Raw genomic sequence first — 144,179 nt, forward strand, 5'->3', positions numbered from 1 at the left:
AATAATCCTGGGTATTATATATACGGATTACTACCGTGGACCTATTTGCTACCACAGCTTTGTTTTGGACCATATTTGAAAGATACTTGGCTAATTATAGTATGTTCGTCAGAGTACCCCATGATGGAGACGAAGGGGTCCAGGAGGTATATGACCACACGTCATAGTGACATAAAACGCTGGATCTTCCAGAATGTAAGGACAGGTCCTATGCAAACAATGAAAATAATAAGAATTCGCTAGTGATTGTTTACAAGTAGTGTTGTGAAAGACTCCTTGAAGCTCCTTGATTGTTCTCTGAATATTTGATAAGAAAAAAAAGTTAGGATGTATATGCCGTGCTAAATTTTATTTGGAAAATATTTCTGATTTGACCTAATACTGCTTGCCCTGTTTCCAGTGTGAACCTGGACGTCCCTGACGGGAAGCTGGTGGCGGTGGTGGGGCAGGTGGGCGCGGGCAAGTCCTCCCTCATCTCGGCCTTCCTGGGGGAGATGGAGAAACTGCAGGGGTCCGTCACCCTCAAGGTACACCACTGTGTGCCTGCTGTGGTGCATGGGTAGATGTGTGGGTGTGAGAGTGGGTACCGTAGATGTATGGGTGTGAGAGTGGGTAGATGTATGGGTGTGAGAGCAGGTAGGTGTGTGGGTTGGGGAGTGGGTAGATGTGTTAGTGGGTAGATGTGTGGGTGGGCGAGTGGGTAGATGTGTGGGTGGGGGAGCAGGTAGATGTGTGGGTGGGAGAGTGGGTAGATGTGTGGGTGGGTGAGCAGGTAGATGTGTGGGTGTGAGAGCAGGTAGATGTGTGGGTGGGAGAGCAGGTAGATGTGTGGGTTGGGGAGAGCAGGTAGATGTGTGGGTGGGAGAGCAGGTAGATGTGTGGGTGGGAGAGCAGGTAGATGTGTGGGTTGGGGAGAGCAGGTAGATGTGTGGGTTGGGGAGCAGGTAGATGTGTGGGTTGGGGAGTGGGTAGATGTGTGGGTGGGAGAGCAGGTAGATGTGTGGCTGTGTGAGTGGGTAGATGTTTGGGTAGATGTGTCAGTGGGAGAGTAAGAAGGGTAGTGAACCTACATCTGGTTCTGCCACATCATACTTATTGCATCTGCCTATTTAATAGAGCAGCTATTCAGTTTGTTCACCATCAAGTATGTGTGTTTGCAGAGCACCATAGCATACGTCCCGCAGCAAGCATGGATCCAAAATGCAACACTTCAAGACAACATCTTGTTCGGGAAATACTGTGAAAGACAGAGATATCAGAATATCATTGATGCCTGTGCCCTACAACCAGATCTTGACATTCTCACTGGGGGCGATCAGACAGAGATTGGAGAGAAGGTACTCAGCAAAACGCTCTGTAGGTCAATGTACTGTAAATTCCCGGAACGCTGTGTAGGTGTGTCCTGTAGATGCCGAAACACTGTGTAGGTCTGTCCTGTACATGCCCAAACACTCTGTAGGTCTGTCCTGTAGATGCCCAAACACTGTGTAGGTCTGTCCTGTAGATCTGCCCAAACACTGTGTAGGTCTGTCCTGTAGGTCTGCCCAAACACTGTGTAGGTCTGTCCTGTAGGTCTGCCCAAACACTGTGTAGGTCTGTCCTGTAGGTCTGCCCAAACATTGTGTAGGTCTGTCCTGTAGGTCTGCCCAAACACTGTGTAGGTCTGTCCTGTAGGTCTGCCCAAACACTGTGTAGGTGTGTCCTGTAGATGCCCAAACACTGTGTAGGTCTGTCCTGTAGGTCTGCCCAAACACTGTGTAGGTCTGTCCTGTAGATGCCCAAACACTGTGTAGGTCTGTCCTGTAGGTCTGCCCAAACAATGTGTAGGTCTGTCCTGTAGGTCTGCCCAAACACTGTGTAGGTATGTCCTGTAGATGCCCAAACACTGTGTAGGTCTGTCCTGTAGGTCTGCCCAAACACTGTGTAGGTCTGTCCTGTAGGTCTGCCCAAACACTGTGTAGGTATGTCCTGTAGATGCCCAAACACTGTGTAGGTCTGTCCTGTAGGTCTGCTCAAACACTGTGTAGGTCTTTCCTGTAGGTCTGCCCAAACAATGTGTAGGTCTGTCCTGTAGGTCTGCCCAAACATTGTGTAGGTCTGTCCTGTAAATGCCCAAACTCTCTGTAGGTCTGTCCTGTAGGTCTGCCCAAACACTGTGTAGGTCTGTCCTGTAGGTCTGCCCAAACACTGTGTAGGTCTGTCCTTTAGATGCCCAAACACTGTGTAGGTCTGTCTTGTAGATGCCCAAACACTGTGTAGGTCTTTCCTGTAGGTCTGCTTAAACACTGTGTAGGTCTGTCCCTTTAGGTCTGCTTAAACACTGTGTAGGTCTGTCCTGTACGTCTGCCCAAACACTGTGTAGGTCTGTCCTGTAGATGCCCAAACACTGTGTAGATCTGTCCTGTAGGTCTGCCCAAACACTGTGTAGGTGTGTCCTGTAGATGCCCAAACACTGTGTTGGTCTGTCCCTTTAGGTCTGCCCAAACACTGTGTAGGTCTGTCCTGTAGATGCCCAAACACTGTGTAGGTCTGTCCTGTAGGTCTGCCCAAACACTGTGTAGGTCTTTCCTGTAGGTCTGCCCAAACAATGTGTAGGTCTGTCCTGTAGGTCTGCCCAAACACTGTGTAGGTCTGTCCTGTAAATGCCCAAACTCTCTGTAGGTCTGTCCTGTAGATGCCCAAACTCTGTGTAGGTCTGTCCTGTAAATGCCCAAACACTGTGTAGGTCTGCCCAAACACTGTGTAGGTCTTTCCTTTAGATGCCCAAACACTGTGTAGGTCTGTTCTGTAGATGCCTAAACGCTGTGTAGGTCTGTCCTGTAGGTCTGCCCAAACACTGTGTAGGTCTGTCCTGTAGGTCTGCCCAAACACTGTGTAGGTCTGTCCTTTAGATGCCCAAACACTGTGTAGGTCTGTCTTGTAGATGCCCAAACACTGTGTAGGTCTTTCCTGTAGGTCTGCTTAAACACTGTGTAGGTCTGTCCCTTTAGGTCTGCTTAAACACTGTGTAGGTCTGTCCTGTACGTCTGCCCAAACACTGTGTAGGTCTGTCCTGTAGATGCCCAAACACTGTGTAGATCTGTCCTGTAGGTCTGCCCAAACACTGTGTAGGTGTGTCCTGTAGATGCCCAAACACTGTGTTGGTCTGTCCCTTTAGGTCTGCCCAAACACTGTGTAGGTCTGTCCTGTAGATGCCCAAACACTGTGTAGGTCTGTCCTGTAGGTCTGCCCAAACACTGTGTAGGTCTTTCCTGTAGGTCTGCCCAAACAATGTGTAGGTCTGTCCTGTAGGTCTGCCCAAACACTGTGTAGGTCTGTCCTGTAAATGCCCAAACTCTCTGTAGGTCTGTCCTGTAGATGCCCAAACTCTGTGTAGGTCTGTCCTGTAAATGCCCAAACACTGTGTAGGTCTGCCCAAACACTGTGTAGGTCTTTCCTTTAGATGCCCAAACACTGTGTAGGTCTGTTCTGTAGATGCCTAAACGCTGTGTAGGTCTGTCCTGTAGGTCTGCCCAAACACTGTGTAGGTCTGTCCTGTACATGCCCAAACTCTGTGTAGGTCTGTCCTGTAGGTCTGCCCAAACACTGTGTAGGTCTGTCCTGTAGGTCTGCCCAAACACTGTGTAGGTCTGTCCTGTAGGTCTGCCAAAACACTGTGTAGGTCTGTCCTGTAGATGCCCAAACACTGTGTAGGTCTGTCCTGTAGGTCTGCCCAAACACTGTGTAGGTCTGTCCTTTAGGTCTGCCCAAACACTGTGTAGGTCTGTCCTGTAGGTCTGCCCAAACACTGTGTAGGTCTGTCCTGTAGATGCCCAAACTCTCTGTAGGTCTGTCCTGTAGATGCCCAAACACTGTGTAGGTCTGTCCTGTAGGTCTGCCCAAACACTGTGTAGGTCTGTCCTGTAGATGCCCAAACACTATGTAGGTCTTTCCTGTAGATGCCCAAACACTGTGTAGGTCTGTCCTGTAGGTCTGCCCAAACACTGTGTAGGTCTGTCCTGTAGGTCTCCCCAAACACTGTGTAGGTCTGTCCTGTAGTTGCCCAAACACCGTGTAGGTGTGTCCTGTAGGTCTGCCAAAACACTGTAGGTCTGTCCTGTAGATGCCCAAACACTGTGTAGGTCTGTCCTGTAGGTCTGCCCAAACACTGTGTAGGTCTGTCCTGTAGATGCCCAAACTCTCTGTAGGTCTGTCCTTTAGATGCCCAAACACTCTGTAGGTCTGTCCTGTAGATGCCCAAACACTCTGTAAGTCTATCCTGTAGATGCCCAAACTCTGTATAGGTCTGTCCTGTAGATGCCCAAACACACTGTAGGTCTGTCCTGTAGATGCCCAAACACTGTGTAGGTCTGTCCTGTAGATGCCCAAACACTGTATAGGTCTGTCCTGTAGATGCCCAAACACACTGTAGGTCTGTCCTGTAGATGCCCAAACACTGTGTAGGTCTGTCCTGTAGATGCCCAAACTCTGTATAGGTCTGTCCTGTAGATGCCCAAACACACTGTAGGTCTGTAAAGTAGATGCCCAAACACTATGTAGGTCTGCCCTGTAGATGCCCAAACACTGTGTAGGTCTGCCCTGTAGATGCCCAAACACTGTGTAGGTGTGTTCTGGGGGGATGCTTATGAAAGCAATACACAACCAGTCACATTTGCATTCAATGATGGAGCAGTAGGGGACAAACTTACTTTAACTGTTCAACTAGATCTTACCCTTCCATGCTGCTGTTTTCTGAAGCAAATCTGTAACATACACGTGAGTCTTTGTAGAGGGCACTTACAGAAATTACTGACAGGCTGGTCTTTGAGATGGTCAGACAGACCAGACCTTCTCACCACAGACCACATAGCAAGGCTCACTGCCTCTCTTTGCAGGGCATTAACTTGAGCGGTGGGCAGAAGCAGCGTGTCTCCCTCGCCCGGGCCGTGTACAGCGACGCCGACATCTACCTCCTGGACGACCCCCTCAGCGCCGTGGACTCCCACGTGGGGAAACACATCTTCCAGGAAGTTGTCGGCAGCAAGGGCATCCTCAAGTCCAAGGTAGCTGACTATCTCCTACGGTTGACTACTGGTGGCATTTTAAGGCAGACATTGAGTCCTTTTGGTTATAGATTTTTGGCCCCAAAATTCAGGTCGGTATAGGTTGAAAACATCTACCATTGGCTATTACAAGTTATGTCCCTGCTAATGACCAATCAGATTCCACTTTCCACATCTCTTACATTTGCTTCAACGCCTGGACCTACTTTGCAAATTCTGTAACCCACCGAAACGTGAAGTTGTCGGCAGCAATGGCATCCTCAAGTCCAAGGTAGCAGGTCCTAGGGTTGACTATTGGCAGCATGTTTTTAGGCCAGACAATTTAAGTCATTGTTGTTTAATTTTTCTCTAAGGTGACTCATTGCATGTCACTTAAATTGTTTCCTTGAGACAGACGGGTATTAATAGTGATATTAATATAAAGTTTAAAATAAGAAAAAAAAGAAGTAAAATTATCGTCGAATATCTCTGATTTGAGGGAAGGACCTCAGGCTCTTGTCTCATATATATGAATTTAGGAACATATACGGTTTACATGTATTGATACCATACGTAGTGTTGTGTTTCATAACCTGTAGATGTCAAGTGGCCTTGACCCCGTGGGGACGCAGGTTAGATGTGGTCCCCAGCATCCTATGTTGTCTTAAGAGGTGACGAAATTGATCAGATGGTCAGACTCGGTGACACAGTGTCACCCTACACCTAGGGAGTAGATCGATGCTCACAATATCAATCTCTGGATTGTCTGGACTGGATTCAGTTAATTAAAGGCCATTGTCCCATAGCTTGAATATTGTTGAGTGCAGCATTAAGCAACAATCAAACAAACACAAAGTCTACCACAAATGTCACTCAAATCTCCCAAATTGATGAACAAATTTATGTTCATGATATATTAATATGACTCTGTAGAGATGACTTGTATTTCTCTGTCTCTGAGCAAAATAGAGATTTTTTCCCAAAGTGAATCCTGAAAAGTTCCCTACCTAGTGTTGTAAGCAGCATTAAACCATCCTCACTACAGCTTTGTAGAAAGGACTTGTTTTAATTTTCTTCGAATTATTTGAGCCTGCTAGTGTTTCTGTGAGTCCTGTCTCTCCTGGTCATGTTTGCCTGTTTGTATCCTAGACCCGAGTCCTGGTGACGCACGGCGTGCACTGGCTGCCGATGGTGGACCAGATCGTGGTGATGGTGGACGGTGAAATCTCCGAGCTGGGATCCTATGAAGAGCTGCTCAGTCATGATGGACCCTTCGCTCAGTTCCTGAAGATGTACCTCACCCAGGACAACCAGGATGATGACAACGACCCAGAGAGTAAGTTAAAGAAAGCCAAGCCCTGAGACTATGTTAGCCACAGGCTGATCCAGGGAGTAGCTTACTGATCGGTCCCAGGGCTCAATACGTTCTGTGTGATCCCTTGTTTGGAATTGGATGGTTACAATGGTTGGTATGTAGAGAGAATGATGATGATGATGATGATGATGATGATGATGATTTCCTGTTTTGATTCTTGAAGAATGGATATTCTTGAGGAAGTTTCCCTTTTAGTTTTAAAAGAAATTGGTGTTCTATGTCCGTTACTTGATTGTTTCTGGTTGCTCAATGCCCTGATGAATGTGCTTGTTTTACAGTCCAAGCCATCAAGTCAAAGATCCTGGAGAGGGTGGACTCGGTCACATCTGATGCCGCCACGTCTGGCGATGAACAGAGGGCAGCAACATCACCAAGGTGGGTGTAGAAAACAAGTCTTGTTAAGGCAACAACTCTTAACTGAACCCTGTTGGGATTTCCAGGGTAGAATTGATCCCCGGCAACTTATGCTGGTCATACGAGCTGACTTGATGGATTGGCTGGTCAGGCTCAATGACTTGGTTGATTCCGCTGAACCTCTGCCGATCCTCTTGAAGACTCGTCAAATGATGGGGTATTTGATGTTGATCCAAGCCTGATTGGTGAACCCCTGATGATCATAGCCTGATTGGTGAACCTCTGATGATCATAACCTGATTGGTGAACCTCTGATGATCCAAGCCTGATTACCAAAAGACGTTAATAGATGGTACTTGTTGTTACAAGTGTGTCTGAGTGGGGTATTCATGTTTAACTGCGGCATGGTATCTCAGTGTGCTAGCACTATAAATCGGCATCAGTCCGGACTAGTACAAGCAGCCACACACACATACATACACGTGCATGCACGTCGCTATATAAGTGCAATAATCTTGGACGCAACATTAAACCCCATTTCACCTCACCTCCAAGCCTGATTGGTAAACCACTTATAATCCAAGCATGATTGGTGAACCTCTGATGATCCAAGCCTAATTGTAAACCTCTGCTGATCCAAGCCTGATTGTGAACCTCTGATGATCCAAACCTGATTGGTGAACCTCTGATGATCCAAGCCTGATTGGTGAACCTCTGATGATCCAAGCCTGATTGTTGAACCTCTGATGATCCAAGCCTGATTGGTGAACCTTTGATGATCCGAGCCTGATTGGGGAACCTCTGATGATCCAAGTCTGATTGGTGAACCTCTGCCGATCCAAGCCTGATTGGTGAACCTCTAATGATCCAAGCCTGATTGGTTAACCTCTGATGATCCAAACTGATTGGTGAACCTTGTGAATCTCCATCTACGTCCCTAGGACTCACAACCTGTTCCTCAGAACGGTACTTCGTCGAACGAGTTGGTGATGAAGGGTTTTGACAAACGCCTATGGAGATCTTGCCGTAGGTTATCTTGATATGAAGTCGAAGCAGTGATCATAGATGGCTTCCCTACACAGAAGACCTCCAATCTAGACGCTACAGATACGTCTTTTGGTAAGTTTGATATCAAGAACAAGTCCAAACCTTCTTCTAAGGAGAGTGATGAACTTGAAGCTACTTTCGTAGAGCCCTCCGATGAACTTGATCATACAGCTTTCAACATTGTTCTTTTCAGGTTCTTGGCAGTAGAAGGCCAATGTTCCTCACACATGGATTTATATCGTCTATGACTTTACCTTCTTGCACATTTCTGTCTGTAGATGGCAAAGGCCTTTTATCCAATACACTACAGATATCACATTTGTCTGACCAAGAGCAAAGTCCTCCACAGTTATTACAGTAAATATAAGGATCCTGTGCCGAAAACGTCAGCTTGCAATCGTCACAAACGTTCCCTTCCTTGTAACCTCCATAGTAAATTCAAATATTTAATAAATAGGTATGAATCTCCTTCTCCTTCAGAAAAAAATAATGGTTGCTATATAAGGGCAATAATCTTGGACACGACGTTAAACCCCATTTCACCTCACCTCACCTCAGAAAAAAATATGTCTCCACTCTAGAGCGATAAGTTAATAATAAAAGTATATAACAAAAGCCTTCATTTTTCTTTGCAGAAGGATGAGTCGTCAGTTGAGCAGGACGATATCAGAGTCGAGGGACACAGAGAAGCAAGGGGCACTGGAGAAGAAGGAGGAAAAGAATAAAGACAAACTGATTGAGGAAGAAAAATCTGAAACTGGCAAGGTCAGACTTATTTGCAATTTTCATTCTGCTTTATTTAAGAGTTTGTCTTTACTGCTTTGTCTGGTCCAGTGATGTACAGGCTGTAGTGATATGGCGTGAGTCGTGAGTATGTGAGTGAGTGAGTGAGTTGGGTTTAACGCCGCTTTTATCCGTATTCCAGTCATATCACTACGTGTCAGCTCAATGTGGGAGGATAGACCGAAGTGATGTAGGTCTCAGATGTTTACCACTTCGGTGAAACCCACGAACACGGGTATGTTGCGTACAAACCTCGAAACATAATCGGGGCGAACCGGGATTTGAACCCACAATCATAGGTTTCTGGCGTGCCCAAGGGACGCAACTCTGCACAGCGCTTTACAGGAACTCAAGCTACAATGGGCACTGCTGGGCCAGTTGTCTAAGGTGACACGATTTGCTGTGCAGAGTTGTGTCCCTTACATGTCAGATACCTGTGATTGTGGGGACGAACCCAAGATTCACTCTTGTTTTTCAGGTTTGATCTCTTACAGGTGAAGGCCTCGGTCTACATAGACTATGCTCGAGCTGTCGTCGTCTTCACAACAATCATGGTCTTCGTCCTCTAAGTGTCCTGATCTTTTACAGGTGAAGGCCTCGGTCTACGTAGACTATGCTCGAGCTGTCGTCGTCTTCACAACAATCATGGTCTTCGTCCTCTAAGTGTCCTGATCTTTTACAGGTGAAGGCCTCGGTCTACATAGACTATGCTCGAGCTGTCGTCGTCTTCACAACAATCATGGTCTTCGCCCTCTAAGTACCCTGATCTGTTACAGGTGAAGGCCTCTGTCTACGTAGACTGTGATCGAGCTATTGGCTACTTCACAACAATCGTGGTCTTCGTCCTCTAAGTATCCTGATCTCTTACAGGTGAAGGCCTCGGTCTACGTAGACTATGCTCGAGCTATCGGTGTCTTCACAACAATCATGATCTTCGTCATCTACGGTGGCTACCAATTTGCCAACGTGTACTCCAGTGTGTGGCTGAGTCAGTGGACTGACGACCCGCTCCTGATGAACGAGACATTGGCAAACACTTCCGACTACCAGGACCGCAACAGCATGTACCTTGGCGTGTACGGAGGACTGGGAGTGGCACAGGGTGAGTGTCTTCAGGATGTGTATGTAATTTGGTGATTAATTTATATTGAACCCGCGTGGTACCCAATTGATAATTTTGACATGATAATTGAACTGGATGTGCATTGTTTCAATGCCATGCTCAATATGAACACAGATGAATTGGTGATGTTCCAGCGGTTGTTGTCCTCTGCTACTCGCTGCTGGCGTCAACGAGGATGGTGCGAGCCGCCGGCCTCCTCCATGCCAAGATGCTCTCCAACATCCTCCGCTCTCCTATGTCCTTCTTTGACACAACGCCCATTGGCCGAATCGTAAACCGTTTCTCCCGAGATGTTGAGACTGTAGACAACAACCTCCCTTCGCTGCTTCGCATGTGGATCAACACAGTCTTCTCAGTCATCAGCACCATCATCGTCATCAGCTACAGCACCCCCATCTTCCTTGTTGTCATCATCCCACTCGGCTTCCTCTACTGGCTGGTGCAGGTAGGCAAATTTACACAGGTGTAGTGTCTCAGTTGAGAACGGCCTTTGTCAGGAGGGTGAAAGGGGGGTGGTTCGATCCCGGCCGAGTCATACCACTACAGGTGTAGTAGGTGCCTCAGTTGAGGACGGCCTTTGTCAGGAGGGTGAAAGGTGGGGGGTTCGATCCCGGCCGAGTCATACCACTACAGGTGTAGTAGGTGCCTCAGTCGAGGACAGCCTTTGTCAGGAGGGTGAAAGGTGGGTGGTTCGATCCCAGCCGAGTCATACCACTACAGGTGTAGCAGGTGCCTCGGTCGAGGACGGCCATTGTCAGGAGGGTGAAAGGTGGGTGGTTCAATCCCGACCGAGTCATACGAAAACACATTAAAATATTGTATTTGTTGTTACCCTGCCTCGTGCTTGGCATAAAGGGGCTAAAACAAGGACAGGTCGGCTCAGAGTCAGTATACTGTGTCTGAGCTTCTATATTATTATTCCTGGGCTGGTTGAATGGGTGTCTTTGCAACCAGGACTGCCTCCGTGATCTAACGGTAGAGCGTCCGCCCAGAGAGCGGAAGGTCCGGGGTTCGATCCCCAGCCGCGTCACACCAAAAGACGTTAAAAGATGGTACTTGTTGTTACCCTGTCTGGCGCTCGGCATAAAGGGGCTAAAACAAGGACTAGTTGGCTCGGAGTCAGTATACTGTGTCTGAGCTTCCATATTAAACTGTGGCATGGTATCTCAGTGAGTGCATGTATGCATATTGTTTGTGACATTAAGGTCCTCAATAGGGATTACATACTGCCGCACGAACATTGGCAGTGTAATTAAGATACTTGTAACTGACATTAAGCAGAGCTCCAGATAAGCTGCGTATCTGCGTAAAATACGCATCAGAAATGCAGAAATATGCAGTAAAATAAAATCCAAGCGTAACGAATACGCAACGAACATTACAGGTACGCTACAAAAATAAAACTTGTGCGTATCATCAAAATATTGTGAAGTAACCCTGCGTATTCGATTAGCAAATCAGCAACTTATTTTGAAATTATAAACGGACATTTCGTCAACCTTGACAAACTCCACCATGACAGTAACATCATGATCATTTGCCATCACACTTTCTTGTGGAAGTATCGTGGTAGTTTTGAGTCCTATAAAGCTCTCGAACCCACACGACACCAGTTTGCATGGACTAGATGAATGGTGTTTTAAAATATTTAACTTAAATACCCACATGTGTAAAAACTAGTGGGTAACATATATTTGAATACCCAGATACAATTACTGATACCCAATGATTTTAAAATGCATGCGTAAAATACCCACAACACCAAAAGCTTATCTGGAGCTCTGCATTAAGGGTATAATTCAAAATCATAGGCAGTCTCTCATGTATTTTCCCCAAACCAGAAGAGATCGCAATAAACAGTGAGAGGTGTCACACTTTCTTTTTTAATAAGAAGAATAAAATGGTACACTCAAAGGTAATTGTTATAAGGTGAGTGAGTGAGTGAGTTAATATTTAACGTCACATCAGCAATATTTCAGCCATATCGTGACGAAATTGTTATAAGGAATTGTGGTCCCAAATGAATGTTTGTTGTTTGTTGTTTGTCTTCTTGGACTGCAACTCAGCTGTATGATGTGGCATGTAAAAAATCAGACCAAACAATCCAGTGGCTGATATTGTGAGCAACGATCCACGCTGTCGGGGTACGAAAACTTGCAGTCACCAAGGCTCACCATCTGATCCTTTTGGTCACTGGGATCGGTTGGTCAGGCTCGCTGACTTGGTTTATGCATGTCATCGATCCCAATTGCGTGGATCGATGCTCATGATATTAATCACTGGATTGTCTGGTCCAGACTCTATTATTTACAGACCGCTGTCATATAGCTGGAATATTGCTGAGTGCGACGTTAAACAACAAACCACTCAACCAACCTTTTGGTCACCTATTACTGGGAATCAGTTCTAATCCGCAATCCCCACCAGGTTCTAATGAATGACTGTTGACAAAACAGCCCATATAAGTTGAACTTGTCCCTTGCTATTTTTACAATAGGTCTTCAGCAACCTATGCTTGCTTTAAGAGGCGACTCTGCTTGTCGTAAGAGGCGACTAAAGGGATCGGGTGGTCAGGTTCGCTGACTTTGTTGATGCATGTCATTGATCCGAATTGTGTGAATCGATGTGCATAATGTCAATCACTGGATTGTCTGGTCCAGACTCGATTATTTACAGACTGACGTCATTTAGCTTGCATATTGCTGAGTGTGGCGTAAAACAACAGACAAACACGTGTGGATCGATGCTCATGATATCAATCACTGGATTGTCTGGTCTAGACTCGATTATTTACAGACCGCTGCCATATAGCTGGAATATTGCTAAGTGCAATGTTAAACAACAAATATACAAACAAAACAAAACAAAATTGAAGTTCTTATCCATAAGTATTTGACACCGCAGACAGAACGCTGATTAGCTAATACTTATTTTGCCTATTCATATTTTCCGGGGATTCAGGTTATAGGCGCTGTGGGGTAGTCCAGTGGTTAAAGCGTTCGCTTGCTACGCCGAAGCCCCGGGTTCGATTCCTCACATGGGTACAATGTGTCTCCCCAGCCGTGATATTGCTGGACTATTGCTAAAAGCGGCGTACAGCCAAACTCATTCACTCACTCACTACACTTATCAACCCTGCTGGATTGGGTGGTCAGACTTGGTGACTTGGTGGAATGCATGTCATCGTACGACGATGATGTGGATTGTTGCTCATTACATAAGTCACTGGATTGTGTGGTCCAGACTTTGTTATTTACATAGTCATACAGCTGGAATGTTGAAAGTGTGGCAATAAACAGCTAACAATATTGTAATGTCCCATCTTCACACGTGTATTTACACATGTCTTTTCACCATCAGAGATTTTATATCCCGACCTCACGTCAGCTGAAGCGTATTGAGTCCACCACCCGATCACCAATCTACACCCACTTCAGCGAGACTATCACAGGCGCATCCTCGATCCGGGCGTACGGAGCCACGGACAGATTCTACACCGAGTCCCAAGAAAGAGTTGATAAGAATCTGGTCTTCTACTTTGCTGGCATTGCATCCAACAGGTAGGATATGGTGCAGCTTCAATGACTGATTGATACTGTAAATCTGGATCAAATCATCCAACAGGTAGGATATGGTGCAGCTTCAATGACTGATTGATACTGTAAATGATACAATGATACTGTAAGTCGTGATACTGTAAATACGGGTCTGTATACACTATTTTCCTCCATCACCCCTGAATACATCGTCAATACTACACGCGTCTGTATACACTATTTTCCTCCATCACTCATGAATACATCGTCAATACTACACAGGTTCGTATACACTACGTTCCTCCAACACCCGTGAATACATCGTCAATACTACACGGGCTTGTATACACTACGTTCCTCCATCACCCTGAATACATTGTCAATACTACACAGGCTTGTATACACTACGTTCCTCCAACACCCGTGAATACATCGTCAAGGCTACACGGGCTTGTATACACTACGTTCCTCTATCACCCGTGAATACATCGTCAATACTACACGTGTTTGTATACACTACGTTCCTCCATCACCCTGAATACATCATCAATACTACACGGGCTTGTATACACTACGTTCCTCCATCACCCGTGAATACATCGTCAATACTACACGGGTTTGTATACACTACGTTCCTCCGTCACTTGTGAATACATCATCAATACTACACAGGCTTGTATACACTATGTTCCTCCATCACCCGTGAATACATCATCAATACTACACGGGCTTGTATACATTATGTTCCTCCATCACCCGTGAATACATCGTCAATACTACACGGGCCTGTATACACTACATTCCTCCATCACCCGTGAATACATCGTCAATAGTACACGGGCTTGTATACACTACGTTCCTCCATCACCCGTGAATACATCGTCAAGGCTACAAGGGCCTGTATACACTATGTTCCTCCATCACCCGTGAATACATCGTCAAGTTACATGGGCTTGTATACACTACGTTCCTCCATCACCCCTGAATACATTGCAAATACTACACGGGCTTGTATACACTACGTTCCTCCATCACCCGTGAATACATCGTCAATACTACACGGGCTTGTATACACTACGTTCCTCCATCACCCGTGAATACATCGTCAAGGCTACACGGGCTTGTTTACACTACGTTCCTCAATCACACACAAATAGAAACAGCCACTTTGCTTTGTAGTATTATGTTTCCCTTAAAACTGATATACTTTCATCTGTGGGATATATTGAAAACTACATAATTTGAGTGTATGTTTGATTGAGGTAGTAACACATGTATCCGTGTCTCCAGGTGGCTGGGATTTAGACTGGAGTTCCTCGGCAACTGTATTGTACTGGCAGCGGCCATGTTCGCGGTGGTCACGGAGGATCTAGCGGGCGGCCTTGTCGGGCTGTCTGTCTCCTATGCCCTCCAGGTACAGCTTCTTTACTGACCTCAGAATTTGAATTTCATCCAAATTTTAAAAAAAATGAGTGGTGGTACACATGATATTTTTTTATATTTTCTTTATTTAGACAAAATGTTTTAGGTAATTGTGTACATAAACAGGTGAATCACTGGCATCAAAATTTAGTGTTCACAGTGCCTTCGTCTGTGTCGAGGGGGCACGGGTGGCATAGTCGTCTAAAGCGCCGCGATTCGCTGTGCAGAGTTGCGTCCCTTGGGCACGCCAGAAACCTATGATTGTGGGTTCGAATCCGGGTTCGCCCCGATTATGTTTCTAGGTTTGTCAGCGCCATACCCATGCTCATGGGTTTCACTGAAGTGGTAAATGTCTGAGACCTGCATCACTTCGGGCTTTCCTCCCACATTAAGCTGACACGCCGCGATATAACTGGAATACTGTTCAAGGCGTTAAACCCAACTCAATCACTCACACTCGTCTGTGTCGAAAGAATAGCAGTTGGTACAGGTCGAAGTTAAGATTGCAAGTCCTTCTTTTATGTCTAAGGGGCGGTCGTGTAGCCTTGTGTTTAAAGCGTTTGCTCGTCATGCCGAAGGTTGGATTCACATGGGTACAAATTGTGAAGCCCATTTCTGGTGTCCCCGCCGTGACATTGCAAGAATATTGCTAAAAGCGGCGTAAAACCATACCCACTCACATATTCTTTTATGTCTAAGTATTTATAACAGGAACGGTACTCGTGAAAACACATAAATGTTGTCTATTGTCCCAAGCATGTAGTTGACATCGTTCTGGATTTCGTTTCGAATCGCATTCTCAGGTTTTCACACCATAAGAGGGAAAACAGAAACATCGAAAACCTTGTCACCTCACATTGAGAGCTTCAAAGGGGAGGCAACTCTTCACATTTTGAACCTCTATAAAATAAACATCCTTTGCTACTGTTACAAAGTATGTCCACCATTGACCTTTTGTGTTGACCAGGTGACAGGTGCTCTCAACTGGATGGTGCGCATGACCTCTGACCTGGAGACCAACATCGTGTCCGTGGAGCGTCTGAAGGAGTACTCGGAGACCCCGACAGAGGTGGGTTGAAGGGCATGCTGTGACCCCTGGGGAAAAAGGGCAAATTAAATAACCATTATGAATCAAACTTTGTATTCTTATTGAGAAACCACCATTAGATAAGGAACTGAGCATTATAAACATTTCTAGGTCACTCGACTGTGAAATTCACGGTAGCCATTTTGTCATCTGGCATGTGGGGTCACGGGTGGCCCAGTCATCTAAGGGTGCCGCAATTCGCTGTGCATGGTTGCGTCCCTTGGGCACGCCAGAAACCTATGGTCGTTGGTTCGAATCCTGGATCACCCCGATTATGTTTCTAGGTTTGTCAGCACCATACCCGTGCTCGTGGGTTTCATCGAAAGTGGTAAACGTCTGAGACCTGCATCACTTGGGGCTTTCCTCCCACAGAGGTGGGTTGAAGGGCATGCTGTGACCCCTGGGGAAAAAGGGGAGATTAAGTAACCATTATGAATCAAACTTTGTATTCTTATTGAGAAGCCACCATAAGATACGGAACTGTGCATTATAAACATATCTAGGTCACTCGACTGTGAAATTTATGGTAGCCATTTTGTCATCTGGCGTGTCCCTTGTTACGTGATCACCTAATGGAGTGGAAAATTCAACATAGTCAGCTCTTTTGACAGAGATTCATGGGGCATTTATTGGGGCATTTACACTGAAAAAATTCATTTGTGAAGAAATTGCAAGAATGTATTATGTATTCATTTGTTTTTAATGTTATTTTTTATAAAGCCACACAATCGTCCCAAGCAACCTACTCAGTCAGTATGTAAATTAAGACATTGATGGCAGTTGACGTAGGGATGTATATAGTTATCTTTCCTGCTGTTTCTCAGGCGGAGTGGATTCTGGACCACCATCGCCCCCCTCCATCCTGGCCACAGAATGGCAAGGTCAACTTTGTGAACTATGCCACACGATATCGACCCGGCCTTGACCTTGTGCTGAAGGGCATCTCTTGCGAGATTGATGGATCCGAGAAGGTAAGACTGAAGTTAAAGAGATGTATAACTGCCATATTTTTGTGGCTTGTTTACAGCAGGTGATTGTGTGACAGACTGTGGTCTATGCTTGTCGTGGGGCGGTCGGGTAGCCTAGTGGTTAAAGCGTTGGCTCGTCACGCCGAAGACCCGGGTTCGATTCCCGACATGGGTACAATGTGTGAAGCCCATTTCTGGTGTCCCCCGCCGTGATATTGCTGGAATATTGCTAAAAGCGGCGTAAAACAATACTCACTCACTCACTCACTATGCTTGTCGTAACAGGCGACTTACAGGATCGTGTGGTCTGGAGTAGATGATGTACCTCATTATTTGTTTGTTTGTTTGTTTAACGCCGCACTGAGCAATGTTCCAGCCATAGTTGCCTTTTACGGCAAGCAATCTGTCTTCAGCAATCTAACGAGGTTGAGTGATTGGCTCTCGGACTTGGTTGATGCATTTAATCATGTCAAAACTGGGTAGTTCAATGCTCATGATATCAACCACTGGATTGTCTCCCATTTACAGACCCCCATTATATAGCTTGTAGCATTAAACAACAAACAAAGAAAACAAACTTAACATATTTTTATATATAGTAATGTCAAAGAATTCCGTCCGTCCGTCTGTTCGTCCATCCGTCCTTCCTTTTATGTGCGACCTTTAACTTGAAAACTACTAAATAGATTCTTTTCAAATTGGGTGAACACTTTTTATACCTATAGGAGAGGTTCATGCAAAGTTTGATTTCAATATTTGGATTTTCTGAAAAAGAATACAGCTATACTTTCTATCACAGGTTGGGATTGTAGGAAGAACAGGAGCTGGCAAGTCATCCATGACAGTGGCGTTGTTCCGTCTGCTTGAGGCGTCAAGTGGCAGCATCGTCATTGACGGAACTACAGCAGGAAATATCGGTCTCCATGATCTCCGGTCCAAGCTGACCATCCTGCCTCAGGTACTCAATAATAAATGTAGTTATGTTGTATCCGTTTGTTACACCCCTTGGTCATGCCAGGATTTGATGCTTATTGTCCTCCGCCCAACGAAGTTGGCGGGGGATATAGAAACGGGCTCCCTCCGTCACGTTTTGTTTCCGGAGCATAGCTCATAAACCGCTCAATATATTTTCATCAAACTTTGCAGGTCTGTCAGGTACATGCTGAACTGGTGCCTTTTGCTATTGAGAAATTTTAGAAATTTTTATTTTTTTACGTTTCCATGGCAACAAGATGGACTTAGGTTCTGTGAGGGTAGGGTTCGTTTCCTGAGTATAACTCATAAACCGTTCAATATTTTTCATTAAACTTTGCAGGTCTGTCAGGTATATGCTGAACTGGTGCCTTTTGCTATTGAGAATTTTTTGAAATTTTAAATTTTTACGTTTCCATGGCAACAAGATGGACTTAGGTTCTGTGAGGGTAGGGTTCGTTTCCTGAGTATAACTCATAAACCGATTAATATTTTTTCATCAAACTTTGCAGGTCTGTCAGGTATATGCTGAACTGGTGCCTTTTGCTATCGAGAAATTTTAGAGATATTTATTTTTTACGTTTCCATGGCAACAAGATGGACTTAGGTTCCAAACTCATCTTTTTTTTACAATTTCCATGACAAGTTCCACCTCGGTTAAAAAAGGTTATGGTTTGTTTAGATTTAATTATGTCATAAATTCTGCAACAGGGGTGAGGGATATAGCCGCGTTAGTGGCAAACTCTTGTTGGTTTAATCATCTATTAGCAAATCTGCTTAGTGGCAGATCTAGAGTTATGTCCGATCAAATATTATTGGATATACTGTCACCGATCATATAAAGTGTTTGTTTGAATGAAGGGGTGGTCGGGTAGCCTAGTGTTTAAAGCGTTGGCTTGTCACGCTGAAGACCCAGGTTTGATTCACGACATGGGTACAATGTGTGAAGCCCATTTCTGGGTCCCCCGCCGTGATATTGTTGGAATATTGCTAAAAGCGGCGTAAAACTGTACTCAATCACTCACTGTTTGAATGGAGAAGGGTTTGAAGCAACAATTCAATGCAAATGCAGGTGGCTAAATGTGGAAGATCCATTGTGGACACCATATGATCTAATTAAAGCAACAATAAACCAAACGTGCCATTCTGCAGAACAATTTTGGCACATGAGCAGGTGTTCGTGTGACCAAAACAAAGCATTGATTGTCTGTGGAATAATGTGAAAATGTGAAGCAGGCTTTAGCTTAGATGTGCCAGAAACCGATGATTTGTCATTTGTCACGCTGAAGACCGGGGTCATGATATTACTGGAAAATTGCTAAAAGCCACATCAAGCCATACTCTAATCTCTAACAATATCATTCCAGGACCCAGTTCTGTTTTCTGGATCAATGAGGATGAACCTTGATCCGTTCGACAAGTACAGTGACTCTCAGATCTGGAAGGCACTGGAGCACGCTCATCTCAAGAAGTTTGTGCAGGAACTCCCCGTACAGCTGGAGTATGAGTGTGGGGAGGGTGGACAGAATCTCAGGTAAATATGTCTCCCACACAGACTCTGTCTGATGACGCCCCATGGAGACCGAGGTTAGAATAGTTCCCCAACACTCAACTGCTTGTCGTAAGATGCAGTAGTGATATCTCCCACATAGACAGGAGACTCAGGTTTGAATACTTCTCCAGAACCCGGCTTCTTGTGGTAAGATGTCTCCCACATAGACAGGCTCAGTCGGATGCAGTCCCATGGAACCCAGGTTAGAATAGTTCCCCAACACTCAACTGCTTGTCGTAAGATGCGATAGTGATGTCTCCCACATAGACAGGAGACCCAGGTTAGAATAGTTCCCCAACACTCAACTGCTTGTCGTAAGATGCGATAGTGATGTCTCCCACATAGACAGGAGACCCAGGTCAGAATAGTTCCCCAACACTCGACTGCTTGTCGTAAGATGCAATAGTGATATCTCCCACATAGACAGGAGACCCAGGTCAGAATAGTTCCCCAACACTCGACTGCTTGTCGTAAGATGCAATAGTGATATCTCCCACATAGACAGGAGACCCAGGTTAGAATAGTTCCCCAACACTCAACTGCTTGTCGTAAGATGCAATAGTGATATCTCCCATATAGACAGGAGACCCAGGTCAAAATAGTTCCCCAACACTCAACTGCTTGTCGTAAGATGCAGTAGTGATATCTCCCACATAGACAGGAGACCCAGGTCAGAATAGTTCCCCAACACTCGACTGCTTGTCGTAAGATGCAATAGTGATATCTCCCACATAGACAGGAGACCCAGGTTAGAATAGTTCTCCAGAACCCGGCTTCTTGTGGTAAGATGTCTCCCACATAGACAGGCTCAGTCGGATGCAGTCCCATGGAGACCCAGGTTAGAATGGTTCCCCAACACTCAACTGCTTGTCACAAGAGGTGGTAACGATGTCTCCCGCATAGACGTGAACTTCTTGCAAAATACTAATTTAAGGGAAAAGGTTTGAATTTGAGTCTCTTCATGACATTGTTGTTTTCTGTTGTTCTTGGCTTTGGCTAACATTTTTTTCACCTGACTAAAAGTCAAGTGAGATTTATGTCATGGCTGTTTGTCCGTCCTCCTTCAGACGTCCATTGTAACTTTCTTTTCCCCATCCACCACTGGACGGATGTCCCACCAATGATGACATCTGAGTCCAATATGTCCATTTATTCATAATCTGAAATCAATTGCTGCCAACTAGGGCTGGGATGGGTAACTCAGCGATTCTGACTGAGTAGGACCCAGTTGCCCACAGGACTACCCGGATCCCTTGTTAGTCACGTGATATATTGTTTAATGACAAAAATTATCCAGAACTCTATGGTTACACTTCAAGTCACTAATGTTCCCATTTCGTTCTGACAATGAACCCATTCCTTCTGACTTTTATATGTTTGAATAAAGATAAAACTTCATGCAGTAAACTTCAGTGTATGCGTGACCAGATCTTTCTATGCGTGTATCTAAATACATTTTGCCAGGACTAACTCTTCCCAATAGGACAGTCTGTACCTATCTCTTGAGACCTATGACCCGTGAAGATTCCGGGGTAGAATAGGCCTTCAGCAACCCATGCGTGCCATAAAAGGTGACTATGCTTGTCGTAAAAGGCGACTAACGGGATCAATTGGTCAGGCTCGCTGACTTGGTTGATGCATGTCATTGATCCCAATTGCGTGGATTAATGCTCATGATCTTTCTATACGTGTATCTAAATACATTTTGCCAGGGCCAACTTTTCCCAATCGGACATTTTGTACCTATCTCTTGAGACTTACAGCGGGTACCCGGGTAGGTTTGGGGAATAGGGGAATGGGTAGCCAGGTAGTAAATTTTGAGACGTCCCAACCTTACAACTGCCCCTAACTTTTCGTATTTGTAGGGAATTTGCAGCTAAAATACAAAGTTATTATTTCTTCCTTAATTCAAATGAATAATATGCCAAGGACTAAACTTTCATAGACACCGGTATAGAGCGTGTCATTATTTATCCTTGCACTGTCGGCTATGAATGTGAGCATGTCTTGTTTATCGTCTAGTATGAGGTCTATATATAGCGTCTCATCTGTCCAATCGAGACACTTCACTCGTATTATTTGAAGTTGCTGTATGTAATGAAACTGAATGATATTATTATCAACTGAGTTTTCGAATCACATGACTGTGTTGTACAATATATGTCCTGACCAGAATATCGTAACAAAATAATGTATGTAATTAGGAATAAGTTGGCAGCTATTTGAATCTACCCACTGCTGAGTGTCCTCAAGTCTCTCTACAAACAGGCAGCCATCTTTGTTCGCCCTACACAGCAATGGTGAAGGTGGCATTCAATACATCTAAGGGAAATAACTCTAGTTGGTCACCACTTTGTGTAAATCTCAATGCTTCAGTTTGAATCACAAGTTCAAACCCCTCTGTCCTTTATGCTGCTTTTTGTCTACATTAATTGTTTTGATGCTAAGTAACATTGCTGTCTACTTTATTTGTTTTGATGCTAAGTAACATTGCTGTCTACTTTATTTGTTTTGATGCTAAGTAACATTGCTGTCTACTTTATTTGTTTTGATGCTAAGTAACATTGCTGTCTACTTTATTTGTTTTGATGCTGAGTAACATTGCTGTTGTTTGCAGTGTTGGACAGAGACAGTTGGTCTGCCTGGCGCGGACGCTGTTGCGGAAGACGAAGATCCTGATTCTGGACGAGGCCACAGCAGCTGTGGATATGGAGACAGATGATTTGATTCAGCAGACGATCCGCACCGAGTTCAAGGACTGCACCGTGCTGACCATTGCCCACAGACTCAACACAATCCTTGACTATGACAAGTAAGGTCCTTCTATTCAATAAGAGAACGAACGTTTGATTTGCAGGATGGGGAGGGGGCTGGGAGTATTGTTTAAGACGAAATATCTTCTCAAGACATGTATACAATTTGTTTCTCTGAAGGAAGGTTCCTTTTTTAAGGACACAACATCAAACCCAATCTTCACATTGATCCGTGGTCCAGTGGTAGAGCGTCCTCGGTTCGTTCCCCCAGGAGCGTCATACCAAAAGACATTAAAAGATGGTACTTGTTGTTACCCTGTCTGGCGCTCGTCATTAAGGGGCTAAAACATGGATGCGATCATTTGGCCATCGTGTTTTTCTGTGTTGCCCAGCTACATCTTGCAAGACTAGACACTCCCAACTCAAACATAGTGTCATCCAATTTTAGACGTTATGAAGCGCATGTTCAAATTTCCAGAAATGACGTCATGACAGAACAATGTTTTATCGTGAAATAAACCACACGTCGTTCTTCATTGTTCTTTACAATTTATCACATAAAATATAGATATTAATAAGCAAGGATGTCTGAAAATACCTTACATGCAATGTCATATTTGAATGACTAAATTCAAATCGCGAGTCAAGTTGTCCCTCCACCGTGCTTGGCAGACAGGACCCACAGCGGAAACAGCGGGCAGAAGAATTTGGGCTCCCGCTGTAGTTAGCAGGCAGCCAGAGTATCATAAACACACCAGCATCAAACCAACCTTTCCCCCCCTCCCCCCCCCCCCCGACTACACCATGCCCACTGTACCAAATTTATTGAAATAAGATAACAGCAATAAGAACGATACATTTATAGATTTGATAAGATTATGTACAATGCTCTTCACTGCTGTGGAAAAGGCGCAACCTGACAATTGGGTTTTTTTTTTGTGGGTTTTTTTGGGGAGGAGGGGGGGTGGGGGCGTTAAGAGATGAAATCACTAACCGTCGAACGCATTGTTTTATTAGGATGACTTGACGGTTGGGGAGTAAAATTAGTGACGTCATGAGACCAAGGGTTAGGGTGTTGTTGTAGACATGACATATGGTTGCCATAGGGAGTATTTTAGCGGGGTATTGTGAGAGGAGAATGTTTGTATAGGAATGGAGGAAAATGGGAATAATTACTAGTATTTATTATGCGGAGCTGACCATAAACCGATTTAGCTAAATAATGCTAAATCATATTAAAAAATTGTTGACAGGGTGACATGATAATCTTGCCAAAATTAGATAACATGCAAAATGATAGTGGCATTAATCGGATGGAATATATATTAATATGAGTGTCGTAGGTTATGTATTTCACTAATTATGGAGGAATACAGGTGACTGTGACATTAAACAACTCTCACGTTACTCACAATGACTTGTGTCTGTGTTACAGGATCATTGTGTTGGACCAAGGATTGATCAAGGAGTTCGACAGCCCGGACAACCTGCTCAAGGACAAGACCTCCATATTCTACGGCATGGCCAAGGATGCAGGTCTCACGTCTTGATAGACACCACACTTACCTTGTCAGATCTCATGTTTTGATAGATTCCACAAACATATATGTATACAGGCAGGGCTCGAAATATTTCTTAATATCAACTTGTCCTGTAGGCAAGTAGATAATATTTTGTACTTGTCCTGCAATTTTTTCACTTGACCTGTTAAATTTTATGAGAGTCCCCGACATCAACGTTCATCTCCGCTCATTCAAACTCACTCAACCATGCCTCTTCCACAGTTCGTTTTCCTTTTGTACAGTCATACTGTTTTTGAGAAAATTTCTTTTATCGGTCTGTTTATAAATTAAATCATCTTTTTTCTTGTCAATCCCACCATCCCCGATCAAAACCTTCTGTATGTCAGCCATTTCCCTCACAAAATCATTCATCAGCTGTTCACTATCACTTTGACATTAGAGAGTCGCTTACAAAAAAAATATAAAAAATAATTATCTCCCTGTAAAAACTAGTTTCAATACCTGATGTGAAATCGCACTTCCTGCCTATTTCTTTGACAACTGCTAAATATGTTGTCTATTCATGACATGTATTTCGTTATTATGTAGAACGTGCGAGAGATGAAGACATGTTAGGTTTGCATTAATTTTTTTAAAGGAGTAGAGATGAATTGAAAACAATTAAAATATGTACTCACCCAGCAGGACGACCGTTTGTTCAGTTCATTCTTGCTCTGCACATGCTGCCACTCGTCAATATGTGCGGACGAGTTGATTTTTCGAGCCCTGATAGGTCTGACATTTTGACAGACAACACCCACCCAGACCCAGACCCACACAGACAGACAGACATACAGACACACACAGACAGACAACAAACACACAGACAGACAGACAGACAGACACACACACACAGACACACACACACACACACACACACACAGACAGACACACACACACACACAGACACACACAGAGACAGACACACTCAGAGACAGACACACACAGACAGACACACAGAGAGACAGACACACTCAGACACACACAGACAGACACACACAGACAGACACACAGAGAGACAGACACACTCAGAGACAGACACACACACAGACACGCACACACAGACAGACACACACACACAGACAGACACACACAGAGACAGACACACACAGACACTCAGACAGATACACACAGACAGACACACAGAGAGACAGACACACACATAGACAGACACTCAGACAGATACACAGACAGATAGACATGCATGCACACACCCAGACCCAGACCCAGACCCACACAAACCCATTCAGACAGACAGACACATACATACTCACAGACACAAAGACATACACACAGACACACACAGAGAGACAGACACACAGACATACAAACACGCATATAGACAGACACACAGACACATGCATGCACACACACAGACACACACAGACAGATAGACACAGACTGATTGGATAGAGTCAGATCTGGAACTAAAGTTGTTCCAATATCCTGACAGACAGACCTGGTGTTAACTGATGACATATCGTCTATCGGCTACTGTTGCAGCTAAAACTGATTTCTACGGGTGATTGATATCCATTTCTATTTTTCTACTTGTTATTTATCGTTTTCTACAATATGAACGTCTGACACGCTCTTGTTAAACTGATTACGAAGGTAATCGACTCGAAGTCGTGATAAGGCAATTGAAATAGTCCCATCTGGAACACTCCGACTGCAGAGTACTTCCAGATGCAGCTAAGATGTGCAGCGTGCAAAGTGTCCGCAGTCCGGAATTGTTCATATCACGGCCCGTTTCCCTGTGTGTACCAGAAATGACCGCTGTCTCTCTATGTTTAACATGTTTCAAGGACAGTATGCCTCCGACCACGATTATCCAGTGCATTATTTGTCATTTCTATTATACTACTCAAAAGAAGTTAAGGACCACCTGATTCTTTCATATGACGCTAAAAAAAAATAGTCTTGGTTCCCAGGCTCTGCCCGCATCTGTGTGTTTCATTTTTATTTCCATTTTGTTTTGAACACACCACCCCGGCAGTGAAATGTTACAATACTTACGAACATGATTTGGTTACATACTAACTTGAACACCCCCCCCCAAAAAAAACCCCCGAAACCCCCCCAAAAAACCAGCAAAAAAACACACTGCCCGCCTGCACTATATTTTCAAAAGCCAAGGCCTGAGAACCAATTCTTTCACGCATTAACTATAGTGATATCAAAGAATTGGGTAGCAATGTCAGAAATTGGCCCTACTCCTGTAGTCCTTGCCAAATTGCCCAATAGTTAAGGTATCATAAGGACGAGTAGATATTTGCCATTGTTATGTGTTTTGCTATATGTTATCAGGAGATGAAAACAGTTAGTTATCCTTAACTTCTTTTGAGTAGTATATGATAGATACTTTGGCCCATTTGCTTCATTTCGAGTCGTATTGCGAAACAGACGATGTTAAAAATAGTCATTGCTAAAAATAGCCGTCCAATCAAATTGCACTCTGAGTGAGAGAAAATGCGTGCGACATAACTGCTAGTAACAGATGAAGATGGTGATCTAGAAGCTGACAGTGCATGGTGCCGGGTCTTAATCACGGGAAAATGTAGAGTTATTACGCTGGATATTCGAGGAGGGCATGCAACATGTGAGGCCGTTTTGCCTCCAGCATTTATTATGTAAGATTGCTTGTTGAATGATGTTGAATGTCTGTATGTGAAATAATATTACTGGACTATCATGTGTATGTTGGATTATGGGTGTCATTGTACGAGACTTGTATGAGGATGTAATATATGAATATGTATAAAGCTTTTACATTAGCATCAAATTGATACAGTTGTGCTTATGTTGAGAGGAGATTGTCCAGAGAAGAACATATGTATGATTTCTTTGCATACCGTATTTGACGTAATAAGCGCCGCGCTCTAATAAGCGCCCACGGTGATATTTGCTAATATATTGGCTAGTGAACGATCCCAATTAACACCCCTTCCGATTGATCAATGTACACAAGACTTATATATTCGCGTATAATACGTACTCGTGTGTTATATGCACCTTTAATTATGGGCAATTAAATTCTGGAAAAATATATCTGTCATATATAAACATTTCAGGCTGTCAGCATAAACCACAAAATTTATCTTTCAACTCTTTTTTTTTTCCACCAAAATGATATTCTAATAACAGCTCCCTATTTCTAATTTTTGAGAGCGCCCTGGGCGCTTATTACCTCGAATACGGTATATATATACACACATAATGTTTGACATATTTATTACTCAATATAAGTTTTAGATTCCCCGATAGTTACTCGTCACTACTCGCCCCTTTCCGTAACCTGCTTGAAGACTTGTCCCCCATTGATGAATGTCATGTGCGAAAATTCGACAAACCAATCAGAATGCGTGTATAATTTCTTTGTCACAGAATCCCTCAGAAATAATTTTTGATTTTACATATGTCCTGCATCTGAAAATATACCCAAGACACAGTTAAATGTGTTCAATCATACTGTTTAATTCCGCAAGTCCTGATGTGCATTAAATGCATCTGAAATATATATAATATATGGGGAAATATATGTGAACCATTACGCAACGAGTTGACAATTGTTTTAGGTACATGTATGCCTGTTTGCGCTATGACGGAACCGGTCGCAAAAATGGCCATGAGATGGGCACGAGTCGCTATTCGGCTTGTCTCGGAATAACACGAGTTGGTCACGAATGGGGCAAGAGTCGCTATTCGGCTTGTCCCGGAATAACACGAGTTGGTCACGAATGGGGCAAGAGTCGCTATTCGGCTTGTCCCGGAATAACACGAGTTGGTCACGAATGGGGCAAGAGTCGCTATTCGGCTTGTCCCGGAATAACACGAGTTGGTCACGAATGGGGCAAGAGTCGCTATTCGGCTTGTCCCGGAATAACACGAGTTGGTCACGAATGGGGTATTGTAACACAGCCTTACAATTGTGGGTGTTCTTTAACTTGTTTTGGGTTGTATATGTATATATTTCATGATTTTTTAATAGAACAGTGTGGGTGATGCAGTGAATGACATTTTTGACTAAAGCTGTTATAACTACTCTTTTGACCAGGCCAAAAGTCATTGATAATTTTTCATAAAAATAATATTGGGTGTATTTGAAGTTAATTTCCTAAAACTAACTCTTGAAAAAAAAGTTTGACAAACAAAAGACTACACCTTAATTCCAAATAGCAATTTGGTTCAGTATTCATTCTAATTTTGCAAATTTTGGTCCTTAATTCACTAATTTCTCAATGATTTCACTGAGTTAAGAGGTCTTCAGGGTTGAGGCGACATGGGATCGGGTGGTCAGGCTCGCTGACTTGTTGATGCGTCATTTATTCCCAGTACAAGTCGAGTCGAAACTAAAGACCCCTGAAGATCGGGGTAGAATAGGTCTTCGGCAACCCATGCTTGCCTTAACCGGCGACTATGCTTGTTGTAAGAGGCAATTAACGGGATCGGGTGGACAGGCTTGCTGACTTGGTTGATGCATGTCATTGTATGCCAATGGCGTGGATTGATGCTCATGATGTCAATCACTGGATTGTCTGGACCAGACTTGATTATTTCGTTACACAACAAACAATCAAACTGAGCTACAAACAGTGAAAGTTTGACCCGATAAAGGGCTTCATGTTTTACTATCACATTATTTGCTCAATTTTACCAATACTTGTCCGTATTGTTGAGGAATTGTTGTTTGCTGTAATTGTTTGCTGTAATTAATGCTGAACATATATTGTATGAGTTGTCTCCCTTAGGTTTACCAGGAATCTAAGATCGTGGGTTCGAATCCCAGTTTGGCCTGATAATGTTTCTAGCTTTGTCATACCATACCCATGCTTTTGAATTTCGCCACCGTGATACATTTAGAAGAACTGCATCACTTGGGGCTTTCCTCCCACATTAAGCTGACACGCCGCGATGTAACTGGAATACTGTAAAAAAGCGGCGTTAAACCCAACTCACTCACTCACTCACTCTTCGGACATCTTGACTCTTCGGACCTCTTCACAGTCACCTATCTATACCTCATCAGCCAAAGCTTGCCTCCAAAAAACTGACAGTCAATACTTTTTGTCTTTGCGGAGAACTAAATATTGCAGTAAATTAATTAACTAACCTGGACAAAGAAAGCATACACCCATGTTTGATGGGGGTATCATAGTTGTGTTTTGGACCTTAAGTTGGCAGTTTTGCGGAGACCCTTTTCATCCTAGTAATGTTTTGATAACTTTTACAATCTTTTTGTCAAATCCAATTTTCAAGTGTATATTTTTGTGTGTTCAGCAGTATATTTAAGGTTATAGCATATTGCAGCATTTTGGAGACATTGCCAAACTTTGTCATCAATTTGATGATATTGCGACAAAACGCTACCCGCTATATATGTTCCGTAATTTATTTCTATCAGTATACAGTAAACTACGGTTATATCGAACTAAAAGGGACCACTAATTTTAGTTCATGATATAGTTCGTAGTTCGTTTTAAGCATGAATATAGCATACATACAGCAAATGAATGGGACTAAAAAATAAATTGGTAATATCGGTCAGTTTGTTATAAGCAGGTTCGTTATACCGGTACACGTTTACTGTATTCATATAAATGACGATTCAATGTCTCGCTAACTTATAAGATCATCATTTACATATGAGAGTGAGTCGGTATTGATTTCAGCCACTTTCGGCAATATTTCAGCCATACCATATCACAAATGACTTAGCACAAAGTCATTTGGGCAATCGAACGTTGTATCCAAGTCTACAGTGTTTTGCGACTGTTTTCAACCTTGTAAGGTTTTCATAACATTTGTAGTTTTTTTCATCAAATCTAATTTTCAAGTGTATACTTTTTTTTTGCCTGGCAGTTTCTTTAAGCTTAATGAGGGCTGTGATGATTCACCAAATGGTCAGTGTATTCTGCGACAGGGTACGTATTGGTGGGTCCTGAATCGATACAATACGATACAAGTAAATGCAAGGGTCACATGTACGAAGGTACAATTCTGTTTTCCTCTTGTATGTACAAGGTCTCAAGCCACTGTTTTAAAAAATTATTCAAATCTACTAAATGTTTGTGTTAAGCTACTATAAATTTCCTTTGATGACAAAATGTATCCTTCGTCAAATGTCACCATATCAACCATGTTGAATTTGTTAATTTTGCCAATAACACTTGGTATAGTTGCGGTATAATATATGTTATTACCCACGTGGTGAAGATACAGGTGGTAAGATACTAAATTCGTAAGTCACACACACATGCCCATATTTGGGCATATATCAATAATCATGCACAACCAGATTTGCAACCGGTTTCAGTGTGGTCATTTAATGAACGAAAGTTGTTATGTATTTACATTTCAATACATATTTAATGTGGGTAATAAATAAGACACCACACCCATTCTCGTAAGATACCATTATCACGAAACTTGTGAACTTTTTATCGGATCTGACTTCGCTTTAGCTTGGTGAGATACCATAGAAAGAACTTGTTTCATAAAAAATAGTATCTGACAAGAATGAGAGTGGTATTCTACATAAAGCCATTTTGGCACATTTATACCATTGGCCCTGCGGAATCTTTAGTTATATATGTATAAGATAGTTTAATCTATCGTACTGTGTTTCAAATGTCCCAGAAAACCCCACGAAGAAGGGGGATGTGTACTGTTATGTTTTATATATACATATATATATGTCCAACTGTTTGTGATCATGTCTTTTTGTGAGTCAATTTTACAATATCATTGACAATAAATTAACTCAGGATTGTGCATGATTTTATTTATTTTCATATTTAGATAGAAACTGATGAAGAGCTTGTTTTGTGTTAAATGTAATGTATATATTCAAAGTAAACATTAGAGATATGTCATAATTTGTATTGTTTTTTCGATTACATCTTGATATGCAATTCAAAATTTGATGTTCATCGTTTATGAGATATTATGATTTATTACCTACGAGGGTAAACATATTGGGGTTCATAAAAATCATATGTGCCCTACGGTCACATCAGATCATGAGACAACAGTGTATTGTTTCTGTGATACTTAAACACTAAAATTTGTCTCTGTATGTAGACATCTTCTTCGGTAATAAATGGAACATTACATACATGTTCATGTCATACTATGTTTACAACACTCGTGCGTAAATTCTAACTCTAACTCGTGCGTAAGTTGAATTTAGACACTTATGTCGCAAAACATAGTATGACATGAACCCTCATATATAATATATTCAATGTGTTGTTTGACATATAAGACACTGAAATCCTATTTTCAGGTAAATGTTCACTTGTTTGTGGTTGTTTGTTTAATATGAGGACAACCTGTCAATGACCAGACAATCCAGTGATTGATGTACAGGTCCCCATCCCTCAAAGCAATTTTAGCGTTGACGATCGAAGCTCCTCCCATAACATTGTTTTGTGACAATTGTTGAGCTGTGATCACTTTGTATAATTGGGCATTGCGATTTCATCGACCCTAGACCTGGCAAACCAGTGATTGATGTAATGAGCAACTCTGTTGTTTTACACTGATGCAGTATGATTGTGGGTTCGAATCCGGGTTTGCCCCGATTATGTTTCTAGGTTTGTCAGCACCATACCCGTGCTCGTGGGTTTCACCAAAGTGGTAAACGTGTAAGACCTGCTTCACTTTCGGGCTTTCCTCCCACATTAAGCTGACATGCCGTGATATAACTGGAATACTGTTAAAAGCAGCTTTAAACCCAACTCACTCACTCACTGAAGCAGTCAACCAAGTCGGACCATCTGATATCAGTCACTGGTTTGTCTCCTGAAGACTCAGTTGTTTCAAACTGTCATATTTGCAGCTGTGCAGCTGTAAACAACAAAGCGTTGAGGCGAGTGAGCATAGTTTTAAGCCGTATTAACAATATTCCAGCAATATCACGGTGGGCGACACCAGAAATGAGCTTCATACATTGTACCCATGTGGGAATCAAACCGGCTTCTTCGGTGAGACAAGGTAACGCTTTAACCACTAGGCCATCTGACTCTCCCACAAGGAGTTGGAATGAGACTTATCTTTAGATGCGTTGTGTTGATATTATCAATTTATATTTATATTCCTACCTTGAAGATTATGCAGTGTTCAGTATAGCCTATATACACAGGCATAATCCATTTATTTTAGATCTGTTGTATTAGAATTGAGTAGCAGAATGACACCTGTGATGTACAGTGGAGTGTTGTTATAAACTGTTATTATCACCTGCTTTTGTTATTTCTGTTTTATACAGTGAAGATCAATTGGTGAGGTGAAATGGGGTTTAACTTCTCGTCCAAGATTATTGCACTTATATAGCCACGTGCATGTACGTGTGTGTGTTTGTGTGGCTGCTTGTACTAGTCCGGATTGATGCTGATGTATAGTGCTAACCCACTGAGATACCATGCCGCAGTTTAACATGAATACCCCACTCAGACACAGTATACTGACTCCGAGCCGACCAGTCCTTGTTTTAGAAGATACAGGGTAACAAGACAGACAGGGTAACAACAAGTACCATTTTGATATGACGCGCCGGGGATCGAACCCCGGACATTCCGTTCTCCGGGCGGACGCTCTACCACTAGACTATGGAGGCGGTTATGATCAATCGAGTTGTGTGTTCTGTGGCAACACACACACACACATAAAAAAAAAATATTTTACACCCCTAACGCTCGGATCAGAGACCCCTGAAAATCCAGGTTAGAATTCAGGTTTTCTGCAGCACATGTAAGAGGCGACTAACGGGATCGGGTGGTCAGGCTCGCTGATTGACCTTTCGCGAACTCTGACCGACCAATGGAATAACTGACATTAGCCAATCAGAAGACAGTTTTCTCGTGCTTTACAGCACTAATTTCAAATTGGCGACGCTTCGAAACACATTTTGACAAATTCTCGCTTAAAATTTGAAACCTGAACAAAAGAACATTCTCAAATCGGTAGTATATGGTCTAGGTTATATAGATTCAGTCGTTAAGCCCGTAACTATCGTTCAGAATACCCCGTTTTAAAGTCTTGGAGGCTGCATGATTAGAAATCACTTTCCGACTCACTTTCATGATCTGGTAAGCGACGCTTTGATTGGTCGGATGAAAGGTCGTTCTGACGTGACCCCTATCGGATGTCCTCAGATCTTTGTTTAGTGGTAGCGAGAACTAAGGTCTGAATTTAATAGATTGTTATCAGTTATGCTTCTATACCAGTATTGGATCAAGTGGTCAAGCTTGGCGACTTGTTTGAATGCGTGTCATTGTACCCAAACGTCTTGGGACGTTGCTTAGTATATAAATCAGTGGTTTGTCATGTTCAGAGTCAGTAATATAGCTAGAATATTGCATAGTGTAGCATTATAAGACGGACGAAATTCTATAAGCATACGTTGCTGGAGGCAGTGCTTTGAGATAATTTATTGCTTACAATTAATGAATTTAAGTGAGTTAGTTTGGTTTTACGCCGCTTTTAGCAATATTCCAGCAATATCACGGAGGGGGACATCAGAAATGGGCTTCACATATTGTACCCATTTCGGGAATCGAACCCGGGTATTCGGCGTGACGAGCGAACGCTTTAACCACTAGGCTACCCGACCGCCCATATCAATTTAAACAGTATTCCAGTTATATCAGGGTAAGACCTACCCCGTGAAGATCCAGGGTATAATAGGTCTTGAAAAACCCATGCTTGCCATAAAAGGCGACTGTGTTTGTCGTAAGGGGCGACTAACGGAAATGAGACTGTCAAACACATTGTCACATTCGTCACCTCTCGCCCCTTTCCGTAACCTGCAAGAAGACTCGTCCCCCTATCGATGAATGTTATGTGCGAAAATACGACAAACCAATCAGAATGCGCGTATGATTTCAAGTTCTTCGTCAAAGAATCCCTCAGCAATAATTTTTGATTTTACATATGTCTTGCATCTAAAAATATACCCAAGACACGGTTAATTGTGTTCAATCATACTGTATAAATCCGCATGTCCCGATGTGATTTAAATTGCATCTGAAATATATATAATATATGGGGAAATAAATGTGAACCATTACGCAACGAGTTGACAATTGTTTTAGGTATGCCCGTTTGCGCAAAGACGGAACCCGGTCGCAAAAATGGCCATGATAGGGGCACGAGTCGCTATTCGGCTTGTCCCGGAATAACACGAGTTGGTCACGAATGACATTGTCAGTGGCATTCGTCACCACTCGCCCCTTTCCGTAACCTGCAAGAAGACTCGTACCCCTATCGACGAATGTTATGTGCGAAAATACGACAAACCAATCAGAATGCGAGTATGATTTCAAGTTCTTCGTCAAAGAGTCCCTCAGAAATAATATCTGTTTTAACATATGTCTTGCATCTAAAAATATATCCAAGACACAGTTAAATGTGTTCAATCATACTTTATAATTCCGCATGTCCTGATGTACTTTTAATTGCATCTGAAATATACATGATATATGGGGAAATATTTTTGAACCATTGCGCAACGAGTAGACAATTGTTTTAGGTATGCCCGTTTGCGCTAAGACGGAACTCGGTTGCAAAAATGGCCACGAGAGGGGCCATTCGTGACCAACTCGTGTTATTCCGGGACAAGCCGAATAGCGACTCGTGCCCCTATCATGGCCATTTTTGCGACCGGGTTCCGTCTTTGCGCAAACGGGCATACCTAAAACAATTGTCAACTCGTTGCGTAATGGTTCACATTTATTTCCCCATATATTATATATATTTCAGATGCAATTTAAATCACATCGGGACATGCGGATTTATACAGTATGATTGAACACAATTAACCGTGTCTTGGGTATATTTTTAGATGCAAGACATATGTAAAATCAAAAATTATTGCTGAGGGATTCTTTGACGAAGAACTTGAAATCATACGCGCATTCTGATTGGTTTGTCGTATTTTCGCACATAACATTCATCGATAGGGGGACGAGTCTTCTTGCAGGTTACGGAAAGGGGCGAGAGGTGACGAATGGAGAGGGGCACGAGTCGCTATTCGGCTTGTCCCGGAATAACACGAGTTGGTCACGAATTTGTTAGTGGATGTCCAGCGTTGGCACAAACACAGTATCTGAAGCGACATGATGGAGTGGCTTAATCATGTCATTACCCTCTTCGCAATGCTTCTGGTTTTGACACAGAGGTCCATCCATGGTACGACCCGGAATATGTAGAGGGCGTCATGGAAAATGATAAATACAAAATTCGTTTGGAATAGGCCCGTATCCAGGCCAACGAACCTGATCTTGACCTTTCTGATAAATCCAATTACATCATTTATATTATTGAATTTTCTGTCCCTTTTGACACTAATGTGATTGACAAGATACGGTAAAAACATGGCAAATATAAAAGCAGACCTGGCTTTCGAAATGTCACGCTTGCACTCCAGGTACCAAGTTGTCTGACTCCCATCGTTCTCGGTGCCTTAGGTTTGGTACCTCCCATTCTGTTGACTGACACTGGGAGAGTGCTCGGGTTGGCAATCTGCAGTGTTGGGGAGTCTTCACATTCTCCGAAAAGTTCTGGGTGGGTTTGACTAGGCAGCGCTTCCTGGGAGAAGTCCCATTCGCTGTCTGGGCTGCATGTAGAGGGGGCAAGGGCCCTGAGCTGATGATGAGCCTAACCAGCCTGACTGTGCCAGGATCATCCAAACCCTCTTTGCTGCATTTGGTATTTTAATCTGTAAATAATAATAATAAAAAAATAAATAATAATAAAAATGATAATGATAATAACAATAACAACAACAACAACAACACATGGACATTGGTAACGGTAATTATAATGATGATTTTGAACCACAGCAGCAATTAAAACCGTACCAATGACACCAAAAGATAATACTGAAAGCGTCCTATAAATTGCACTGCAACCTAGTATTTGCGTTTCTATTTCGACGCCTTAATTTTTTTATGCGTGTTATCGAAGCCGGCCTGTCAAGAAATGCTATGTCATTGTAACCGGGAAGGGCGGCAATGTACCACTAGACCCTCTCCTCACATCAGAATTCTCTGGGTATGGCTCAGAACGACAGCTTTGAAGCCTTTTGTGGCGGGGCAATATTTGTGAGTATTCATTTGTCATACGAAATATAACTCACATTAGATTCATACGTTCACATCTTCAGCAATCTATGCTTGCTGTAAAAGGCGACTGTGCTTGTCGTAAGAGGCGACTATCGGGATCCGATGGTCAGACTCGCTGACTTGGTTGATGCATGTCATTGATCCCAATTGCGTGGATCGATGCTCATGATATCAATCACTGGATTGTCTGGACAAGACTCGATTATTTACAGACCGCCGTCATATAGCTGGAATATTGCTGAGTGCGGCGTTAAACAACAAACAAAATTTAAAAAAATACGTTCACACGTCCCCCTTGGTTGTTGTCGATGTTTAATTAGTCACCCCTTGAAGGTTCTCACCGACCCAGTTGATTGACGATAAAATTTAGATGTAAATACGACTTTACCTGACTCGTATGTAAAGGTCTGAACATGTATGTTTTAATATGATATTTCCCTAGTTGTGCTATTGTTGGATCAATGGCTGGAGTAAATAATGACAATGTGTTATACAATGTGTTATGCAACCCTCGGCTTGAAACTGTCTGTCTTGACCTTACAAAACTGTCAAACAGACAAGGTTATCGTTATCATAAAACACTGTGTCCAGAGTTGGGGCAGAAATTACTTTGTTTTCGAAAGAATATTTTTAGCTATGCTGGTCTTGAATACATGACAATGTTTATGGATAACAACTTCTTCTATTCCTTGTCATGACGTTTCAGAGTTGCCTATTGCGCCTCTGTCAGTAAGTCTGAGTAAGTCTAACTGATTGAATAAAGATAAACCACACACAGAAAACTGTAAATGATTGGGGTTAAAGTAACCTACTCACAAACACACACACACATACACACACGCACGCACGCACGCGCACGCACGCACACATATATATGGATTGAGTGGATAGAAATGTGTTGTGTTGTGTTGGAGTGAGTGAGTGAGTTTGGTTTAACGCCGCTTTTAACAGTGTTCCAGTCATATCACGGCGTGTCAGCTTAATGTGGGAGGAAAGCCCGAAGTGATGCAGGTCTCAGACGTTTACCACTTCGGTGAAAGCCACGAGCACGGGTATGGTGCTGACAAACCTAGAAACATAATCGGGGCGAACCGGGATTCGAACCCACAATCATAGGTTTCTGGCGTGCCTAAGGGACGCAACACCGCACAGCGAATCGCGGCGCCTTAGACGACTGGGCCACCCGTGCCCCCTTGTGTTGTGTTGGAAATTTTGTAACTAAAATAAATGGCGCCTGCTATGATGCCCGAGTATATGGCATAGTGGGCTAAGTTAATAGGAAACAGTTAAACTGTTCAGTAAAGAAAACGAATTGGTATTAAAGCCTTGTCTGAGTGTAGAGTGAGCGAATATGAACTTACTCAGTTCTGGACTTAGACGGGCGGTGGGGTAGCCTAGTGGTTAAAGCGTTCGCTCGTCACGCCGAAGTCCCGGGTTTGATTCCCGACATGGGTACAATGTGTGAATCCCATTTCTGGTGTCCCCCGCCATGATATTGCTGGAATATTGCTGAAAGGGGCGTAAAACCATACTCACTCACTCACTCACTCTTGTATTACGGTACACCAGTGTGACAGGGTGGTGATCTATAAAACATGCCGTGTGTCACGTGGTCACCGCTGATATGGGACACTCGCTCCACACACTACAGCGCAGTGATGACTTAGCATTTGCCTGGCATTTGTAGTCGGGTAGGAGTGTGTTCACTCTGCTTTGGGGGACCATATATCACAATATTCAGTTTAAAATACGTCGAGCTTGAGGAAATCTGTCTTTGTTTTTAGCGCAGCCCCAAACTGCTACGAGAACGACTCGAGAGACATTTGTGTTTAACGCCTCTTTTAACAGTATTCCAGTTATATCACGGCGTGTCAGCTTAATGTGGGAGGAAAGCCCGAAGTGATGCAGGTCTCAGACGTTTACCACTTCGGTGAAACCCACGAGCATGGGTATGGTGCTGACAAACCTAGAAACATAATCGGGGCGAACCGGGATTCGAACCCACAATCATAGGTTTCTGGCGTGTCCAAGGGACGCAACTCTGCACAGCGAAATGCGGCGCCTTAGACGACAGGGCCACCCGTGCCCTTCTCCCCACCCCTACCCCCACCCCCCACCCCCACCCCCCAACCCCGCTTTCAACCAATGCAATAATTTAGGAAGACACCTCAATATATAAAATACTATACATGAACAATGTATTACATTCTTATCATTGACGTATCCTAAAAACATGCGACGACTGACCAGCCGGTCAGTCAAAACTCAAAATTGCTAGAAAATTAATGAAACTTAACAAATCTGACAAATTTAATTACTGCATAAGTTTCACGTTGCTAAATTTTTAACGAAATGTTATCTTGACTAATGACACACAAATTTCCCTGCTTCACCGAATTTAAGGAAATGTAATATTTATTCGAGTTAAAACCTTTGAACTGCTCCCTAAGTGTTGATTACCTGCGCCCAGTTCTTTTGAGGGTATGTTGACATTAAGCAGTGCTGAAGGAAGGGGGCATGTCATAAGTTTCATAAAACTGATTGATCAGCAGTGGTGCCCTAGTTCCGGGGATTGATCAATGACTCTACCAGGACATTGACGAATGCTTGGTTCTGATTGGTTAGAAAGAGGCATACTTTCCCCTTCTGAAACCTCCTTTAAATTAAGCCTTTTGGCACAAAACCCATGTGTATGAATATGGAAAACGTACAACGTAATGGATAACCACTCCTGGGTCATTGCATATATAGTGACGTTTCGATGAAGAGTCTTTCACCGTTATCCAGCTGGACTGATAACAACCAAGTGTTGAGAGGTATAAATGCATAAGTTGTGATAAGCAGATTAACATAGGCAACAGTGAGTGAGTGTGGTTTTACGCCGCTTTTAGCAATATTCCAGCAATATCACAGTGGGGGACACCAGAAATGGGCTTCACACAATGTACCCATGTCAGGAATCGAACCCGGGTCTTCGGTGTGACGAGCGAACGCTTTAACCACTAGGCTACCCGACCGCCCAACATAGAATGGATCACAAGCAGATAATTGGCTGAAGCCATGTGTGCTGTACGAATAACGAATAGCACACAAGTAATTAAGCTAACGGATATGGTGAAGCCAGATACACAGTGAGGATAAGGATTAAAGGGATTATTCAGTTGTGACAAATTGATAGGATCCCGATTAAAATAGACTATTGCTTAATTCTATCTTCGTAGGCAGAAGAGATATATGCCAGAAGCCCGAAGTGATGCAGGTCTCAGACGTTTATCACTTCGGTGAAACCCACGAGCACGGGTATGGTGCTGACCAACCTAGAAACATAATCGGGGCGAACCGGGATGCGAACCCACAATCATAGGTTTCTGGCGTGCCCAAGGGACGCAACTCTGCACAGCGAATCGCGGCGCCTTAGACGACTGGGCCACCCGTGCCCCCTTTTATGTCACTATGGAACCGGCATCCTCCCCCCCCCCCCCTCCCCCTTAAGTTCTGAGAGTGGGTGGGGTTGGGGCTTACGAGTTGGGGTTAGGAAATAATAAGTTTTCCATTCATCAAAATAAACTTTTCAGGAGATTTAGTGTTGGAGTTGTTTGCATACACATACGCATTACAAATTAAAAAGCAAAAACATTTTGTTTAACAGCACAGTGCATGACTAACAGATGTAGCCTTTCAGCCTGCGTGCCCACATATCTTTTCTGATCACATGCACATCTTGGGTACATTAACTGTTCTGCAGTGTCCAGGAAAGGCTACATCTCACTTATTGCAACTGAGACACATATAAAGCTCTCGTGGATATGTGACAGAAACAATAGGGAAAAAGCAATAACAGAAAAAAATGTACTTGATAAAACAGCGTTTTAAGCAGAGCTATTTTGAGAATGCCTTCTCATTGTTCTATAAATACCCAATCGATGGTTGTAAAAGTATATTGAATACCAAAGGAAAAGCCAATATCTAATTCGAATGATAGATAACTTGTGAGTAAATATGAATACTTAAAAATATATCTGGAACCCCTAAATATGTGCATGTCATGATGGCTTAAGTTTGATAGGCTGGACAGAAGCCGGCTGATATCTTATTTCACAAGGTATTGCTAGTGGCAGTGTTAACAAAAGAAAGAAGAAACTGGTTCATGTAAATATTTGACTGTCTGTGTAACAAGCATGAATCAGCAAAATGTGTTTACGTTGTGTGTATACCTTGTAGTGTTTTGTCAGTTGGTCAACGTTGAAATAAATTTGCACGAATTTCGTGTCTAATGTCCTACCAGTGTAATTGAGGTTTACCTATTATGGGAGCTTTTTCATCACTATTTGATAGTGCTTATGATATTGTCCACTACTATGATTCTTGCTGCTGCTACCTGTACAACTACTATTGCTTCAGCTACTATTACAACTACAACTTTTTTTAATATTTTGGTTGACCTATATTAAAGGAACAAGACACATTTTGTGTCACATCGACTCAACCATCACCATATCAACGCCTTTTATTTTTATTATTTTAATATCTTGGTTGACGAAGTTGTAGAAAAAGACACTGTTTGTGTCATATCGACTTAATGCTCTTACAACCATGTTCATCAATATCTTGTATGACGTAGTTTTAGAACAAGACACTCTTCGACTGCACATCGATTCAACTATGTTATGACATGGTCTTTTATATCCCGATTGACATGTATTTACAGAACAAGACACTGTTTGTGTCACATTAACTCAACCTTCTTATGTCATGGTCTTTTATATCCCGATTGACACGTATTTACAGAACAAGACACTGTTTGTGTCACATCAAATCAACCTTCTTATGACATGGTCTTTTATATCCCGATTGACATGTATTTTCAGAACAAAACACTGTTTGTGTCACATTAACTCAACCTTCTTATGACATGGTCTTTTATATCCCGATTGACATGTATTTTCAGAACAAGACACTGTTTGTGTCACGTTAACTCAACCTTCTTATGACATGGTCTGTTATATCCCGATTGACATGTATTTACAGAACCAGACACTGTTTGTGTCACATTAACTCAACCTTCTTATGACATGGTCTTTTATATCCCGATTGACATGTATTTACAGAACAGGACACTGTTTGTGTCACATTAACTCAACCTTCTTATGACATGGTCTTTTATATCCCGATTGACATGTATTTACAGAACAAGACACTGTTTGTGTCACATTAACTCAACCTTCTTATGACATGGTCTTTTATATCCCGATTGACACGTATTTACAGAACAAGACTCTGTTTGTGTCACATTAACTCAAACTTCTTATGACATGGTCTTTTATATCCCGATTGACATGTATTTACAGAACAAGACACTGTTTGTGTCACATCAACTCAACCTTCTTATGACATGGTCTTTTATATCCCGATTGACATGTATTTACAGAACAAGACACTGTTTGTGTCACATTAACTCAACCTTCTTATGACATGGTCTTTTATATCCCGATTGACATGTATTTACAGAACAAGACACTGTTTGTGTCACATTAACTCAACCTTCTTATGACATGGTCTTTTATATCCCGATTGACACGTATTTACAGAACAAGACACTGTTTGTGTCACATTAACTCAACCTTCTTATGACATGGTCTTTTATATCCCGATTGACACGTATTTACAGAACAAGACACTGTTTGTGTCACATTAACTCAACCTTCTTATGACATGGTCTTTTATATCCCGATTGACACGTAGTTACAGAACAAGACACTGTTTGTGTCACATTAACTCAACCTTCTTATGACATGGTCTTTTATATCCCGATTGACACGTAGTTACAGAACAAGACACTGTTTGTGTCACCTTAATATTAACTCAACCTTCTTATGACATGGTCTTTTATATCCCGATTGACACGTAGTTACAGAACAAGACACTGTTTGTGTCACATTAACTCAACCTTCTTATGACATGGTCTTTTATATCCCGATTGACACGTATTTACAGAACAAGACACTGTTTGTGTCACATTAACTCAACCTTCTTATGACATGGTCTTTTATATCCCGATTGACACGTATTTACAGAACGAGACACATTTTGTGTAACGTCGACCCAACGCTCTTATGACAACGTTCTTTAACATCTTGTATGCCAGGTAGTTGTACAACAAGACACAAGATGCTCAACACTCGCATAGCTATGTTGTTTCATTCAGTCATTTGTTGTATATATGCTGTATATATACTTATAACGAACTACGGTTATTATGAACTAAAATTAGTGGTCCCTTTGAGTTCGTTATAACCGTAGTTTGCTGTAGTTCACAAGATGCTCAACACCCACATAGCTACGTTGTTTCCTTTCTATTTTCAGAACAAGACACCTTTTGTGTAAAGTCGACCCAACGCTCTTGTGACATTAACATCTTGTATGCCAGGTAGCTGTACAACAAGACACAAGATGCCCAACACCCACATAGCTACGTTGTTTCCTTTCTATTTTCAGAACAAGACACCTTTTGTGTAAAGTCGACCCAACGCTCTTGTGACATTAACATCTTGTATGCCAGGTAGCTGTACATCATCACACAAGATGCTCAACACCCACATAGCTACGTTGTTTCCTTTCTATTTTCAGAACAAGACACCTTTTGTGTAAAGTCGACCCAACGCTCTCGTGACATTAACATCTTGTATGCCAGGTAGCTGTACATCATCACACAAGATGCTCAACACCCACATAGCTACGTTGTTTCCTTTCTATTTTCAGAACAAGCCACCTTTTGTGTAAAGTCGACCCAACGCTCTTGTGACGTTAACATCTTGTATGCCAGGTAGCTGTACATCATCACACAAGATGCTCAACACCCACATGTTGTTTCATTTCTACTTCCAGAATGAGTCGCTGTTTGTGTAACGTCGACCAACGCTCTTATCAGTGGTCCCTTTGAGTTCGTCATAGCCGTAGTTTACTGTATGTTCTTTAACATCTTGTATGCCAGGTAGCTGTACAAGACACAAGATGCTCACCACCCACATAGTTATGTTGTTTCTTGTATGACAGGTAGCTGTACAACAAGACACAAGATGCCCAACACCCACATAGCTATGTTGTTTGATTTCTATTTACAGAACAAGACACCTTTTGTGTAAAGTCGACCCAACGCTCTTATGACAACGTTCATTAACATCTTGTATGCCAGGTATCTGTACAACAAGACACAAGATGCCCAACACCCATATAGCTATGTTGTTTCTTGTATGCCAGGTAGCTGTACAACAAGACACAAGATGCCCACCACCCACATAGCTATGTTGTTTCTTGTATGCCATTTGTTGTATATATGCTGTATATACCTATGACAAGCTGTGCTGTTTCATTCCTACTTCCAGAATGAGTCTCTGTTACTGGACAGCAGTTGGCCGCGCTTCACGGAGTGTTTCCAGGAGAGTCTGGTCGTGTGGGTGCCATGTGGCTGGCTGTGGGTCTCCCTGCCCTTCTACCTCACCTACCTCTGTCACCAGGACGGCGTCTCCATCCTCATCAACCCCCTTAACACCCTCAAAACAGTAAGACAGACACAGTTAGTTTATTAAAGTGATATTCCATAGGCAGCACTAAAATACCATTTCCATACAAAATGTCCTAACATCCAGACTTAAAAGGCTTATCAGACACTGACGATAAAATAAGTTAATGTCACCTTAATATGGGAGGAAACCCGAAGTGATACATGTCTCAGGCGTTTCCCACTACGGTGAAACCCACGGGCACGGGTATGGTTCTGACAAACCTAGAAACGTAATTCACTGTGCAGAGTTGCGTCCCTTGGGCACGCCAGTAACCTATGATTGTTGGTTGTAATCTCGGTTCACCCCGATTATGTTTCTAGGTTTGTCAGCACCATACCCGTGCTCGTGGGTTTCACCGAAGTGGTAAACGTCTGAGACCTGCATCACTTCAGGCTTTCCTACCACATTAAGCTGACACGCCGTGATATGACTGGAATACTGTTAAAAGCCGCGTTAAACCGAACTCACTCATTCACTCCTATGACAAGCATAGGTGGCTCGGGACCTATAAACTGACCTGGAATTCCTAGGGGTTTCTGTTGAGCAACATGTCCATGGGTGGGTAAATATGAAACTGTGAGGTCTGTGAGGTCTGTGTCGTGTTCTCAGTTTTTCAGCTTGTTCCTGTCCTTCCTGGCGGTGATCGACCTCATCAAGGCAGCCAGCGATGGCGAGGTCCAGAAGATCCACGATGTTGTGTATGTCTCGGGTGGAATCAAGGCAGGGACATTTGTAAGTAGCGCTTTCTACCCAGGGGATTTCAACTGTTCCAATAATACTGCAAGGTTTCAAAATAATATTGCAATTGTGTGTATCCTTGTTGTGTCCAATATGGTGATGAAGCTGAAGCCATCCAGTCCTAGATTAAGTAGTTTTGAGTTAAGGGACGTACTTGTCAGTATTGTCTGATAGATATTTGTAAACCTTTCTGTATGGATATCCACATTCTTCATCAGACACGTAATTTGGTTCAAATGAAGTAGGAAAAGGATAAAAAGTACTTATGAAGATTTTATAAAATCCAGCGATAATATCATGACTAGGAAAGCACAGATGATATATTATATTGTCAATGATATAAAGACCATAGACCATGGATAGGGACACTGTGCATTACACCATTAACTGTGACATTCGCAAATCTGACAAAATGTTTCCTAATGTGGACAGTCATTACAACCCTACATGAAAGATGCTGTGCTTTTTAAAAAACTTTATAGAGTGACAAAAACGTCAGAATACTTTGTAGAATTTATGAAGAATTGTAGAAAGAGGTTTAGAAAAGGAAACTGGCTATTTGGAGTAAAGATGTAGTGTGCAGGAGTTTAAGAGCGGACTACAAGGCCATGGGCCGTGAGGTGTACATGAACATTTGACGTGACATGCTGATGACTTCATATGAAACACCATGACATCACCATGTTTGTGCAAGCCACATAACCAATGTGCATAGTTTTTTACAAAACAGGAACTAAGCAATCAGACAGCTTGATTATTTTTTGCACAATAACAATGTTTTGCACAAGCCATTTCTTTTCTCTGGTTGAACTGTTTTCATACACTTGAACTAGCATAGGAATTCTTGACATGAAAAACACTAACTAAACGTATTCTTAGAATGTACATTTTGTGCAACAATTTCAAATTTTGAGTTGTTTGATCTGTGTGCCTAACGACGGTGGATCGTAGCTAGAATTGTGGCGTGTGATGTTTGTAATTTGAGTTGTCTGATCTGTGAGACTAGAAACAAAGCATCGTAGCTAGAATTGTGGCGTTTGATGTTTGTAATTTGGAGTTGTCTGATCTGTTAGTCTGGAAACAAAGCATCGTAGCTAGAATTGTGGCGTGTGGTGTTTGTAATTGTGAATTGTGTGATCTGTGAGTCTGGAAACAAAGCATCGTAGCTAGAATTGTGGCGTGTGGTGTTTGTAATTGTGAATTGTGTGATCTGTGAGTCTGGAAACAAAGCATCGTAGCTAGAATTGTGGCGTGTGGTGTTTGTAATTGTGAATTGTCTGATCTTTGAGTCTGGAAACAAAGCATCGTAGCTAGAATTGTGGCGTGTGGTGTTTGTAGTTCTAAGTTGTCTGATCTGTGAGTATTGAAACAAAGCATCGTAGCTGACACAGTGGCGTGTGATGTTTGTTATTTGGAGTTGTCTGATCTGTGAGTCTGGAAACAAAGCATCGTAGCTGACACTGTGGCGTGTGATGTTTGTAATTTGGAGTTGTCTGATCTGTGAGTTTGGAAACAAAGCATCGTAGCTGACACTGTGGCGTGTGATGTTTGTAATTTGGAGTTGTCTGATCTGTGAGTCTGGAAACAAAGTATCGTAGCTGACACTGTGGCATGTGATGGTTGCAGTTGCTGGCGACGATCTTGATTCAGCTGGAAAGGAAGAAGGGCATCATCACGTCCGGTGTTCTCTGGTTCTTCTGGTTCTTGACCACCCTCGCAAACATCATCCCCTTCTACACCAAGATCATCCAAGAGGTCAGTTACCATGGTTACATCCAGGAGATCAGTTACCATGGTTGCATGAGTGAGATGAAATACCATGCTTACATCAGTGAGGTCAGTGGGGTCAGTTTCCATGGTTACACCCATGTACACCTCTGGCTGAGACACTGCATCGTTAAACCATTTACTCACTCACTGTAGCAGTGAGCTACACATTCGCGTTTGCAGCCCTACCTCTGATAAATCTTAATGATAATGTGTGTGTTTCATGGGATGACCATGTTGTATCCATGGACTGTGTTTCAGGATTACAATGGCCACATATTCCGGTTCAGCATCTTCTACATCTACTTCGCCTTGATGCTACTGGAGCTGGTACTGCACTGCTTCGCCGAGAAGATGACGCGAGCCGGATACTACGACCTGGGCAAGGTAGGTGCACTGCTTCACAGAGAAGATGATGCAATCCGGATACTACGACATGGGCAAGGTAGGTGCACTGCCTCACCGAGAAGATGACGCGAGCCTGATACTACGACCTGGGCAAGATAGGTGCACTGCTTCACAGAGAAGATGACGCGAGCCGGATACTACGACCTGGGCAAGGTAGGTGCACTGCTTCGCCGAGAAGATGACGCAATCCGGATACTACGACATAGGCAAGGTAGGTGCACTGCCTCACCGAGAAGATGACGCGAGCCTGATACTACGACCTGGGCAAGGTAGGTGCACTGCTTCACAGAGAAGATGACGCGATCCGGATACTACGACATGGGCAAGGTAGGTGCACTGCTTCACCGAGAAGATGACACGAGCCAGATACTACGACCTGGGCAAGGTAGATGCACTGCTTTACAAGATGACATGGGAGGGATGTAGTCTGTTTGTTTGCTTTTGTTGCCGTTTTTCGTTCCGTTTTACACAGATCGACAGATTCGATAGCCAAACAGTTACAAAACATATTATGAAAATATCATTTTCCTCCTCCATCCAGCCAATTTGGTTCAAAGAATCAGTAGTTTATGAAAGAAAATTGTTTGGGCTTATAAAGAAAACTTTCAGTACAATGAAAAGTGTTGACGATTTCTGAACATTTTGTAGTCTTTCCACTTAGACAGCAGCTGGATTCATATTTGTTTTACAATACCATGAAACTGTGTTGCACATATTACGTTGGCAGAGAGCAACACAGCAACAGCAATACTATGATGTATGTAACTGGAGATGCCTGTGCAGGTGTGTGTTTTTCCTTTTTTTCCAGAAGCCATCTCCAGAACAAGAATCATCTTTCTTAAACAGAATCACATTTTGGTGGATAAATAGGTATGTACCATGACCGATTCTATTGTTGAATGTAGATAGTGTCCAAATGCGTTAGAGTCTTGATATTTAGGGGAGTCGTTTTTTGGGGTAGATTCTTCTTTATTGTTCATTTTTTAGGGGTGGAGAAAGTATTTCCTTCTTAAACGAGAGCTGTCATTTTCTTTTTGTACGCCACATTTCAAATTCAACCTATGGAAAGAATGTTAAACTTTTATCACTTTTCACTAAAACATATTAATTGTACAGGCGCAGGTGATTTTAATACTATGAAATGTTAATTAACACCTCTTTACGTTGACGGAGCTTATGTACGTACGTGTACGTGGGTCACTGACATCATCTTTGTAATTGAAAAGCACATTCCTCCAGTAGTTGTGAGTACAAACATATTAACCAGAAAACTTCAACTTGGTTTTGCTACAGATGGTGTTGAAAAAATGGTCTTAAATAATATAAAAATGCTTTATTATATTTTCATAGTTTTAAAATCACCTTCACCTGTACAATTAATATGTTTTAGTGAACAGTGAGAAAAAATTAACATTCTTTCAATAGGTTGAATTTGAAATGTGGCGTACAAAAAGAAAATGACAGCTCAGTGGCGTACATAACCTCCATCAAAGTAAGGAGATGTTAATTAGCATTTACAGAGAGCGCTGAGGTTAAAGGGTCCTGTCCAGTGGGAGCTTATTATGAGAGGGATACGCCAAATGTTTGTGTATACATTACACAGACAAAGGAGACAGAACTTTGCTGCACTTTGGAAACATATTGAACCAATTAGGGTTATTGAAATGGTTTGAAATAGTTAGCAAAATCGTTTTTGACTCATACTGTCAGAATTACTCCCTTATATATCATAACAAAATAGAAACAGGTGATACCAGAATTGCTGAGTGCGGTGTTAAACAACAAACCAACAAACACCAAACCCATGAGACTCCTTCATAGCTAAAGCGCAGCCATTAGGAAACGAGACGGGTGCATGAAATGTTAGAAGCCAAGGTTTTCTGAATGGCACTCAACCGTTGTCATGGTTAAAAAACTCGTTAGCTCCTATCGCTTTGTTGTAGATTATAGACGCCTCAATGCATTTACCAAACCTATTTGTTTCCCTTTTGAAAATGTTGTTGATACCGTAGGCGACAGCGACTCCATTTTTTTAGTGTCCATGAATGTGCTAGTAGCTTTTGGCAAATACCATTCCATCCAGATACAAAACACAAGTCGGCCTTCATCATTTCCGAGGGTGTTTTTGAATGGAATCGCCTTCTTTTCAGCCAAAAAAATCCTCCTATGGCATTTCAGCAAACCATTTCAGAGCCACTAAAACATATGAATTTCGTTACATACTAATATATGTAGATGACATAATATTTTCTTGAACGTTTTGGGAACGTTTGAATCATCTCAAGGCAGTATTCCAAAAGTTCAAAGAAGCAGGACTCAGTCTAAAACCAAGCAAATGTAAATTTGTGACAAAACATGTCACCTACTTGGGGCATATCTTCAGCAAAGATGTTATCCATGTTGATTCTCAAAAAGAGGCACCTTTAGAATGGTCCAACAACTGCCATCGGAAAGACTAAACTAAGCACAATAGCCACATATACTGACCCAAACGAACCCTTCATCCTCCCAACTGATGCATATCAAACTGCAATAGGGTAGATTTTGGGCCAACTTGATTCTCATGTAATGTTGTTAAATCTTGTCTTGTGTGTTACAGACGATGTGATGAAGTATGTGTTACAGCTGATGTGATGGCTTGTGTGTTACAGCCGATGTAAAGTCTTGTTTGTTACAGCCGATGTAAAGTCTTGTTTGTTACAGCCGATGTAAAGTCTTGTTTGTTACAGCCGATGTAAAGTCTTGTTTGTTACAGCCGATGTAAAGTCTTGTTTGTTACAGCCGATGTAAAGTCTTGTTTGTTACAGCCGATGTAAAGTCTTGTGTGTTACAGCCGATGTAAAGTCTTGTTTGTTACAGCCGATGTAAAGTCTTTTGTGTTACAGCCGATGTAAAGTCTTGTGTGTTACAGCCGATGTAAAGTCTTGTGTGTTACAGCCGATGTAAAGTCTTGTGTGTTACAGCCGATGTAAAGTCTTGTTTGTTACAGCCGATGTAAAGTCTTGTGTGTTACAGCCGATGTAAAGTCTTGTGTGTTACAGCCGATGTAAAGTCTTGTGTGTTACAGCTGATGTAAAGTCTTGTGTGTTACAGCCGATGTAAAGTCTTGTTTGTTACAGCCGATGTAAAGTCTTGTGTGTTACAGCCGATGTAAAGTCTTGTGTGTTACAGCTGATGTGATGACCGAGTGAGTTAGTGAGTTAGGTTTAACGCCACTTTTAACAGTATTCCAGTTATATCACAGTGTGTCAGCTTAATGTGGGAGGAAAGCCCGGAGTGATGCTAGTCACAGACGTTTACCACTTCGGTCAAACCCACTAGCAAAGGTTTCTGGCGTGCTCAAGGGACGCAACTCTGCACAACGAATCATGGCGCCTAAGACGACTGGGCCACCTGTGCCCCATCATGTGATGAAGTGTGTTACAGCCGGTGTGATGGTTTGTGTGTTCCAGCATGGTGTTCAGAGGCTACAGGAAAGGCTTGGATGAGGCTGACATGTTTGAGCTTCATCCGAGAGACAAGAGTGAAAGAGTCGTTCCCCAGTTCAACAACGCATGGGACAAGGAAATCCACAAGACTAAGCTCATCAACGAGTAAGTACAACCAGGGTACACAAAGTACGGTGTCCTGTACCCACACAAATTGAGTGAGTGAGTGAGCAATATCACAGCGGGGGACACCAGAAATGAGCTTCACACCCTGTTCCCACGTTGGGAATCAAACCCGAGTCTTCTGTGTGACAAGCTAACCCTGTCTTACTATTTTTTTGTCAAGGGTCGTCATTCATAACAATTCGATAATGAAACACGGTGAAACTGCACAATGAACGTTAATTTACTTCAAAATCAGAAAAAACATGTGTTTTTGAGCTCAAGTCAAAACACACGAAATGAGATTCGAATCCGCACAATGACATTGTTATGTTTGATTATCTTATGCTTAAATATACAGAACAACTAAATTTGAATTTCGTGGCCATTTTGACCAATAAAATAGGATATATGATTAAATATCTTCATTTTGACCAACCGATGAGAATTATTGTTTATCAGTAGGAAAAAGCGGCACTTGCAAGTCCACTACCGCCACAGCTTGGGCTCCAAACAACATTTAGCCATCCAATCCACAAACGAGAAGACCCCCCTGCTGCATGATCCCATCAAGAATGAGGAGGTCAAGTTCAAGGGCACCAATGGCGACGATGGCATCAAGTTAAAGGAAGCGTCGCTCTTCAAAGTTCTTGCCAAGACATATTGGTTAGAGATTGCTGTGTCTTGGTTCTGCAAGTTCATCTATGATCTGCTTCAGTTCGTCAGCCCTATGCTGCTCAAGTGAGTGTTACTTGTCTTACCCAAATAATCTCTGAGGTCACTCTGGAATTGAAAAAGAATGTGCCCAATGGACACTTCACCATGTGACTGCAAACATCTGACGGAGTGCTCTTACCATGTTTAACGTAATTCAGTATTTGTGAGTTGATGATTTTAACTTTCAACGAGTTTATAATCAAAACATATTGTTTTTGAATAGGGATACTTTATTTGTTTTATAGTTTGGAATTAATCAAAAAAGAATGCGCCACCATTGCCCCTCGGTCATTGCAATGTACGACATTTGAAAATTGAGTTCATCAGTGGTACAATTGTGTGGCCTAGAATAGAATATAACAGTGAATTTTAAATATTGAGAAAAAAATCCACTGAAAGCTTTCCATTTGATGCCGAGCCTGATAATCTCCCTTAAGAATAGTAAATCCCAAAGTCTGATGCTATTCATAGCTTTACATGAACTCCAACCAGTGTGGCAGCGATATTGAACAAGAGTCATCAGATGATGAGAAATCAAAAGATGACGGCCCCCACAATGTGAAACAACACATCATCTGACTGTTAGTTTAAATCCAACTTGATCAGATAATTTCCATCTAATCCGTCTGTCCTGGTACAAGAGAAGTTATTGAGTTATCAAAACAATATCATGAAATTTGGATTTGGAACTTTGTATTTCTATGTCAGGTACACAGCACTATGAGTCAAAGTCAGGCCTGTTGCCATGGAAACGGAGAAATAAATTTAAATGTCAAAAGTCCCTAAGTAGCAAAATGCACCAGCTGACAATCTTGTCTTTGTGTCTGCACAGTTTCAAGTAAGAGTAAACAAAATACCCAGGAAAGAGATCTGTCAGTGTATGGTAGTAAGCATCATTTGGGCTGGGACGAGTACAAAGTTACTACCCGGGTACCCACCACCCTATTACCCGACCCTACCCAGGTACCCGCTGTAGGTCTCAAGGGGTAGGTACAAACTGTCCGATTGGGAATAGTTTAACCGTAGCTCTGGTAAAATGTGTTTAGATACATGCATAATTTTAAACGATCTGGTGTATAGACTGACGTTGGCTGAAGCTTTCTTTTTATTCAAACATATAAAAGTCAGAATGGGCGTAGAAGTTAGGAAGAACTGCGAACATTAGTGACTTGTAGTTTAAACATAGAGTTTTAGATACTTTCTGACATTAAACTATATATCACATGACTAACCACGGGTCCGGGTAGTCCTGTGGGTACCCAGGTCCTACTCAGTACCCACCGGACCCGAGTACCCATGTTACCCATCCCGGCCCTGGTAAGCAGAAATAAAGGTTCTCTGTCTGTTCCAGCGCTCTGATTAGCTACACACAGAACCGGGAGAGCGAACAGGAATGGAAGGGCTATGTGTTTGCCTGCTCATTCTTCGTTGTGGCCACAGTCCAGTCTGTCTTCTCCCACCAGAACTACCATCTCGGCATGACGCTCGGCATGAGGATCAAATCTGCCTGTATCTCCGCCGTCTACAAGAAGGTGGGCACATTTTGACAGATATGATGTTTTTGTATTTATTACTTAGTGTATTTTTTATGGATAAGGTTGGTGGTTGAATTAAAATTAAATATATCTTTTGGAAACATCACTTAAAAGGAGACGTGACTCGGGGAAATCAACAGCCCCAGCAATTACATTGTTTGGTGAAGTGCAGTAAGGGATGACTCTAATAACTCAGTAACATTTAGACGAAGGCGGCAGGTGCTCTGAGGTAAAAGTCCAATTTCCACCCTTGAAATCCTGGGCTCAATCGAAGCTATTACGAGTTATGTCCCTTCTTCGTCCTTCCTATTGACCAATGAGATGACACCTTCCATATCACTTGCATTTACTTGAAGAAAATGGCGCCTTGCAGTGAAGACGAACTGATCGATAATCAAGATCTATATTGTAAATAAATGGGTCTTAATTCGTGAAGTGCCTCAAATCATGTGAGCACCTTCATTAAAAATATGAAGAGATTTGGAATATATATGTTCACGCTAAGTTGATGGTGTGTAAAACCGAACTCTACACGTCAGTTTACGAACCCCATGTTAATTTTGTTACACGATTTTGATTGGACTCGTTAGTCCAGGCAAAATAGAACTCCATAATTGCAGCCTAATTTGGCAAGGGTGGAAACTGGACTTTTATAGTCGGTTAACCTCCTTGTCTAGTGCTAGGCTGTGCCAAGTGTTCAAAATTAAGCCTGAAAAGAATGGGGTCCTTGTAATGACCACAATGCTGAAATTTAAACATTTACAGCAAACATTAAGGACCCCAGGGCCCCTTCCTAATTTCTAACACTGATGTTCCTTTATAGGTTTTGTCATTTTTTCCTATTCTGTTGATCCTAATGGTTATTGTCACCTTGCACCCAAGCCTAAACTCTCATATTATCACTCTTACATTTTAAGTCTATTACTCATTCTGTAACTCTCACTCACTTTTAACTGACTCGCTCACAAATATTCTCAAAGTCTATCTCAAACCCATCACTCTCCATTCACTCTCATTCCCTTACCCTCAAACACACTCTCCATCACTGTCACTTAACACTCTTACCTTCTTATTCTCTATCACTCTCCCATTCTGACTGATTCTCTCACTCATTTTACTCCCTGACACTCTTAACCTCAAACTCAATCTCTAACTCTCTAACATCTCTTAACGCTCTATTTGACTCCATTTGACTCTCTCCCTCTCCCTCGCTCCAGGCCCTGACCATCAGTAACGAGGCCAAGAAGGAGTCTACAGTGGGTGAGATCGTGAACCTGATGTCCGTGGACTGTCAGCGCCTCCAGGACGTGACGGCGTATCTTTGGATGCTGTGGTCCGCCCCTCTGCAGATCGCCCTGGCCCTATACATGTTGTACAACACCATGGGCGCCTCCGTGTTCGCTGGCCTTGGAGTCATGGTGCTCCTCATGCCCATTAATGCCTTCATCGCAACGAAGCAGAGGAACTATCAGGTGGAACAGATGAAGTGCAAGGACAACAGGCTAAAGCTGATGAACGAAGTCCTCAACGGGATGAAGGTGAGGGGACATGCTTCTGAGGTTTCTTAAAAATGCATGGAGGTTATCCTGCATTAGGAATAAACATTGTATTTAGCGAGCCTTGGCGTGATAACCTCTTTATCATATAATGTCATTCTTTAATTCTGTGCTTTAAAATCGCTTTCCCCAATCATTGCCGAAACATTGCGAGTTTTCCTGGAATGCGCGCATTAATATTTATAACATCACAGGGTAAGTGATGTGTCAGTCGGACACTGACAGTCGCCAATATAGTTTCAACTGAAATCTGTTTCTTACACAGTGGCGAAGCAGCACATACGCAAAACAACAGTTGTTTTGAATTGGCTTTTGAGGCAATCCATTGGTCTGTCCGCTGGAGTAACTGCCCTTGGTCAAAGGGAAGCTACTCTAACCATAGTCTATGAGACGTCACGGCCACGGTCAGACGTTGTTGACAGTTGGTCTGTCCTGTCATAAGGTTAAGAAGTGTAGTCAGATGTACACACAGCGGCAAAACGAAACCAGGTAACAATTCAAACATATTTCGGCCAAATCCAACTATTTTAATTTGTGGAGAAGGTTTCAAGCCGCAGTGGTCTACAAGCACAGATATGGTTACTGATACCGCTTGGCTAGGCCTCGTGCCCTCGCCAAACTGTTTCGAAATTTATATCTCCAAAGTTGCCAAAACTTATAAAAATGCCTTAGCTACGTCACAGTTAAACACTGATTTTCAGTATATTAGACTGTTCTTTTGATAATGATAGCAATTATCCCTGTAGTTTGTGCAGAATCCCGATGGTTAATACTGACTCGATCGCCGAATGACGAGGGCGACGCCATGTTTGTTTACAAACAGTGAAAGTAGTCCTACTTGACCTTTGATATTTGCATCTCTATCCCCATATGACCCCAACGGATATAGTTTTTATCCGTTGGCTTTATCCTGCCGAGAAACATACCCATTATATGATCAAGGTAGATATGTAGCTATATCTCCACATCAAAACATTTAATATCTCCAACGGAGGTAACTTGTATACAATTCATCAAACTGGGCCAAGTATGAACAAAGTCCTCAACAGGAGTAACAAGTGGGTCTGAGGTCTAAGGTCACCATTTTATAGAAACAACCAACAGTCATCAAATATTTGTAGCCATCGAGAACTATCATCACTGGATTTTTACATGTCCTCAGCATAATTTAGTAGTTTTCAGCTAACTGAGTGGCATGAATTTCAAAGGCCAGAAACGCAAATAGACGTTTGATATTCGCGAAGGTCTCCCCAACTCACCACAAACCAAATGCAACTTGTACAGTTATTGGCATACCACTATAGAAATACAGGGCTCAGTTTCATCCGCGACTATTCATGATCAGATATACCAAATATATGTGGTCTCTGGTTTCACAAAGTGATCTTAAACGGTAATCATTGGTTTTTACGTTTATAACTCCATCAACGCAAATACATATTGAAGTCAATTCTTATAAATAAATAGTAAACACTAATAACAGAATGCTAATTTAATGATTTCCTGTATATTTCAGTTTTCCACTCAATCCAAAGGAAGTTCTGTTTTTTTATCCTGAACGAAATTTCTGCTGTATTGATGTATGTTCGTAAACCATGTTGCCGCAGATGCACTACTTTTCTCAGTGCTCTTCGTATTTTTCATTGAGTCCTATCACCTTTTGAAGAACGCTCATTCCATCTACCATGCATGATGATGGATCTGGAATGATCTCTGCTTGTGTGACCATTTTTTTCAGGTGGTTGTCAAGGGTTGCTTTGTCTGTTTTCCGAAGTGATCCATCAGGTGTTGCCAGTACATCACTCATTAATAGCTTATGATCCTGACCAAGGAGATTCCTGTCTTCTGTGAGCATCAAAGTTTTGTCTTTAGCATGTACCATTATGGTTTTCATGAGATTTAAGAACATCTTTAATTTCAACTTTAGAAGGCTGTCATGGACATTTGTACTGGATTTGGAATAGTCTATTTCCAACAAACTTCTTGTATGCCTTCTCACCTTCTTCGTGTGCATTCAAGAAGTCGGACACAATTGGGTAGGAGCAGCCATACTTGTAGATAAGTAACACAAGTCCTGAAGTGAATGGATTCTTGATGTGTAAATGTGCCTTTGTTGGCATCTATTATTTCTCGCAGCTGTACATTGGAAGCATTCGGCCTGTACGTGTAACCTTTGGGGCCTGCAGTTGTCTGGGCGACTTTGTTGACCATTTCATCAATTGTCTGATCCATTGGTATCGTCCCAAAATAGTTTCGTTGCCCGATCTACAGAAAAACACCACTTTTGAGATAATCATTGGCTTTGGAAGATTCAGCATGTGTTGTAAGTACTGAAGCTGTTATCACCAAACATTATGTGGTCATAGGCAAAACTCAATGCAATCATTGATTGAATGGCTGCAAGGTGTAATGACCAATTTCTTTCTCTTCATTAATGTAACAAATCGTAGAATATCCACTCTATCAACATATGAGATTCCAAAAGCATACATGCTGCCATTGATGTAACGGATATTGTGGATGAGACTGAAGCAAGTACAGTGCTGGTCAAAACAGTGTTGTGTAATTCGGGGATGTTTTTGCCTTCAAGTGGACAAGGATACTTGTGGGAGTCATCGCCACAGCTTGTATCAGATGCACAGATGAATCCTAGACCTGCATCGCCAAAGTGCTTTCAGTAGATTGTGTGGAAGACACCAAGTCATCAGGATTGGCATACATAGCTTGATCGAATACAACTATTACTGGTTGTATCTTCAATGCATCTTTGATTTCCTGGCAGAAGACATCATGTACAGTTGACAGAGATGTTGCTGGAGCATCAATTGTTAGGAGGCATTCAACGCTGTCTTGAACTTGCAGCAGTCTGGTTTGATAGATCAGCTTAAAATGCAATGATCCAGAAGGTTCTTCAACATTGGAAATAACAGGACTTTCCAGACTCTGTTGACAACTGAGTTCATATTGTTCTCCAGCATTGTTGAAGGAAGCTTCTGTGCTTTGGATCTTCCATGGTGTAACTTGGCCTTCCTTTCTGAGTGGTGATCATTTACTCTGTGTGTTATACTTTCTCCACTGATGTTTTTTTTTCTGCCATCAAAGACGAGAGTTGTACTGATATGCCAGCTCATATAACTTTCTGCTGAGTAAATGCTCTGTCAAGTTCATTTGGAATATGAAATGCCATGGCCAAGAAGGTGAATTATCTTTATCAGTTCAACATTACCTGTAAGGGACTAGACTGTCATTGAGAAAAGCACATGTTTTTAGGAGTAGCATTTTCACCACAACTCAGAGAAGATCTAGAATGAATGAATGAACTGAGTTGCCTTTGGATATTCAGTGCTGTCATTGAGAAAAGCACATGTTTTTAGGAGTAGCATTTTCACCACAACTCAGAGAAGATCTAGAATGAATGAATGAACTGAGTTGCCTTTGGATATTCAGTGTTGTTCGGGTGGGTTTTCCATCTCAATTGACCGTTCACCCTGTTGGCAAGATTCTATCTCCAAGAACACCAGCTGTCGGCAGCAACTGAAGCCGTGAATCAGATATTACAGAATGGAGCCATTGTGAAATTGTATCAAGTGGACAACTCTCTATGTTTTTACTGATCTGGTTCATAGTTCCTCCGGTAAAGTCGGAGCTTATCCGTTCTCAAGTCGTGAAATACAATGCTCAACTATATTACAGGCATTGTATCTCCAATGCAGAACAGGTTCTTGGAAATGAGTGAGTGATTGAGTGACTTGGGTTTAACGCCGCTTTTAACATTATTCCAGTTATATCACGGCGTGTCGGCTTAATGTGGGAGGAAAGCCCGAAGTGATGCAGGTCTCAGATGTTTACCAATTGGTGAAACCCACGAGCACATGTATGGTGCTGACAAACCTAGAAACATAATCGGGACGAACCAGGAATCGAACCAACAATCATAGGTTTCTGGCATGCCCAAGGGACAAAACTCTGGATAGTGAATTGCGGCACCTTAGACGACTGGGCTACCTGTGTCCCCTCTTGGAAATGAAGGACAAAATAGAAATCCTTCTGAGTCAGGGATCAGGTTCCATCAGCTTAAGGAAACTAAGGGTCTCTAACGTTGATCCGGGATTTTACAGTGAACAGAATTCGAAGACTGGACGTTAAGTACAGCCAGATCTGATTAAATCAATTCAAGAACCTTGACGTGGATCAAGTAGTTCAAGTAAGAACAGAAATACTTCAGTGGTTTGACCCCGAGTATGTCCTTACAGTGGTCCCTTCTTCTCCGGATTCCTCATGGAAGCATGGCGTCCACACATGGATGGCCTTCAAGCTCAAGGCTCACACCAATCACTTCGAAATAAGACCAGTGACATTAGCTCTTTATCACTGGAGACCTCGGATCGTCAACACGTTTGTTCTCATTGCCACAGAGAATTCAACATTCGTGGCTGTTATCAACAAAGAGGCTGGAACCAAGTCCTATTCTCTAATGGAGGAGAAGAAACGTTTATTCGGCATGACGGACAACTTACCAGGCAGGATTAAGGTCCATCACATCCTGGGAACATTTACATTCCGATGGGCAGTTTTTCCCGGGCCAACAAAGGCATTGACTCTACAATTACTAGCTCTCCAATTTATCTGTCAGGCTTGGGAATTTGGTCGCTTGAGGATCTTTTCGTGACATGTCTCAACAAGAGACTGCCCATCTTTGTCAGTCTGGAGGCATGGGCAGTGGATGAATTGTCAATATCAAGGATGGGATACTTTGGATACTTGGATATGCTTATCCCAGGTACAGACATTAGCAGTTGCCCTCTAACCATGACCAGATTTGTTAATGTTACTGCCCTAAGATCTTGTAGGGCTTGTAGACTTTCTTGGTTAATTTCTTCCCGCCTACAAATCTGATTCCAGAAATTCCGAGGAAGATTCAAATGCATCACTGCACCATGTTCCTTGTTGCTCTGGCGTGGCCAGCCATATAATTGATTAATGGTGTATCAACTGATTGGAAACATATATCAGCCAAATGTACAAAATCTACATCTACATGTCTGGAAATTATCATACAATCTCTGTCTCAGAATGAAATTTCAGATGAAGTCTCATCTTGCATTTCTAAATCCATCAAGTAGTCACCTTCTGCACTTTACAATTCTAAATGGAACAGATTCCAGTTCTGGTGATCTAACCTCGGAGTCAAGTGTAAACGTAAAGCTATTCCTAACATTGCCAGTCTTCCCCTTTACCTCCGCCAAAATCTAGTTCTTAAATAGGGCACTTGGGAAGATTACAGATCGGCTTTTGCATTAGCTTGAGACCTTGTATCTATCAAACATGTATCTATTAAGCCCTCAATAAACTCTTACGCTCATATACTCAGATTTACTCAGGCAGATTTACCGTAAGCAGGAGAAATAGGGTCATTATATACCAGCGGTATGTTTACTAATGCAATTGCTAACAATATATGTAATTGTTTCTAATCAGGAAAACGTAGTTTGTGGGCCAACCTACTTTATTTTTCAATTTAAGGAAACATAAACGCAATTTTATTTGCTTGTCTATCCAATCAAACGCCATGAAATTTCAATTTATTTGAACTCAACTATGGAAGCAATGATAGTCATTGTGAAATGTGACTTGAGAAATGTGTCCTGTCGATATAATTAACTTTGTACTATTAATTGAAATGAGTAAAAACGAGCGTTTTCTAGTGGATTTTCCCTTTGTGTTTCACCTGTAGGTGCTCAAGCTGTATGCGTGGGAGCCGTCCTTCCAGGAGAAGGTTTTGGAGATCCGGAATAAGGAGCTTCTCGTCCTCAAAAAGGGGGCGTACCTGGAAGCAGGGAGCACTTTCTGCTTTATTTGTGCCCCATTCATGGTACGTAAGATAGGGGCCATGTTCTGCTGATGTGTTGACTGAATGCCAACAAGTGTGCAGGTGCAGAGTGAATGTCAACAAGTGTGCAAGTGTAGAGTGAATGTTTTAAGGTGTGTAGGTGTAGAATGGATGTCTGCAGGTGTAGAGTGAACGTGCGCATGTGAAGAGGGAATACGGTCGTGTGTGCAAAGGTAGAGAGAATGCGTGCATGTGTGCAGGCGTAGAGTGATTGTCCGCAGGTGTAAACTAAATGTTGTGCATATTCTCTCCACAGGTAACCCTGGCCACGTTTGCCACATATGTCTTGGCCTCCGAGTCTCACTACCTGGATGCACAGAAGGCCTTCGTTGCTCTCTCCCTCTTCAACATCCTCCGCTTCCCCATCACCCTGCTGCCCTTGATGGTGTCATTCCTGGTGCAGGTCAGTACTGATTGTCCACTTGTAGAGCCAGCCTCACTACCCAACATCCTGCCTAAAATCCACTTACATTGCCTGTAAATAATATCCTCCAAAAATGAAAAAAAACAGCATCCCCGACTCCCCGTTCTACGCAACGTATCAAAGAATACAAACATAATAATATCTGTATATGTAATGGTTGACAGTGATCTGTCTTTAACTCCCTTAAAGATATTTATATAAATGGTTTGACATGCCATGTTTCAATATAAGCCTATGTAGTCATTACTCTTAGATGCTGTGCATATATCACGTGATGTTATTGTGCAAAACCAAGTGGTTTCGTTTTCGCTCATTGTGTTTATTGATAGACTCATATTGTTTATTGGGAGGCTCATTGTTTATTGTGTTTACTGAAAGGCTTATTGTGTTTATTGGAGGCTCATTGTGTTTATTGGGAGGCTCATTGTTTATTGTGTTTATTGGAGGCTCATTGTGTTTATTAAGAGGCTCATTGTTTATTGGAGGCTCATTGTGTTTATTAAGAGGCTCATTGTTTATTGTGTCTATTGGAGGCTCATTGTGTTTATTGAGAGGCTCTTTGTTTATTGTGTTTTTGGAGGCTCATTGTGTTTATTAAGAGGCTCATTGTTTATTGTGTTTACTGAAAGGCTTATTGTGTTTATTGTAGGCTCATTGTGTTTATTGAGAGGCTCATTGTTTATTGAGATGTTTATTGTGTTTATTGAGAGGATCATTGTTTATTGTGTTTACTGAAAGGCTTATTGTGTTTATTGTAGGCTCATTGTGTTTATTGAGAGGCTCATTGTTTATTGTGTTTATTGACAGGCTCAGTGTTTATTGAGATGTTTATAGTGTTTACTGGGAGGCTCATTGTGTTTATTGAGAAGCACATTGTGTTTATTGAGATGTTTATTGTGTTTATTGGGAGGCTCATTGTGTTAAATGTGTTTATTGAGAGGCTAATTGTGTTTATTGAGAGGCTCATTGTGTTTATTGAGATGCTTATTGTGTTTATTGGGAAGCTCATTGTGTTTATTGGGAGGCTCATTGTGTTAAATGTGTTTATTGAGAGGCTAATTGTGTTTATTGAGAGGCTCATTGAGTTTATTGAGATGTTTATTTTGTTTATTGGGTGGCTCATTGTGTTCATTGGGAGTCTCATTGTGTTAAATGTGTTTATTGAGAGGCTAATTGTGTTTATTGAGAGGCTACTTGTGTTTATTGAGAGGCTCATTGTGTTTATTGAGATGTTTATTGTGTTAATTGAGAGGCTCATTGTGTTTATTGGGAGGCTCATTGTGTTAAATGTGTTTATTGAGAGGCTAATTGTGTTTATTGAGAGGCTAATTGTGTTTATTGGGAGGCTCATTGTGTTTATTGAGATGTTTATTGTGTTAATTGAGAGGCTCATTGTGTTCATTGGGAGTCTCATTGTGTTAAATGTGTTTATTGAGAGGCTAATTGTGTTTATTGAGAGGCTAATTGTGTTATTCGAGGCTCATTTTGTTTATTGAGATGTTTATTGTGTTTATTGGAGGCTCATTGTGTTTATTGGGAGGCTCATTGTGTTAAATGTGTTTATTGAGAGGCCAATTGTGTTTATTGAGAGGCTAATTGTGTTGAATGTGTTTATTGAGAGGCTAATTGTGTTTATTGAGAGGCTCATTGAGTTTATTATTTTTATTGAGAGGTTCATTGTGTTTATTGTCAGGATCATTGTGCTTATTGACATGATTCTTATGTTTATTTATAGGCTCATTGTGTTTATTGGCAGGATCATTATGATATTGACAGGCTCATTGCGTTTGTTGATATTTGTGTTTAATCATATTTAATGATAGACTAATTGTGGTTTTTGACGGCTTATTATGTTTCTTTACAGGCTCAAGTCTCTGTCGGCCGAGTTGGGAAGTTCTTGAGGCAGGGTGACTTGGACCCCAGCAATGTCACACGGGACCCTCACACCCGTAAGCTTGCCCTCACATTTAGTCAAACCGACGTCTTGTTCTAGTGGGGGTAGATCGTCTGTCCCGAGAACAGACTGTCTGTGCTTCGATCACTGGCCGCGTGATATCAAAAGACATAAAAAAGATTGTACTTGTTGTTACCCTGCCTCCAGGCATTAATGGGCTAAAACAAGGACTGTTGGGTTCGGAGTCAGTGTACTGTGTCTGAGTGGGGTATTCATGTTAAACTGCGGCATGGTATCTCAGCACTATAAAAGCAGCATGAACCCGGGCGGGTACACAAATGTGCAAAATTCTTGAACACAACGTTAAAGCCATTTTCACCAAAACCCCTAGTTCAACAAAGTGTGGCCGCGCAGTATGTGTTATTGACAGGCGGCCTGTAGATAAGCAAGTCTGGACCAGACAATCCAGTGACTGGCACCAAGAGCATCAATCCACGCAATTGGGATACGATGACATGAATCAACCAAGTCAGCGAGCCTGACCACCCGATCCCGTTAGTCGCCTCTTACGACAAGCATAGTCGCCTTTTACAGCAAGCATGGGTTGCTGGGGACCTATTCTACCCCGGACTGATGAGCAAAGATGGTTTGGGTGATCACAGTCAGGCTGGTGAGGCTCATCATCAGCTCAGGGCCCTTGCCCTCTCTACACGCAGCCCAGACAGGAAACGCTGCCAAGTCAAACCCACCGAGAACTTTTTGGAGAATATGAAGACTCCCCAACACTGTCTGCATTACCCAGATTGTCAGAAGGGCTGTATTCCTGTGCATAGCACACTCAGGTACTCTCCCAATGTCAGTCAACAGATTGAGAGGTACCAAACCTAAGCCACCGAGAACAATGGGGAGTCGGACAACTTGGTACTTGGGATGCAAGCGTGACATTTCGAAAGCAAGGTCTGCATTTTGCCATGTTTTTCCTGAATCTTGTCAATCACATTAGTGTCAAAAGGGACAGAAAATTCAATGATATAAATGATTTTATTGGATTTTTCAAAAAGGACAAATACAGGTTTGTTGGCCCGGATACGTCTGGGGCCTATTCCAAAGGATTTTGTATTTATCATTTTCCATGACGCCCTCTACATATTCCGGGTCGTACCATGGACGGACCTCTGTGTCAAAACCACAAGCATTTCGAAGACGGTAATAAAATGATCGAGCCACTCTGTGTTGGGCAGTCTTATTAAATTCATTACATATTCTGCATTTCATATTTACATTTTGATGCAAAGTCACACATTGACGGTTTGGAGTGGAAAGTGACTGGTCCTGAGCAGCAAACAAAAAGCATTCTGTTTCACTTTTCAGACCAGCCCACTTCATCTTAGCGAAGGACTCTGCAGGGTTGCTGATCCTCGCAACACACTGCACATAAACTCGATGCAGTGGTTGTTCAGATAGCCTCTCCTTGAAAAACTGAGTCTGGGCCGATTTGATATGGCACTTCGCTTGGTTGACACTCATTTCTGTGCCCTCTGAACCGCAACAAAATCAACACCGACGTGTCCCACACCCTTGGTTCGTTTAAGAAAACTGTGGAATGCCTTGTTTTAAATATTAATATTATCATTGTTAGTCTACCATGTGTGTGGTTTCCCCTGACATTAAGCCGGCACGCCGTGATAATACTCAACATTCACTAACTCACTGTTGTCTGTATTACAGAACATGCCATCAGTGTAAAGAATGGCACTTTCACCTGGGACAAGACCTCCCCCACCCCGACACTCAAGAAGTAAGTGACAGCATCCTCGGTAATCCCGGGTATTATATATACAGATAAATATCCTGGCCCTATTCACTTCCACATATTTGTTTCGGGCCATATTTGAAAGATACTTAGCTGACAATAGTCATCCAGTCAGATTACCCCCATTGGCGAAGGTGGTGGCGATTGGTTCCTCAATATTTATAAGAACACTGGATGCTCATCGATTAAAGGACAGGTCCTATGCAGATATGAAAATAATTAGAATTCCCTCGTTGTATCATGAGTAGCAAATTGTGACTAAGGTGCACATATCTTTTGTCAGAGAGTTCCATATTTCAAAAAGCTGTATGCTAGCCGCCATTTTGAATAGAGGGAGTGTTCATTGTTTTTAAAATGATATTTCTTATTGTAAAATTATATATTTTGTACCTGTAAATTGTTATTTATGAATTTATTTGTGTTTAATGATTGAGCTTTCTGATTCTGATTCTCTGGGGCACGGGTGGCAGAGTTGCGCCCCTTGGGTCCCTTATGTCCCGTGCGTCCCTTGGGCACGCCAGAAACCTATGATTGTGGGTTCGAATCCTGGTTCGCCCCGATTATGTTTCTAGGTTTGTCAGGACTATACCCGTGCTCGTGGGTTTCACCGAAGTGGTAAACATCTCAGACCTGCATCACGTCCTCCCACATTAAGCTGGCACGCCGTGATATAACTGGAATACTGTTAAAAGCCGCGTTAAACCCAACTCACTGTTTCACAATTTTCGGAGTATGAACTCTTACCTACTGTTTGTTGACTGTATATGTCGAAAATGAAAACAAACAGAGCCCTTCAATCATTCATACCAGTCAGTATTCGCTTACTTAACAAACATACCATCTGATATTTTTGTCAAGTTCTACCACTTTTACCTAACTTGAGCACCTATTAATTGATGCCCCACGTGCGTCAAACACTTTTTCTCATCTATTAATGATTAGTGCTTTTCTGTGTGTATGTGTCTGTGTCTGTGTTTGTAATATAAATTAACCTATTTCTTTTGGCTTTTACAATGTAACCAAACATTCCTTCGGGATAATAATGTATTATCTTATCATATATTAACTTTCATCACGTCTTCACTCAGGACTGAAAATTGGTAACTCTTTGAAGCTCATTGATTGTTCTCTGAAAATAAAGTAGATTGTATATGCCATGCTTTGATTAATTGCACCTGGGATAATATTTCTGACTTGACCCAATACTGCTTGCCCTGTTTCCAGTGTGAACCTGGACGTCCCTGACGGGAAGCTGGTGGCGGTGGTGGGGCAGGTGGGCGCGGGCAAGTCCTCCCTCATCTCGGCCTTCCTGGGGGAGATGGAGAAACTGCAGGGGTCCGTCACCCTCAAGGTACACCACAGTGTTTGCGTGTGTGTGTGTGTGTGTGCATGCGTGTGTGTGTGTGTGTGTGTGTGCGTGCGTGCGTGCGTGTGAGTGTGTGTGCGTGTGTGTGTGTGCGTGTGAGTGAGTGTGTGTGTGTGTGTGTCGTGCGCGTGTGAGTGAGTGTGTGTATATGTGTGTGCGTATATGTGTGTTTGTGTGTGTGTGCGCGTGTGTGTGTGCGTGTGTATGTGTGTTTGTGTGTGTGTATGTTTGTGTGTGTGTGTGTGTGCGTGTGCGTGTGCGTGTGAGTTTGTGTGTGTTTGTGTGTGTTTGTGTGTGTGCGCATGCGTGTGTGTGTCCGTGCGTGTGTGCGTGCGTGCGCGTGTGTGTGTGTGTGCTATACCCATCCTTCACTATATCTGATGAGAGGGGGTCAGTAAGTTTGGGTGGGAGGGGGAGTGGGTTTTGTCATTGGTGTAGGGGAGGGAGAGTGGGTGGTTGGATGGGAGGGAGAGTGGGTTGGTGAGTAGATAGAAGATGTGTGGATGTGTTGGTGGGAGAGTAAAAGGGTCGTGTATTTTACAACCAACACTTCATGTTTCATCTGCCTATTTATTAGTGCATCAATTCAGTTTGTTCACCATCAAGTATGTGTGTTTGCAGAACTCCATAGCATACGTCCCGCAGCAAGCATGGATCCAGAATGCAACGCTGAAAGACAACATCCTGTTCGGGAAGAACTGTGACAGACATAGATATCAGAAGATCATTGATGCGTGCGCCCTACAACCTGACCTTGACATTCTCACTGGGGGCGATCAGACAGAGATTGGAGAGAAGGTACGACAGCAAAACGCTCTGTATGTCAATGTTCTGTAAATTCTGAACTCTGTGTAGTTCTGTTCTGTAGATACTTGTAGCTCTCTGTAGGTCTGTTCTGTAGATACCCAGAACTCTCTGTAGGTCTGTTCTGTAGATACCCAGAACTCTCTGTAGGTCTGTTCTGTAGATACCCAGAACTCTCTGTAGGTCTGTTCTGTAGATACGCAGAACTCTCTGTAGGTCTATTCTGTAGATACCCAGAACTCTCTGTAGGTCTGTTCTGTAGATACCCAGGACTCTTTGTAGGTCAGTTCTGTAGATATCCGGAGGTCTCAGTTGGTTTATTCTGTAGATACCCGGGGCTCTCAGTTGGTTAATTCTGTAGATACCCGGAGCTCTCTGTAGGTCTGTTCTATAGATACCCGTAGCTCTCTATAAGCCTGTTTTGTAGACACCCAGAGCTCTCTGTGGGTCTGTTCTATAGATACCCGTAGCTCTCTATAAGCCTGTTTTGTAGACACCCAGAGCTCTCTGTGGGTTTGTTTTTAAGATACCCGGAGCTCTCAAGGGGCATGTATTAAAATCATACACAACCAGTCACATTTGTTTCAGTGATGAAGCAGTCGGGAACAAACTGAGTTCACAAGTTTATTGAACTAAAGCTTTTAACACATACACGGTAATTATTTAACCCTTATGCGCTGTCGTCCTCTGTAACAAATCTGTAACATACACAAGAAAATATGGACTTTCGTGAACATTTTCGGTCTCAGTAGACGTCACTCAGTACAGTCTAGTCTATGAGTTGGTCGGAGGCTGCTTATTGGAGCAGGGCGCTGAATGTGTAAGGGGCAGTCGGGTAGCCTAGTGGTTAGAGCGTTTGATCGTCACGCCGAAGACGCGGGTTCGATTCCCGACATGGGTACAATGTGTGAAGCCCATTTCTGGTGTCCCCCGCCGTGATATTGCTGGAATATTGCTAAAAGCGGCGTAAAACCATACTCATTCACTCACTCACTTAAATGTGTCAAATACGGTATAATGGACCCAAGGAAAGGGGAGAGGGTACATATTCGTATTGGTCGCCAATCAACCGTCAAGCCTGGCCTGGTTGAATGTGCAGTTTCGCAACCAGACAGACCAGACCTTCTCACCACAGACCACATATCAAGGCTCACTGCCTCTCTTTGCAGGGCATTAACTTGAGCGGTGGGCAGAAGCAGCGTGTGTCTCTCGCCCGGGCCGTGTACAGCGACGCCGACATCTACCTCCTGGACGACCCCCTCAGCGCTGTGGACTCCCATGTGGGGAAACACATCTTCCAGGAAGTTGTCGGCAGCAAGGGCATCCTCAAGTCCAAGGTAGCAGGTCCTAGGGTTGACTATTGGCAGAATGTTTTAGGCCAGACTATTCAAGTCATTGTTGTTTAATTTTTCTCCATTGGGTGACTCATTGCATTTAACTTCTTAAATTGTTTCCTTGAGACAGATTTGAATTACAAAGTAACATTATCATCGAATATCTCTTGTTTGAGGGAAGGACCTCAGGCTCTTGTCTGATATGAAGTAAGGAACATATTTAAGGGCATCCTGGAGTCCAAGGTAGCTACGGTTAACTACTAGCGGCATTTTAGATCAGACATTGAGTCTTTTTGGTTACAGATTTTTGGCCCCAAATTCAGGTCGGTAGATTGAAAACATCTACCATTGGCTATTACAAGTAATGCCCCTGCTAATGACCAATCAGATTCCACCTTTCAAATCTCTCACATTCGATTCAAACAAAATGGCGTCACCAAGCCAAGACGATCAGAACAAGTTAATCAAAGAAAAGGGTTTTACATTCCCTGTCTCACAGTGCATGTAGATTGTGGCCCCACGCTTTGGGAAGTTGATTAAAACATGACCAGATTTGGAAAATATCTGTCAACGCCTTGACCTGCTTTGCAAATTCTGTAATCCATCGAAACCTGCACGGCAGTCGCCATGTTGTTTACGATCCGGATGTCGATTTCGTTACTCGATTTTGATTGGATTATGCATAGACTCGTTAGTCCAACCAAAAATATGAAAGATGGAAACTGATTGGTCAATAGGAAGGGCTAAGAAGGGACATAACTCGTAATAGTCACCGGCGCCACAACGATCAAGCCCAGGTATATCAGCCTGTTCGGCAAGGGAGGAAACTGGACTTTAATAGTCCTTAGCTCCATTTCCTCGGACGGATGGTTGGAAAGAATACAGTATTCGACGTAATAAGCACCCACGGAGATATTTGCTAATATATTGGCTAGTGAACAATCCAAATTAGCACCCCTTCCGATTGATCAATGTACACAAGACTTATTTATTCGCGTATAATACGCACTCGAGTGTTATATGCACCTTTAATTATGGGCAATTATATTCTGGAAAAATATATCTGTCGTACATAAACATTTCAGGCTGTCAGCATAAACCACGAAATTCATCTTTCAGCTCTGTTTTTTCACCAAAATAATATTCTAATAAGAACCCCCTATTTTTAATGTTGAGAGCGCCCAGGGCGCTCATTACGTCGAATACGGTAGTAGTTTAAATAATGTTTTTATATTGACAGCGGCAGAGTTGTTTTTCCTTATTTTCCTTATTTCTGGTTACGCAAGTCGCTATATAAGTGACAGTTATCATGAACGCAACGTGAAGTCCCACCTCACCTCACCTCACCTCACCTCACCTCACCTCACCTCACCTTGTGTGTATGTTCCTAGCAGAAGACATCTGGCTATTGTCTGATGCGAAGTTTGTAACATATTTTGTTCGAAACTACTGTTACTGTAATGGTAGATATATTTCACTGAATCACAGTCAGCGTGTGTGCTTGTACTTGCCCGGATGTATGCCGAGTTTATTGTGCTAGCGGACTGAGTTAACATGCATACCCCATTACCCCATTTAGACACAATATACTGAATACCCAGTCGACCAGTCCTTGTTTTAGCATATTAATGCAAAGGACCAGGCAGGGTAACAACAAATACAATCTTTTGATATCTTTTGATATGACGCGGCCGGGCATCGAACCCTCGACCTTCCGTTCTCCGGGCAGACGCTCTACCACCAGACCAAGGAGGCGGCCTACAGCTTTGTAGACAGGACTTGTATTTATTTTCTTCAAATTATTTGAGCCTGCCAATGTTTCTGTGAGTCCTGTGACTCCTGGTCATGTTTGCCTGTTTGAATCCTAGACCCGAGTCCTGGTAACGCACGGCGTGCACTGGCTGCCGATGGTGGACCAGATCGTGGTGATGGTGGACGGTGAAATCTCCGAGCTGGGATCCTATGAAGAGCTGCTCAGTCATGATGGACCCTTCGCTCAGTTCCTGAAGATGTACCTCACTGAGGATATCGAGGATGATGACGACATCGACGACGAAGACCCAGAGAGTAAGTTACTGATTTGGTTGCTGGTTGTTGCTTGCTTGTTGTTGGTTGTTGGTTGTTTCTTGCTGGATACTGGTTGTTTGTTGTTGGTTGTATGTGCTGGTTGCTGGTTGTTGGTTGTTGGTTGTTGGTTGTTGGTTGTTGATTGCTGGTTGCTGGATGTTGATTGCTGGTTGCTGGTTGTTGATTGCTGGTTGTTGGTTGTTGATTGCTGGTTGTTGGCTGTTGGTTGTTGGTTGTTGGTTGCTGGATGTTGATTGCTTGTTGTTGGTTGCTGGTTGCTTGTTGTTGGTTGTTGATTGCTGGTTGTTGGTTGTCGGCTGTTGATTGCTGGTTGTTGGTTGTTGATTGTTGCTTGCTTGTTGTTGGCTGTTGGTTGCTGGTTGTTGGTTGATGGTTGTTGATTGCTGGCTGCCGGTTGTTGATTGCTGGTTGCCGGTTGCCGGTTGTTGGTTGCTGGTTGTTGATTGTTGGTTGTTGATTGCTGGTTGTTGGTTGTTAATTGTTGATTGTTGATTGCTGGTTGTTGATTGTTGATTGTTGATTGCTGGTTGTTGGTTGTTGATTGTTGATTGTTGATTGCTGGTTGTTGATTGTTGATTGTTGATTGTTTATTGCTGGTTGTTGGTTGTTGATTGTTGATTGTTGATTGCTGGTTGTTGATTGTTGATTGTTGATTGCTGGTTGTTGGTTGTTGATTGCTGATTGTTGATTGTTAATTGCTGGTTGTTGATTGTTGATTGCTGGTTGTTGGTTGTGGGTTGCTGGTTGTTGGTTGTTGGTTGTTGATTGTTGATTGTTGATTGCTGGTTGTTGATTGCTGGTTGCTGGTTGTTGGTTGCTGGTTGCTGGTTGTTGGTTGCTGGTAGCTGGTTGTTGGTTGTAGATTGTTGATGGTTGATTGCTGGTTGTTGATTGCTGGTTGTTGATTGCGGGTTGCTGGTTGTTGGTTGCTGGTTGCTGGTTGTTGGTTGCTGGTTGCTGGTTGTTGATTGCTAGTTGTTGGTTGTTGGTTGTAGATTGTTGATTGCTGGTTGTTGGTTGCTGGTTGTTGGTTGTTTGTTGTTTGCTGTGGGTTGCTGGTTGTTGGTTGCTGGTTGCTGGTTGTTGATTGTTGATTGTTGATTGCTGGTTGTTGGTTGCTGGTTGTTGATTGTTGATTGCTGGTTGTTGGTTGTGGGTTGATGGTTGTTGGTTGCTGGTTGTTGATTGTTGATTGCTGGTTGTTGGTTGCTGGTTGTTGATTGTTGATTGCTGGTTGTTGGTTGCTGGTTGTTGGTTGTTGGTTGTGGGTTGTTGTTTTTTGGTTGTAGGTTGTAGATTGCTGGTTGTTGGTTGCTGGTTGTTGGTTGTTGGTTGTTGATTGCTGGTTGTTGGTTGCTGGCTGTTGGTATTGGTTGTTCGTTGTCGGTTGCTCGTTGCTGGTAGCTGGTTGTTGTTTGTTGTTTTTTGGTTGTAGGTTGTAGATTGTTGGTTGCTGGTTGTTGGTTGCTGGTTGTTGGTTGTTTGTTGTGGGTTGCTGGTTGTTGGTTGCTGGTTGTTGGTTGTTTGTTGTGGGTTGCTGGTTGTGGGTTGCTGGTTGTTGATTGCTGGTTGCTGGTTGCTGGTTGTTGGTTGCTGGTTGCTGGTTGTTGGTTGTTGCTTGCTGGTTGTTGGTTGTTTGTTGTTGGTTGCTGGTTGTTGGTTGTTTGGTGTGGGTTGCTGGTTGTTGGTTGCTGGTTGCTGGTTGCTGGTTGTTGGTTGTTTGTTGTTGATTGCTGGTTGTTGGTTGCTGGTTGTTGATTGTTGATTGCTGGTTGTTGGTTGTGGGTTGCTGGTTGTTGGTTGTGGGTTGCTGGTTGTTGGTTGCTGGTTGTTGATTGTTGGTTGCTGGTTGTTGGTTGTTGATTGCTGGTTGTTGGTTGTTGGTTGTTGGTTGATGGTTTAGGTTGTTGATTGCTGGCTGCTGGTTGTTGATTGCTGGTTGCCGGTTGTTGGTTGCTGGTTGTTGATTGTTGATTGTTGATTGCTGGTTGTTGGTTGCTGGCTGTTGGTATTGGTTGCTGGTTGTCGGTTGCTCGTTGCTGGTAGCTGGTTGTTGTTAGTTGTTTTTTGGTTGTAGGTTGTAGATTGTTGGTTGTTGGTTGTTGGTTGTTGATTGTTGGTTGCTGGTTGCTGGTTGCTGGGTGTTGGTATTGGTTGTTGGTTGTCGGTTGCTCGTTGCTGGAAGCTGGTTGTTGTTTGTTGTTTGTTGTTTTTTGGTTGTAGGTTGTAGATTGTTGGTTGCTGGTTGTTGGTTGCTGGTTGTTGGTTGCTGGTTGCTGGTTGTTGGTTGCTGGTTGTAGATTGTAGATTGTTGATTGCTGGTTGTTGGTTGCTGGTTGTTTGTTGTGGGTTGCTGGTTGTTTGTTGTTTGCTGTGGGTTGCTGGTTGTTGGTTGCTGGTTGCTGGTTGTTGATTGTTGATTGTTGATTGTTGATTGCTGGTTGTTGGTTGCTGGTTGTTGATTGTTGATTGCTGGTTGTTGGTTGTGGGTTGCTGGTTGTTGGTTGTGGGTTGCTGGTTGTTGGTTGCTGGTTGTTGATTGTTGATTGCTGGTTGTTGGTTGCTGGTTGTTGATTGTTGATTGCTGGTTGTTGGTTGCTGGTTGTTGGTTGTTGGTTGTGGGTTGTTGTTTTTTGGTTTAGGTTGTAGATTGCTGGTTGTTGGTTGTTGGTTGTTGGTTGTTGGTTGTTGGTTGATGGTTTAGGTTGGTGATTGCTGGCTGCTGGTTGTTGATTGCTGGTTGCCGGTTGTTGGTTGCTGGTTGTTGATTGTTGATTGTTGATTGCTGGTTGTTGGTTGCTGGCTGTTGGTATTGGTTGTTCGTTGTCGGTTGCTCGTTGCTGGTAGCTGGTTGTTGTTTGTTGTTTTTTGGTTGTAGGTTGTAGATTGCTGGTTGTTGGTTGTTGGTTGCTGGTTGTTGGTTGTTGATTGTTGATTGTTGATTGTTGATTGCTGGTTGTTGATTGCTGGTTGTTTGTTGTGGGTTGCTGGTTGTTGGTTGTTGGTTGTTGGTTGATGGTTGTTGATTGTTGGTTGTTGGTTGTTGATTGTTGATTGTTGATTGTTGATTGCTGGTTGTTGATTGTTGATTGCTGGTTGTTGGTTGTGGGTTGCTGGTTGTTGGTTGCTGGTTGTTGGTTGATGGTTGTTTGTTGTGGGTTGCTGGTTGTTGGTTGCTGGTTGCTGGTTGCTGGGTGTTGGTTGCTGGTTGCTGGTTGTTTGTTGTGGGTTGCTGGTTGTTGGTTGCTGGTTGCTGGTTGTTGGTTGCTGGTTGCTGGTTGTTGGTTGCTGGTTGTTGGTTGTTTGTTATGGGTTGCTGGTTGTTGGTTGCTGGTTGTTGGTTGCTGGTTGCTGGTTGTTGGTTGCTGGTTGTGGGTTGCTGGTCGTTGGTTGCTGGTTGTTGGTTGTTTGTTGTGGGTTGCTGGTTGTTGGTTGCTTGTTGCTGGTTGCTGGGTGTTGGTTGCTGGTTGTTTGTTGTGGGTTGCTGGTTGTTGGTTGCTGGTTGTTGGTTGCTGGTTGCTGGTTGTTGCTCATTGTTATGGGTTGCTGGTTGTTGGTTGCTGGTTTCTGGTTGTTGGTTGTTTGTTGTGGGTTGCTGGTTGTTGGTTGCTGGTTGCTGGTTGTTGGTTGTTTGTTGTGGGTTGCTGGTTGTTGGTTGCTGGTTGCTGGTTGCTGGGTGTAGGTTGCTGGTTGCTGGTTGTTTGTTGTTTGTTGTGGGTTGCTGGTTGTTGGTTGCTGGTTGTTGGTTGCTGGTTGCTGGTTGTTGGTTGCTGGTTGTTGGTTGTTTGTTATGGGTTGCTGGTTGTTGGTTGCTGGTTGTTGGTTGCTGGTTGCTGGTTGTTGGTTGCTGGTTGTGGGTTGCTGGTTGTTGGTTGCTGGTTGTTGGTCGCTGGTTGCTGGTTGCTGGTTGCTGGTTGTTTGTTATGGGTTGCTGGTTGCTGGTTGTTTGTTGCTGGTTGTTGGTTGTTGGTTGCTGGTTGCTGGTTGCTGTTTGTTTGTTGTGGGTTGCTGTTTGTTGGTTGCTGGTTGCTGGTTGTTTGTTGTGGGTTGCTGGTTGTTTGTTGTGGGTTGCTGGTTGTTGGTTGCTGGTTGCTGGTTGTTTTTTGTGGGTTGCTGGTTGTTGGTTGCTGGTTGTTGGTTGTTTGTTGTGGGTTGCTGGTTGTTGGTTGCTGGTTACTGTTTGTTTGTTGTTTGTTGTGGGTTGCTGGTTGTTGGTTACTGGTTGCTGGTTGTTGGTTGCTGGTTGTTGGTTGCTGGTTACTGGTTGTTTATTGTTTGTTATGGGTTGCTGGTTGCTGGTTGTTGGTTGCTGGTTGTTGGTTGTTTGTTGTGGGTTGCTGGTTGTTGGTTGCTGGTTGTTGGTTGCTGGTTGTTTGTTGTGGGTTGCTGGTTGTTGGTTGTTGGTTGCTTGTTGTTGGTTGTTTGTTGTGGGTTGCTGGTTGTTGGTTGCTGGTTACTGGTTGTTTGTTGTTTGTTGTGGGTTGCTGGTTGTTGGTTGCTGGTTGCTGGTTGCTGGGTGTTGGTTGCTGGTTGCTGGTTGTTTGTTGTTTGTTGTGGGTTGCTGGTTGTTGGTTGCTGGTTGTTGGTTGCTGGTTGCTGGTTGCTGGTTGCTGGTTGTTGGTTGTTTGTTGTGGGTTTCTGGTTGTTGGTTGTTGGTTGCTGGTTGTTGGTTGTTGGTTGTTTGTTGTTTGTTGTGGGTTGCTGGTTGTTGGTTGTTGGTTGCTGGTTGTGGGTTGCTGGTTGTTGATTGTTGATTGTTGATTGTTGATTGCTGGTTGTTGATTGCTGGTTGCTGGTTGTTGGTTGTTTGTTGTGGGTTGCTGGTTGTTGGTTGCTGGTTGCTGGTTGTTGGTTGTTGGTTGCTGGATGCTATGATAAATATGTTTGTTATCAGTTCTAGCCATGAAGTCGATGATCCGACAGAGAGTGGACTCCATCACACCTGAAACCGTCATGTCTGACGAACAGGGGGCAGCACAATCTCCGAGGTGGGCGTATACTCACACGCCGTATGCATGGTCGAGTGAATGAATGTTGGCGGTATTACCAACTATTTATGCCAACTCTTTGAAATTATACCATCATACTTCTGTCGTCCTTCAAAATCGTTGACGAAGTCTACTGCCCATACTTCACACCGGATTCAATGTTTTCCCAATTCGTTCATTATTATCATACAACTATTACTGGAAACCAATAATATAAATATCTCTTACAATTTCAGAATTTTAAAGTTATTTCCGAGTATCCCCCAGCATTTTTGATGTGTGTTTGGCTGCTTGTCCGGACTAATGCCGATTGGTCTGGTGGTAGAGCGAAAGGTAGAGCGAAAGGTCCAGGGTTCGATCCCGTGCCGCGTCATACCAAAGGCGTCACAAGATGGTACCTTTTGTTACCCTGCCTGGCGCTCGGAATTAAAGGGCTAAAACAAGGACTGGTCGGCTCGGAGTCAGTATACTGTGGGGTATTCATGTTAAACTACGGCATGGTATCTCAGTGAGCTAGAACTATAAATCGGCATCAGTCCGGACTAGTACAAGCAGACACATACACACGCTATTACTTCCTTCCACATAACCACATTGTAACCCAACAATATGATCTGCTGTTCATTATATCAATCACTGGTTTGTCTGGTTTTCTTATTGGTACACGGAAGGGTAGACAATTCCATCGTCATGACCTGCACGTGCAAAACAAGTATACAAATATGTTTACCCTCATTCATTTACCCACCGTCTGCTTGTCTCAAACTCGTTTTGTGAGTTTATTTAACTTACCCTGCATTACCAGAAATTATAATAAGATGGGAAAACCTGATACTGTTACAATAAACTACGGTTATAACGAACACGCTTATAACGAACTGACGGATATAACGAACTTTTTTGGGGGGTCCCGACTATTTGCTGTAGTTATGGTGTATATATGCTTATAACGAACTACGGTTATAACGAGCTAAAATTAGTAGTCACCTTGAGTTCGTTATAACCGTACTTTACTGTATTTGTAAAATGAACATGTAATAGTTCTATGTAATTACGAATAGGGAAATGGCATGATAATGAAGATTTTGAAAGAAAATTTACAAATTAACTTTTTTATGCTTTAAAAATACAGATACAACAAAATATATAGACACTATATTTTTCTTTGCAGAAGGATGAGTCGTAGATTCAGCAGAACATTGTCCATGTCGAAGGACACAGAGAAGGAAGGGGCTCTGGAGAAGAAGGAGGAGAAGAATAAAGACAAACTGATTGAGGAAGAAAAATCTGAAACTGGCAAGGTCAGACTTATTTGCAATTTTCATTCTGTTTTATGAAGAGTTCATCTTTACTACTTTGTCTGGTTATGTTAAGTACAGGCTGTGGTGATAAGGCAGGAATATGGCTGACTCGTGAGTATGGCCTTACAGGAGTTGGAGGAAAGTGATGTAGGTCTCAGACGCTTACCATTTCGGTGAAACCCACGAGTACATTATCGGGGCGAACAAGGCTGACTCGTGAGTATTGCGTTACACAACAAATAAAAAAGTATGAACATGGCTCCAGCTGTAATGGGCACTGCTGGGGGAAGTCGTGATTTCCTGTGACGTGATTTCTTGTGCAGAGTTGTGTCACTAAGATATGCCGGATACCTGTTATTGTGGGTTAGGATTCAAGATTCAGCCTTGGTTTTTTGTTTGTCAGAACCGTATCTACGTTTCGTAGACCTTCATCACGTTGAGCTTTCGTCAAGCTGACATGCCATGGTATCAGTGAAATACTGTTCAAAGCAACATGAATACAAACTCACGCAAGCTATCAGTTTCTTCATGATCTTCGTCCTGTAAGTATCCTGATCTTTTACAGGTGAAGGCCTCGGTCTACATAGACTATGCTCGAGCTGTCGGTGTCTCCACAACTATCATTGTCTTCATCCTCTAAGTATCCTGATCTTTTACAGGTGAAGGCCTCGGTCTACATAAACTCTGCTCGAGCTGTCGGTGTATCCACAACTATCATTGTCTTCATCCTCTAAGTATCCTGATCTTTTACAGGTGAAGGCCTCGGTCTACATAGACTATGCTCGAGCTGTTGGTGTCTCCACAACTATCATTGTCTTCATCCTCTAAGTATCCTGATCTTTTACAGGTGAAGGCCTCGGTCTACATAGACTATGCTCGAGCTGTCGGTGTCTCCACAACTATCATTGTCTTCATCCTCTACGTATCCTGATCTTTTACAGGTGAAGGCCTCGGTCTACATAGACTATGCTCGAGCTGTCGGTGTCTTCAAAACAATCATTGTCTTCGTCCTCTAAGTATCCTGATCTTTTACAGGTGAAGGCCTCGGTCTACATAGACTATGCTCGAGCTGTCGGTGTCTCCACAACTATCATTGTCTTCATCCTCTAAGTATCCCGATCTTTTACAGGTGAAGGCCTCGGTCTACATAGACTATGCTCGAGCTGTCGGTGTCTTCAAAACTATCATGGTCTTCATCCTCTAAGTATCCTGATCTTTTACAGGTGAAGGCCTCGGTCTACATAGACTATGCTCGAGCTGTCGGTGTCTCCACAACTATCATTGTCTTCATCCTCTAAGTATCCTGATCTTTTACAGGTGAAGGCCTCGGTCTACATAGACTATGCTCGAGCTGTCAGTGTCTCCACAACTATCATTGTCTTCATCCTCTAAGTATCCTGATCTTTTACAGGTGAAGGCCTCGGTCTACATAGACTATGCTCGAGCTGTCGGTGTCTCCACAACTATCATTGTCTTCATCCTCTAAGTATCCTGATCTTTTACAGGTGAAGGCCTCGGTCTACATAGACTATGCTCGAGCTGTTGGTGTCTCCACAACTATCATTGTCTTCATCCTCTAAGTATCCTGATCTTTTACAGGTGAAGGCCTCGGTCTACATAGACTATGCTCGAGCTGTTGGTGTCTCCACAACTATCATTGTCTTCATCCTCTAAGTATCCTGATCTTTTACAGGTGAAGGCCTCGGTCTACATAGACTATGCTCGAGCTGTCGGTGTCTCCACAACTATCATTGTCTTCATCCTCTAAGTATCCTGATCTTTTACAGGTGAAGGCCTCGGTCTACATAGACTATGCTCGAGCTGTCGGTGTCTCCACAACTATCATTGTCTTCATCCTCTAAGTATCCTGATCTTTTACAGGTGAAGGCCTCGGTCTACATAGACTATGCTCGAGCTGTCGGTGTCTTCACAACAACCATGGTCTTCGTCCTCTAATGAACCTGATCTCTTACAGGTGAAGGCCTCGGTCTACATAGACTATGCTCGAGCTGTCGGTGTCTTCAAAACAATCATGGTCTTCGTCCTCTAAGTATCCTGATCTTTTACAGGTGAAGGCCTCGGTCTACATAGACTATGCTCGAGCTGTCGGTGTCTCCACAACTATCATTGTCTTCATCCTCTAAGTATCCTGATCTTTTACAGGTGAAGGCCTCGGTCTACATAGACTATGCTCGAGCTGTCGGTGTCTCCACAACTATCATTGTCTTCATCCTCTAAGTGTCCTGATCCTTTACAGGTGAAGGCCTCGGTCTACAAAGACTATGCTCGAGCTGTCAGTGTCTCCACAACTATCATTGTCTTCATCCTCTAAGTATCCTGATCTTTTACAGGTGAAGGCCTCGGTCTACATAGACTATGCTCGAGCTGTCGGTGTCTTCACAACAATCATGGTCTTCGTCCTCTAAGAATCCTGATCTTTTACAGGTGAAGGCCTCGGTCTACATAGACTATGCTCGAGCTGTCGGTGTCTCCACAACTATCATTGTCTTCATCCTCTAAGTATCCTGATCCTTTACAGGTGAAGGCCTCGGTCTACATAGACTATGCTCGAGCTGTCGGTGTCTCCACAACTATCATTGTCTTCATCCTCTAAGTATCCTGATCTTTTACAGGTGAAGGCCTCGGTCTACATAGACTATGCTCAAGCTGTCGGTGTCTTCACAACAATCATGGTCTTCGTCCTCTAAGAATCCTGATCTTTTACAGGTGAAGGCCTCGGTCTACATAGACTATGCTCGAGCTGTCGGTGTCTTCACAACAATCATGGTCTTCGTCCTCTAAGAATCCTGATCTTTTACAGGTGAAGGCCTCGGTCTACATAGACTATGCTCGAGCTGTCGGTGTCGGTCACAACAATCGGGGGCACGGGTGGCCCAGTTGTCTAAGGCGCCGCGATTCGCTGTGCAGAGTTTTCCCACTACGGTGAAACCCACGGGCACGGGTATGGTTCTGACAAACCTAGAAACGTAATTCACTGTGCAGAGTTGCGCCCCTTGCGCACGCCAGAAACCTATGATTGTGGGTTCGAATCCTGGTTCGCCCCTATTATGTTTCTAGGTTTGTCAGCACCATACCCGTGCTCGTGGGTTTCACCGAAGTGGTAAACGTCTGAGACCTGCATCACTTCGGGCTTTCCTCCCACATAAAGCTGACACGCCGCGATATAACTGGAATACTGTTAAAAGCGGCGTTAAACCCAACCCACTCACTCATTCACTCACTCACTCACTTCACAACAATCATGGTCTTCGTCCTCTAAGTACCCTGATCTTTTACAGGTGAAGGCCTCGGTCTACATAGACTATGCTCGAGCTATCGGCTACTTCACAACGTTCATGATCTTCGTCATCTATGGTATCTACCAGTTTGCTAACGCATACTCCAGTGTGTGGCTGAGTCAATGGACTGATGACCCGCTCCTAGGGAATCAGACACTGGCAAACACACCCGACTACCAGAACCGCAACGCCCTGTACCTTGGCGTGTACGGAGGACTAGGAGTGGCACAAGGTGGGTGTAGAGTCTACAGGATGTACCTCAGAGTGTACAGGGGACTGGGAGTGGCACAAGGTGAGTGTAGAGTCTACAGGATGTACCTCAGAGTGTACAGGGTACTGGGAGTGGCACAAGGTGAGGGTAGAGTCTACAGGATGTACCTCAGAGTGTACAGGGGACTGGGAGCGGCACAAGGTGAGTGTAGAGTCTACAGGATGTACCTCAGAGTGTACAGGGGACTGGGAGTGGCACAAGGTGGGTGTAGAGTCTACAGGATGTACCTCAGAGCGTACAGGGGACTGGGAGTGGCACAAGGTGAGGGTAGAGTCTACAGGATGTACCTCAGAGTGTACAGGGGACTGGGAGCGGCACAAGGTGAGTGTAGAGTCTACAGGATGTACCTCAGAGTGTACAGGGGACTGGGAGTGGCACAAGGTGGGTGTAGAGTCTACAGGATGTACCTCAGAGCGTACAGGGGACTGGGAGTGGCACAAGTTGAGTGTAGAGCCTACAGGATGTACCTCAGAGTGTACAGGGGACTGGGAGTGGCACAAGGTGAGTGTAGAGTCTACAGGATGTACCTCAGAGCGTACAGGGGACTGGGAGTGGCACAAGGTGAGTGTAGAGTCTACAGGATGTACCTCAGAGTGTACAGGGAACTGGGAGTGGCACAAGGTGAGTGTAGAGTCTACAGGATGTACCTCAGAGCGTACAGGGGACTGGGAGTGGCACAAGGTGAGCGTAGAGTCTATAGAATGTACCTCAGAGTGTACAGGGGACTGGGAGTACCACAGGGTGGGTGTAGAGTCTACAGGATGTACCTCAGAGCGTACATGGGACTGGGAGTGGCACAAGGTGAGCGTAGAGTCTACAGGATGTACCTCAGAGTGTACAGGGGACTGGGAGTGGCACAAGGTGAGCGTAGAGTCTACAGGATGTACCTCAGAGCGTACAGGGTACTGGGAGTGGCACAAGGTGAGCGTAGAGTCTACAGGATGTACCTCAGAGTGTACAGGGGACTGGGAGTGGCACAAGGTGGGTGTAGAGTCTACAGGATGTACCTCAGAGTGTACAGGGGACTGGGAGTGGCACACGTCGGGTGTACAGTCTACAGGATGTACCTCAGAGTGTACAGGGGACTGGGAGTGGCACAAGGTGAGTGTAGAGTCTACAGGATGTACCTCAGAGTGTACAGGGTACTGGGAGAGGCACAAGGTGAGCGTAGAGTCTACATGATGTACCTCATAGTGTACAGGGTACTGGGAGTGGCACAAGGTGAGTGTAGAGTCTACAGGATGTACCTCAGAGTGTACAGGGCACTGGGAGTACCACAGGGTGGGTGTAGAGTCTACATGATGTCCTTCAGAGAGTATAAAGGACTGGAAGTGTAGTCTACAGAAGGTGCCTCAAAGGGTATGGAAGACTGGGAGTGTAGAGTCGAGAAAAGATGTGTATGACACATTTGTATTTGAAAGCATGTGCGCAACTGTCACACAATTGCTCATTCTGATATAACTGAACTAGAAGGCATTGTTTTAATGAATTGGTTGCTGTGTTCCAGCGGTTGGGGTCCTCTGCTACTCGCTGCTGGCATCAACAAGGATGGTGCGAGCCGCCGGCAACCTTCACGCCAAGATGCTCGCCAACATCCTCCGCTCTCCTATGTCCTTCTTTGACACAACGCCCATTGGCCGAATCGTAAACCGCTTCTCTCGAGATGTTGAGACTGTAGACAACAACCTCCCTTCGCTGCTTCGCCAGTGGATCAACATGGTCTTCAACGTCATCAGCACCATCATCGTCATCAGCTACAGCACCCCCATCTTCCTTGTTGTCATCATCCCACTCGGCTTCCTCTACTGGCTGGTGCAGGTAGGCAACTTTATACAGGTGTAGTAGGTGGCTCAGTTGAGGACGGCCTTTGTCAGGAGGGTGAAAGGTGGGGGGTTCGATCCCGGCCGAGTCCTACCACTACAGGTGTAGTAGGTGCCTCAGTTGAGGATGGCCTTTGTCAGGAGGGGGAAAGGTGGGTGGTTCGATACCAGGCGAGTCCTACCACTACAGGTGTAGTAGGTGCCTCAGTTGAGGACGGCCTTTGTCAGGAGAATGAAAGGTGGGTGGTTCGATCCCGGCCGAGTCATACCAAAACACATCAAAATATCAAAATATTGTACTTGTTGTTACCCTGCCTGGTGCTCGGCATTAAGGGGATTAAGACTGACAATTTATGGATGGCAGCTTCTGTATGAGAAGGAACACGTTTCGGAGTATATGCTTAGTCCTTCATTCACCTGATGAATGAGTAAGTATATACTCCGAAACGTCATATTCCTCATAATAAAGTAGTTGACATGCATAAATTCTCCCTATCTCTCATGTGTATCACTTCTAAATGCTATTCAAAGACTTAAACCAAGCACTGGTCGGCTCGGGTTCAGTGTTATGTGTCTGAGTGGGGTATCCATATTTTTAAATGCAGCATCGTATCTTAGTGGGCTAGCACTATAAAATTGGCATTAGTGTTCCATATTACTGGCATTTAATATCACATAAAATTCACCCTAGGTTTATATGCTGGGAATGTAATTGAAACCAAACGTAAAATTCTCATGTGTTTTCCCAAACATGAGATGGCCATAAACAGGTTATGTTTAAATAATGGTTGGTTGGTTGGTTAGTTTGTTTGTTTGTTTGTTTGTTTGTTTGTTTGTTTGTTTGTTGTCCTAATACATGGCATAAACGTTGATATTTCCTGATCCCTAACATGTGCAATATCCAGTAACATCAGGGAGGCTTGATTGCTGATTGACGAAGTGGAGTTTTGTGTTTACAACCCTTCGACTTTCTTTCTTTCTTTGTTGTTTAACGCCAGCTGTATGACGGCGGTCTGTAAATAATCGAGTCTGGACCAGACAATCCAAGTGATAAATATCATGAACATCGATCCACGCAATTGGGATCGATGACATGCATCAACCAGTCCGAGCCTGACCACCCGATCCAATCAGTCGCCTCTTACGACAAGCATAATTGCCTTTTACGACAAGCATGAGTTGCTGAAGACCTATTCTACCCCGGATCTTCACGAGTTCGTTTTCATAGTAGGAATAAAACGGAACACTATAGGATAATTGTTGTAAGGAATAATTTTTTTGGTGTGTTTTGTGTTTTTTTATTGTTTAATGCCGCACTTCGCAATATTCCAGCTATGTGACTGTGATCTGTAAAAAATCGAATCTGGACTAGACAATCCAGTGACTGATATTATGATGGTGTCGAAATCCACGGTGTCAGGGTACTAGGACATGCTATCAGCCAAGTCGCAGAGTGTCAGCACCCAATCTATTAATCGCTTCGAATTAACGAGGGGCGGTCGGGTAGCCTAGTGGTTAAAGCGTTCGCTCATCACGCCGAAGACCTGGGTTCGATTCCCGACATGGGTACAATGTGTGAAGCCCATCTCTGGTGTCCCCCGCCGTGATATTGCTGGAATATTGCTAAAAGCGGCGTTGAACCATACTCACTCACTCACTCGTATATACGACCAGCATAAGTTTCTGGGTACCTGACAAAAAGGATGTTGTAACGTCCCATCTTCACTCGTGTATTTACACATGTATTTTCACCATCAGAGATTTTACATCCCGACCTCACGTCAGCTGAAGCGTATCGAGTCCACCACCCGATCACCAATCTACACCCACTTCAGCGAGACTATCACAGGCGCATCCTCGATCCGGGCGTACGGAGCCACGGACAGATTCTACACCGTCTCCCAGGAAAGAGTTGATAGGAATCTGGTCTTCTACTTTGCCGGCATTGCATCCAACAGGTAGGATATGGTGCAGCTTCACTGACTGTTTGATACTGTAAAATCATTCAACAGCTTCAGTGGTAGCTATATACTGCAAACCATGGTTGGTGAACAGCTTCAATGATAGATGTAGACTGTAAATCATGGTTATTGAACAGCTTCAATGTTAGATGTAGACTGTAAATCATGGTTATTGAACAGCTTCAATGGTAGATGTAGACTGTCAATCATGGTTATTGAACAGCTTCAATGATAGATGTAGACTGTAAATCGTGGTTATTGAACAGCTTCAATGATAGATATTATGCTGCAAACCATGGTTGGTGAACAGCTTCAATGATAGATGTAGACTTTAAATCATGGTTATTGAACAGCTTCAATGTTAGATGTAGACTGTAAATCATGGTTATTGAACAGCTTCAATGGTAGATGTAGACTGTCAATCATGGTTATTGAACAGCTTCAATGATAGATGTAGACTGTAAATCGTGGTTATTGAACAGCTTCAATGATAGATATTATGCTGCAAACCATGGTTGTTGAACAGCTTCAATGATAGATGTAGACTGTAAATCGTGGTTATTGAACAGCTTCAATGATAGATGTAGACTGTAAATCGTGGTTGTTGAACAGCTTCAATGATAGATGTAGACTGTGAATCGTGGTTATTGAACAGCTTCAATGATAGATATTATGCTGCAAACCATGGTTGTTGAACAGCTTCAATGATAGATGTAGACTTTAAATCATTGTTATTGAACAGCTTCAATGATAGATGTAGACTGTAAACCATGGTTGTTGAACAGCTTCAATGATAGATGTGACTGTAAACTATGGTTATTGAACAGCTTCAATGTTAGATGTAGACTGTAAACCATGGTTGTTGAACAGCTTCAATGATAGATATTATGCTGCAAACCATGGTTGTTGAACAGCTTCAATGATAGATGTAGACTTTAAATCATTGTTATTGAACAGCTTCAATGATAGATGTAGACTGTAAACCATGGTTGTTGAACAGCTTCAATGATAGATATTATGCTGCAAACCATGGTTGTTGAACAGCTTCAATGATAGATGTAGACTTTAAACCATGGTTATTGAACAGCTTCAATGATAGATGTAGACTTTGAACCATGGTTGTTGAACAGCTTCAATGATAGATGTAGACTGTAAACTATGGTTATTGAACAGCTTCAATGATAGATGTAGACTGTAAACCATTGTTGTTGAACAGCTTCAATGATAGATGTAGACTGTAAATCATTGTTATTGAACAGCTTCAATGATAGATGTAGACTTTAAATCATTGTTGTTTAACAGCTTCAATGATAGATGTAGACTGTAAAACATTGTTATTGAACAGCTTCAATGATAGAAGTAGACTTTAAATCATTGTTGTTGAACAGCTTCAATGATAGATGTAGACTTTAAATCATTGTTATTGAACAGCTTCAATGATAGATGTAGACTTTAAATCATTGTTGTTGAACAGCTTCAATGATAGATGTAGACTTTAAATCATTGTTATTGAACAGCTTCAATGATAGATGTAGACTTTAAATCATTGTTATTGAACAGCTTCAATGATAGATGTAGACTTTAAATCATTGTTGTTGAACAGCTTCAATGATAGATGTAGACTTTAAATCATTGTTATTGAACAGCTTCAATGATAGATGTAGACTTTAAATCATTGTTGTTGAACAGCTTCAATGATAGATGTAGACTTTAAATCATTGTTATTGAACAGCTTCAATGATAGATGTAGACTTTAAATCATTGTTATTGAACAGCTTCAATGATAGATGTAGACTTTAAATCATTGTTATTGAACAGCTTCAATGATAGATGTAGACTTTAAATCATTGTTATTGAACAGCTTCAATGTTAGATGTAGACTGTAAACCGTGGTTGTTGAACAGCTTCAATGATAGCTTTATACTGTAAATCATGTTTATAAAACGGCTTTAATGATATATTTATACTATAAATCATTGTTATTTAACAGCTTCAGTGATAGATGTAGACTGTAAATGATTATTAAACAGCTGCAATAATATATGCTTACTGTAAATCATGAGATTCGAAAACTGTGCCACTTGCCTGCAGTAATAAAATGACACATCCATACATGAACATACATGAATGTATGTACAGGTCAGGAATGGACAGATACAATGTCTTTATCTGACTTAAGCATCATATCGCGACTTTATTAATTCTGACTTCACATCATATACCGACTTTATTTATTCTGACTTAACAACATATACTGACTTTATTTATTCTGACTTAACATCATATCCCGACTTTATTTATTCTGACTTAACATCATATCCCGACTTTATTTATTCTGACTTAACATCATATCCTTGTTTTATTTCTCTGATTTAACATCATATCCCGGCATTATTTATTCTGACTTAACATCATATCATGGTTTTATTTATTCTGACTTAACATCATATCTCGACTTTATTTATTCTGACTTCAACAACATATACCGACTATATTTATTCCGACTTAACAACATATACAAACTTTATTTATTCTGACTTAACAACATATCCCGGCTTTATTTATTATGACTTAACATCATATCCCGACTTTATTTATTCTGACTTAACATCATATCCCGGCTTTATTTATTCTGACTATATCCCGACTTTATTTCTCTGACTTAACATCATATCCCGGCTTTATTTATTCTGACTATACCCCGACTTTATTTCTCTGACTTAACATCATATCTCGGCTTTATTTATTCTGACTATATCACGACTTTATTTCTCTGACTTAACATCATATCCCGACTTTATTTATTCAGTGTGAGTTGCCCTTACATGATGCACGTGGGATATGTGTTCTCCTGCTGCATACGACTTCAGCACGACGAGGAACACTTTAACCACAAGGCTACCTACCCCACATCCCTTCATCACCCAGTGCTATGTCGTGTAGAGTGATGCGGGTTTATTTCTAAATGTTGTTCCCCTTACAACTGATCTCCATTTAGCCATGGGATGCATCTCAAGTGATATTTTCAGATCTCTTGCCCCTTCTGGAAATAGGAAATAAAAGTGGACGTTTATGAAGAAATGTGACTGTGGCCTTGATTATGGTAGTGAATGAATAGTTTATATGTTGTCTCCCTTACCACTGATGATCAATGAACCTTGGGATGCATCTCAAGTGACATTTTCACATCTGTTCACACAACAGGAAATTAAAGTAGAAATGTGTCGAAGGGGTTGATTGTGCTAGTGACTGACGTATCTCCCTGACCGTATCTCCAGGTGGCTGGGATTTAGACTGGAGTTCCTCGGCAACATTATTGTGCTGGCGGCGGCCATGTTTGCGGTGATCACGGAGGACATTGAGGGAGGTCTTGTCGGGCTGTCTGTCTCCTATGCCCTACAGGTACAGCTTCTGTACATATTGGAGTTGTTGAGTTGAGTTGGGTTGGGTTTAACGCCGCTTTTAACAGTATTCCAGTCATATCATGGCGTTTCAGCTTAGTGTGGGAGGAAAGCCTCAAGTGATGCAGGTCTCAGACGTTTACCACTTTGGTGAAACCCACGAGCAGGGGTATGGTGCTGACAAACCTAGAAACATAATCGGGGCGAACCGGGATTTGAACCCACCATCATAGGTTTCTGGTGTGCCCAAGGGACGCAACTTTGCACAGCGGATGGCGGCGCCTTAGACGACAAGGCCACCCGTGCCCCCTACAGAATGGAAGCTACATGTTATAAAAAAGTTGTGTGGAAGAGCTTTTTAAAAAAATGAGTGGGTGTACACATTCTATTTTTTATATTTTCGTTACTAAAATAAACAGTTCCAGGCATTTATGTGCATAAACAAGTTAATCACATGCATCAACATTTTAAGTTCACAGATGCCTTGAAGATTTCGTTTATAAAGAATTAAATGTTCAGCTGGTTTTTGTTTGATGCATCTGGTAGAACAATGTATTTTCCATTTGCTGACTTTGAAGTCCTTTTGCCGAAGAGGTGAAAAACACATTTTTCCTTAAATATTAAGCGATTTTAGTGCATGATGGCTCGTTGGAAAGCTCTTGAAATTCTAAGACGTTTGATACCAAATCCGACATACCTATAAGGGGTCCTTAGAGAAATACAACTGTTTGAAGGTGACCAAATTGACCTCAGGGGCCTCTGTTAGGGTGTTGACCTTTTGTGTGCTCGCCAGGTGACAGCTTCTCTCAACTGGATGGTGCGCATGACCTCTGAAGTGGAGACCAACGTCGTGTCCGTGGAGCGTCTCAAGGAGTACTCGGAGACCCCGACAGAGGTGGGCGGATATTTCTCTTGATATTTACCAGATATTTCTCTTGATATTTCCCCAGGGAAGAAAGAGAAGAATATGACGAGAAGAAGTACAATATTCAAATTAGATATATGTGGATAGTATATAAAAAAACTGTCGTCGAAGGACAGTAAAATAAATAGATTTACCACAAATTTAATTAAAACTGGTAGATAACCATAAAAATATAAAACCATACGTAACAATACAAGATAAAAATTAGCTATATATGTCAGTTGATGCAGAGAGCCATGTGTAGTTATCTTTCCTGCTGTTTCTCAGGCGGAGTGGATTCTGGACCACCATCGCCCCCCTCCATCCTGGCCACAGAATGGCAAGGTCAACTTTGTGAACTATGCCACGCGATATCGACCCGGCCTTGACCTTGTGCTCAAGGGCATCTCTTGCGAGATTAATGAATCTGAAAAGGTAAGACTGAAGTCAACGGGATGTGTATCTGCCAAATGTTTGAATGGATGCTTCTGATTGTGTGACAGACTTTGAAAGGTCCGGTTGCCCCGCGAAGATGCGGGTTAGAATTTGTCTTCAGCAACTAATGCTTGTCATAAGAGGCGACTATCGGGATCAGGTAGTCAGCTGCCCTGTCAACTTAGTTGATGCATGTCATCGTATCCGAAATGCCTAGATGGATACTCATAATATCAATCACTGGATATCCTGGTCCAGATTTGGTTATTTACAGGGCGTCGTCATGTAGCTTGAATATTGCGGAGTGCGGTGTTATATAACAAAGACACAAAACAAACTTTATATTTTTTGTTTTTAAATTCAGCCAGTTCAGTACAGTGTGTGAACTTTCTGTCACAGGTTGGGATTGTAGGAAGAACGGGAGCTGGCAAGTCGTCCATGACGGTGGCGTTGTTCCGTCTGATCGAGGCGGCAAGTGGCAGCATCATCATTGACGGAACTACAGCGGGAAATATTGGTCTCCATGATCTCCGGTCCAAGCTGACCATCCTGCCTCAGGTACACAATGTTTGGAGAGTTACCTCCCGTAGCAATGCCAGGATTTGATGACAATTGGTTTTAGGGATATGCTGTCAGTGAGCACACAGACACTGGTGTAAACACCTACATCAGAATGTACAGTATGTGTCGATGGAGGCAATAGCCTCGTTATATGACAGGTTTAAAACAATGATTCTACCCAATTAAAATCGTTTTATTGGCACCATACCTTTGTAAGGTGCCGCAATTCGCCGTGCAGAGGTGCATCCCTTTGGCGTGCCAGAAACCTACGGTCATGGGTTCGAATCCCGGTTTCCCTCACTGTTTCTAGGTTTGTCAGCACCATACGTTGGCTTCGGCAAAATACGTAACACGTAAGACCTGCATCAGTTCTGTCTTTCCACCCACATCGGCAGGAACCTTCCACTGGAGTCGGTACTTCCGACATTCCTTCACCCCGGAGCGATAACCTGCTCGCTGGTTAATCTCTAATAATATCATTCCAGGACCCAGTTCTGTTTTCTGGAACGATGAGGATGAACCTTGATCCGTTCGACAAGTACAGTGACTCTCAGATCTGGAAGGCACTGGAGCACGCTCATCTCAAGAAGTTTGTGAAGGAACTCCCCGTACAGCTGGAGTATGAGTGTGGCGAGGGTGGACAGAATCTCAGGTAAAGATGTCTCCCACACAGACAGGCTCAGTCTGATGCCGTACCCTGGGGACCCAGGTTAGAATAGCTCCCCAACAGTCAACTGCTTGCTGTAAGATGTGGTAGTGATGTTCCCTCATAGACAGGAGACCCAGGTTAGAATACTTCGCCAGAACCCGGCTTCTTGTTGTAAGATGTCTCCCACACAGACAGGCTCAGTCTGATGCCATTACATGGAGACCCAGGTTAGAATCCTTCTGCATGCAGAACACGGCTTCTTGTCCCACATAGGCAGGGATCATTCAAAAACATACCTTTGGGACCCAGACAACAGGTAATCGTTGTAGCTGCTCGTCATAACTGTCACTATCTGATCTAATTAACTTTTACTTGTTTTCTGTAAGCGGGAAATATTTTCTTTGGTAACAAATAGAATAAGTAAGGAACCAAATATCTTATAAATCAAAGCGACAAAAACCTTCCATATTCAGTAGAAATCACTGCTAAAAGCAGATTGTACGATTCTGACTACTGGTTATCATGAGCAGGTGTTTTTGAGTCGCTATAAAATAGTGATGATACCAGGTGTTCGCGAAAAGGTGAGCGTATCACAAACACATGCAAAGGCAGTCAATTTTCCATCTGATTTAAATAGGAAATTGCATCGGACCTTTTGTCAGTGATGCGTCAAATTTGCAAATGTCCTCAACATGTCAACCATAAAACGTTTTGAAAGCTTTGCTGAGGCCTTGAATATTGTAAACTTGATCAAACAACTTCTGAGCAAGAGTTGGATGATGCTCTTTGAAATCTTGGAAGAAAGAGCAGGCTCGAGTGTATCTCAGCAGTTATGAAATGTAAACAACAAAGGCTGGAGCAGCTGGAATATTTTTGGACATGAAGGGAAAGTTGACTGTTGGAAAGTTCAAGTCCCCAGTCATTTGTCACTCTGAATCTTTATGCATTGATCTAAATATGAAACAGATGAGGAATTCTCACTGGTCTCCTTTATAATATCTAGTGTAGGTGGGTAAATATGTGGAAGGGAATTGGCTATTTGGTGGTTATTGAACGATATCAGATCATCGAGATACTGGAGCCTAAGTTAAACTTCTTGGCCAAATTACCTTATTTTGACTTTGCCAATCCGAGCAGAAATTCCGATTCATATGCATAAAGGATCCGCAAGAAGGGGAGCACAATTAGTATCTCTGGGGATGCCTAAATTTACCCCCAAATTTTACATAGATGTTATCAATTTGGAAGTCCACCATTTCAGATATTGTTTTCTCAGTAAACTTCAGATGGCATTTGCTTTCATTTTTGACAAGTTGTCATGAACCTCTGAATATAGTTACGTATTTCTGTCTGCCACGTTTTGTAACGAATACCCCATGGATCAAGGAATGAAGTTTTCCTTTACGTATGGGTTAGTGGTGTACAAAGAAAATGTGTTTGCCAGAATGGAACTTGCTTCTTTTCTGATATTGCTGTCAAGCAAATCCTTTGAGTTTTGAGAATCCACGTGGTATTAATTCCACTGTCTCTGATACTTTCTGTGAATATAAAGAAAGTCCTTCCTAGGATTATGGCTTGTCCTTGAGACAGGGATTTGGTGGTACATTTGCTGGACCAACAATATTGTTATGGAGCTTTGGAATCCAGTGCAAAAGAGGAATGAACATGTCTTCAGATTTTAGAGTCAAGTCTAAAGTTGATGGAACTGATGCGTGGTTTTGGCAGTGTTCGTTCTCAGTTAAAACAATTAATGTAGTGATGCTTACATAGAATGGTTATGTTATTTGACGCCTTGTCAGTGGGACCAACTACAAACTTTCATGAGGGCAGCCAGATTTTTTATGACAGCTGGCTGGGACAGAATGGGTTTATTCCAATTCCGTTTCCTCCTAAGTTTGCGCATTCTACCAATGACAACATCACGCACTGACTTAACCCACTCTGAAAGACATTCAACAGGTTCCTCTTTTCTTTTGGCCCATTTTTTCGCATATGCTTTCACATCATCCATATTGATTTTAAAGATGTGATCCCAATAGGTAGGAGGTTGCTCACGATATTTTGCTCCAGGTTGTAATTGTCACCAATAGGGAAGTCACCTGTGATTACATGACCTAGCAGGTTGATATAATATAAATAAAAAACATCTTATTTGGCAAAAACGTTGCTTGGGTCGGTCGGTTGAGAAGGGAAAAGTAAATGTCATTCTGTTCAGAGTGAAAGATGTTTTGTATATCTGCAGGAACATTTAAATTGATTCACTTGTGCAGCTCTTTCCTTTCCAAGTGTTCGTAGGGGCCAGACAGTATGCGTTTGGTCAGTTGGTATTTAGTATGTGAAAGCTTCAATGTTTAAGCCTCTTGGAGCTGGGGCGGTCGGGTAGCCTAGTGGTTGAAGCGTTCGCTCGTCACGCCGAAGACCCGGGTTCAATTCCCGACATGGGTACAATGTGTGAAGCCCATTTCTGGTGTCCCCCGCCGTGATATTGCTGGAATATTGCTAAAAGCGGCGTAAAACCATACTCACTCACTCACACCTCTTGGAGCTGTCTCTTCATTTGTCTGATCAATCCAACATAGAGCAGTCTGGCAAATATGAATTTATTTATACAATTAATATTATATTTAATGATTGCTTCACAGCACGGTGGAGGTGGCATTCAATACATCTAAGGGAAATAACTTAATTTGGTCACCACTTAGTGTAAATCTCAATGCTTCAGTTTGAATCACGAGTTCAAACCCCTCTGTCCTTCATGCTGCTTTTTGTCTACTTTATTTGTTGTGATGCTAAGTAACATTGCTGTCTACTTTATTTGTTTTGAGGCTAAGTAACATTGCTGTCTACTTTATTTGTTTTGATGCTAAGTAACATTGCTGTCTACTTTATTTGTTTTGAGGCTAAGTAACATTGCTGTCTACTTTATTTGTTTTGATGCTAAGTAACATTGCTGTCTACTTTATTTGTTTTGATGCTAAGTAACATTGCTGTCTACTTTATTTGTTTTGATGCTAAGTAACATTGCTGTCTACTTTATTTGTTTTGATGCTAAGTAACATTGCTGTCTACTTTATTTGTTTTGATGCTAAGTAACATTGCTGTCTACTTTATTTGTTTTGATGTTAAGTAACATTGCTGTCTACTTTATTTGTTTTGATGCTAAGTAACATTGCTGTCTACTTTATTTGTTTTGATGCTAAGTAACATTGCTGTCTACTTTATTTGTTTTGATGCTAAGTAACATTGCTGTCTACTTTATTTGTTTTGATGCTAAGTAACATTGCTGTCTACTTTATTTGTTTTGATGTTAAGTAACATTGCTGTTGTTTGCAGTGTTGGACAGAGACAGTTGGTCTGCCTGGCGCGGACGCTGTTGCGGAAGACGAAGATCCTGATTCTGGACGAGGCCACAGCCGCTGTGGATATGGAGACAGATGATTTGATTCAGAAGACGATCCGCACCGAGTTCAAGGACTGCACCGTGCTGACCATTGCCCACAGACTCAACACAATCCTTGACTATGACAAGTAAGGTCCTTTATTCAATAAGAGAACGAACATTTGATTTGCAGGATGGGGAGGGGGCGGGGAGTATTGTTAAAGGAAAACAAATAATTTTCAAGACATACAATTTGTTTCTCTAGAAGAATGTGCCATTTTAAGGACCGTAGCAGTATTTGTCATATAATCTACGTCCAGTCGACTTGTTTGTTTGGTGAAACATGGCTACAAATGATATTTTTCAAGCATTTGCAGGGACCCGTGAAGATCCGGGATAGAATAAGACTTCAGCAACCCATTCTTGTAGTAAGAGGCGACTAACGTGATCGGGTGGTCAGGCTCGCTGACTTGGTTGATGCACGTCATCGTATCCCAATTGCGTGGAACGATGTTCATAGTGTCAGTCACTGGATTATCTGGTCCCGATTCTATTATTTACAGACCGCAGTTATATCCAATGATCAATCCAGTGATTGATATCATGAGCATCGATCCACGCAATTGGGATCGATGACATGCTTCAACCAAGTCAGTCGCCTCTTACGACAAGCATAGTCGCCTTTTACAAGCATGGGTTGCTGAAGACCTATTCTACCCCGGATCTTCACGTGTCTCATATAGCTGGAGGCGGCGTTAAACAACACACACACACACAAACAGGAACAGATTATTTTGTTCAGAAACACCACACATTCCCAAGAATATTAAATGGTCGACTCCTAATACAAGAAGGATTATTCCTCACAGGCTTTCAGATCTGAGGTGGAATTCGTCTCCAACAGCCCATGTCTGTCTTAAGAGACATCTAACCTGATGGGGTGGTCAGGCTCTGACTTGGGCAATGCATGTTATGTATTGCGTACATCTTAGCTCATATTGTCACCAATGTTTATCGCTTTCTCAGTTCGACCATGATACTATGACCGAAAAGCAAATTTTATGGAACGACTAATAGAGATTATTAGCCATGAGTGTTACCGTAGATCCCAGAAAATACCCCCTAACGAGGTGCTTTGGGTTGTTGTCTACTCGTGGCGGACAGATCCTATATTTGAATGACAAAATCTGGTGTTCGATCCAAGTATGAATTTCGCAGCCACTATATAAAAGCAATCCCTTCCTCCCATATGTCTGTATTGCACGATGGTTTGCGAGATACTAATTTGTTAACTTCTCAAAGAACATGTTGACAGGATGATGTCACAAACATGCAAAAAGAAGCATAGTGAGAAGATGAATTATAAACCTTTATAATTAGCTAAGTAAGGATAAGGTTAGTTTTATTCCATACTGAAAGGCCTCAGGCCCATATTACAATTCTGTTTTCGGGAGTGGTTGCAGATATGTTTAACAGGTCATATTCTAATTAACATAGCATGATAAATGAACATTGATAGTTTTTTTAGAGTATCTTTATGAGCTGTTGACATGAGTGAGTGAGTGAGTATGGTTTTACGCCGCTTTTAGCAATATTCCAGCAATATCACGGCGGGGGACACCAGAAATGGGCTTCACACATTGTACCCATGTCGGGAATCGAACCCGGGTCTTCGGCGTGACGAGTGAACGCTTTAACCACTAGGCTACCCGACCGCCCCTTGTTGACATGATCGATAATATTTTTTTTTTTTTTTGAGTGGGATGTACATAAAAAGACAGTTCAATATATACTTCTTAGATGGTCGTATTTTGGACAGACTTACAGAAAATGAAACTCATCTTCAATCACATTTAAACCACTTTGCTCACATATTGCTCTGATTCTATGTCTGCCTTCTTTGATCCTAAGTCTATGAGAGCTGCATCTAAATTGTGCTAAACTTATTCTAAATCTTTAAAAATTGATATCAAATAAATAGTATTCTAGAAATATAAGTGAAGTATATTGACTGCGACACTCATATAATATACTTGTACTGATACTCAACAGAAGGTAATATACTGTAGTTAATCTTTTATGCAATGACAACCGATTCTTTCATTTTACTGTAGTTAGTCTTTTATGCAATGACAACCAATTCTTTCATTTTACTGTAGTTAATCTTTTATGCAATGACAACCAATTCTTTCATTTGACTGTAGTTAATCTTTTATGCAATGACAACCGATTCTTTCATTTTACTGTAGTTAATCTTTTATGCAATGACAACCGATTCTTTCAAATGACTGTAGTTAGTCTTTTATGCAATGACAACCGATTCTTTCGTTTTACTGTAGTTAGTCTTTTATGCAATGACAACCGATTCTTTCATTTTACTGTAGTTAGTCTTTTATGCAATGACAATCGATTCTTTCAAATGACTGTAGTTAACCTGTTATGCCATCACAGATTAACTACAGTAATTATGAAAGAATAAGGTGTTCTTTAACTTATTTTGAGAAGTCTTCCGGAATACAGGTGACTGTGACATTAAACAACTCTCACGTGACTTGTGTCTGTGTTACAGGATCATTGTGTTGGACCAAGGATTGATCAAGGAGTTCGACAGCCCGGACAACCTGCTCAAGGACAAGACCTCAATATTCTACGGCATGGCAAAAGATGCAGGTCTCACGTCTTGATAGAAGCCACACACAAAATATCAGGTCTCATGTCTTGATAGACCCCACAAAAAAGCAGGTCTCACGTCTGTAAGACACCACACATACACACCCATATATACACACGTGTATACGTACACACAAATCAACGGCGATTGGACAGATTTAGATCTGGAACTATGATGTCATCGATTCTAAAAATAGCCGTCCAATCAAAATGCTCCGATTAGTGGAAGACCATCATATTTGTTTGTTAGTCACCGTTTGATACCTTGGACATAATGTATAAATAGGTATAGGGCTTTTACAGTATCATCTTATTCATGCAGCTGTGCTTATGTTGAAAAGAGCTTGTCTAGAACCTTCGCTATTATGGTTTCTATACTTATAGTCAATGTGTAAAATGGACCGCCTCCGTGGTCTAGTGGTAGAGCCTTCGCCCGGATAGCTGAAGGTCATACCCAAAGACGTTAAAAGATGGTACTTGTTACCCTGTCTGGCGCTCGGCCTTAATGGGCTTGTTTAAAACGAGGACTGGTCGGCTCGGAGTCAGTATACTGTGTCTGAGTGGGGTATTCATGTTCAACTGCGGCATAGTATCTCAGTGAGCTAGCACTATATATCGACATCTGTCCGGACTAGTACAAGCAGCCACACACAAGTGCATGCACGTCGCTATATAAGTGCAAATCTTTGACGCGACGTTAAACCCCACTTCACCCTCATTTCACCAACTTGTAAAATCAGTCAATGTGTCAAATATTCTGCCTGATATTGCAGTCTTTTTGTAAAACGACTAACATTTTCAGTCATTTTACAATGACTAAAAAAACCATGTTTCATAATCAGTATTATACAATTGCTTGATAGATACTTATGCTTCTATGAATAAAAATACAATTTATTGATGACTGTGATCACATTGTCTCTTTTTGTGTGCCACTTTTACAAAATAACTGACAAAAGTTAATTAACGATTTTAGATGATTATTTACAAACATTTTTTCTTATATAGATAAAGACTCTGTGGTGAAGATCTCGTTTCGTGTTGAATGTAATATATATATGGGGTATGAAACTCCCAAAAATTTCAGCCAGTCCACAGGACTGGCTAGCTGAAATACTTGCCAGCCCTGACCAAAACCTGCCTGCCCACTATAATCATATGTTTCTCGGGATAAGCTAACGGGGTTTCGTTTTGGTTACATTTTATCATTCATCTTTACATGTGAATTAATGATTATCATCGGGAAATATTTAGAATATTGTCACATATGAAATATAACCCGACCGTCGGGCAGGGGGATTTGAAAATCTGGCAGCCCGAGTTGAAATCAACCCGTCTCGGACCGTCGGGTATGCAGGTATTTCGAACACTGAATATATACATTCAAATTTATATTAGGGAGATTAAATCATATTTTGTATCGGTTTTTTTTTTCAATTACATCTTGATATGCACATTAAAAATTTATGTTCATTGTCTATGAGATATTAAAAGGTGTTGTTTGTCACATAAGACGTCGACTCAGTCCCATTTCTGCCGGCGGTGGGGTAGCCTAATGGTTAAAGCGTTCGCTCGTCACGCCGAAAGCCCGGGTTCGATTGCCTACGTGGGTAAAATATGTGAAGCCCATTTCTTGTGTCCCCCGCTGTGATATTGCTGGAATATTGCTATAAACGGCGTAACACTATACTCACTTACATCTCTGCAATCGGTAATGATGCTTTGAGAGTTTTTCATCTTACAGGTTCATTTTTTGTTTGGTTTTGTTTAACTGCACTCAGCAATATCCAATATGCATCAGCATGGTCAGTTGCCGCCATTTTTGTAGTCATGGACACCGGAAAAATATATGGCTATCGAAGGGAAACATCTCTTGTACATCTTCAGAGTTAGCAAGCCTTGATCCAAGTCCATATGATATTTGCACGTGCTTTTAACTTTTAAGGTAACATACTACAGAACAATCGTCAAAGGTGCCGGAATTGGCTTTACAGAGTTGCGTCCCCTGGCAAGACCAGAAACCTATGATCGTGGGTTTGAATTCCGATTCGCCCCAGTTATGTTTCTAAGTATGTCAGCACCATACAACACGCCGTGATGGCGTTATACACATCCATTCACTACTAAACAGCTGTGAGAAAACATCCGTTTTTGATGTGTTTTGGACAGGGGTGTTTTCATCTTGCAGTGAGAACTGATAAACGTCTGAGACCTGCATCACTTCGGGCTTTCCTCCCACATTAAGCTGACACGCCGCGATATAACTGCAATACTGTGAGAAGAGGCGTTAAACACAACTGACTCACTCACTCACTCTCACTCGTGCAGTGCAAGAATCCATTTCCATTGAACGGAGTGGGATGTGATACGGTGAACATGGAAACATGCTCTTTGTGTGTTCGTCAATGTTCCCCAACAACTGGCGCAGGAACAAGACCTCAACCCCTTCGGTTATTTTCCCCTGCAGATTCAACCCCCAGGTCCTCAGATATTCCAGGACCGCCTCCTTGGTCTAGTAGTAGAGCGTCCGCCCGGAGAGCGGAAGGTCCGGGGTTCGATCCCCGACCCCGTCATACCAAAAAACGTTTAAAAATGGTACTTGTTGTTACCCTGACTGTCGGCATTAAGGGGCTAAAACAAGGACTGGTCGGCTCGGAGTCAGTATACTGTGTCTGAGTGGGGTATTCATGATAAACTGCGGCATGGTATCTCAATGAGCTAGCAGTATAAATCGGCATCAGTCCGGACTAGTACAAGCAGCCACACAAACACACACACGTACATGCACGTCGCTATATAAGTGCAATAATCTTGGACGTGACGTTAAACCCCATTACACCTCACCCCATATATTCCATGTTCGTTTAAGTCTCAAATCTAATATCAGAATTATCTATTATCAGAATTTAAGTCTCGAGCCCAGAGTAAATGTTACAAGCATTGAAGGCATTTAATGAAACGGTCACGATTTACATAGGAATACATATTTACAAATCGCCGCCATGTAGCTTTGATATTGCTGAGTGCGGCGTTAAACAACAAACAAACAAACAAACAAACAAACAAACAAACAAACAGACAAACAAATCACATCCATCTTCGCCTCATCCGGATCGCTTCCTCCGACATTAAGATGAAATGCCGTGAAGTAACCGAAATGTTGTTAAAAGCTCTCCAAACGAACTACGAAATATATCCATTTAGATTCACCCTCGGGGTAGAATAGGTCTTCAGCAACCCATGCCTGCCGTAAAAGGCGACTATGCTTGTCGTAAATGGATTCGGTGGTCATGCTCGCTGCGCCGGTTGATTGCGTGTAATTGCGGATGGTTCTTCACTTGATTGCCTGGTCTATATGTACAGGCCGCCGCCATATAGCTGGAATATTGCTGAGTGTGGCGTTAAACAGCAAACAAACAAACAAACAAACAATTTCCATTTAACACTAAACGCTGCTGCGGTGGACTTGGAGTTAATACGCTACTTACATTCGTCAGTGCACCACGTTGTCTCAACACATACGCTGTATAGTCGTTCATGATGGTGAATTGTTTGTGAAGCACTTCACTTCAAATCAAATCGTCTTCAGATGTGACAGAAATGTCAGAAAACGGAGTCTGGTGATTAATTTTCACAGACGTGAGATAGCGCATAATGTATCCAGATCATGGACGTAGATCTGGTTGTCTCAGAAGGGAGGCAAACCTCCCCCCCCCCCCCCCCCCCCCCCCACACACACACACACACACACACCCAGTGATGTTGCTGTCATCATCTGCACGGATCATGCAGATCCGGGTCGTGGTTTTCTTAGGCTTGTATTGAAGTAGTCTCTTCATTTTGTCAAATTATTATTTTTCAAAGCTTATTGGTTGATTGATCCATAGCCATGTTCATCCCTGGCATCTAGCGATGAATAATACGTTTTCTTTCCTGTGCCTTAAGGCGTAGGATGTTCTGTGGTTTTCGACGAATCCGACCCGAGCCTGTTCTGACTAGCTCTGTTATCCTCCTGGTAACGTGGTGTGCCATCTGGCTGTTGTGCTGCCGTTCCTGTAGGTTCACAGGGTGATAAGTAGCCATTTTCATCCCTGTTGTCAGCGACCCCATCAGACACACCCAGCCCATAAGGAGATGCATAACTCGTGTCTACTCCAGTGGCGCCCAGTCCTGTGCCTACCAGCGTAAGATGGTCTAAGGGTCTCAACAACTCCGATCCGAGCGTGTGCTGGTACAATATGTTATCTTCGAAGTCTTCCTGATCACGTGGTGTGACATCTGCCTCATCTGTATCTCCTTCTGGCGGTTCAAGTGGGTCAAGGTCACCCACATCCTTGGTCGGTGATAGATAGTAGTCCTTCTTGAGATTATCGGCCGAGGATGCTCGCTCCCTTTCCTTGGTCGGTGATAGATAGTAGTCCTTCTTGAGATTATCGGCCGAGGATGCTCGCTCCCTTTCCTTGGTCGGTGATAGATAGTAGTCCTTCTTGAGATTATCGGCCGAGGATGCTCGCTCCCTTTCCTTTCTGTCTTCCGCAGGGTCAAGGTCAGAAGGCTTTTCTTCCGGTTCCGGGTCAGTGTCCTTACATTCATCATATATGTTGTATGCGAGGTCTTCGACGCTGTCCCCCACAACGTCAGCATCGTTGATGGTGTAATATGCCGCATAGCCGTATCCCGCGTAGGCTAGACAACCATCCTCCCCTCTTGTAAAGGAAGTGAAATCGTTCCTGAAACTAGAAATAAAAACATATCGGGTGATCGAGAGCGAGTAAAGGTTAACGCTGCAGTCAGCAATATTTCAACTATCACTACAGCCTGTAAGTGATCGAGCGTGGGCTAGTGGTTGATAACATGAGTACTATCCTCTCTGAATCTGATGTCATAGATGCTAGATGAACTGGTTATACACAGTAACCACGCGAACCTGGAATCAGTCTGCTCTTTTGTCAAACAGGAACTTTAGAAAGTCTCTCCTGGAATCCCAAATAAGGAGACGAACAGGGGGTATCGAGGTCCTAGTTTCCACTGAAAGCCCAACGGGCAAACCAACAAGGACCTATTCTACCATGGTATCTCCACACGAAGTTAAACATGGTGTACTGGGGAAATATTCTACCCAGGTGTGCCCACAGAGAGAGAAACGTGGGCGTATACCACTACCCTATACGTGTATACCCCATGTTTGTCTCCCTGTTAGGATACCAGGGCAGAATAGGCCCCTCTACCCCATGTTTGTCGCCCTGTTAGGATACCAGGGCAGAATAGGTCCCCTCTACCCCATGTTGTGTCTCTCTGTTGGGATACCAGGGTAGAATATGTCCCCACTACCCCATGTTGGTCTCCCTGTTAGGATACCAGGGTAGAATATGTCCCCTCTACCCCATGTTGGTCTCCCTGTGGGGATACCAGGGCAGAATAGGTCCCCTCTACCCCATGTTGTGTCTCTCTGTTGGGATACCAGGGTAGAATATGTCCCCTCTACCCCATGTTGGTCTCCCTGTGGGGATACCAGGGCAGAATAGGTCCCCTCTACCCCATGTTTGTCTCCCTGTGGGGATACCAGGGCAGAAAAGGTCTCCTCTACCCCATGTTTGTCTGCCTGTGGGGCTACCATGGCAGAATAGGTCCCCTCTACCCCATGTTTGTCTCCCTGTAAGGACACCAGGGCAGACTAGGTCCCCACTACGTCATGTTGGTCTCCCTGTGGGGATACCAGGGCAGAATAGGCCCCTCTACCCCATGTTTGTCTCCCTGTGGGGATACCAGGGCAGAATAGGCCCCTCTACCCCATGTTTGTCTCCCTGTTGGGATACCAGGGCAGAATAGGTCCCCTCTACCCCATGTGTGTCTCTCTGTGGGGATACAAAGGCAGAATAGGTCCCGTCTACCCCATGCGTGTCTCTCTGTGGGGATACCAGGGCACAATAGGTCCCCTCTACCCCATGTTTGTTTCTCTGTTAGGATACCAGGGCAGAATATGTCCCATCTACCCCATGTTTGTCTCCCTGTTAGGATACCAGGGCAGACTAGGTCCCCTCTACCCCATGTTTGTCTCTCTGTTAGGATACCAGGGCAGAATAGGTCCCCTCTACCCAATGTTTGTCTCCCTGTTAGGATACCAGGGCAGACTAGGTCCCCTCTACCCCATGTTTCCCTGTTAGGATACCAGGGCAGACTAGGTCCCCTCTACCCCATGTTTGTTTCTCTGTTAGGATACCAGGGCAGAATAGGTCCCCTCTACCCAATGTTTGTCTCCCTGTTAGGATACCAGGGCAGACTAGGTCCCCTCTACCCCATGTTTCCCTGTTAGGATACCAGGGCAGACTAGGTCCCATCTACCCCATGTTTGTCTCCCTGTTAGGATACCAGGGCAGACTAGGTCCCCTCTACCCCATGTTTGTCTCCCTGTGGGGATACCAGGGCAGACTAGTCCCCACTACCCCATGTTTCCCTGTTAGGATACCAGGGCAGAATAGGTCCCCTCTACCCCATGTTTGTCTCTCTGTTAGGATACCAGGGCAGAATACGTCCCCTCTACCCCATGTTTGTCTCCCTGTTAGGATACCAGGGCAGTATAGGTCCCCTCTACCCCATGTTTGTCTCCCTGTTAGGATACCAGGGCAGAATAGGTCCCCTCTACCCCATGTTTGTCTCCCTGTTAGGATACCAGGGCAGAATAGGTCCCCTCTACCCCATGTTTGTCTCCCTGTTAGGATACCAGGGCAGAATAGGTCCCATCTACCCCATGTTTGTTTCTCTGTTAGGATACCAGGGCAGAATAGGTCCCCTCTACTCCATGTTTGTTTCTCTGTTAGGATACCAGGGCAGAATAGATCCCCTCTACCCCATGTTTGTCTCCCTGTGGGGATACCAGGGCAGAATAGGTCCCATCCACCCCATGTTTGTCTCCCTGTGGGGATACATTGGGTAAAGGTAACCTAATTTGCCCTGGTATCCTAACAGGGAGACAAACATAGGGTACTGGGGTCTTTTTCTGTTCCGGTATCCAAAATTATATGTTTCGGGTGCATATAAAAAAACACTCACTCTTTCTCTTTGAAACCTGCAAAATAAATATACATACAATTAATTCTATTTGTATTTTGGATTCCATGTCAAGTAAACATTAAACATAAGAAAAATATCTATGCTACATTTTGTCTAAAAAGGGGCGCATCTATTGGTGTTTGAGATTTAGGATGAAGGAATGGCAAAAGATAATTAGTCTTTCAAGATCGAAGTTCCCCTCGATTACGATATAATAATTTGAGATAATTTGCACACGGGTGGCTCAGTCATCTACGAGGGGCGTTCAATAAGTTTTGCAACTTCATCTGCCCCACATGAAAGACGCTTCCAGGATGAAGAGGACATAAAAGACTTCCACAGAGACGTGGTGAGGGGGTCAATCTGCGGATTTCTATAAAAGTGGTATTGAAAGCTTGGAGGGACAAATGGAATAACTGTTTTGAGGTGCATGGAGATTATATTGAAAAATAAAAGTGCAAAAGATATTCTGCGATTTGGTCTTATATTGAAGTTGCAAAACTTATTGAACGCCCCTCGTAAATGGTGTCGCAATTCGCCAAGAACGTCGGTTCCAATCCCAGTTCGCCCTGATTGTGTTTCAAGGTTTGTCAACAAACTCGTCTCAGGCTTTTTCCCTTCTGGGTTTCTTCCTACATTAAACTGGGGCGGTCGGATAGCTTAGTGGTTAAAGCTTTCGCTCGTGACGCCGAAGACCCGGGTTCGATTCCAGTCATGGGTACAATGTGTGAAGCCCATTTCTAGTGTCCCCCGCCGTGATATTGCTGGAATATTGCTAAAAGCGGCGTAAAACCATACTCACTCACTCCTACATTAAACTGATACATGGTGCTATAACCGAATACAGAGGCGATGTTCCTCATTAACTCACTCACTCACTCACTCACTCACTCACTCAAATACTCCTACCTGTCAGCTTCTTGTACAGACGAACAAAGATGACGGCCACTGCGACAAGGACAACAAGCAAGACTGCGATTGCTGTGACGACCGGGATGATCCAGTCATCCTCAACTATAATTGAAAGGTCAGGATAGCATTAGAGGCGTTGTTTTTGTGGTGTTTATATTCACGAATCTTTACAAAAAAGCAGTTTGGAGGTACACATATATCATATTATGTGAGAAATAGATACATTCTGTAGTTATTGTTGGGAATGATAGGAACTCTGACAGAGGTCTCAAATCACGGTAGACCGCCTCCGTGGTCTAGTGGTAGAGCGGAAGGTCCGGGGTTCGATCCCCGGCCGCGTCATACCAAAAGACGGTAAAAGATGGTACTTGTTGTTACCCGGTCTGGCGCTCGGCATTAAGGGACTAAAACAAGGACTGGTCGACTCGGAGTCAGTCTACTGTGTCTGAGTGGGATATTCATGTTAAACTGCGGCATAGTATCTCAATGAGCTAGCACTATAAATCGGCATCAGTCCGGACTAGTACAAGCAGCCACACAAACACACACACGTACATGCACGTCGCTATATAAGTGCAATAACCTTGGACGCGACGTTAAACCCCTTTTCACCTGACCTCACCTCAAATCACGATAATGAGTGTCTGATTTAAGTAAACTCACCACGGCTATAAGAACTATTCAGATAAAAATTGACATTCACTGTTAACGTATGAATGAGCATGAACGTTCACAGAGTGAGTGCCAAAATGTGTGACTGCTGAAGGTATTACTTTGTTATTTCGTTTGTCTCAATTTCGTTAAAACGTGAATGTGTAAACTCATTACAAAATGATTACAAAAAGATCCGGGGTAGAATAGGTCTTCAGCAACCCATGCTTGCCGCAAAAGGCGACAATGTTTGTCATAAGAGGCGACTAACGGGATCGGGTGGTCAGGCTCGCTGACTTGGTCGATGCATGTCATCGTATCCTTATTGCGTTGATCGATGCTCATGATGTCAATCACTGGATTTTCTGGTCCACACTCGATTATTTACAGACCGCCGTCATATAGCTGGGATATTGCTGAGTGTGGCGTTAAGCAACAAACAAACAAACAAAACAAACATTACATTACGAAGGGACACGGGTGGCCCAGTCGTCTAAGGCGCCACGATTCGCTGTGCAGAATTGCGTCCCTTGGGCACGCCAGAAACCTATGATCGTGGGTTCGAATCCCGGTTCGCCCCGATTATGTTTCTAGGTTTGTCAGCACCATACCCGTGCTCGTGGGTTTCACCGAAGTGGTAAACGTCTAAGACCTGCATCACTTCGGGCTTTCCTTCCACATTAAGCTGACACGCCGCGATATAACTGGAATACTGTTAAAAGCGGCGTTAAACCGAACTCACTCACTCACTCACTCAATATAAGTGGAAACTACACCTTCTGTTGAACGTGAATTTATCCCATGTGACAATGATGGAACAACTAACCTGTATCAACTGATAGTTCAATGTCGACGGCAGTCTCCCCAGCTCCATTGTCGATTAAAAAAGTGTATTTGCCAAGGCCACTCTCTGTTAAGTTGAAGATTCGAAAGTTGAAATTGTAGACGTTATCTTCACCCTCCTCGTCTACGCGAACTAACGTGTATTTGGAATCGTCCGTAAGGTTCTGCTTCCCATAGAAAAGTTGGTGCCTGGTCACCCCTGGATACCCGCACATGACGAAATCTACGTACGCCGAGTTCAAGCCGATCTTTACTTTTGGGGCATCCGACAGCACCAGCTTGGCTGCATGAGATGAGAACATATTGATCACAGGACTTGACTTTACTATAACTTTACAATTATAGGTTTGCTTTGGTTTGTTTGTTGTTTAACGCCGCACTCAGCAATATTCCAGCTATATGACGGCGGTCTGTAAATAATCGAGTCTGAACCAGACAATCCAGTGATTAATATCATGAGCATCGATCCACACAATTGGGATCGATGGCATGTATCAACCAAGTCAGCGAGCCTGACCACCTGATCCCGTTAGTCGCCACTTACGACAAGCATAGTCGCCTTTTACGGCAAGTGGGTTGCTGCAGACCTATTCTACCTCGGACCTTAACGGGTCTACAATTACAGGGAAAGTGGAAGGGGTAATTCTAGAAGAATTAAGTGGGTAGTGTTACAGATGGGAGGAGGTGGGTAGTGGTAGATAAGAGTTGAGGTGGGTAGTGTTAGAGATGGGAGGTGGTGGGTAGTGTTAGAGATGGTAGGAGGTGGGTAGTGTTACAGATGGGAGGAGGTGGGTGTGTTACAGATGGGAGGAGGTGGGTAGTGTTAGAGATGGGAGGAGGTGGGTAGTGTTACAGATGGGAGGAGGTGGGTAGTGTTACAGATGGGAGGAGGTGGGTAGTGTTACAGATGGGAGGAGGTGGGTAGTGTTACAGATGGGAGGAGGTGGGTAGTGTTACAGATGGGAGGAGGTGGGTGTGTTACAGATGGTAGGAGGTGGGTAGGGTTACAGATGGGAGGAGGTGGGTAGTGTTAGAGATGGGAGGAGGTGGGTAGTGTTACAGATGGGAGGAGGTGGGTAGTGTTACAGATGGGAGGAGGTGGGTAGTGTTACAGATGGGAGGAGGTGGGTAGTGTTAGAGATGGGAGGAGGTGGGTAGTATTACAGATGGGAGGAGGTGGGTAGTGTTAGAGATGGGAGGAGGTGGGTAGTGTTAGAGATGGGAGGGGGTGGGTAGTGTTAGAGATGGGAGGGGTGGGTAGTGTTAGAGATGGGAGGGGTGGCTAGTGTTAGAGATGGGAGGGGGTGGGTAGTGGTAGATAAGAGTTGAGGTGGGTAGTGTTACAGATGGGAGGAGGTGGGTAGTGTTAGAGATGGGAGGGGGTGGGTAGTGTTAGAGATGGGAGGGGGTGGGTAGTGTTAGAGATGGGAGGGGTGGGTAGTGTTAGAGATGGGAGGGGGTGGGTAGTTTTAGAGATGGGAGGGGTGGGTAGTGTTAGAGATGGTAGGGGGTGGGTAGTGTTAGAGATGGGAGGGGGTGGGTAGTGGTAGATAAGAGTTGAGGTGGGTAGTGTTAGAGATGGGAGGAGGTGGGTAGTGTTAGAGATGGGAGGGGTGGGTAGTGTTAGAGATGGGAGGGGGTGGGTAGTGTTAGAGATGGGAGGGGTGGCTAGTGTTAGAGATGGGAGGGGGTGGGTAGTGGTAGATAAGAGTTGAGGTGGGTAGTGTTACAGATGGGAGGAGGTGGGTAGTGTTAGAGATGGGAGGGGTGGGTAGTGTTAGAGATGGGAGGGGGTGGGTAGTGTTAGAGATGGGAGGGGTGGCTAGTGTTAGAGATGGGTGGGGGTGGGTAGTGTTACAGATGGGAGGAGGTGGGTAGTGTTAGAGATGGGAGGAGGTGGGTAGTGTTACAGATGGGAGGAGGTAGGTAGTGTCACAGATGGGAGGAGGTAACAGATAGATGGTATTCTATGGATATCTGATAGTTGTGTCATGTAACAGATTGTTTTCTAGGGATACAGATGGTTGATGTTAGAGAGATGGTATTCTAGGAATACCCAACAGGTGGTTGATGTTACAAGATGGTTTTCTATGAATACCCAACAGGTGGTTGATGTTACAGAGATGGTTTTCTAGGAATACCCAACTGATTTCTGATGTTACAGAGATGGTATATCTAGGAATACCCAACAGGTGTGTGATGTTACAGAGAGATGGTATGCTAGAAATACCCACCAGGTGTGTGATGTGACAGAGATGGTATGCTAGGAATACCCAGCAGATGTGTGATGTTACAGAGATGGTATGCTAGGAATACCCACCAGGTGTGTGATGTTACGATGATGGTTTTCTAGGAATACCCACCAGGTGTGTGATGTTACAGAGATGGTATTCTAGGAATACCCACCAGGTGTGTGATGTTACGGAGATGGTATTCTAGGAATACCCACCAGGTGTGTGATGTGACATAGATGGTATTCTAGGAATACCCAACAGGTGTGTGATGTTATAGAGATGGTATTCTAGGAATCTCCAACAGATGTGTCATGTCACATAGAGATGGTATTCTTGGAATACCCAACAGTTGTGTGATGTTACGGAGATGGTATTCTAGGGATACCCAACAGGTGTGTGATGTTACAGAGATGGTATGCTAGGAATACCCACCAGGTGTGTGATGTGACATTGATAGTATTCTAGGAATACCCACCAGGTGTGTGATGTTATAGGGATGGTATTCTAGGAATCTCCAACAGATGTGCCATGTCAGAGAGAGATGGTATTCTTGGAATACCCAACAGATGCTTGATGTTACAGAGAGATGGTATTCTAGGAATACCCAACATGTGTGTGATGTTATAGTGATGGTATTCTAGGAATACTAAACAACTGTGTGATGTTTCTTAGATGATATTCTAGGAATACCCAGCAGGTGTGTGATGTTACAGAGATGGTATTCTAGGAATACCAAAAGATGTGTGATGTTACAGAGAGATGGTATTCTAGGAATACACACCAGGTGTGTGATGTTACGGAGATGGTATTCTAGGAATACCCAACAGTTGTGTGGCGTTAAAGAGATAGTATTCTAGGAATACCCAACAGGTGTGTGATGTTACAGAGAGATGGTATTCTAGGAATACCCAACAGATGTGTGATGTTACAGAGATGTTACTCTAGGAATACCAACGGATGTGTGATGTTACAGAGAGATGGTATTCTAGGAATACCCAACAGATGTGTGATGTTACAGAGATGGTATTCTAGGAATACCAACGGATGTGTGATGTTACGGAGATGGTAATCTAGGAATACCCACCAGGTGTGTGATGTTACAGAGATGGTATTCTTGGAATACCCAACAGGTGTTTGATGTTACAGAGATATGGTATTCTAGGAATACCCAACAGATGGTATTCTAGGAATACCCGGCAGATGTGTGATGTAACAGAGATTGTATTCTAGGAATACCCAACAGGTGTGTGATGTTACAGAGAGATGGTATATCTAGGAATACCCAACAGGTGTGTGATTTACAGAGATATGGTATTCTAGGAATACCCAAAAGATGTGTGATGTTACAGAGATGGTATTCGAGGAATACCCAACAGTTGTGTGGCGTAAAAGAGATAGTATTCTAGGAATACCCAACAGGTGTGTGATGTTACAGAGAGATGGTATTCTAGGAATACCCAACAGGCGTGTGATGTTACAGAGATATGGTATTCTAGGAATACCCAACAGGCGTGTGATGTTACAGAGATGGTATTCTAGGAATACCCAACAGGTGTGTGATGTTACAGAGATGGTATTCTAGGAATACCCAACAGGCTCGTGATGTTACAGAGATGGTATTCTAGGAATACCCAACAGTTGTGTGGCGTTAAAGAGATAGTATTCTAGGAATACCCAACAGGTGTGTGATGTTACAGAGATATGGTATTCTAGGAATACCCAACAGGTGTGTGATGTTACAGAGATATGGTATTCTAGGAATACCCAACAGGCGTGTAATGTTACAGAGATGGTATTCTAGGAATACCCAATAGATGTGTGATGTTACAGAAATGGTATTCTAGGAATACCCAGCAGATGTGTGATGTTACAGAGATGGTATTCTAGGAATACCCAACAGGTGTTTGATGTTACAGAGATATGGTATTCTAGGAATACCCAACAGATGGTATTCTAGGAATACCCAACAGGTGTGTGATGTTATAGTGATGGTATTCTAGGAATACCCAACAGTTGTGTGGCGTTAAAGAGATAGTATTCTAGGAATACCCAACAGGTGTGTGATGTTACAGAGAGATGGTATTCTAGGAATACCTTACAGATGTGTGATGTTACAGAGATGGCATTCTAGGAATACCCAACAGGTGTGTGATGTTACAGAGATGGTATTCTAGGAATAACCAACAGATGTGTGATGTTACAGAGATATGGTATGCTTGGAATACCCACCAGGTGTGTGATGTTACATAGATGGTATTCTAGGAATACCCAACTGATGTGTCATGTCACAGAGAGATGGTATTCTTGGAATACTCAACAGATGTGTGATATTACGGAGATGGTATTCTAGGGATACCCAACATGTGTGTGATGTAATAGTGATGGTATTCTAGGAATACCCAACAGATGTGTCATGTCACAGAGAGATGGTATTCTAGGGATACCCAACAAGTGTGCGATGTTACAGAGATTGTATTCTAGGAATACCCAACAGGTATGTGGCGTTAAAGAGATAGTATTCTAGGAATATCCAACAGGTGTGTGATGTTACAGAGAGATGGTATTCTAGGAATACCCACCAGGCGTGTAATGTTACAGAGATGGTATTCTAGGAATACCCAATAGATGTGTGATGTTACAGAGATGGTATTCTTGGAATACCCAGCAGATGTGTGATGTTACAGAGAGATGGTATTCTAGGAATACCCAGCAGATGTGTGATGTTACAGAGATGGTATTCTAGGAATACCCAACAGGTGTGTGATGTTACACAGATATGGTATTCTAGGAATACCCAACAGGTGTGTGGTGTTACAGAGATGGTATTCTAGGAATACCTAACAGATGTGTGATGTTACAGAGATGGTATTCTAGGAATACCCAACAGGTGTGTGATGTTACAGAGATGGTATTCTAGGAATACCCAACAGGTGTGTGATGTTACAGAGATATGGTATGCTTGGAATACCCACCAGGTGTGTGATGTTACATAGATGGTATTCTAGGAATACCCAACAGATGTGTCATGTCACAGAGAGATGGTATTCTTGGAATACTCGACAGATGTGTGATGTTACGGAGATGGTATTCTAGGGATACCCAACAAGTATGTGATGTTACAGAGAGATGGTATTCTAGGAATACCCAACATGTGTGTGATGTTATAGTGATGGTATTCTAGGAATACCCAACAGATGTGTCATGTCACAGAGAGATGGTATTCTAGGGATACCCAACAAGTGTGTGGTGTTATAGTGATGGTATTCTAGGAAAACCCAACAGGTGTGTGATGTTACATAGAGATGGTATTCAAGGAATACCCAACAGGTGTGTGATGTTATAGAGATTTATTTATGAATACCCAACAGTTGATGTTACAAGCTCTGTGGCCTACCTAGTTTCGTTAGCCTTGCATTCATCAATGAGTCATCTTATTGTCCCACCAAGGAGAGGGACACATTTTGGTGTTTCCATGGCTGACAGTCTTTGTGTGTGTGTGTGTGTGTGTGTGTGTGTGTGTGTGTGTGTGTGTGTGTGTCTTCTTTGGCTGGCTTACTGTCCTGGTTCTATTGGACTGCAAGATACAACAGAGCTGAAGGTAGGTGAATTATATATACAAAGTGCCTGAATTTCCATGGGTCCCAGGGACTGACCCCCTGTTATTGACAAGGGCCCATGAAGTTGGGGTTGAGTATCTCCGGGGAACACAAAAAGATATTTCCCATTGTCACTCAGGGATCCGGAAATATTTTTTACAAGTAGTGTACACACTAATTAACAACAAAAACCCATGTCAGTCTGGTTGCAGCTCTTTAATTATTTTGTATCCTTTGTTATGAAATACGGTCTCGGGTTGTAATGTCCGGCTAATACTTTTTTCGAAAATGTCTGTTGGCAAAATTTAAAATGTCCAGTTGGCCCTATTTCAGATCGGACATTTTGCAGGCACACAGACCGGTTTCCGGATCCCTGTTGTCACTGAATAGACATTCCTTTCTCAAATATGTAATTTGAAGCTCGATCTTGATCAAGACAAAATATTTATATGCTGATTTTGGAACAACCAAGTTCAAAACAATAAGACATTCCTACCATTACTGTTCATTGTATGAACAGGTGTATTGTCATGTGACCACTTGCAATTGTAAAAGCATGACTAAGCTGTCTTATGATAGTAGATTATCAGTTATTACAAGAATTTAGATTGAAACCCCCGAAAGTTGATTTATACTGTTTTCTTAGAACAGATTTGTGTTTTAAACATGACATCAGATTATTATCAGGTTGTAAGGAAATTTTTATTCATCAGAAGCCTGAGATTGCATAAATTGTTTTGGGTAAACAGTACCTGACTGTCATGTGTGTTTAACGCATGGGCAGACATATTGTATTAAAACAGGAATGCGAAAATCACTTGTTCATCTTATCTATTGGATTCGTTTGCTTCAGGTGAGGAATCAATGCATAGATACACACTCCCCTCGTCCCACTAATCATATAGGCCATGTTGTATGTTTTTATGTATGTATCAACACACAGTAAGTCTGGAATTTAAGTTTAGGAAGCCAGCCAGCCCGTCATCGGCAAAATGTCTGTTCGTGGCCGCCATAGTTGTCAGTTGCAGATCGATGTTTCCGAAAATGTTGTTATATCATGCTAGTTAGACATGAGATGGAGGAGAAATAGTTCTTTGCTAGTTTCACATTGAATACAGTGTCATTAATGCCTTAGTACAAAGTAATTTTGTCGGAATGGTATTTTAGTGGGCTACGTAAGTGTTTTAGCGGAACGCGGAGTGAGTCTATGTAGGGAGTAACGTCCCTTGGCTGTCGGCCACAGCGGAAGTAAACAAACTTGACGTCCCGTTTAGTGGCGTTCAAGTGTGAGTTAACGGAAGGTTAAGATTTGATCAATAGCTACTACTAAGTGTAGAATCCCTACAATTTATGCCTAACTATGGTACATGTGGTTTGATCAGGATATTCTTGTAGATTAGTGGGTTGTGCATTAGAAGTGAATTAGAAAGTTTTTTTCCCACGTTTTACGCACGTGAAAGTATTCATTTGTCCATTGTTGACAAATATGTTTCAAGCTCCTCACAGCGATAGTACGTTCCCGGAGCTCTCTATACTATCGCTGCCACCAGTCAAAACTCCCCACTGTGAATATGTGACCACAACCATGCCTGGAGTTGAACTCGCAACCGAATGACCGTTATGTTTACAAACAAGTGACGACTGTCGTGACGCCAAATACACTTATCGCTGCTAAATTACATTTTTCGTTTGTCAATTTGAATTTCTTTTTCATTAAAACTATCGTGTTATTGATATAGTAAGAAGGTAAGACAGAAGTTGGTTGATTTTCCGTTAGTCTGCAATCTCGAACCAATCTGATTATCAAAACAACAAAGTAAATTCATCTGGAAAACATGGTCAGTCGTAAACCTTTTCAAATTGAAATATGATGGCATTCACAAAGACATAAACAAAATTATAAACGTTACTACATATGGGGTTAGAGGGCAAATTTCAAGATTCTTGTAATGGCCGCGCCCACACTGGTGGCAGCGATGTTACCGAGAGTGTAACGAAGGTGTCACGCGCTGGGAAGGAGCTTGAATATGTTTGTGCAGTAGTCTCTTTGTAAAATTATGTAGAAGGGTTTCAGCATTGCTATAGACTGGTTCCCGTTCGTTCCCGCGACAGACTGGAACGACCGGTATTGGGTAAAACAACCTTCACCTTGACGTTACGGTAAACTGGTTTAGCGCCTTTGCTGGTTATATAGACAGTAACATAGTCAAGACAAGATGGCGACTAATGTGTTGTCTGTCAACAGTAACATAGAAATTGCAAATATTTTGGATCGGGCGAACAGGTACCAATCTTGTAATTTTTTCCAATTAAAGGCTAATAAACGTGATGCTATTTTGGCATGTGCATCAAGGGGTGTTTTGGGTGTTCTACCGACTGGTTACGGCAAAACTGTTGTGATACAGTGAAGATTCCGCCAGCACTGTAGTGGTTGTGAATCCACTAAATGCGATTCTTGAAGAGCAGCACAATCGCCTCCGTAGCCACAGTCTAATAATCATAAATAAATGTATATTTCATGTTTGGAAAATAGTGCTATTTAATATTTAAACCTCCTGAAAGGGCGATACCTTGACGTGGTCAGGAGGCTTAATTCTCTTTGACTTTGATATGGTCGTAAGGGAAGACCAAAATCGCCTTGTTGTAGTTGTTATTTTATTGCACATTTTGTTATGTTTTCTATAAATAAACATGTCTTAGTGTACTGTGTCCCATTATCCTCACCCCATATTCAAATTTCAGATCAGTCACATTATTGTTGATGAGGCGCATTGTGTGATATCATGGGGGAAATCTGACTTTTGACCGGCCTTTCTCAAAGTAGGGGATTTACGTGCAATCCTTAAAGCCAGGTATGAAATTCAGCAGGCTTTGTGCATAGTGAATCCTCTAATTGCAGCTGAAACTCCTGGCAGGTGAAGTTTTTTAAAAATAATTTTTGATGCCATGTCATTAATCTTGAATAGACCTGTATGTGTATGTTATTTACAAGAATGAAGGCTATATACTGGTACAATATTATAAAAATATTTATGTAATGTCGAAGTTGCAAAGTTTGACTGCAATTGTACTGTCTTCCATCTGTTTGTGTTATCATACCCTTATTATAGAACAACATGAATCCATAACGAGCATAATTCATGGTAAAAGTTGTTTTATTCAATGTTGGAATTAGCATACATCTTCTAGTCTAGGACTACAGACATTTCCTTGTGAATTATCACTTCATCCAAGGTAGATGATAACTCTGAAGCAGATTATTTGTAGACAAGTGAAATTACCCCAATTATTTGCAATCAAAATAGATTTATAAACAAAACAGTATACACCAGCGAGGTATCTATACACTTTGTTGATACCCAATTTATGAAAACTTGACATGTTTCGGAAACATTTCCCTAATCCCCATTAAATCTATTTGATAGTATCCCAACTAACATTTAGTACATTGAGTCATTTGATAACACTGATGTAGACATGGAGATCTAAGATTAAGTATAGCCATGGACTTGTATAACTTGCATATAGGTCTGTGGTTTTGCATACAATGCAGCAATCTATAAATAATCTAAAGGGCATCAACATTACTTACAAGGGTCAAAAGGGAAAATACCCCCCAAAAGGGTTATAGATTATTTGTTATTAAACTTTCTGCACATGGTTGACCACTGGACAAAAATGATGTTTTCCATGTACAATGTAGTTCAGTAGTTTCACACATACATACATATGAATTTAATAATATTCTTAATGCTATTGGAAATGTGAAGTACATCCAAAGTAGTAGTACTAGTACAGTTAACTGTCATCTCAAGAAGAAAATTAACACCACAACAATTGCACTCTTTCAATATATTTTCGAATATACACACTACAACATGTACAATCTACAGTATGGTTTGATCAGCTAAGGCAATTCATGTAGCGAAGCACTTTGACAATTACAGAGGTTACCGTAGTTACAAATAATGACATGACAAATCCCAAATTTGAAGTTACTATTCATCTCATCAACTCTTAAAATATGTGATAATAATCACATTTGTTAGTGAAATCATAGAAAAAATTGCTTACTTTTCTTATTCTCCATTCACCAATGTTTAGAAAACATATTGTTCTTAAATGCCAAGTTTAGTATGACAAATGGAAACGTAAAAACAATTTACAAACAGTCTTTTAAACATTTTTGGTTTGAGAAATGGTAACATAAACTCAATATCCTGATTTTGTTTCACAGTAAAGTTGAATTTTGTATTATTGCTTATGTCTGTATGTTTACACTAGTGATCATCAATCAACATTGTCACTAAAAACAATTGTGAAAGTGAAATTCTAGTCACAGAATAGGTATGTTTTTGCCACGAAATACAGCTGGGATTGATATTAGTTACAAGAATAAATAGTTATAACACTGAAATATCTTTCTTCGATACTGCACAAAACAACAGTACAACATGATCATAGAATTAATATCACACAATCCAATTTGAATGGCCCCCAAATATATGGTGAAAATATACAACCAGTGAACAGTAACCTCATTAACAAACATTTGCAAATTGATAACCCATCTCAGCTTTTTCCTGAACTTGTGAAAGTATCCATGCCAAATGGCAAAGAAATCTCTTAATGCGATAATTGAGCATTTATTCATTTTGTTGTACATGAATACCAGTTTGACCAGATGAGTCAAAGATACTCTTCCAGGATCATTTCTTGATTGGTGGGTAAGAAATTCTGCCAATTGACATTATTTTTTTCTGCCTTTTAATCATTTTCTTTGATAAGATTTGGGTTCTCTTTTGATTTGCTTAGTTATGCGCAAGCATAATTGAACAACAGACAACTGGTGAGGCTGGTTCACTGACTGTAAATGGTTTCAAGCAGTTTTGTTTAGGCACCAACGGAGAAGTGGCATCGGTTGACGGTATGTCAGAGACATGGCAGGTCTGTGAGCATATAGCAGGTGAGGCTGGTTCACTAACTGTAAGTGGTTGCGAGTAGTTTTGTTCAGGCACCAACGGAGAAGTGGCATCGGTTGACGGTATGTCAGAGACATGGCAGGTCTGTGAGCTTAACTCTACAGCTCCCATTGGTCAGTTTGACCAAGCTTCATCAAGATAGGTTTACTGTTCCATATCTATGTAGTTCATAGTGAGCGTATGGCGGGTGAGGCTGGTTCACTGACTGATACATTTGATAACATAGATCTAATTAAGGAATGCGAATGAGTGGTATAAAGTGCATGACTGCTACATGCCCAGGTCACTTCAATCATAGGCCCAAAAGTTACATCAGTCTGTACACCCATTTCTCTGGTCTTCGGCACAGTCCTTCCACTCTTTGTATGTGATATTTTCCAACCCCCCCCCCCCCCCCGCTCTCCACAAACTGTAAAAAAATTCTCCTCATCTCTAGTCCATCTCCCATTATGGCATGGTTCCTGCAAAATATTATATTTTTTTTTTTTTCAAATATTCTAAATTTAGGCAAATGGTGCAACATCAGTATGTTTATACAAAATATGTGTCAACAGCTTAAAACAAAACTTAAAAATAATGTAGGGAGTCTCATATAAAACTTGTCAGGATGGCCAATACTGTTTGCTTTGTCTTAATCTTTACCACCTAAACTTTGTATCAATGATTATGTTATGGTACGGTCAGTCATGACTTCATTCTTATGCAAGTTCCTACAAACAAACATGTATGTGTATGCAGTTTGAATACAACTAATAATTACATGGTAATGAATGATTAAATATTAATAAATATAAATAAATATTACTATAAAGAAATTTTCAAATGAATAAAAAATAATAGTCTGCCGTATCAATATTTGCACGAAATTAGTCAAAAGATACACTGACATCAAATAGCCATTATGTGGGTACTAATACTCACCTCTATTACTGCGAAAACTACAATATTTCAAGGCTCTTAAGCCTTGCCCAATGTGTTTTGTCAGCCACCATCTTGTTTTAGCAGACCATATTTTATGGTGGGCGATAACGGTCCATTAATTCCTTGGAAAGCGACCCCAGCTGTTAATCTTGAGACAACAGATGTCATTACAGTTACTGTACATGTAGTATATTCACAAAGGCATTCAACAAGATATTATTATATCATATGTACCTGCATAGGGCTTGTTGCATGTTAAAGTAGTGCAACCTATTCAACTGACTCTTTATTTATTGTAATGCATTGGTTAACATGATCATCAGATGGACACATTTTAAAAGTCACATCAAATGATTAAATATTGATAAATAAAGATTAATATTACTATATAGAACTTTTCAAATAATTTAAAAATAATGGTCTAGTCTGACCCTATAAATATGGGCAGATCTTTAATGTCTTTTCAATTAAATATGAAGCATTTGACGATTTATTCATTGTCCTGATTTTTTTCATCAGTTGATTATATTTATAATGTTAATTCTTTGATGGAATCAAGACATAAGGGACCACCCATTTGATATTCTGGTGGGAGGGCTGGGATTTTATTGAGAAAAATAAATTGTCCCTGAAATATGCTTGGAAAAAACTATTCATGCTTCAAACTGTTGAAAAAAAGAAATTGCCTGCTACAAAGAATACATTGTTGCAAGAGGCATATAAAAACATGATTAGTCTCATAGTTGTAATTAAAAGAATACCTGGTATTTCAGCTGTAGCTGATAAAATATTTTGTCTCCAAACACAATCCCAGACCCAGGCCACCATCCCCTACCCCACTCCCCCCACCAATATCTAATGGTTTCTCAGTATGCTCAGGAATTTAATCATGTACCCACGAAATTAGGGTACATGACCATTATCTGACCATATACATAGCCCAGTTCAAATGATTCCCGTTTCGTAATTTCATTGCCTTTCATTGCCTTTATGCGGGAATCATCAAAACTATTCACAAAATATTTCTAGATTTTATTTCGGTCAAAATTCAGTTTCAAGTGTTATCATTGACATTTTGGCTGTGTCATGTTGTTGCCTAGAAATGACAATTTCGTACTACCAGACACAATGAAAAGCATATGAATTATGAATATAAGTGCATATGTAATAGTCTATGCAACTGATAGTTGACAACACGGCAGTTTCATACAGAATATCTCAGAAACTTAAATTTTCTTGCGTAAGAACTTCATGATAATCTGTTCAGAAGGTAAATTCATAAGAGATTCATCGCCCTCAATTTAAAACAAAAACACTGCCGTGTCAATTTTTGCACGGAATTAGTCAAAGAATACATTGACATCCCATAGCCCATATGTTGGTACCAATACTCACCTCTATTACTGGGAAAACTACAATTTTCCAGAGCTCACTAGCTTCGCCCAATGCATTTTGACAGCCGCCATCTTGTTGTAGCAGACGATGTTTCATGGTGGGTGATATCGGTCCTTTGATTGGAAAGCGGAACAAGTGCAGCGACACCAAGCGGAGGATCCGGGAACCAGTCTAGCATTGCTATAGAATGATTGTGAGGTCAAGAAGTAATTATGTTTGCACAGGAATAACAGTTGCATTGCAATTAAGGGGAGATAATTCTGTCTTGTCTCTTAACTATCAACCGTCAGTTGAAGATGTTCTTTCACTTTGTGTTTCTTGTACACGTATGATAGTGTTATTATTATTTCTGAGATCAAAATATATATTAACAGGTCAAGTTTGATAATTTTGAGTATTTGTATTCATTTTATTATGTGAAGTGATTATTGTCAGTTGTCAGACATGGAGTTCAGTCAAGTATAGCCGTTTATTGGTACGGGGGCACGGGTGGCCCAGTCGTCTAAGGCGCCGCGATTCGCTGTGCAGAGTTGCGTCCCTTGGGCACGCCAGAAACCTATGATTGTGGGTTCGAATCCCGGTTCGCCCCGATTATGTTTCTAGGTTTGTCAGCACCATAGCCGTGGTCGTGGGTTTCACCAAAGTGGTAAACGTCTGAGACCTGCATCACTTTGGGCTTTCCTCCCACATTAAGCTGACACGCCGCGATATAACTGGAATACTGTTAAAAGCGGCGTTAAACCCAACTCACTCACTCACTCACTCACTCACTCGTTTATTGGTACAGTTTTATGGAAATGTAGCAGCTGTAGTTAAGCAATAACTTCAGAGTAATATGTGTCATAGAAATTATCATTGATGAGTGTATTCATAATGTCATTAATGTGGAAAGTAAGTCTGTTTCCATGTGTATTAATGTTATCCATTGTATGTAAGAAATATCTTACAGTTAATAATATTTAAGCCCAAATAGTTTTCAGACAGTTACCTGAAAGTTTGTATTGGAAACAGTTACTGTTGATAACAATACTCCACAGATACCCGTGCTCGTGGGTTTCACCGAAGTGGTAAACGTCTGAGACCTGCATCACTTAGGGCTTTCCTCCCACATTAAGCTGACATGCCGTGATATAACTGTTATACTGTTATAAGCGGCGTTAAACTCAACTCACTCACTAACTCTACAGTATTTCTAAGTTTCTTGGTTGATATTTCCAGGAAATTAGTTGTCCATTCCAGTTGTGAATTATTATTTAAATGGTCTTGCCAGTTCTGATAGGTACTAGTAACAACGCTATGATGTATTTTACTGTATTATCATGGTATAACATTTATACTAAGTTATCCTATAATAATTAGATCCACATCAAGTGCTTTTAGGAGTTATCATGGTGTATTATTTATACATCATTTCATATAATTATAGTTTAGCAAGTAATACTTATCATCAGGTAAAATGCACAAATAAAATATCAGTAGTTTCAGTTATACATTTTTAGATAGATGCTAGCCTAAGGTAATGGGAGCGCATTTCCTAGACATACCATTCAATAAGACAAGAGTTATGAAGCTTTTAGATAAATGCTAGCCTAAGGTATCAAGATCCCATCTCCCAGACAAAAGATATGTCTACATAGTCTTATAGATTACCTTGAACTATTTTATTTAAGTAAATCTGTCATCACCTATATCAGAATAACATACAGCAATTACTTCAATTTAGACTCATTAAGGATTAGCCCCCATACAAGCTCGTCTATAGGGTATTAAGGATTGGCCGCCATACAAGCTCGTCTATAGTGCATTAAGGATTAGCCCCAACACAAGCTCGTCTATAGTGACACTATAATCTCTTTCAAAGCACCCAGTAAATATGTCAACAAGATTAGTGCCAGTCCAACAGGATTAACGGGATTAATCATTCCCCTCTAGCCATTCATTAACCATAAGGCACAGCCCATCATGTATCAACCAATCATATTCCATTTTATTGTTCTAATTTTTGTTAAATACATACAGAAACCAAATGTTAAGGCAGAAGGGGGTTTGACTCTCATACCAAGCAGACCTCTCTCCCACAGCCCAGAGGGTTGTACCGACTCTCTGTGGCACCCCCAGCTATATTCTAAGATTTTGTAAATTGCTCATTGTTAATTTTTCTTGTAAATAAAATTGTTATTAGTCTCCTGTAACTCCGACTCTTTGCTGACTAATTCCCCCAAGAAAACCAGCACGCCATTTGGAAGGTTTTTGTTTATCCCATAACAGTCCATGATAGTATCATGTGCTAACGAGAAGTATTGTGTATGTGTTCAGAAGTATAATGTGTTAAAGAATCTCATGTGTTAAAGTCTACAGTTAACATGATTCAGTCATTGATTAGGTCAGATGGCAGTCCTGTTCTACTGTTTAGGAATGTGAAAACATTTATTATTGGATTCGTTTGCTTCAGGGGAATCCACTGGTTGGAAGGGGGGATCTTGGGGGCAGTCCCAGCAGGGGCACCTGATGGCATCAAACCTGTTACACAATAAACTCTTAAAAATTTCTTCCACATACGTTTTTGTAATATAATATTTGAAAGAGAAATCACCACAAAAGGTGTCTAAGCCTCCTAACATTTTTTTAAGATTTTGATTAATACGGGAAATACCAAATCATGACCCTAATGTAAATATGGGATTTCCAAGTTGTATTCGTCATTGTAGGAACTTGAGAAATAGTTGTTGTTTTTTTCCGTAAGCAAGAAAACGTTTCAGTCAAAGATATTGATTTTGATTGAAAATAAAATTTGTTTCTATATATTAAAAATATAATATGCAGGAATATCGGAAGATCTTTCTTACTGACAAAAAAAAAGAAACTGGAACTTGAAACGTTTCACTCACTCACTCACAAATTTTGGAACAAAACATATGTTAATGATATTTACAACATGAGGTATCAGGAAGACAAGGGAGACAACTGTGTGAGGCTTTTTTCAGATTACCTCCCCCTTCCCCACTGTACAGCTCTATTGGTTACACACAACCAAATATTTTCCCATGATAGACTTCTAAAGTGACATTGCATATTTTTTTAACTAGCCATTCAACAACCATTATGTGTACAAGTAGGCTCAGTCTGGCCTTAAATCTGCAATAAAATTTTGCCAAGCTAAGCCAGTTCCTTTTCCAAGTACAGGAAGCTAAACACACTGACACCGGTTCCCTGCTTGAAAATATCTGTTGTCACATTCATCTTGTTAGAAGGACAGAAATAAATACTAAAAAATATGGACAGTTTTAATTACTGGGTGGATGTACGTTGACGACCTAGACAATCAGATGACAAAAACATTCGTGATTTCATCCCTGACACAAAGACACAGGCAATTGTTGGGGGGTTTAAAAGATGAAAAAGACATATTTGTGTGAACAAAGACCAGCAGCAGTAAGACACTTTCATACTATCGAATCGAACTATGGATATGTGCGATAGTCCAATCATATTTAGCACAGGAAAGTGGGCTCAATATGGCAAGGGTGGAAACAAGACTTTGATGAAAAGGCTCGAGGATGCTCTTCCCTCAGGAAAATGGGCAAATATATGATTTATTTATCATATATGTAGCTTCTTTTCTAAAGAAAGCAAATTTTGTTAAACTTCAGTTCTTTTTCCTGTCCCGGATGCCCACTGCGTGCTCAATCTTCACTATGAAAGCAGCAGGCCTAACCTGTAGGTTCTACTAAACCTAATCAAAATCAGTCATTCGGCCAGCCGCTGTGGGAGAGATCAAATTAAGATTGAGAAATCTGGCAGCTGTGGTTGGTTGATATTGTGTAAGATTTTTATGTTTTCTAAATGTATATCCTTCCACTAATTCAAATTGACCATTTTGTTCTATATTTTGTGTTGTTTTTTTCAACATGAGGACTGATGCTGTTTGTGACCATGGATATTTTCAAGCAGGTGACATTCGGTGCGGAATCGGGGTTTATGTGATGAGCTTCCTGTACTTTCAAAAGGAACTGGCTGTGCTTGCCCAAATTGGTGATTTTCTTAAAGTTGTCAGACCAGACTGTGGAGACGTGATTGTGCATGTAATGGTTATTGAATGCCTATTCACTGAAAAAAGTATATAACCTCACAATAAACATGGGAAAACAGCTTTTGCATAACCTGTGACATGGGCAGCTTTAAGACAAGGGAGACAACTATGTAAGTTATTTTTCAGATTATCTTCCCCTTCCCCACTGTTTAGCTCTGTACACAACAACATGAGATATAAACATTGTATTTCGCGATCATGAAGACAAGGGAGACAACTATGTAAGTTATTTTTCAGATTATCTCCCCCTTTCCCACTGTTCAGCTCTGTACACAACAACACAAGGTTACCATGAGTAAAGAACCTAGCTATGCTTGACATTTGCTGTACACGGACAGTTGTCTATATAATATCTTTACCGCTGATGTTTGTGGAAGGAGATTTGTGAGTGTGGTTTGGATGGTAAATATCGAATACAAGGAATAAACATTGTATTTCGCGATATTTAGCGATATTGTATCAGTGATATTTACCTGGTGTCACACAGGTGGTCTGCTCACGCCTTGCAGGATCCGCAGGCCTCACACATATTCTTCATAATGTGAAGTCACTGAAACATTATACACAAGTTTAGTTCAGTTGAATGAGGAGTTGGCAGTGTTCCAGTTATGTCACAGTGTCTGATAAACATGATAAAGGCTTGACATGACATACAAATCACAGATAGTAGTCCTATACCATGACTGTGGAATATAACTATTTTGTGGAAACAAGGTGAGGTGAGGTGAAATTGGGTTTAACGTCGGGTCCAAGACTTTTGCACTTATATAGTGACGTGCATGCACGTGTGTGTGTGGCTGCTTGTACTAGTCCGGACTGATGCCGATTTATAGCGCTAGCCCACTGAGATACCATGCCGCAGTTTAACATGAGTACCCCACTCAGACACAGTATACTGACTCCGGGCCGACCAGTCCTTGTTTTAGCCCCTTAATGCCGAGCGCCAGACAGGGTAACAGCAAGTACATGTACCATCTTTTAACATCTTTTGGTATGAACCCCGGTCCTGCCGCTCTCTGGGCAGATGCTCTACCCCTAGGCCAAGGAGGCGGTCTTATGGAAACAAAACCTGTAGATATATATAAAAGCAAGTCTAGCCAGCTCTAGCAATATCTAGCCACCTCTATTCCACAGCATCAGAAAAATGATTCAGGAAAATTATTTGTTTTAATTTTAGAGGAGAGAAATGTGTTGTGTAATAATAGATTTCATTGACTATATTTTGGCCAACATAGATAGAGATTTCTTGTGAATACGGACAGGGTTTTGTTGCTTTTATTTATTAGAGTGAGTGAGTGAGTATGTTTTTACGCCGCTTTTAGCAATATTCCAGCAATATCACGGCGGGGGACACCAGAAATGGGCTTCACACATTGTACCCATGTCGGGAATCGAACCCGGATCTTCGGCGTGACGAGCGAACGCTTTAACCACTAGGCTACCCGACCGCCCCTTATTTATTAGAAGTTGATGGATGACAAAGTAGACATAATTTATGGATAACAACTTCAATAATATACTACTATAGCAATGCCTTGGTATAGATTCTTGTACTGTTATCAAGCAAAACAGCTTGTAAGCTTTTTGCATATTTTATGCGAGTTGGCTGAAAAATTAAAAAGTGAGTGAGTGAGTGAGTGAGTATGGTTTTACGCCGCTTTTAGCAATATTCCAGCAATATATCACGGCAGGGGACACCAGAAATGGGCTTCACACATTGTACCAATGTTGGGATTAGAACCCGGGTCTTCGGCGTGACGAACTGACGCTTTAACCACTAGGCTACCCGACCACCCCCCTAACTACAAAGGATGTACAGTACATCCTCAACAGTTTGCTTGTATGCAGTACAATGCTTACAGGCTGCACTATACCGAATACCAACCAGGCAGCATCTGTCTGTCGGCATCAAGGTGTCTAGGTTACTTACTTACTTACGTTTGGAGATTTAACGTGCGCTTTCCGACTGGAGCGTATTTCGCACACGGGCCCGGTCGGGCCATTTAGCGTGGTTTTGAAGGGAAAATAAAGGTGTTGCAACCAGAGGGGGGTTTTAGTGGTTGCTTATATAAGTTTTGGAGATTTTGAAATTTGGAATGCATGCCTAGGGGTGTGGTAGTGTACTAAGGGAGTGTGTTGGTGTGTGTTTGTTTGTTTATGTGGTGTGGTTGAGTGTTTTTAGATGCGGATCATTAGATTGGTTTTAGTTAAGTATACGCCTAGTGCTTTAAATTTTTCTATATTGTTATTAGGATTTAGGATTGATTCTAGGGTTATGGCTTTATCTAGTTTTAGATTTGTTTGGAGTGTTGCTCGGTGGGTTTGGTAGTGCGTGCAGTGTGAGAGTGCATGTTCTATTGTTTCCAGGTGTGGGCAGTGTGGGCATTTTCCGGTTGCGTGTTTTTTTATTTTTAGGAGTTGACTGTTTAGTTTAGTGTGACCTGTTTGGAGTTTGGTGATTATTCTATCAATTTTCTTGGATGGATGGAGGACTTTAGGTTTGGTTAGAGGTTTTTTGAGGATTTTGATTATCTGTGTGTTTGTTTTTAGGTATGTCTTATGCCATTTTTGGGTGATTTTACGTTTGTTAATGCTTTTGATCTCTGCTTTAGATATTGGTAGATTAAGGCTTATTTCAGGAATTTTGAGGGATTTTTTGGCGGCTTGATCGGCGTTTTCGTTTCCATATATTCCTACGTGGGCTGGGATCCAGATAAATGCTATTTGTTTGCCTGCCTCTGTTAAGTTATTTGCGCTTTTGAGTATTTGGTTAATGAGTTTAGGGCGGTTTTTGGTGTTTTTATTTTGGAGGGCCTGTAGTCCACTTAGTGAGTCTGTGAGTATTAGGATATTTTTATGTTTTTTAGCATGTTGGTTATGGAGGGCGGATGCTATGCCCATTAACTCTGCAGTGAAGATGGATTGGTTGTTTGGGAGTCGATAAGATTGAGTGTTCCTATTTGGTTGTGCTATGTGGACTCCGAAACCAGTGCGATTTGTGATCGGATCGGAAGATCCGTCTGTGTAGATGTGGCACCAATTTGGCCAGTTTTCGTGTATGTAAGCTAGTGTGGTGGATTTAGCTATGTTTGGATCGGTTTGTTTGTTTATTGAGTTTGCCAGAGATGTGTCTATTTTGGGGATTTTTAGTTTTGGGGTAAATATATTTGATGGTTTGCAGTTTTGTTGGAGGTTATCTATTTGGTTTTCGTTTAGGTAGTTGAAAATTCGTTGAGATATTGGAGTAAGTAAAGGGTGCTTCCTAGTTAGAGCCTGGTTACTAGGGCGGATATTTTCGTTTATGAGGTTTTGAATGAGAGGGTTTGATTGGGACGAGGCCCAGAAATTAAGGGTTAAGTGTTGCCTACGTAGGTTTAGTGGCATTTCTCCTGTTAAGGCCTGAAGTGAAGTGAGAGAGGTGCCATGTTGGGAACGTGTGACTATTTTAAGAGCTTGGTATTGGATTGAGTCTAGGTTTTTGGTTAGGTTATTGCTAAGCGTATCATAGATCGCACATCCGTAATCTAATTTAGACCTAATTAGTGATGTGTAGAGAGAGAGTAGAGTATCTTTGGAGGCCCCCCAGTTGGAGCCGGTGAGGCATTTAGTGCGTTTAGATCTTTGCTGCATTTAGTTGTTAAGTTTTTAACGTGGGCCTCCCATGTTAGGTGTTGATCGAAGATTAGCCCTAGGAATTTGGTTTGTTTTTGGAACTTAATTGGTTTATTGTTTAATTTAAGATTTGGGGTGGTGTGTTTCATTTTTCGGTGTTTGAAGACTATTCCTGTAGTTTTTTCGGAGTTTAGGGAGAAGCCCCACTTGTCTGCCCATTGCTGTATTTTATTTAGGGATTTTTGGAGTAGATTTTGGGAAGTTGACATACTTTTTGTGCGGATCCAGAGGGCTCCGTCATCTGCGAATTTGGATGTTTTAATTTTAGGGGATATGCCCTCGAAGAGGTCATTGATCATTATGTTAAAGAGTGTTGGGCTAAGAATGCTGCCCTGGGGAGTGCCGTTTTCTAGGGGGGTGTCTAGGTGTTCTGTGTTGATAAAGTATCTCCAGCTAGAAGGGCTGCCAGCTTAAGGGAGACGGTGTTCCTTTCTTTGCTCTTGTCCTAGGTGGGCAGTGGAGATCAAGGTGTCTAGGTGTTCTGTGTTGATAAAGTATCTCCAGCTAGAAGGACTGCCAGCTTAAGGGAGACGGTGTTCCTTTCTTTGCTCTTGTCCTAGGTGGGCAGTGGAGATCAAGGTGTCTAGGTGTTCTGTGTTGATAAAGTATCTCCAGCTGAAAGGGCTGCCAGCTTAAGGGGGACAGTGTTCCTTTCTTTGCTCTTGTCCTAGGTGGGCAGTTGAGATTAAGAGTCTTGACGATGATCTAAGATCCAAAGGACAATTGAGATAAAGGACATAATGTTGTCAGGGATGAATGACAACTCACCATGCATCACATAGCACAACATCAGAGGAGAGAAAATTTGAAGTCTGTTGTAATTTCTTCTGTGGAGGTCATCTTGCACAACCAGAAGGAATCCTCCTATACCAGTGGAATCAGGGCTCTCCAGCATCATTTGCAGACATTTAAAAATAGTAATCAACCAACTCCTATCAACAAAGCCCATCTGTACTTTTCAGCCAACCCTTGCATCTAGACATTTTAAAATGTATTTATATGATCATTTCATCAAGTTTTGATCACTGAGTGTTCAGAAATCTATTTCCTGTAAAATTTGATTGCAGCAATTGAAAATATTTCAATTGTTAACGTTTATGCTTCAAGGGAGATAACTGTTGCATGTTGCCTCCCCCTCAGAGTTTCACTGCGTTCAGTCATGAGCACAATTTGGATGGTCATGCATGACTTTAACTTCTGCATTATCATAACAAGAAATAGTAACCCTTGTAATAGTGCTGGAAGAGTTTAGGAGTGCAGCTTGCATACCATTAATAAAGTTAAAAAAATAATTTCCAAAACAGTCTGAATACAGTTGTGTGCTTCTAATATGACTGATCGAAAAAGCAATCTTTTAAGAATATTTATGAGAAAATCGTGTCAAAATAATATGCAGAATTCGTGCATCATGTGTTTCTCTGTTTTCTTGTTAACTGTTTAACACCGCACTCAGCAATATTTTAGCCATATGACAGCGGTCTGTAAATAGTTGATGCTGGATCAGACAATCCAGTGATTGACATCATGAGCATTGATCCACGCAATTGGGATACGATGACATGTATCAACCAAGACAGCGAGAGTCTGACAATCCGATCCCATTAGTTACTCCTTCCGACAAGCATCGTTGTGTATTATGACAAGCATATTCGCGTGTTACGACAAGCATACTCCCCGTTTACAACAAGCATAGTTGACTGAAACACAGGTTCAGTGAAGACATGCATTATCACCCTCAAAACTCGTCTGCTACCAAAGGTGTTGTCTTCCATCTGTAAAGTGTAGCCATAATCAATTCAACAGAAGACATGGTGTTTCTCCAATGCCGCTGTTGACGACCTTAAAACTGTGTGTACTGTTGTCTGAGGCGTCTGAGTGCCACAGTCAGATGCATTCCCTTGTATTTTTAGATTTACTGCATCCTGTGATTGGCCAGTATTGATCATTCCTGTTGCGCGCAACTGTACATGTTCATGTTCTGTCATGTACACTTTGGGAGGCATTTTCCTACTTCGTACCTGATCAATGAACCATGTAATTGTGACATTTATTGGCTCACACGAGTACCCTGGATGTGTCACATGATGTGTGTGTAGCAGGGCGTGGAGTCATCCTTACCTTGTCAGCTTGCTGACGGAGTTAACCTCTTTGGTCATGTTGACAAGGCGTCCGACCTCTGATCAGAAGGTCCGTGGTTCGAATCCCATCACGGGAATCGGAAATTTTATGGCCGCTACATGTGCAATATGCAATGTTGAGCAGTTTTGCTATTCGCATTCAGTAACTGCATCTCGTGCAACAAAGATGGCCATTTCATTCTTACAGGTGAAATGACAGGGGTTCCCTTAAATAATGTTCATAATATATATTCAATATTATTAAAACACATCTGTGACATCATTTTATTGTTTGAGCGCTCCATTATTTTCATTATGTTGATTGTGTTCTCTGCTGATGTTTCCAATACATGTTTTAGGGCTCTTCACAATGTCAAAGTGTAGGAGAAGAGATGTGTATTAAGAAGGGGCATGGGGTAGCTTAGTGGTTAAAGCGTTCGCTCACCAAGCCGAAGACCAGTGTTCGATTCCCAACATGGGTACAACGTGTGAAGCCCATTTCTGGTGTCCCTGCGGCGCTATTGCAGGAATATTGCTAAAAGCGGCGTAAAATCCAACTCGCTCACTCGTAACTCTTCACTCCTTAAAAATATTGAGCCTCGGAGGTCTCGACTCCATTATTTTTAAGGAATGGAGAGTTACTCAGGCATTGCTCTCTACATCACCAAAGATATCCCTGGTAATATGCCTGGTGGCCTAAAGCAGATGTAATTCCGGGGTAGAATAGTTCTTCGGCAACCCATGCTTGCCGTAAAAGACGACTATGTTTGTCGTAAGAGGCGACTATGCTTGTTGTAAGAGGCGACTAACAGGTTCTGGTGGTCAGGCTCGCTGACTTTGTTGATGCATGTCATCGATCCCAATTGATGCATGTCATCGATCCCAATTGCATGGGTAAAAGGCGACTAACGGGATCGGGTGGTCAGGCTCGCTGACTTGGTTGATGCATGTCATCGATTCCAATTCCGTTAGTGGCCTCTTACAAAAAGCATTTGAGTGGATCTATGCTCATGATGTCAATCACTGGATTATCTGGTCCAGACTCGACTATTTACAGACCACCGTTGTACTGCTGGAATATTGCCGAGTGTGGCATTAAGCAAACAAACAAAAACAAACAAACAAACAATTTGTATGCATGTTGAACTCATGACACAAGGGATTAGTGTGGCGTTAATAAACAAACATCATCTTATATGAAGCTGTGAGGACTTACAAGGTCACAGTGACCTCAACTTCATCCTGTCGTTGTTTTATCAAATGTACCTAAATATAAACCAGAATATTCACACTTACATATATATTTCATCCTGTTGTATGATACAGATGGTCACATCAACATTGATCAAGGCAGACAACTCATGTATACATTATTTATTATTTATTATTGCCTCTCCAGTTACTTTAGGGGCGGTCGGGTAGCCTAGTGGTTAAAGCATTCGCTCGTCACCCCAAAGACCCAGGTTCGATTCCCGACATGGGTACAATGTGTGAAGCCCATGTCTGGTGTCCCCCACCGTGATATTGCTGGAATATTGCTAAAAGCGGCGTAAAACCATACTCAGTCAGTCAGTCAGTTACAACCGCGATGTATTGTACAGAAAGGGAAAATCCATTGTGATGTATTTAGGCCACATGTAAATTGTCACGCCTTTGGTAATCGCTCAATGGCTTCCGTTCATGATATATACACAGTAAAAAAAGTGTTGCACCCCCTATACTTTTTCATGGAGGGGTGTTTTGAAAGGGTGTAAAGATAACCGAATTAATATTATAACCAGGATTTCGTGTATACCAACAAACCAGTGTATTGTCTATACAATGAACTTAAATGGGGTATTCCATGACCTTATGGCATGTAATAATCTCATGCTGAACTTTTACGAAAAATGAACGAACAACGAAGACGCATTAAGTATGGTGACATCTCAATAATTTTTAGTGACCAAATTCATCCAATAGGGTAAGAATGTCATATGGAGATTTGACGAACACAGTAAGTCAATATCGAGAACTTCCACCAAGCACTTGGATCACAGCTTGAAGTCTTCGTCTCATACCCCTCACCAGACGTTGGAATCGCTCCATGGGCAGCTGCTGCCACTCCTCGTGTAATGCTGCTTCCAATTCACGCAAGTTCTGTGGAGGAGGGTCCCGACGATAAATCAGGCGTCCCACAATGTCCCATACATGTTCCAGAGGATTCAAATCTGGACTCATTGCTGGCCATGGAATCTGCGTCAGAGCATTGTTGTGGATAACCTGGGTCACAGCTCGTGAACGATGTGGTCTGGCATTGTCATCCATGAATATCGGTCTAGTGGCCAGTGGATGATTGTCAAAATGGGGCACCACAACTGGATTCAGCACCTCTTGGATGTAGCGCTCCCCTGTCAAGTTGCCTCGTATGGTCACTAAATCAAGCTTACAATCAAATGAGAAGCATCCCCAGACCATAACAGATCCACCTCCATATGGTACAGTTGGCATGATGTTTCTTGCAGTATAAGCTGTTCCAGGACGCCTCCATACTCTCACTCTGCCATCCACAACATGCAGAAGGAACCTGCTTTCGTCCGACCAGTGGACTCTTCTCCAGGACCTCAAGTTCCAGTTCTGTCTCAGTCTACACCAGGCTAGACGTAGTCGTTTGTGGTTGTCTGTGAGTTTAGGTCGCTTGATAAACCTTCTGGACTTCAACCCTGCAGCTTTAAGACGATTTCTCACGGTCTGGGTACTGAACTGTTGACGAGGAAGCCAAAGACGTTTCAAGGTTGTGCTTGTAGCAAATGGATGACGCCTTACCACCCTCAACAACGCTCTGTCATCTCTAACTGTGGTCTTACGTGGTCTGCCAGAGGGTCTGCGATTCCTGACATCATTAGTTTGTGCGTGTTTTCTGACCAAACGGCTTATTGTTGAGTAGTGATGTCCGGTTCTTCTGCCAATCTCCTTGAACGAAAGACCTGCTCCATGAAGGCCAATAATCTGCCACTTGACTGCTTCTGACAATCGTCTACCCGGCATTGTGGGTTACAATAAACTGTGCTGTCAGAGAACATCTTTTATAGGCGAAGTTGAGCTTAAGAAGATACTGCAATCTGCAAATGTCATGCACCATGCAATTCACGTGCTGATTGCTACGTTTTGGTGATCATATTCCCTCCGAAAACATTACACATTTCACATCAGATCCCCAAGGAATACCTACCATTAAAACCAGAGTCGGGCGTTTTAAATGTTGTGATGTATCAAACGTATTAATGTGGGGGTGCAACACTTTTTTTACTGTGTATATTTAACAGCTTGTTTTCAGAAAACACATGACCACTGAATTAGGACTCGCCGTGATGTCGCTTGAATATTGCAAATGCAGTGCAAGTCATACTCACTCACTTGTTATTTACGATGAAGCACGGGACCGCATCCGTGGTCTAGTGGTAGAGCGTCCCTCGGAGAGCGGAAGGTCCGGGGTTCGATCCCCGACCGCGTCATACCAAAAGACGTTAAAAAATGGTACTTGCTGTTACCCTGTCTGGCGCTCGGCATTAAGGGGCTAAAACAAAGACTGGTCGGCTCGGAGTCAGTATACTGTGTCTGAGTGGGGTATTCATGTTAAACTGCGGCATGGTATCTCAAAAAATAAAAGCGGCGTGAAACCATACTCACTCACTCACTCACTCACTCACTCACTCACTCTAGTTACTTTATCCACTGTGGGAGGAAACACTGATAGTTGTGTTTGTCCAGATGGGGTGTGGATCTGAGATAATGGATTATGTACTTGTATGGGGAACACTATAGATGTTGATAATCCTGTGATTAAAACCAATATCAGCAGCCCTTTTGAATCAGTGACTGAGTGAGGAACGAATTACCGAAACCAAACATTTTAAACACAACATGGCAATTGTGTTGGGTGGTGAAAGCTCTGCTTGTCAATCTGCTGACCCGCATTTAATTCCTGGTATGGATTTGAGATGGAAGAAACTAGGGCTGGGACGAGTTCAATTTTACTACCCAGGTACCCATCCCCCTATTACCAGACCCTACCCGGGTACCCACTGTAGGTCTCAAGAGAGAGGTGCAACATGTCCGTTTTGAAATTTCTTTACGAGAGCCCGGGCAAAACGTGTTCAGATACATGTATTAAACAATCTGGAAGTTGACTTAAGTTATATCTTTATTCAACCATATGAAAAGTCAGAAGGAATGGGTGCAGTCAGAAAGTCATTATACAATATATCACGTGACTAACCAAGGGTCCGGGTAGTCCTGTGGGTACCCGGGTCGTGTAGGTACTGAGTAGGACTACCCGAGTTACCTGTCCAAGCCCCAGAGGAAGCATTCAAGCCTGACCACTGTGTTTGATAGGAATAGTATTTTTACACTCGTTTTTAATCTGTACTTTTTATAAACATTTTTATCTGTATATTTAATATGTTTTAAGCTCAAATCAACCCTGACAACATTTTCTTCTCTTTTTGCTTCATTCTGTAAAATCCATAACAAAGACAATTAGTCTCCAGGTTGTCTCAACACTAGCTGTATATAAGTCCACAAGCACTACAGGTTAACACTGGCTATATATAGTCCACAAGGACTACAGGTTAACACTGGCTATATATAGTCCACAAGGACTGCAGGTTAACACTGGCTATATATAGTCCACAAGCACTACAGGTTGACACTGGCTATATACAGTCCACGAGCACTACAGGTTAACACTGGCCATATACAGTCCACAAGGACTGCAGGTTAACACTGGGTGTATATAGTCCACAAGGACTACAGGTTAACACTGCAATATACAGTTCACGAGCACTAAAGGTTAACACTGGCTATACACAATCCACAAGGACTACAGGTTAACACTGGCTGTATATAGTCCACGAGCACTACAGGTTAACACTGGCTATATACAGTCCACAAGCACTACAGGTTAACACTGGCTATATACAGTCCACAAAGACTTCAGGTAAAGACTAGCTGTATATAGTCCACGGGCACTACAGGTTAACACTGGCTATATATAGTCCACAAGTACCGCAGGTTAACACTTGCTATATATAGTCCACAAGGACCGCAGGTTAACACTGGCTATATATAGTGCACAAGTACCGCAGGTTAACACTGGCTATATATAGTCCACAAGGACCTCAGGTTAACACTGGCTATATATAGTCCACAAGTACTGCAGGTTAACACTGGCTATATATAGTCCACAAGGACTACAGGTTAACGCTGGCTGTATATAGTCCACAAGGACTACAGGTTAACACTGGCTGTATATAATCCACAAGCACTACAGGTTAACACTGGCTATATATAGTCCACAAGGACCTCAGGTTAACACTGCTATATACAGTCAACAAGGACTACAGGTTAACACTGGCTATATACAGTCCACAAGGACTACAGGTTAACACTGGCTATATATAGTCCACAAGGACTACAGGTTAACACTGCTATATGCAGTCCACAAGGATTACAGGTTAACACTGGCTATATACAGTCCACAGGGACTACAGGTTAACACTGCTATATATAATCCAAAAGGACTACAGGTTAACACTGGCTATATACAGTCCACAAGGACTACAGGTTAACACTGGCTATATACAGTCCACAAGCACTACAGGTTAACACTGGCTATATACAGTCCACAAGGACTACAGGTTAACACTGGCTATATACAGTCCACAAGGACTACAGGTTAACACTGGCTATATACAGTCCACAAGGACTGCAGGTTAACACTGGCTATATACAGTCCACAAGGACTACAGGTTAACATTGGCTATATACAGTCCACAAGGACTACAGGTTAACACTGGCTATATACAGTCCACAAGGACTACAGGCTAACACTGGCTATATATAGTCCACAAGGACTACAGGTTAACACTGGCTATATACAGTCCACAAGGACTACAGGTTAACACTGGCTATATACAGTCCACGAGCACTACAGGTTAACACTGGCTATATACAGTCCACAAGGGCTACAGGTTAACACTGGCTATATACAGTCCATGAGCACTACAGGTTAACACTGGCTGTATATAGTCGACAAGTACCGCAGGTTAACACTGCTATATACAGTCCACATGTGAGGACTACAGGTTAACACTGGCTATATACAGTCCACGAGCACTACAGGTTAACACTGGCTATATATAGTCCACAATTACCGCAGGTTAACACTCCTATATACAGTCCACATGTGAGGACTACAGGTTAACACTGGCTATATACAGTCCACGAGCACTACAGGTTAACACTGGCTATATACAGTCCACAAGGACTACAGGTTAACACTGGCTATATACAGTCCACAAGCACTACAGGTTAACACTGGCTATATATAGTCCACAAGTACCGCAGGTTAACACTGGCTTCATACAGTCCAAGATCACTACAGGTTAACACTGGCTATATACAGTCCACAAGGACTACAGGTTAACACTGGCTATATATAGTCAACAAGGACTACAGGTTAACACTGGCTATATATTGTTCAGAAGGACTACAGGTTAACACTTGCTATATACAGTCCACAGGCACCACAGGTTAACACTGGCTATATATAGTCCACGAACACTACAGGTTCACACTGACTATATACAGTCCACAAGGACTACAGGTTAACACTGGCTATATATTGTCCACAAGGATTACAGGTTAACACTGGCTATATATAGTCCACAAGGACTACAGGTTAACACTGGCTATATACAGTCCACGAGCACTACAGGTGAACACTGACTATATATAGTCGACAAGCACTACAGGTTAACACTGGCTATATATAGTCCACAAGGAGTACAGGTTAACACTGGCTATATACAGTCCACAAGGACTACAGGTTAACACTGGCTATATACAGTCCACGAGCACTACAGGTGAACACTAACTATATATAGTCGACAAGCACTACAGGTTAACACTGGCTATATATAGTCCACAAGGACCTCAGGTTAACACTGGCTATATATAGTCCACAAGAACCGCAGGTTAACACTGGCTGTGTATAGTCCACAAGGACTACAGGTTAACACTGGCTTTATATAGTCGACAAGGACTACAGGTTAACACTGGCTATATACAGTCCACAAGGACTACATGTTAACACTGGCTGTATATAGTCCACAAGGACTACAGGTTAACACTGGCTATATACAGTCCACAAGGACTACAGGTTAACACTGCTATATACAGTCCACAAGGACTACAGGTTAACAATGGCTATATACAGTCCAAGAGCACTACAGGTTAACACTGGCTGTATATTGTCCACAAGGACTTCAGGTAGAGACTAGCTGTATATAGTCCAAGAGGACTACAGGTTAACACTTGCTATATACAGTCCACAAAGACTTCACGTAGAGACTAGCTGTATATAGTCCACGAGCACTACAGGTTTACACTGGCCATATACAGTCCACAAGGACTGCAGGTTAACACTGGGTGTATATAGTCCACAAGGACTACATGTTAACACTGCTATATACAGTTCACGAGCACTACAGGTTAACACTGGCTGTATATAGTCCACAAGGACTACAGCTTAACAGTGCTATATACAGTCCACGAGCACTACAGGTTAACACTGGCTATATACAGTCCACAAGGACCACAGGTTAACACTGGGTGTATATAGTCCACAAGGTCTACAGGTTAACACTGCTATATACAGTTCACGAGCACTACAGGTTAACACTAGCCATATACAGTCCACAAGGACTGCAGGTTAACACTGGGTGTATATAGTCCACAAGGACTACAGGTTAACACTGCTATATACAGTTCACGAGCACTACAGGTTAACACTGGCTATAAACATTCCACAAGGACTAAAGGTTAACACTGGCTGTATATAGTCCACACGCACTACAGGTTAACACTGGCTATATACAGTCCAAGAGCACTACAGGTTAACACTGGCTATATACAGTCCACAGAGACTTCAGGTAAAGACTAGCTGTATATAGTCCACGAGCACTACAGGTTAACACTGGCTATATATAGTCCACAAGTATCGCAGGTTAACACTGGCTATATATAGTCCACAAGGACCGCAGGTTAACAGTGGCTATATATAGTGCATAAGTACCGCAGGTTAACACTGGCTATATCTAGTCCACAAGGACCTCAGGTTAACACTGGCTATATATAGTCCAAGAGCACTACAGGTTAACACTGGCTATATACAGTCCAAGAGCACTACAGGTTAACACTGGCTATATACAGTCCACAGAGACTTCAGGTAAAGACTAGCTGTATATAGTCCACGAGCACTACAGGTTAACACTGGCTATATATAGTCCACAAGTATCGCAGGTTAACACTGGCTATATATAGTCCACAAGGACCGCAGGTTAACAGTGGCTATATATAGTGCATAAGTACCGCAGGTTAACACTGGCTATATATAGTCCACAAGGACCTCAGGTTAACACTGGCTATATATAGTCCAAGAGCACTACAGGTTAACACTGGCTATATACAGTCCACAGAGACTTCAGGTAAAGACTAGCTGTATATAGTCCACGAGCACTACAGGTTAACACTGGCTGTATATAGTCCACGAGCACTAGAGGTTAACACTGGCTATATACAGTCGACGAGCACTACAGGTTAACACTGGCTATTTACAGTCCAGAAGCACTACAGGTTAACACTGGCCATATACAGTCAACAAGGACTACAGGTTAACACTGCTATATACAGTTCACGAGCACTACAGGTTAACACTGGCTATATACAGTCTGCAAGGACTACAGGTTAACACTGGCTGTATATAGTCCACAAGGACTACAGGTTAACACTGCTATATACAGTTCACGAGCACTACAGGTTAACACTGGCTATAAACAGTCCACAAAGACTACAGGTTAACACTGGGTGTATATAGTCCACAAGCACTACACATTAACACTGGCTATATACAGTCCAAGAGCACTACAGGTTCACACTGGCTATATACAGTCCACATAGACTTCAGGTAAAGACTAGCTGTATATAGTCCACGAGCACTACAGGTTAACACTGGCTATATATAGTCCACATGTACCGCAGGTTAACACTTGCTATATATAGTCCACAAGGATCGCAGGTTAACAGTGACTATATATAGTGCACAAGTACCGCAGGTTAACACTGGCTATATATAGTCCACAAGGACCTCAGGTTAACACTGGCTATATATAGTCCAAGAGCACTACAGGTTAACACTGACTATATACAGTCCACAGAGACTTCAGGTAAAGACTAGCTGTATATAGTCCACGCGCACTACAGGTTAACACAGGCTATATATAGTCCACAAGTATCGCAGGTTAACACTTGCTATATATAGTCCACAAAGACCGCAGGTTAACACTGGCTATATATAGTGCACAAGTACCAAAGGTTAACACTGGCTATATATAGCCCACGAGCACTACAGGTTAACACTGGCTATATATAGTCCACGAGCACTACAGGTTAACACTGGCTATATACAGTCCACAAAGACTTCAGGTAGAGACTAGCTGTATATAGTGCAAGAGCACTACAGGTTAACACTGGCTATATATAGTGCACGAGCACTACAGGTTATTACTGGCTATATACAGTCCACGAGCACTACAGGTTAACACTGGCTATATATAGTCCACGAGCACTACAGGTTAACACTGGCTATATATAGTCCACAAGGACTACAGGTTAACACTGGCTGTATACAGTCCACTAGCACTACAGGTTAACACTGGCTATATATAGTCCACAAGGACCTCAGGTTAACACTGGCTGTATATAGTCCACAAGGACTACAGGTTAACACTGGCTTTATACAGTCCACAAGGACTACAGGTTAACACTGGCTTTATACAGTCCACAAGGACTACAGGTTGACACTGGCTATATATAGTCCAAGAGCACTAGAGGTTAACACTGGCTATATACAGTACACAAAGACTTCAGGTAGAGACTAGCTGTATATAGTGCACGAGGACTACAGGTTAACACTGGCTATATACAGTCCACGAGCACTACAGGTTAACACTGGCCATATACAGTCCACAAGGACTGCAGGTTAACACTGGGTGTATATAGTCCACAAGGACTAATGGTTAACACTGCTATATACAGTTCACGAGCACTACAGGTTAACACTGGCTATAAACAGTCCACAAGGACTACAGGTTAACACTGGCTGTATATAGTCTACAAGCACTACAGGTTAACACTGGCTATATATAATCCAAGAGCACTACAGGTTAACACCGGCTATATACAGTCAACAGAGACTTCAGGTAAAGACTAGCTGTATATAGTCCACGAGCACTACAGGTTAACACTGGCTATATATAGTCCACAAGTACCGCAGGTTAACACTGGCTATATATAGTCCACAAGGACTTCAGGTTAACACTGGCTATATATAGTCCAAGAGCACTACAGGTTAACACTGGCTATATACAGTCCACAGAGACTTCAGGTAAAGACTAGCTGTATATAGTCCACGAGCAATACAGGTTAACACTGGCTATATATAGTCCACAAGTACTGGAGGTTAACACTTGCTATATATAGTCCACAAGGACCGCAGGTTAACACTGGCTATATATAGTCCACAAGTACCAAAGGTTAACACTGGCTATATACAGTCCACGAGCACTACAGGTTAACACTGGCTATATATAGTCCACGAGCACTACAGGTTAACACTGGCTATATATAGTCCACAAGGACTACAGGTTAACACTGGCTGTATACAGTCCACTAGCACTACAGGTTAACACTGGCTATATATAGTCCACAAGGACCTCAGGTTAACACTGGCTGTATATAGTCCACAAGGACTACATGTTAACACTGGCTTTATATAGTCCACAAGGACTACAGGTTAACACTGGCTTTATACAGTCCACAAGGACTACAGGTTGACACTGGCTATATATAGTCCAAGAGCACTAGAGGTTAACACTGGCTATATACAGTACACAAAGACTTCAGGTAGAGACTAGCTGTATATAGTGCACGAGGACTACAGGTTAACACTGGCTATATACAGTCCACGAGCACTACAGGTTAACACTGGCCATATACAGTCCACAAGGACTACAGGTTAACACTGGCTATATATAGTCCACAAGGACTACAGGTTAACACTGACTATATATAGCCCACAAGGACTACAGGTTAACACTGGCTATATACAGTCCACGAGAACTACAGGTTAACACTGCTATATATAGTCCACGAGCACTACAGGTTAACACTGGCTATATATAGTCCACAAGGACTACAGGTTAACACTGGCTATATACAGTCCACGAGCACTACAGGTTAACACTGGCTATATATAGTCGACAAGGACTACAGGTTAACACTGGCTATATATAGTCCAAGAGCACTACAGGTTAACACTGGCTATATACAGTACACAAAGACTTCAGGTAGAGACTAGCTGTATATAGTGCACGAGGACTACAGGTTAACACTGGCTATATACAGTCCACGAGCACTACAGGTTAACACTGGCCATATACAGTCCACAAGGACTACAGGTTAACACTGGCTATATATAGTCCACAAGGACTACAGGTTAACACTGACTATATATAGCCCACAAGGACTACAGGTTAACACTGGCTATATACAGTCCACGAGAACTACAGGTTAACACTGCTATATATAGTCCACGAGCACTACAGGTTAACACTGGCTATATATAGTCCACAAGGACTACAGGTTAACACTGGCTATATACAGTCCACGAGCACTACAGGTTAACACTGGCTATATATAGTCGACAAGGACTACAGGTTAACACTGGCTATATACAGTCCACGAGCACTACAGGTTAACACTGGCCATATACAGTCCACAAGGACTACAGGTTAACACTGGCTATATATAGTCCACAAGGACTACAGGTTAACACTGACTATATATAGCCCACAAGGACTACAGGTTAACACTGGCTATATACAGTCCACGAGAACTACAGGTTAACACTGGCTATATATAGTCCACGAGCACTACAGGTTAACACTGGCTATATATAGTCCACAAGGACTACAGGTTAACACTGGCTATATACAGTCCACGAGCACTACAGGTTAACACTGGCTATATATAGTCGACAAGGACTACAGGTTAACACTGGCTATATATAGTCCAAGAGCACTACAGGTTAACACTGGCTATATACAGTACACAAAGACTTCAGGTAGAGACTAGCTGTATATAGTGCACGAGGACTACAGGTTAACACTGGCTATATACAGTCCACGAGCACTACAGGTTAACACTGGCCATATACAGTCCACAAGGACTACAGGTTAACACTGGCTATATATAGTCCACAAGGACTACAGGTTAACACTGACTATATATAGCCCACAAGGACTACAGGTTAACACTGGCTATATACAGTCCACGAGAACTACAGGTTAACACTGCTATATATAGTCCACGAGCACTACAGGTTAACACTGGCTATATATAGTCCACAAGGACTACAGGTTAACACTGGCTATATACAGTCCACGAGCACTACAGGTTAACACTGGCTATATATAGTCGACAAGGACTACAGGTTAACACTGGCTATATACAGTCCACGAGCACTACAGTTTGACACTGGCTATATATAGTCCACAAGGACCTCAGGTTAACACTGGCTGTATATAGTCCACAAGGACTACAGGTTAACACTGGCTTTATACAGTCCACAAGGACTACAGGTTAACACTGGCTTTATACAGTCCACAAGGACCTCAGGTTAACACTGGCTGTATATAGTCCACAAGGACTACAGGTTAACACTGGCTATATACAGTCCACAAGTACCGCAGGTTAACACTGCTATATACAGTCAACAAGTACCGCAGGTTAACACTGGCTATATACAGTCCACAAGTACCGCAGGTTAACACTGGCTATATACAGTCAACAAGGACTACAGGTTAACACTGGCTATATATAGTCCACAAGTACCGCAGGTTAACACTACTATATACAGTCCACAAGGACTACAGGTTAACACTGGCTATATACAGTCCAAGAGCACTACAGGTTAACACTGGCTATATACAGTCCACAAGGACTACAGGTAGAGACTAGCTGTATATAGTCCACGAGCACTACAGGTTAACACTGGCTATATACAGTTCACAAAGACTTCAGGTAGAGACTAGCTGTATATAGTCCACGAGCACTACAGGTTAACACTGGCTATATACAGTCCACGAGCACTACAGGTTAACACTGGCCATATACAATCCACAAGGACTGCAGGTTAACACTGGCTATATATAGTCCACAAGGACTACAGGTTAACACTGACTATATATAGCCCACAAGGACTACAGGTTAACACTGGCTATATACAGTCCACGAGAACTACAGGTTAACACTGCTATATATAGTCCACGAGCACTACAGGTTAACACTGGTTATATATAGTCCACAAGGACTACAGGTTAACACTGGCTATATACAGTCCACGAGCACTACAGGTTAACACTGGCTATATATAGTCGACAAGGACTACAGGTTAACACTGGCTATATACAGTCCACGAGCACTACAGTTTGACACTGGCTATATATAGTCCACAAGGACCTCAGGTTAACACTGGCTGTATATAGTCCACAAGGACTACAGGTTAACACTGGCTGTATATAGTCGACAAGGACTACAGGTTAACACTGGCTGTATATAGTCCACAAGGACCTCAGGTTAACACTGGCTGTATATAGTCCACAAGGACTACAGGTTAACACTGGCTATATACAGTCCACAAGTACCGCAGGTTAACACTGCTATATACAGTCAACAAGTACCGCAGGTTAACACTGGCTATATACAGTCCACAAGTACCGCAGGTTAACACTGGCTATATACAGTCCACAAGGACTACAGGTTAACACTGGCTACATATAGTCCACAAGTACCGCAGGTTAACACTACTATATACAGTCCACAAGGACTACAGGTTAACACTGGCTATATACAGTCCAAGAGCACTACAGGTTAACACTGGCTATATACAGTCCACAAGGACTACAGGTAGAGACTAGCTGTATATAGTCCACGAGCACTACAGGTTAACATTGGCTATATACAGTTCACAAAGACTTCAGGTAGAGTCTAGCTGTATATAGTCCACGAGCACTACAGGTTAACACTGGCTATATACAGTCCACGAGCACTACAGGTTAACACTGGCCATATACAATCCACAAGGACTGCAGGTTAACACTGGGTGTATATAGTCCACAAGGACTACAGGTTAACACTGGCTGTATATAGTCCACAAGTACTGCAGGTTAACACTGGCTGTATATAGTCCACAAGGACTACAGGTTAACACTGGCTGTATACAGTCCACAAGGACTACAGGTTAACACTGCTATATACAGTCCACGAGCACTACAGGTTAACACTGGCTATATACAGTCCACAAAGACTTCAGGTAGAGACTAGCTGTAGATAGATAGATAGATCTTCTTTATTTCCTCCATTTCATGAAGAGTACAAGGTATACAGTGAAAAGACAACATCTATAGTATAAATGTGCACACACACATACGTATATATATGTCAGATGTAGTTCATATACATATGTATCGTATTGATTATTTGTGTTATTAGATGGACAATTGGCATGTGTTATTTACAAATGTACACTTGTTTACAATACATACATTGTTTAGTATAAGCGGCTTCGGATGACTTCATCCCACTTTTTTACTGCGCCACCAACATTTATCATGCTCTCTGCCCATACATTGTAGTCTAATTCAGAATCTACTTCAAGTTGTTCAGGTAACCCGCCAAGCAAAAAAGTCAGAAAGGTGTCATCGTCCGCCCAGATTCTCACAAATATTTTAACATCAAGCAAATCAATGATTTTATCAAATATGATATTTCTTTCTTCTAAATTCTTTTGACATGACATGAAAACATGTTTCACTATATCATTCGCAACTGTTCCACAAATACATTCCTTTGATTCTATTGGCATTGAACCTAAGCGAACTAGTCTAGCTAAGGAAGTAAAATATTCTGGTCTATCGAGAGCAAGTTTCCATAATCTATGTTCTCGTCCAGATCGTATTGTTAGATATCTTGACAGAGATAATCTGCTCAGAAACGCATTGTTTAGTAATTGTTTTTCGTGTAGGTGAATCTTTTCTTTCACCAGTTTTGACCATAATCGTTTCTTGATGAAATTTGAACACATTATATAATCATTAACCTCGTCAGATAAATTATATTTGGAGACAAGATGTATCATGCTAAAGATAGGTGATTTCGTGTCCCACTTGTTCTTATTAACTAGTGTTGTTTTATATCTAAACTGTCCAAGTCGGGCTAGAAACATTTGTTTGAAAATATACATTAGGTTTGAATTACATAGCTTACCAAGGAGCAAAAGCCTTTGTTGATCAATGTATCCTTGTACTGATATAACACCAATCGTGTCCCTCTCTATTTCTTTAGGCATACGCTTATTAAAACCCTGGATTTTCTTACAGAAATAGCGTTGAGTGATTTCTAGCATTTCATATTCCTTTAATGATAGTTTTCCCCACACATTACATCCATATAAGCCACAGGGTAATACCACTCGTTGCCAGATGCGCACGGCGGCTATAGGATTAAGTCCACCAAAGTACAGGCCAGAATCATGGTTTACATTTATCAATTTTCTCAGTTTTTCACATGCTAACCTCGTTCTTTCTACCGAAGTTTTAGCAGTACTTATGTACACTCCCGCATAGACAATTGCCTTTTGAACAGGTAATTTTATCTTACCAATATAAAGATGTTCAGGCGACACTATTTTTTTACTACATCCAAAAGTTAGGACTGCACTTTTGAACACTTTGTATTTTAACTGCCACTTGTTACCATAATTTTCTGCAACGTTTAGGAGCATTTGAAGACCTGTTGTGTTACAGCTGATCAAGGTCGTGTCGTCTGCTAACAGTATTCCTGGGCATCGTCCCCATGGGAGACATAGTCCACAACCGGAATTGCTAAGTTCATAGCAAATCGTTTATGTAAAGAGTAAAGAGCCATGCTGATATGACACGACCCTGACCTACACCTTGTTTAACAGGGAAAACATCAGATTTGAAGCCAGCAAAGCTAACACATGAGTACATAGAATTGTAAGACAAACGTAGAATTCTCCATAATTTACCATTGATACCAAATTTATGTAATTTGTAGAAGAGACCGTCAAGCCAAACACGATCGAAGGCTTTCTCGTTATCGAGGAAGGCACAATAAACTGGTGAGTTTCTTTCGTTAAAGTATGAAATACTTTCTAGAAGAGTGAGAGCCGCCGTTTCAGCACCAGCATTTTTTCTAAATCCAAACTGTACTGGATGAGGGAAGGTTACATCGTCGCTTGTCCATTTTTCGATTCTGTTGAGAAGCATTCTTTCGAAAAGCTTACTTAGGACTGAGGTTAGTGTTATGCCCCTGTAGTTAGATGGATCACTTTTACTTTTTCCTCGTCCCTTATGTACTGGTAAGATTTCGCCAATATGATACATTTTGGGTATATATTCAAGTTTAATAATAGCATTGAATAATACCATAATATGCTTTAATAAAGATCTTCCCGCATACTTAATATGTTCGTTTGTGAGCCCATCAGGTCCTGGAGATTTATTGTTTTTCAGTCCTTTAACTGTACTTACTACCTCTGCAATGGTGAATGGTCTCTTCAATGGATGGTTAGCAGTTACATCGGTATCAGCATCAGATGTTTCGTTGTTTTCAATATTTTTGACTGAGCATATTACTTCATCAGCAAAAGAGCAGTCAAAATGACTTTCCATGGTTGGGATTGACAAGTCTCGAAAGTATTTACCAAAGATTCCACAAATACCT

At 42.3% G+C, this 144,179-nt stretch overlaps 4 protein-coding genes and 2 pseudogenes across 4 annotated transcripts in view; 4 read left to right on the top strand and 2 right to left on the bottom strand.

Moving 5' to 3' along the window:
* The window catches only part of LOC139472724 (multidrug resistance-associated protein 1-like), a 65,743-nt gene extending 41,635 nt beyond the window's left edge, over window positions 1–24,108 (top strand). Inside the window, exons 15-30 of the mRNA XM_071255173.1 lie at window positions 401–527; window positions 1,161–1,337; window positions 4,875–5,042; window positions 6,171–6,357; window positions 6,675–6,771; window positions 8,433–8,562; window positions 9,451–9,682; window positions 9,838–10,148; window positions 13,064–13,263; window positions 14,530–14,653; window positions 15,629–15,730; window positions 16,573–16,719; window positions 17,516–17,674; window positions 19,056–19,222; window positions 21,858–22,052; window positions 23,429–24,108. Of these exons, the coding sequence (XP_071111274.1) occupies window positions 401–527; window positions 1,161–1,337; window positions 4,875–5,042; window positions 6,171–6,357; window positions 6,675–6,771; window positions 8,433–8,562; window positions 9,451–9,682; window positions 9,838–10,148; window positions 13,064–13,263; window positions 14,530–14,653; window positions 15,629–15,730; window positions 16,573–16,719; window positions 17,516–17,674; window positions 19,056–19,222; window positions 21,858–22,052; window positions 23,429–23,543 (2,638 nt within the window). The 3' untranslated portion in view covers window positions 23,544–24,108. The remainder of the gene's footprint in view (window positions 1–400; window positions 528–1,160; window positions 1,338–4,874; window positions 5,043–6,170; window positions 6,358–6,674; window positions 6,772–8,432; window positions 8,563–9,450; window positions 9,683–9,837; window positions 10,149–13,063; window positions 13,264–14,529; window positions 14,654–15,628; window positions 15,731–16,572; window positions 16,720–17,515; window positions 17,675–19,055; window positions 19,223–21,857; window positions 22,053–23,428) is intronic.
* Window positions 24,109–35,577: 11,469 nt separating this feature from the next.
* LOC139472761 (ATP-binding cassette sub-family C member 3-like) lies at window positions 35,578–46,224 on the top strand. Its single transcript, XM_071255229.1, has 5 exons — window positions 35,578–35,662; window positions 43,066–43,242; window positions 43,855–43,977; window positions 45,610–45,738; window positions 46,012–46,224. The coding sequence occupies exons 1-5, from the start codon at window positions 35,615–35,617 to the stop codon at window positions 46,222–46,224; spliced, it is 690 nt and encodes a 229-aa protein (XP_071111330.1). The 5' UTR covers window positions 35,578–35,614.
* Window positions 46,225–46,278: 54 nt separating this feature from the next.
* On the top strand, window positions 46,279–96,193 carry LOC139472725 (multidrug resistance-associated protein 1-like). Its single transcript, XM_071255174.1, has 26 exons — window positions 46,279–46,311; window positions 46,967–47,028; window positions 49,611–49,751; window positions 50,211–50,489; window positions 51,817–51,997; window positions 53,218–53,538; window positions 59,291–59,428; window positions 59,703–59,849; window positions 61,735–61,819; window positions 63,493–63,562; window positions 64,802–64,928; window positions 65,565–65,741; window positions 66,917–67,084; window positions 68,950–69,148; window positions 74,064–74,157; window positions 75,329–75,458; window positions 78,758–78,989; window positions 80,536–80,846; window positions 82,607–82,806; window positions 86,088–86,211; window positions 87,004–87,105; window positions 87,403–87,549; window positions 87,949–88,107; window positions 88,596–88,762; window positions 92,093–92,287; window positions 94,708–96,193. Exons 1-26 carry the CDS (start codon window positions 46,279–46,281, stop codon window positions 94,820–94,822), a joined length of 4,104 nt encoding a protein of 1,367 aa, XP_071111275.1. The 3' UTR covers window positions 94,823–96,193.
* On the bottom strand, window positions 69,154–72,703 carry LOC139472580 (zonadhesin-like; annotated as a pseudogene).
* A 2,415-nt stretch (window positions 96,194–98,608) lies between the features above and the next one.
* LOC139472762 (uncharacterized) lies at window positions 98,609–104,566 on the bottom strand (annotated as a pseudogene).
* LOC139472581 (tetra-peptide repeat homeobox protein 1-like) lies at window positions 99,697–101,788 on the top strand. The gene is made up of 4 exons (XM_071255046.1): window positions 99,697–99,721; window positions 100,628–100,892; window positions 101,288–101,613; window positions 101,775–101,788. Exons 1-4 carry the CDS (start codon window positions 99,697–99,699, stop codon window positions 101,786–101,788), a joined length of 630 nt encoding a protein of 209 aa, XP_071111147.1.
* Window positions 104,567–144,179: the final 39,613 nt, after the last annotated feature.

This window comes from Haliotis cracherodii, unplaced genomic scaffold (assembly GCF_022045235.1).
Source record: "Haliotis cracherodii isolate W230 unplaced genomic scaffold, xgHalCrac1.p SCAF_25, whole genome shotgun sequence".
Taxonomy (NCBI): Eukaryota; Metazoa; Mollusca; class Gastropoda; order Lepetellida; family Haliotidae; genus Haliotis; species Haliotis cracherodii.

What these genes read in the sequence shown, in the direction of transcription:
- LOC139472725 (XM_071255174.1), top strand. Translation starts at nt 46,279, where the DNA reads ATGACGCGAGCCGGATACTACGACCTGGGCAAG. An exon ending in AAGTCCTCAACGGGATGAAG is followed by an intron (nt 53,539 to 59,290) that starts GTGAGGGGACAT and finishes TTTCACCTGTAG; the next exon opens with GTGCTCAAGCTGTATGCGTG. An exon ending in TTATTTGTGCCCCATTCATG is followed by an intron (nt 59,429 to 59,702) that starts GTACGTAAGATA and finishes TTCTCTCCACAG; the next exon opens with GTAACCCTGGCCACGTTTGC.
- LOC139472761 (XM_071255229.1), top strand. Translation starts at nt 35,615, where the DNA reads ATGGCTCAGAACGACAGCTTTGAAGCCTTTTGTGGCGGGGCAATATTT. An exon ending in CCCTTAACACCCTCAAAACA is followed by an intron (nt 43,243 to 43,854) that starts GTAAGACAGACA and finishes TCGTGTTCTCAG; the next exon opens with TTTTTCAGCTTGTTCCTGTC. An exon ending in ACACCAAGATCATCCAAGAG is followed by an intron (nt 45,739 to 46,011) that starts GTCAGTTACCAT and finishes ACTGTGTTTCAG; the next exon opens with GATTACAATGGCCACATATT.
- LOC139472581 (XM_071255046.1), top strand. Translation starts at nt 99,697, where the DNA reads ATGCTAGATGAACTGGTTATACACA. An exon ending in AGATGAACTGGTTATACACA is followed by an intron (nt 99,722 to 100,627) that starts GTAACCACGCGA and finishes TTGGGATACCAG; the next exon opens with GGCAGAATAGGTCCCCTCTA. An exon ending in AGGATACCAGGGCAGAATAG is followed by an intron (nt 100,893 to 101,287) that starts GTCCCCTCTACC and finishes AGGGCAGAATAG; the next exon opens with GTCCCCTCTACCCCATGTTT.